The sequence below is a fragment of the Onychostoma macrolepis genome, chromosome 17 (genome assembly GCF_012432095.1).
Source record: "Onychostoma macrolepis isolate SWU-2019 chromosome 17, ASM1243209v1, whole genome shotgun sequence".
In the NCBI taxonomy this organism is placed as follows: domain Eukaryota; kingdom Metazoa; phylum Chordata; class Actinopteri; order Cypriniformes; family Cyprinidae; genus Onychostoma; species Onychostoma macrolepis.
In genome coordinates this window covers 29,751,957-29,856,718 of record NC_081171.1, presented here as the reverse complement: position 1 = coordinate 29,856,718, position 104,762 = coordinate 29,751,957, and the positions used below count along the sequence as shown (strand labels likewise).

The window sequence follows — 104,762 nt, the reverse complement described above, 5'->3', positions numbered from 1 at the left end:
GAGTGAACAATAGGTCAAGACAATGAACCCCAAAGTAATGTGACTTGACTGTTCCCTAATGTCCTCAGTCTTGGCCAGTCCACCTGAAGGCTAACTTATTAGCCATTCTTAATTTCTGGTTTTGTTACACAGACCTGGCAACCCTGATCATAAAACAGTTTGGACCCCATTTACATGATAAGAGTATCTTCTTGTGATCAGATCAGTGAGATGATTGTGAATACCAGGTGTACTCAAGGCTGAAAAACAAAACAAAACAAGAAACTTCAACGGAAAATGATTTGATGGAGACTGAAATTTGCTCAAATGAGCAACCCCTTTATTTGTGAATCTTTCAATTTAGTTACAAAACATTTGCATTTTCTTGAAATGACAAAAGGTGTGGATAATATGAAAGTAAAAGTCATTCAATCAACCATTTTGCTGGTAAATAAAAAAGAGAAACAAAACAAAACAAAAAAAACTAACAAACAAACAATTCTTACACAGTCTCCTGACATCTTGTCCAAACACGAGGGAAATTAAAGAGAAAGTTTATACATTCCAAAATGACGCTCTCACACTTTTCAGGAGAGCAGAACAGTAGCTTGGATCCCAGAACATCGTCTCAAATATGGTCAAATGGTTGGTGTTAAAAATTAAAACTCGAAGCATCACAGGCACTCTCAGAAGACCAACAAAAGTGATCAGTACCTACCTCTGTGCTTGCAGCCATATCATTCAGAGAGCTTTGGGTTAATGCTCACTATATCGGAGCTGGAATTAATGTAATGCCTAGAAAGTGAATCCAAGCTCTGGTGGACAAAGCAAGCTCTGGTCCCATTCCATACACCAGAGTTCATCAAAGTTTGAATGAAGTGATAAAGTCAATCACTTTCATCCATTCTTACATGTAAGATGGTCTGTGTTTTCTCCAAACAAACAAATGTTCAGCATATCGCCCGAAGATGTTACCAAAGCCAATATCAGGATCAGATGAGTCACTGGAGAGGCACTGTAATTAATAGAGTCACTCAATGCCAAAAACAGCGAATCCAGTCATGTGTCCAGAGGAAGAGGAAAGGTGTGCTAGTCTGCAGGGTTCACGTTCCCTGCAAGAGGATTCTGGGAATTAGCTGTAAAGTGGAGTGCGTGAGGAGTGACCTCTCCTCCGTGCTAAATGTAGAACTGATGAACAGCCAGCTGATCCATGAACGGCCGCACAAGGTTATCGGTGGCAAAGTAAAAGACCAGGCCGAAGGTTATGGAGATGGGGAGAGCTGGAAGGGCCTTTTTGAAGATGGCCAGAAGGAGCAGAGTTAGACATAAACCCTGAGGAGAAAGAAATATCAGACTGTTGTGAATGCTGACAAATCACGTAATAAGAGTGAACAGGTCATTTTGTATTGAGATGAATTGTTTGGAGATAACACTTGCTTAGATAAGACATCTAATTGGGAACGATTCATCTGTTCACGTTGCTGCAAAAAGTTTTTGTTCATAATCTTTCATCAAAATATAATAAGCAGCTCCACTTCTGAAATTACTTAAGTTTTTCAGAGGACGTCACCACTTTACACAAACCAATCCATTCTGATGAATAAGAGCAAGTCGTCTCGCTCACTGAACATCCTGTTTCACATTTAAATGGGTTCATGGTGACTTTAAGCCAGACACTATATGTGACCCAGGACCACAAAACCAGTCATGAGGGTCAATTTTTTGAAATTGAGATGTATACATATGAAAGCTGAATAAATAAGCTTTCCATTGATGCATGGTTTGTTAGGATTAGGGCTGGGCGATATGAGCAAAAATTCATATCTTGGTATTTTTTGGCTGATTTGCGGTATACGGTATATATCTTGGATTTGGATTAAACAAATAGTGAATGTAAGCATGTAGGCATATCATATGTGCAAAAAAGGTTAAAATCACATTACATTCTAACATTGCAATCTTAAAACAAAAACAATCCTTTCAAAGCAGAAGTTAAATTAAAAAAAGCACAGACTAATTGAGTAAAAAGGCTATTTTGATTACCCCATTACACTTTTCAGTTAGTGCTATCATACAAATACACTTACTTGTAGCTTTAAAATTCTACATGTGTCACATTTATTGTCCAACTACAAATATTTCAGCAAAATGTATATTTTAGTCAGTTATTGCGCTCCTATTTCATTGCGCTCGGTCTGTTTGGCGCTCGTTCTAAATGAAGTCTGTGAAGTTTAGCGGAGCATCGCAAAGCAGAAGCTCATGCACTTCTGACAGCAAAATGGAAATATTTCCATGGCTTTCTAACATTTACAGATGGAGAATATACCTGTGAAATATAAGTTATGCATTTAGGAAAACAGCACAACTCAAACACATTAAACAGCGCTTATTTCTGTCAGAGCCGCTTTAAACTCAAACTATAAACTATAGGCTATTATATCTTACGAGTTTTTTAAAGCCCTTCATATAAAGCTTGTCACATGTTTAGAACCGATTGTATTATGCACTTTCTCCGCAGCAGTTCAGTCTGTCTCCTCCCTAGATATTTTTTCAGATGTGCTCTTATCAAACTACTGTATATCGATATTAACAATATTGCTTCATACCGTATCGCTTATAAAGAATATCTCGATATATCGTACAAACTCGATATACCGCCCAGCCCTAGTTAGGACAGGACAATATCTGGCCCAAGATACAACTATTTGAAGATCTGGAATCTGAGAAAAAAAAAAAAAAATCTTACTACTAATCATATTACTAATCAAAAATTAAGTTTTGATATACACTATATTGCCAAAAGTATTGGGTCACCCCCTTCTAATGAACAGGTTTGACTACTTTAGTAATTTCCATGAGTACAAATCTTAATGTTTAAGCATATAATGATATTCTAGGGAGTTGTGTGCTTCTAATTTTAAAGCAACAGTTTGGACAAGACCCTTTTCTATTCTAACATGACAATGCCTCTGTGTATAAGACAAGGTTCAAAAAGAAATGATTGATTGAGTCAGTGTGGAAGAACTTGACCGGTCTGCAGAAAGCCAAGTCCTAATCCAAGCTGAACACCTCTGCTGTGACTTTAAATGCAGATCTTGAGCCAAAAACTCATCACCAAACACCAATGACTTGTACATACACTATATGGACAAACGTATTGGGACACCGCCTTCTTTAGAACAGAAAAAGGCACTTCCAAAACTGTGGCAACAAAGATGGAAACATAATTCATGTATTTAAAATGGTATTTCCATCTCTGTTGCAACAGTTTTGGAAGAGTCTAAAATGACTGTACCCATATGTACAAGTCATTGGTGTTTGAAGTATCCCAACACCTTTTGGGGCCTTTATACATGTCTGGAAAATAATACCCGAATTATGCCTGACTTAGCGAGTTGTATTTATTTCTTTGGGATACTTACGATGAGAATGGCCACAAAGCAGGCTAGCGTCGTGTTCCAGTCACCGCTGGCTGTGGCTGATGCTTTACCCACCAGCATACTGTAAAAGATGAAATCTCCCAAACCCAGCTTCACACCCCCTGGAAAACACACACAAACATCAGCATGTGCACAAAATCCTGCTTAATGAGGCTACAACAGGAAGAGAGGGTTTTGTTTGCATTAAACAGCAACCATATTTAGCCATTATATGGCCAATATGTGACCCTGGACCATAAAACCAGTCATAAGGGTCAATTTTTTCTAAAATAGAGATTTATACATCATCTGAAAGTTGAAGAAATAAGCTTTCCATTGATGTATAGTTTGTTAGGATAGGAATCTGAGGGTGCAAAAGAAACATCTAAATATTGAGAAAATTGCCTTTAAAGTTGTCGAAATGAAGTTCTTAGTAATGCATATTACTTATCAAAAATTATGTTTTTATATATTTATGATAGGAAATTTACAAAATATCTTCATGGAACATGATCTTTACTTAATATCCTATTTTTGAAATAAAAGAAAAATGGATAATTTTGACCCATACAATGTATTGTTGGCTATTGCAACAAATATACCCGTACCACTTGTGACTGCTTTTGTGCTCCAGGGTCACATATAATTTAAACACTTAATTTTTTTTCATTATTTATTGACTTATTTATTTATTCATATTCTGTTAAACAATAGATTAAAAAAAAAAAATAAATAAATAAAAGGACAACTAGTTGACCATTGTGGCCCATTCCATGTCACAACATCCACATGTGGTTTGAGTGAAACTATTTGGACTCCATTGCCACATGTATTTTGAATGGACCACATGTGGTCTGATCATGTGACACAGACTTCAGAGACATGGAGGCCTTGAGAGGTCCTGCTCAATGGAATGGAGGACAGAACCGGATGAGTTAGTGCAGATACTCACGCTCTTCATCGTCTTCCACAGGTGGCGGGCGTGCGGAGGGCAACTCCTGGATTTCTCGTCTGCTGTCCTCAGTGGACTGCATGGGGCCGAGCTGATGCTGCTGCTGATTGACCCACGCAGGTGTGAAGCCACCATCATCCTCCGGCTGAGCCGTGGGTGCCACGGCAACTACAGGAGACAGACTCAATGAGGAACACTCACACTGACAGCAAATTACATCAATCTGAGAAAAGCTGAGTTTAACAAATGAGCAGCAACACAAAGAGGCAAACTACGAATGCAAAAGGCTACAGGTGCACACTTCAAAAGCTCTCACAGCTAGATTTCTTTTTTTACAAAGTTTGCAAGGTTTATGAAATTAAATTATATAAATGCATATTTGCTTACGATAGAGTAAAAGGTACAGTGGTGTGAAAAAGTTTTTGCCCTCTTCCTGTTATTTTTTTTTCAGATCATAAAACTAATTATAATATTACACAAAGATAACAAGAGTAAATACAAAATGCAGTAATGATTTCATTTATTAAGGGAAAAAAGCTGCCCAAACCTGCCTGGCACTACATGAAAAAGTAATCGCCCCTAAACCTAATAACTGGTTGTGCCACCCTTTGCAGCAACAACTGCAATCAAGCGTTTGCGATAACTAGCAATGAGTCTTTCACATCGCTGTGGAGGAGTTTTGGTCCACTCTTCTTTGCAGAATTGTTTTAATTCAGCCACATTGGAGGGTTTTCGAGCATGAATGGACTGTTTAAGGTCATGCCACAGCATCTCAATTGGATTTAAGTCCAGACTTTGATTTGGCCGCTCCAAAACCTTAATTTAGCTTTTCTTGAGCCATTCAGAGGTGGACTTGCTGCTGTGTTTGGGATCATTGTCCTGCTGCAGAACCCAAGTGCACTTGAGCTTGAGGTCACAAACTGATGGCCGGACATTCTCCTTCAGGATTTTCTGATAGACAGCAGAATTCATGGCTCCATCAATTATGGCAAGTCATCCAGGTTCTGAAGCTGCAAAGCTTGGAGTCTTGGGGATAATCAAGATATTTTTTGGCAAATGTGAGACGAGCCTTTGAGTTCTTGTTGGTCAGCAATGGCTTTTGCCTTGGAACTCTCCCATGGATGCTGTTTTTGCCCAGTCTCTTTCTTATTGTTGAATCATGAACACTGACCTTAATTGAGGCAAGTGAGGCCTGCAGTTCTTTAGATGTTGTTCTGGGTTCTTTTATGACCTCCTGGATGAGTCGTCTTTGTGCTCTTGAAGTAATTTTGGTAGGCCGGCCACTCCTGGGAAGGTTCACCACTGTTCCAAGTTTTCTCCATTTGTGGATAATGGCTCTGACCGTGGTTTGCTGGAGTCCCAAAGCCTTAGAAATGGCTTTATAACCCTTTCCAGACTGACAACATTTACATGTCAACTATTTTGTTTCTCATCTGTTTATGAATTTCTTAAGATCGTGGAATGATGTGTTGCTCTTTAAGCATCCTTCACTTTGTCAGACAGGTTCTATTTAAGTGATTTCTTGATTCAACAGGTCTGGCAGTAATCAGGCCTGGGTTTGGCTACTGAAATTTAACTCAGCTTTCTAAAATAATGTGGTTAATCACAGTTCTTTCATGATTTAATAGGAGGGGGCAATTAATTTTTCATGTAGGGCCAGGTAGGTTTGGACAGCTTTTTTCCCTTAATAAATGAAATCATCATTTAAAAACTGCATATTGTATTGCATATTGGATCATCAAACATATTGTATTAGTTTGATGATCTGAATCTTTTAAGTAGTGCTGGGCGGTATGACCAAAATTTTATATCACGGCATTTATTATTTGTAAATATGTTTATATACGAGTGTTAACCACATTTTCTACTGATTGAGAGAGGAAAAACTGCAGTAAATTGACTTAGAATGCCCTATTTTACTGTCATGATGAGCGAATATTGTAGAAAAATTCCACACTAAATAGTGACTAAACGCGACTTGTCAATACATGTTAACCAGGAGTCACTCATTTATAATCGCGACATCGTCTGATAAAATCAACATGCATCTAACGTTACACTAAAGAGCGGCTATGCAGTGGTTTTGGCTATATTACTTTTTTGTCTCATGCAGTGAGTAACAAACTAAAAAATAAACCAAAAAAAAATGCATAATATTAACAGACGAACTATGCTCATATTTATAATCTCAAACAGTCAGTTAGCTGCAAGTGCTTGGAGACGCTGTTTTGTACTCATTTATTGACGAATCTGCGCTGCGGTACGGCCAACTGAATGCGGTGCTTCTCAGCTGCTCGCTGCACAGAACAGACGCAGAGAGAGGCGACACTGCGCCGGGAGTCAGATCTCACGCTCGCGGGGCAGCACTGGCGACATCTTCCAACTGAACCATAGCTAAGGTTTATCCAAAAATGTCGCTAGGTGTGTCAGTTTGTATATTCTATGGAAAAAAGCAGCTAAAAGTTGCTAAATATAGTGCTAAAGTCACGCTCGTGTGTGTGAGACGCGGGCGGTGGATGAGTTCTTCTGTGTCGTCACGTTCTACAGCTTCAGAACTTTCATGCTTAGTAACATACAGCTGTGTTCTTCCCACAATGCAACAGTGAAAAGAGACCCCTCTCAAACAGTGTCGCGTTCCGAACGTTATTTAAATAACACCGATATTAAGGTATTTTAAAAATTCATATCATAAGAAAAATAAATACCGGTATTCGGTATGAACCGGTATACCGCCCAGCACTACTTTTAAGTGTGACAAATATGCAAAAAATGTAAAAAACAGGAAGGGGACAAAAACCTTTTCACTGCACTGTATCATAGCACATACTGTTCTATTACTAATAATAGAAGAGCAAACGCTATAATAGCCTACTTTTTTTTAATATACCACTTATCTTTAATAGTTTTGTCTAATAATTCATTATTATTAAAATAAGTCATTTCAAAATAAACGTTTTGTTTCTGACACATCAGTTAAACACATCAACCAAACAGAAAAAATAGACTGATAAAAAAAAAAAAAGCGGCAAATAATTGATAATTGGTTGATAATCAGAAATGTTTCTTGGGCAGCAAATCAGCATATTAGAATGATTTCTGAAGGATCACGTGAATCACAGGAATACATCACATTTTAGAATATATTCACACAGAAAAAAGTTATTTTAAAGGGGTCATATGATGCGATTTCAAGTTTTCCTTTGTCTTTGGAGTGTTACAGCTGTTTGTGCATATATAAGATCCCTGAAGTTACAAAGACTAAAGTCTCAAACCCAAAGAGATGTTCTTTATAAAAGTTAAGACTCGTCCACGCCCCCCTAAAACGGCTCATTTAAACACGCCCACATGTCTACATCACGGTGTGGGGAGATTTTCATAACACCGCCCAAATGTTTACGCAATGAAAGAAGGCGGAACTATTATTCTCGCTGTAGTATTGTTGCTGCCGCCGGCGCCATGTCCTGGAGACTGTTTCGTTGTGAAAGCAAAAGTACTTTGTTTGGGTTTCCAAAAGAGGACACAACTAGAAATCAGTGGTTAAGTTATATTTACAACACTGTTCCAGAACAGTACAACCTAAATATTTGAGTGTGTGCAGCGCATTTTACGGAGGACTATTTCCTGAACCTGGCAGGAGAGTAGCCTTGCTTGCAGGCTTGCACAAAGTGGGCAATAAAGTTTCTATAATGTGGGCCAATTCCAACTTTGCAAGGACAGTCTGGCGCTTCCGACTCACAGCCTGTAAGTACGTTTCTGCTACGGACTATTCAAACGTGAGTTTTGAGCTGTGTAGAGTAACGCTTGTTGTTTTTCATTTCTCCGATCACAAATGCAGACATGGTAATGTTTACGCAGTGTGATGCAATGTGTCATGTAAAAAGACAGTATAAGTCATTATCAGAAATTATGTCCCCACTGGATGCAAAAAATGCCTCGTTTATAATGGGTTTTATTGTTTTTGTGTCGTCGCGCCGGGACACGGCATCACAATACGGTGAGGGGCGTAACATCAGAGCACGCCTCACTTCTCAGAACGATGAGCTTTGTAAAAATCGACGCGTTTCAGAAAAGCGGAGCATATAGGAGCAACAATAATGCACAGTATGTGGAAAATAATGTGTTTTTTGAACTTTAAACCACATGAACACATTGCATTACACCAAATACACAAAATAATGTTCTTTTTAGCAACGTCATATGGCCCCTTTAAATTGAAACAAAAAACTAATGGCTAAATGTATTAAGTATTTTGAATCAAATAAATGCAGCCTTGGCGAGCAGAAGAGACTTCTTTCAAAACATTAAACTGACCCTAAACTTTTGAAAGGTAGCGTAGATATTATTGCTCAATATTTTATCTAATCAATGAAGCATTTTTTAGACATAGATCTGAAATTAATATTTCTTCAGTAAAGTGCCTGTGAAGATGCACATCATTACATGCAGTGTGATTCTGGGGCTCTTGCAAACACTCACCCTGGTTCTCCTCCTGTGGAACTGGATGGCTGGAATTATTCCTGGTCTCAGCGCTGTCCGCCATATTAAACAGCCACACCATGGTTGCTGACGAATCAAATGGGCGCACATGTAAATGTGACGATAACAACCAAACATTCAACTAAAACCCTGAATTCAATGCTCCACAGGCTGAGAAGACAGAAGTGCTGAGAGGTTCTTCTTACAGGAGTAGATGAGAGCAGGGAAGATGGGTTCATTCCTCTCTTGAGCCGTTTCCACGAGGATACGCAGAGGTCCTTTCGGGCACAACACGGCCAACAGATCTACAGAAGAGCAAGAAAGACAAAAGCAGTAATTATTAGCAGTTTAGCCTTGAGACCATTTGTAGTCCTATACTTTACGGCAGATTTACAGCATCTCTATAAACAACCCAGATGGACCTAACAAACTCATCCTCAGTGACTGACCGTAGACAGATATAGAAGCGAGGATGAGCCAGGCGGTCCACTCCGGCAGGTACTTGATGAAGACCAGGGCCATGAGAGCGCTGATCATGATCAGATAGGCCTGCTGGAGCCGCAGCGGACCCTTCCAGTGGATACAGATCATTCCCACCACACCGAAGTTCCAGATGATCAACGCTAACGTGAAGTAGTCCATGGCCACGTTGTATGTCTTGAACACTTCCCTGTGGTGAAGAAACACGTGCGCAGCTGTTATCAGAAGCAATGCTTTCATAACATAATATCAGGCACGATCATCAGATAAATCTTGATTTTTGTTAATGGTGTTTATACTGAATTTTACTTCTTGATTATTCTTCAATAACACCATTTAAAACTTCAATCCAATGCTCTCTTCACTGCAAATACCCATTTCCACCCGAAATAAATCAACATGGACTCAGGGTTATAGTTATTATAGTTCCCTAAAACTTAAAAAAAAAAAAATTATATATATATATATATAAAATAAAATAAAATGATTAAAACACACTTTTATTACTCAAACCTTAACTACAATGAAAACATAAAAGTGAAAAGTGAAACTAAAATAAAAAAAACTATAAAAGTATGTCAATGGTACTAAAGTAACAGGACAGAAAACTGCAGTTTCACAGGTTCTTTAACAATAGTATTTATCAATTTTTAAACCATTATTTACAGCCCAAAAGCAGCAACACTAGGACAAAAAACAGAACTCACCCCAAATAAATGAAGGAGAAAAAGAAGAGGAGGAGAAGGTTGGAGAAGAACAGCCAAGCTTGAATCACCTGCAAAAAAACCAACCAAACAAAAAATACATCATGAACTTGCAGCGTGGGTCCAGAAGAGTCCGAGAGCGTCCTACAGACAGTGGAGTGAACAGACCTTGTAGCATCTGTACTTGTAGAGCACCACCAGCACCAGGGTCATGACCACAATCACACTGATCATGATGGTGGCGTTGAGCATGGAGTTGAGCGCGCGCTGACCCACCGTCTCTGTGTCCTCACGGAACGGAGTGTAGATCCTGCGAAGAGACGCACGTCATTATATTTCAACAGAAACTAAAACAGGTCAAATAGAGAGCTAATACTACTCTTTCAACATTAAAACCTTTAATTCAAACACAGAAAATTAAACTGAACTCTGGAAACTCTTACAATACATTTAAAATTATGAATATATGGTCATATTTAATTATTTTACCATTAATATACTTTTACAGTTTTTGTTCATATTCTGAATTAGATTTTATTTTAATATTTTACTTAAAGTTTTATTAATTTTGTTGTAATATTTATTTATTTATTATAAGTTTTTATTTTAGTTATTTGAGTACTTCAACTTTTACTACACTATCTGCCTGGGCAGACAGCAGAAATTATTTTATTTCATTTAATGTTTTGAAAATGCTGAAAATGAAAATGGTTTTGGTTTAGTTAACAATAATAACCCTTTCTAGCAAATTTCACACCACAGATACAGTAGTCAACATTTTAAGTGGATCAAAAAAGTTCAAAGTTGTCCTAAGAACGCTTTTTTGGTTTTAGGTTTTAGGACAACTTTGATGAAAGATTCACTTCAAATGTTAACTAGTATATTTTTACTGAAATGAGGGAGAAAAACAAAAAAAAAAACACAGAACTCAATCTAATAACTATTATGCTAACATAACAGCACATTATTTATTCATAGTGTATACATTTACATTTAATCTATTGAAAATCACTACCGATAGTAATTCTAAAATTACACAGATGACTAAATATTCTAAATTAAATAAGAACTGATGTGAAAATGATCACGTTATCATACAGAGTAAAACGTGACGGTCAAGAGAGAACCACACATGCAAACAGCATGTAAGAGGACAAAGCAACAGTTTACCCAGTAATGAGGGGTCAGTGAAGCTTTAGCACTGTCTGGAGGAAAATCACTGCCACTGCATCACTGGACACACTGACCAGCTGCAGTCCATGCCTTACTCATGTATTCCTGATGCACAGATCACTTAGATCATTCCAGACAGTTCAGACCTTCAAACTTGTGTTTTCTGATGAAATTATATTCTTAGAGTGGTGCTTTGCAGCATCATTATTGTGGTCAGTTGTGTGGTTGGCAGAGTGCTGCTAATGTGTTCAGAGTGGTTGTGGTTATTAGGAGAGTCTCTATGATGTTGTGGTGTTTATCATCAGCCAGGCCAAAGCCGTAAGTCTGACCACTTCTGCATGATTTGAGGAATCCTTCACGTCTGTAGCACAAAGGTGGTGCAGGATGAATTACGCACAGACGGTTCATACTCGGTGTTAAGGTTTTGCTCAACTTTTATTTTAGCAGCATATACTATTACAGTTCTTGTTCATGTTTTGAATTAAATTTGATTTTTATATTTTCACTTTAATTTGAAAGATTTTGTAATTTTTGACACTTGTATTATCATTTTTGATATATGTCCTTTGTACGCTTTTAACTAAATTTATTAATTTTAGTTCATTTAAATTTAGCTATTTTTATTTATTAGTTTTAGTTTATTTAGTTTTAGGTATTTTAGTACTTAAAGGTAAATAATGCTCAAATAAAAGAAGCTACAATTTGTTACATTTTATTTCAGTTAATGTTATATGCAAGTAGTAGGGATGTCAATTTTCGATAATTTCCATGATCGATCGTCATTTAAATTAAATCAATTAATCGATTAATTGTTAACCTTAATACTGCAAAATGCATCTATTGCAGTGACATTCAGGATGTGCAAATGCCACTCAAAACGCCAGCTTCCTCACCTGAATTAAAGGGGGTTTAGTCTAAATAAAGGTTAGTAGCAGGACTGTAAAATGAATAGATGTGATTATGATCATTTGATAAAATCAAGAGAGCGCACCGTAGTTACTTTTGGGATCATTTTACTTTGTTGACTGTTTCATATCCCGTCACGGAGACCGCTGAATGTGCCTCTTTAAATGGTTTCATGGTGCTCGTCATTGTATTTTAAAACACAATCGCAATGTTCGCAATTGACATTTAAAATAAAATGATCCCGAGCGTAACTGCGGCACGTGAGGCTGTGCGCCTCTTCCACCAGCGGTGCTACAGCAAAACACACTGCTGATCACATGAAACATTATGACAGAAGTGAGGTACAAAGCTTTGTTGATAAGAGATAATGGGTTAGCATCGTGACCATGCTTTTGCATTCATGCTGTTTGATACATTTAAAGCCATTTGTGTTGTTTTGCTGGTTGGTCACGAATTTCCACGACTTTAATAATATTATGGTTTCTTTTCCCAAATCATCACCGTCTCACCCTCTAAGGTGCTTTATTTTATTGTATTTTATTGTTTATTAACTTTTAATCACTGTTTTCGCATCTCTTACTGTGGTAAACATGCAGGGGAAATGAAAGACTTCATGGCCATGAATTAAGAATTTGTTCCTATGACCAATTCGTTAAACCGTGGGTTTTCTAGGGAACAAATTAATGAAACATGGACAGTGGCCACAAATTTATTAAAGTTATTTTATCTGTACAAAAGAACTTTGTGTTGTTTCTGTTTTAATGTACTTTTAAAGTTTGGATCACATTAGAAGCGTAATTTGTACGTTAGTAAATTATTTTCGCAGAAGATGCAGCCCGGTCACTCACAGCCGCTTGCACGTGTTTTACGCATGAGCTGCATGCACCCCAAAATTTAATTGTTTAATCAACCATCGATAGCTTTAATCATCAATAGCATCTCTTATCGACAATTAATCGCTGACTTCCCTATATGCAAGTAACCTTTTTTTTGTTTTTGTTTAAATGGTTTGTTTTACCATAAGAGCCCTGACTGTAATGATGTAATATGACGAATGTGAATATAATGTAACAGTGATGCTTTGATATTCCGTGACTCCCCCGTTCCGTTATTTCTTGCATTATGTACTCCATGGAAGATTTTTGCCTTTCTCCTGAACAAACACATCCGTGATCAAGTCAGGACGTGATGCTGATTATTATTCAGCGTTTGCTGATTTCAGGCATGAACAAACTAATTCTGTCAAGCAGCCCTGAAGGGTAGAACTGAAACCCGATGAAACTGTTATTTTAAATCTGATACTCACAGCTGCTGGCCGTCCTTTTGCGTGTAGAAACTGACCGATTTGATCGTGGCCACAACCACCACCATACACAGCGTGACGGGAATAAACAGCATGATCACATGCTTGGCTCCATATTTGAGAGTCAGCTCCTCATCCTCGTCCTCCTCGCTGTCTGTGACCACCTGCGGGGGCCGTGCGGTGGGCGGCTGTCCGTTCAGCTCCACCTCGTTACGGCCGGGAGTCGTCTCAGTGTGCCGGCTGACCTCCGTCCCGTCATTTGACTGCACAGAGAAAATCACAACAAGAGTCGATGTGTGTTTTACTCTGTTTCGTACTGCTGTTCAAAGGTTTGGGGTCAGTGAGTCTCTTCTGCTCACCAAGGCTGCATTTATTTAATTAAAGATACAGTAAAACACAAAATTGTGAAATATTACTGTAATACAATTTAAAATAGCTGTTTTCTATTTGAATGCATTTTAAAGTACGAATCAGCATTTTGTGCCTTTTTTCCTCTCTTTTGATGTAATAACTGACAATTATGCAGATTTTACTATACCAGACTTTTTTTTGGCATAGGTTTTATTTAGAAACTTCAAAAAAAAAAAAAAGAAATCTCAATATTTCTGGGGATTTTTTGATAACGATAATTAGACGATATTTTGCATAGTGTGTTATTGTGCTGATATCTGACTACCGTGGACAGCTGCAGTTTTTGATATTCTTCATTCTGTGTGGTCAGAAATTAATTAATTAAACAGAAATTAATCTTTTCACATAAGTTTAAATTGATTTTTTACCTTTAATAAAGCCATTTTTTCTAAAAGTGTGCATCTTTTGTGTCAAATTGTTACATTTAATCAGTCAATTATAATAATAAGACATTTAGGCTGTTACCAAACTAATGAAACCAGTATCAACAAAATGAATCTTTGCAGAAGCTGCATCTGAAGTGGCATTTAGATGTATTTACACACTATTTAGTTCAGCTCAGAGGGACATGGAGTGCTTTAACGTACAGTTACAAATGCATAATGTCTTGATATTTTAAGCATAAAACACTGAATACTGATATTTGAAATTATTAAAAAAATGAAAAGATACTTTAAATATAAAATTAAAACCGCCAGCAGGTGGCAGCAAGTCACTGTTAACAAGTGAGTCATTGCGACTGAACCGAATCATTTAAACGATTGATTCATTCAGGAATGAATCACCATCATGTTGCTCAGAGACGAAAACAGTGCTGTCCGTGGCTGTTTGGAATTATAGAGCAAAAACAGGAAATATGGTGTCTAAAACGTAAGTCTCTTAATATTAACTTCTAGTTTATTGAACTGTTGTATAAAATCAGTATCACATTTGTAATCATGCTTATTTTTGAAGAAAAAAACGGCACTCTTCGTGTGCTTTTAACTATATGAAATTATATAAATATGTAGATTTTCTGCCCCCATATCTTGAATTGTGTGATCTTTCTTAATGCATTTTAATAGACTGAATCATGCAGTGAAAGAACACACTCTGCCATTTATTTGCTCAAAAAGAGAGTAATAATTGTGAAATATTATTATCATTTAAAGTAACTGTTTTCTATGTGAACATCTTGTGAAATGTAATTTATTCATGTGATGTAAAGCTGTATTTTCTGCATCATTACTCCAGTCTTCAGTGTCACCTGATCCTCCAGAAATCATTCTAAGATGCTGATTTGCTGCTCAAGAAACATTTCTGATTATTATCAATGTTGAAAACAGTTGTGCTGCCCTACATTTTTTTAAATCGTGGTACATTTTAATTTTGAGGATTCACAGATGAATAGAAAGTTCAAAAGAACAGCATTTATTTGAAATAGAAATCTCTTGTAACATGATAAATGTCTTTACATAGGCACACTACATGCATCAAATTTTCATATCATGATAATTACCGGACCTTTTAGAACTGTATACAATGTAAACTTAAACTGTTGGCCTGTACATTTAAATGCAATAAAACAATACACTATAAAAATAAAGTAAATAAATGCTTCCAGCTGATTAAAGTGCAAAATAACACAGCTATAAAGAACGGCAATAAAAAAATCAGAACACTTTCAAATCAAAATCTACTAAATCACGATTTAGTCCAAATAAAGAATGTTTAAGTGTAAACAGATGCTTGAAATTAAATACTTCATTAAGTCTTTAAGTATTATCAACCAATATCTGAATAGTTTTCCTGCTAGCAAGTGCCTTCAACTAAATATTTCAAAGATGTATGGCCATGAACCTGTGGAAAAGGAAATTAACACCAAGCAAACTAACAATGTTATCTGTACAATCAGAAAAAAAAAGAAAGTGTGAACGAACAGCAATGTACAAGAGCAAACCCAAGTGTCAAAGTACCACACCGTCCCATCATGAGGAAATGAAAGCAGAGTTTTCCAGCTGTGATCGCTGACAGAACGCTAGAGATAAGCCTCCAGCTACAAACACTGATAAATACCTCCATCTGACGCTCTCATGGGTGCGGCCCTGCCTGCTCTTACACAACTGAGCACTATAAATAACACTTCATCACCGTGGACAAAGCAACAAGATCATCTAAAACTATTAAAAAGAAATAATCTACCTTTTGAAATGTTACTTATGTACATTAAGAGGAATACATCACTGTGTATAAAAGAAAGCCACATAAGCACAATATAAATCACATTACTTACCACATTATTGACGGCATTTTCCACATTATCAGCCATTGATGCTGTGAAGTGACCCAGGGATCATAGAAACAGCAGGACCTCTGGATCTGACTGGACTGAGATCACATAACAACAGAAATAAATCACATAATAATGTAAAGTCGATGCTTTGTGGTCAGTTCTTTGAGTTTAAGACTATTTACATTCAGAAAGAAGAACTTGTAGTACATAATATGAAGGTTTGTGATATATGTAAACAAAAAACACTGATACAGTGATGGCGTCTGGACTTTGAGATAGACAGAAACTACTGTTTTCAGATACCATGGTGTTTAGATGGTACTTTAAAAAAACACAGATGACTTTAGTGTATCTTGTACTCATGGTATTACTATGGTGTTTGGTTTAACCGCACACAGCAGAGGAGTTTCCTCAAATCTGACTGTGCGGAAATACTGTTTCCTTTTCCTCTTCATAAGGACTCAAACTCAAATTATTTCCGTTTCGGGCAAAGAACGTTTGGAACTAAATAAAGCAGCGATTAATTTCACAACAATGTAGCTTGAGGCTAGTTAGCGCTTCTGATAGCCGCTTGATTATCAACTGTAATTCTAGATAAATTACGAGAATCAGCTACAAGTGAAAACTTTAAAACGAAACGGAATCAGCTCAACATTCATACATCATTTTATGTAAAATTAAGAAACGGAACTGTTCAAATAACAGCATTAAAAGAGGAATGTCTGACAAACCTGGAATCTGAATTCACGCTGATAAAAGCCCCCAATACTGTGAAGCGAAACACGGTGAGACAGACAGGAAGCGCTGCGAAAGGTCAGAACTGTGCGTCTTTCATAATAAAAGTTCGTAAAAAATTCAATGGTATAAAATTCATTGTTGCAGACGAGTTATTAAACTTTGAAGTAGAGTGCATAGTAACATGTAGCTACACCTTCACCGACAACGAAACTGAAACAGTTTTAACTAATGATACTGGATTTCCATAGAAGCGCATTATCTGTGGGCGTCCAAAACAAACAAACAAATGCGATTATTTACTCACTCTTTTAACATTCAAAATATTTACTTACTTACTAGGATTTTCCAAAGTCCCAGCAGGAATCTGGTTCTTTGGTTAGCAATGATTTAATTTGAAATGAAAAGATAAAGAAATATACACAAATGTATTGTTGTTGTATGAGACTTTTATTTTGAAAACCGGAGCTTCCGTTATGCTCCGCGTGTGGCATAAACTGTATATTGATGATGAGTGGGATGGAGGCTTGGTACATGGATGAGTCCAGCGAGGACCAGAAGCTGCCTCACAGACTGAAGCCGAACCAGCCCGTGACTCTCAAACAGCTCGAGCAGATCGGAGTTTATTACTGGAAGGTTCGGTCAGAAATCACACACGCATCACGTGACACCAGCGTTATGAGCATAGACTGTTCTGAACCGAGAAACTCGGCGCTTCATGTGTATAGAGCTTGGCAACCGACGTCACTGCGCAGTGCATTCTGGGACGTAAACAAGAGGGCGCCGCCATATTGTGAGGCCACATCGGGCGAGACTTAAAACGAAAAACAATGTTGAAAAGTCGATTAAAAGAACGAAATGTACTATACAGAGACAAACTTCTACCGGACGCAAGAAAACGGTACCTGGAAAAGATGGCCAACCACCCGCACCTATATTTTTGCCTGATTTAGATATAACGGCACCCGATCGTCACATTCAGGGTTCATATACGGTCATGAAAAACCTGGAAAAGTCATGGAATTTTAAAACCGCAATTTCCAGGCCTGGAAAGTTTTGGAAAAATAAATAAACCCAGAAAGTTTTGGAAAAGTCATGTTTCACAATTCTATGTACAGTAGAATTATGTTTAATCAGGTCCTGAATTTCGGTCTGGGATTGCGCATATATTCCCGCAGCTTTCGACTTTAAAATGAGGGAAATTCCTGCAAAACATTTATTCAATATAGCGTGTAGGTTAGATGAGTAAATAAATTCACACAACCAGTCATTTGAAAACAGCGTGAGTGATTCAGCTGAACCTCGTCGTCTCTCTTTGACCTTCTCTTCACATCTGCTGCACGCTGCGATACAAGACTTTAGCTCGCGTTTCGGTACAGCTGACAGAATTGTCAATTGCCTAATCGGTCATTGTTGCATCGTCACAGAAATGTATTATTTGCACGTCTTTTTAAGTCTTTCGGTACTCGTGCGCTCCAGAGGCGCTTTTCTGTGCGCTGCAGTCACATCCAAAGCGCGCGCTGCGAACAAACAAACACAGCTTGTTGCGCTTAAGTGGCCAAATACACACAAAATAACGTCAAAATGGTCGTAAGCATTGTCGGGTTTGTCTTAAGTTGCGAACGCATATATGTATAAGTATTGGATCCGTGAAACAGGTCTTGTGACAGCAGCCTAATAAAGCTGTGCCGTCTGTCATTAATGTTAATCAAACAACAAAAGACAGAGGAAATCCCTCACTGCTCTTGACTAAATAATGTTTTGTGGAATAACTTTAATATGTTGATTTACAGTTTATTCAATTTCTGTATCCTATTTAAAACATTCATATTACAACTTCCTCGGCGCGTCGCGCAACAAGTGGCCTCACAAAATGGCGATTTTTCCCATCAGCCACCGCGGCGCTAGAGCAGTGACGTCACGCCCCCATCCCCTATTATGGATGAATGTAAACAGATTCAAATATGCAAACATATAATCATCTGATAAAACAGATCCTTCTATTGGATTTTTCCTTGTCATTTATTCACTTTCTATGAATGTTGCAGTGCAAGAACATATCTGACCAAACCTCAACAATAACTGTCATGATCCACCTTTACAAAAACATTACTTTTTATGGTTGTGGTAAACATAGTTATTAGTGTAAAAAATATCGGATGGCATTCAGACAATTATGAAGAACAATTTAGTTTTACTGCAGTAACCCCTTACAAGTATTTTTGTACTGCCCTGGTAACAGTTATTCCTTAATCACTCGAAATAAAATAAATTAAAATATACAGAAAAGGTCAAATTATTTTATTTTAGCTAGTTGTCAAGGCACCGCTTTCATTTAAAGTTGAAGTAAAAAGTAAAATAAAAGTAAATCATTTTTTTTCTAATAAAAAATAAATACTACGTAGATATTTAAAAAAATAAATAATCACAAAAACACAACAAAATTATTAAAACTTACTAGAAAGTGAAAATAGAACAAAAATAAAGCCTAATTCAAAATATTAACAAAAATGAATAGTATTATACTTTTTTTCTTCTTTTTTTTAGTTAAATGCTGATATTTATGAAAATGACCCTGAACTGCAGAAGATCCGTGAAGAAAAGGGTTATTCCTATATGGATATCATCACGATTCACCCAGATAAACTTCCTGATTATGACAACAAAGTAGGTTATGCATATTAACATGATTTAATTTGTATGAAATAAAAATCATTGTCAATTTTTCAGTATATATTACGCTTATTTTTGTAATGAAATCCATCTGCAAATCTCAAATTCATGCTTTCCAGGTGAAATTGTTCTATGAAGAACATCTTCATCTTGACGATGAGATCCGCTATATACTGGACGGATCGTCTTACTTTGATGTGAGGGACAAAGATGACCGCTGGATCCGAATAGCCATATCTAAAGGGGACCTTATCACACTGCCGGCCGGGATTTACCACAGATTCACCGTTGATGAAACCGTACGTCTCTGAATTCACTAAAGCATTTCTATCCAATCATTTCCAAGCCCTCTGCTCCGGGTGTGTGTTCACTGTGTGTGCCCTGGGGCACCAGCCAATAGGGGGGCACCAAGTGATTAAGATAATGACTAGACCTTTAAAACATTTTTCATGTTTTGTAAATATATTATTTTGCTGGAAGAGATGCAGATAAAAGGAACAGTTAATGATATATATAGACCATTTCAAGGACGTAAACAATAACAAAGGCGTTGGAACTCTACTGCGCATGTCTGGCCCTGAAGCATTTCCGGTAGCGCCATTTTTAAATCTCAGATCTGTCAAAACAAGCGCGTACTATTTAAATCTAGTGAAAACGTAATATTTAAGTTATTTAATAAATAAATAAATAAACGGTGATTGGAATACCCTAAATATGTCTGAGGCGCAAACCTACAAGGAGCATTAAAAGTAGTCTTCCGGACAGCTCAAAGTATGTACCGCAGGAAAGTTTGGGATCATTGGATGACATCAGTCTTATGTTTGGTTAAACTGAAGCTAGACAAACAGTGTCACTTACGTACTTATCATGGTTTGTCGCCAAGATGTCCGGGGAGCTGATTAGTTGACATTTCACTTGCATTACTGGGTCAGTCTGTATATCTATGCAAATATTATTTTCCATATTTATTTGTATAGCACTTTTCACAATACATATAGTTTCACTGCAGTTTTACAGAACATGCATCTACAGTGGGGCAAAAAAGTATTTAGTCAGCCACCAATTGTGCAAGTTCTCCCACTTAAAAAGATGAGAGAGGCCTGTAATTTTCATCATAGGTATACCTCAACTATGAGAGACAAAATGAGAAAAAAAATCCAGAAAATCACATTGTAGGATTTTTAAAGAATTAATTGGTAAATTCCTCGGTAAAATAAGTATTTGGTCACCTACAAACAAGCAAGATTTCTGGCTCTCACAGACCTGTAGCTTCTTCTTTAAGAGGCTCCTCTGTCCTCCACTCTTTACCTGTATTAATAGCATCTGTTTGAACTCGTTATCAGTATAAAAGACACCTGTCCACAACCTCAAACAGTCCAACTCCAAACTCCACCATGGCCAAGACCAAAGAGCTGTCAAAGGACACCAGAAACAAAATTGTAGACCTGCACCAGGCTGGGAAGACTGAATCTGCAATAGGTAAGCAGCTTGGTGTGAAGAAATCAACTGTGGGAGCAATTATTAGAAAATGGAAGACATACAAGACCACTGATAATCTCCCTCGATCTGGGGTTCCCCACAAGATCTCACCCCGTGGGGTCAAAATGATCACAAGAACTGTGAGCAAAACTCCCAGAACCACACGGGGGACCTAGTGAATGACCTGCAGAGAGCTGGGACCAAAGTAACAAAGGCTACCATCAGTAACACACTGCGCCGCCAGGGACTCAAATCCTGCAGTGCCAGACGTGTCCCCCTGCTTAAGCCAGTACATGTCCGGCCCGTCTGAAGTTTGCTAGAGAGCATCGGGATGATCCAGAAGAGGATTGGGAGAATGTCATATGGTCAGATGAAACCAAAACAGAACTTTTTGGTAAAAACTCAACTTGTCGTGTTTGGAGGAGAAAGAATGCTGAGTTGCATCCAAAGAACACCATACCTACTGTGAAGCATGGGGGTGGAAACATCATGCTTTGGGGCTGTTTTTCTGCAAAGGGACCAGGACGACTGATCCGTGTAAACGAAAGAATGAATGGGGCCATGTATCGTGAGATTTTGAGTGAAAACCTCCTTCCATCAGCAAGGGCATTGAAGATGAAACGTGGCTGGGTCTTTCAGCATGACAATGATCCCAAACACACCGCCCGAACAGCGAAGGGTGGCTTCGTAAGAAGCATTTCAAGGTCCTGGAGTGGCCTAGCCAGTCTCCAGATCTCAACCCCATCGAAAATCTTTGGAGTCCGTGTTGCGCAGCGACAGCCCCAAAACATCACTGCTCTAGAGGAGATCTGCATGGAGGAATGGGCCAAAATACCAGCAACAGTGTGTGAAAACCTTGTGAAGACTTACAGAAAACGTTTGACCTCTGTCATTGCCAACAAAGGGTATATAACAAAGTATTGAGATGAAATTTTGTTATTGACCAAATACTTATTTTCCACCATAATTTGCAAATAAATTCTTTAAAAATCCTACAATGTGATTTTCTGGATTTTTTTCTCATTTTGTCTGTCATAGTTGAGGTATACCTATGATGAAAATTACAGGCCTCTCTCATCTTTTTAAGTGGGAGAACTTACACAATTGGTGGCTGACTAAGTACTTTTTTGCCCCACTGTATATTACAACGCTATATGAATGCTAATAAACTAATCACTACATGCCATTATTACTGATTTTCTTCGTTTTAAAGTGTGTGCTTAGTTTGGTTAAGTTTGTTGCTGTGGAACAGTGCGAGAAAGAATTTGAATGCTCTATCAGCCACCATGTTGTCACAAATAAGATGAATGCAATTCAGTGCTGGCTACCGTGTTTTGCACACACCTTTATTAGTTTTTTTAAAAGATAAAAGTATAGCCTACATGCAGATTAACAAATGCACACACACTAAATACAGTATATATGTGGGTATAAATGTTTTTATGCACATTTACTGTAAACACATACACATACAGTAGTACTGGTCAAAAGTGTGGGCACTATTACTATTTTTAATGTTTTTCCGAATCAGAATGAGCTTTATTGCCAGGTATGTTTACACATACGAGGAACTTTTATTTTTTTTTTCGTGACAGAAGCTTCCACAGCGCAACAGAATGACAGCGACAGAACAAAAAACACATAATAAAAAGAATTAAACAATAGAACAAGTAAATAAGGAATTACAATATACAAATTGACAATTGCATGTGCAGGTATATAACAATAGACAGTTATATGTACAGGTATATTATGTGCAATTGAAATGTAGACTAAGTATGTGTGTTAGATAAATAAGTGTATAAGTGTATAAATAGTGTGTGTTCCACAGTTATTGTCAGGTGTTCATGAGATGGATTGCCTGAGGGAAGAAACTGTTTCTGTGCTGGCCGTTCTGGTGCTCAGAGCTCTGTAGCGTCGACCAGACGAGAAAAACAAAACAGACTTTTTGAAAGAAGTCTCCAATGCTCATCAAGCCTGCATTTAATTGATCAAAAATACAGACAAAGAGTGTCATTTTGAAATATTACAATTTAAAATAATGGTTTTGTATTTTAATGTGCTTTAAAATATAATTTATTTCTGTGATCAAATCTGAATTTACAGCATAATTACTCCAGTTATCAGTGTCACATGATCCTTCAGAAATCATTGTAATATGCTTATTATCGGTGTTGGAAACAATTGTGCTGCTTAATATTTTTTATAACCCGTGATAATTTTAGGATTCTTTGAAGAATAAAAGAACAGCATTTATTTTAAATATAAATATTTTGTAACAACATGCTACTACTGTTCAAAAGTTTGGGGTCAGTATTTTTTATTCATTTATTTTTTGAAAGAATATTAATACATGTATTCAGCAAGGATTTTAAATTGATTAAAAAGTGATAGCAAGGACATACTGTTAGGAAAGACTTCTATATTTTGAAAATCCCTGCCAGGATTCAATCAATCAATCCTGTATAAAGCATCACAGGTTCCAGAAAAATATTAAACAGCACAATTTTTTCCAACACTGACAATAACCAAATATCAAATCTGACATAAGAATGATCTCTGAAGGATCATGTGACAAGACGAGTAAAGGCTGATGAAAATTCAGCTTTGCATCACAGAAATAAATATAAAGAATATTAAAAATAAAACAATAATTTTAAAATGTAATAATATTTCACAATATTACTGTTTTTGTCTGCATTTTTGATCAAATAAAATGGAGGCTTGATAAGCATAAGAGACGTCTTTTAAAAGCATTAAAAATAGTAATGTATCTAATAGTAATAAATCTAATACTAATAGTAATGTATAGTGTGACTTTTGACCAATACTGCATATAAACAAAAGACATCCTCTCACTTTCAACTGTTTCCATCAAATGTATTAATATGTGATCAATATCAAAAGAAGCAGTCAGTATCTGGCCTTGAGCAGCTTTAAGTACTACATTGCATTTCATCCTCAAGTTCTCGAACACATCTGGGTGTTCATATGATCACATGTGGTTTGGCACTGTCCTGTCTCCCTGTAGCACTCAGTGACATTACAGATGATGGCTTTCATAAAGACAAAAGTAGAAAAACAATTATTTAATTTAATGCACAATATTTAAAAATAATTATATTATTGTTTAATACATCAGTACATGTTGGAATTAACATTAGACAAGCTTAATAAGTGATGACTTTTTTTTTACCGTTACCTTTTGTAAACTACTGCAGTTAACTGTTACACTATACAACATTCAAGTTTACAGTATACATTTCTATAATGCGTTAGGCACTGCTTTATCTGCTGACAAGATAGCAGAAGCCCTCATAATGCTTGCAATAAAACGGAAATAAAAGCTTGGCCTTTTTCACTAAAAAAAAAGAATCAAAACGCTGGGCGCATATGTAAACGATGATGGAAACACAATGCTGCATCATACATGAAGAGTTAACGTAAAGAAATACAAATAATCAAATTGGGGGACAATATTTCCTTACCTGGATGGAAATGTTCGCTGTATATCCTGAGTTGTTAGTTGCCATTCTGCTTCTCGCTTCACTGCTGCAATCCAGGCGCGTTTCTCGGAAATCTAACCCTTTAATTTCCGATTATTTATAAATGAATGTTAGTTCCAGCCCAGAGAGAGCACCCAACTGAGCAACAAGGATCTCAATTTTAATTTTGACAATTTAAACAGCAGGATTAAATAAATTATCGCAGTCCTACTGTGTATCAAGCTCCTGCCGCCATTGTTTTGAACGCGCTCGAACATTAACCGGAAACGTCGGAGGACCGAAGACGTCACTTCCTTAAACAGCCGAATAGCCGTTGAAATGGTCTTGCGATTGGGTCGCAGTTTTGCCCCTCCCCCTGTCAGAGTGGATAGGGAGCATCAGTTTAGCGTGGTGCGAAACGTAAATTAAAAAAAGAGAAAATATATAATGACAAAATAATATCATGACACATAGCCAGGGCTCTACAATGCGCTCATTTTAGTCACATTTGCGACTGAAAAGTACTGCGTGCGACTATCAAAAAATGTTTAGGAGCACCTGTGCGACTGACCCGATCAGCATATTGAATCTGCTTCAAAGATGTCTACTCAGAGGCGCGGGAAGTGCAGCACCCCCTGCTTTTTTCTGTGGGCAACTGTTGGGAATATATATTAAAAAACATAATAAAATAAAAAAAATAAAAATCGGAGTGTCTATTTAAGTGCAAATAGCCATGTTGTTGGCAGAGGCTATTTACACTAACTCCACCCACAAACGTGTGATTAGAATAGTCAAATTAGCAAAAGACGGTCATTATTCACTGGATTCAGTGGCGCAGATGGTGAAGCGTGTGCCTCACTTCTTCTGACGCGATCGACCGGGGTTCGAATCTGCCTTTTGGCGAACTTTTTTTCTCCCTTTTTAAATTTCAAATCACATCAGAAAAGCATTTATTTTTTAATAAAAATGAAGGAAATAATCAAAAAGTTGAACATAAAGTATCGGGTAGGGTTAGGGTAGGTGTAGGGAGGGCTTTTGTCCTAAGAATTTGAAATAAAATTTAAAAATGACACTCAATAAGTTATTGCATACTATTTTATAATGTATTACAATGCAGAGGTGCAGATAAGTGCCACTATTTGCAATAAGTAATGTTTTTCTCTAATAATATTTTTCGCCACAATTAATCATATCCTTTTATTCAATATTTGCAATAAGTAATTAGCAGAATCATGCTATTTTAACAGAGAATAAATAGAATCTAAAGCTATTTGCACTGTGTAAATAACATATCACTAAAGAATACTGCTATTTTCACTTAGAAAATAAGCACGCGTACAGCACCCCCAACCCAGAGCCATAGAGAGACAATTTAATGTTAATGATTTGTTAATGATTTGTGGTTGCTTAATAAAAGAGTAACTTGCATTTAAATTGTCTGTCAACCCGTTTTTGTTTTTTATTTTATTTCAGAATGAGTGTAGTTGGTGTATAGTTATTTATTAAAACTATAATGTTTTTACGAAGGTAAACTTAATTGTAATGTAACAAAAAAAATGAAGTCATCTTTAATTAATTTTAATTGGTTCTGTGAACCCAAAAACTCCTTGTAAAATTAACTTGATCAATACTGTTATAGTAACTTGTAAGATTTAAGTTAGTATCAGTTAAAATGACTTGGTAACATTTACTTAAAAAAATGATGTTAATATAACTTCAAAATTTCGATGTAATCAGTTTCAACTATTTTTTTGAGTTATAATAACTTATCCGGTTTTACAGTGCAGTAGCTAAGCCATTTAAGTATAAAATACAGTAATACAGTACAGGTTTATTGTGATTACTTCTATAAAATAGTAGTGGTAGGCCTATATAATACATTTTTTGAAATTTAGCCTAGCATGATTCTGAAATGAAAACTGCTCGCCTTTTTTTATTCTCACTCGGGTCCATCAGCATCCTTTGCAATAAATCTAAATCTATTAAATATCTTCCCAGCAGCAGAAATCACGTTTAAAAGCCTTAATTACACAACAACGAATGAAACTGCCTGAAGAGAATGAATAACATCCCGTAAATCTACTAATTAAGTGAGGAATAATCTAATAATAATCTGTTTTAATGCACAAGGTAATTTGATTAGCTGTGCTGATAATATGCCATTTTGTTCTATAAATGTCTTACCTTTTAAAAGTTCATCACAGCGGTCTCTTCTGCTGCATCTCTATGGCGCTGATAGTATGAGCGCTAACTTCCGGGAACTATTGAGCGGCTCCATGATCCGCCATTGCTGTAAAAAACAGTCCATTGGAGTCAACGGAGTTGTCCCAACTCTCTCTCTCTCTATGGCTCTGCCCCAACCTAAAACATCTTCCTGCGCCCCTGTGCCTACTTACCTGTTTTTGCAGCGTTGAGTAATGTATCGCAGACATATGTTGATTCCTTGAATGCAATGTTATTCAGAATCCACTCACTGCTCAAAATACTGGAGTTTTGTTAATTGCCGAGTTATGCGAGCTCACAAATCCTCTCGTTATAACAAAGTGTAGACGGTGTAAATAAGAGACTGGTTGTGCAGTGTAGCGAGCTTCATTGATTATAATGGAGCTTTGTGAGATCGCGATGAACTGGAGTGAGTGCAGACAGCTTTTAAAGGTTATTAAGGGAGTTTGCAAATGTGATATTAAATGAATACAACTGTTCAATAAACAGTAATTAATATTAAGTGACATACATTGTATGACTTTAACAATATTGCCTGATTTTTCTCTATTTGTTCAACGAAAATAGTTTCAAACAGTCACAGCTGAGCCACGGCGCATCTCCAAGCGGTGTTTCGTTTATGAATGAACCTGCGTTTTTAAATGAATCTAGTGAGTCAACGATTCAATTACCCATTCATAAAGACACTTGCTTTGTTCCTGAATGAATCAGCCATTCAAAAGAATCAATTGAATGAATGATTCAGTGATAAAATGAATGATTTAATGCCATCTGCTGGCAGTTTTAATTTTAAAGTGTCATTTCAGTTATTTAAATCATTTCGATCAAACAGTAGTTCTGTATTCAAAATGTTATATTTAAAACATTAATCTCACAACATTGTTATGAATTTAAAACATCCATGCCACCTCTGAGCCTCTCTAAATGTCTGTAAATTTACATACATGCCACTTTTAATAATAATAATAATAATAAATTCTTCTTATTCTACCTGTTCTTATTCTATTTTTTATTTTATAGGAAATTTTGGAAAAGCTTATAAATATAGATTTTTGAATCTGACATAATGACATTAGAAAAAAATGCCCCTGTAAATCACTTTGAGTCAAATATTACCTCTCATTCTGACGGCACCCATTCACTGCAGAGCATCCATTGCTGAGACACTGATGCAATGCTACATTTCTCCAAATCTGTTGAAGAAACAAACTCATCTACAAATTGAATGACCTGAGGGTGAGGACTTTCATTCTTGGGTCAACTATTCCTTTAACTGAAACAGTGTTTTGCTTTTCTCTTCAGAACTACACTAAAGCCATGCGTCTGTTTGTCGGTGAACCGGTCTGGAAGGCCTATAATCGTCCAGCTGATGACTTTGACGCCCGTGAAGCCTATGTGAACTCCCTCAGGTGCTCTTGAAGCGCTGAATTATCAGTCAACATCGGTCATGATCAGGAGAATCAAACTCTGCAGCGCCTTTAACAAACACTCATGACGGGTTACAGTCATGAATACTAGATCTAATAAATCATTACTAATGATAAACACATGAGTATTTTGATAGTTATGGCGATGAATTGTAGTCCTGGAAGGCCGTGTTGGATGGTGGTTGTTTAATGGACTCAAGTTTTGTTCATTACTTTCTATTAAAAAATGTAGGGAACCACTACAAACTGTTCAGTTTTCGTGAATAAGATTAATTTGCTTTATATATTTGTACTGATTATAATAAAGTGATGCTGCAATGCAACAACACTGAACAAATGGTCATATTAATGAAGACATGTAAGACAAAGTAAGTAAACTGTCTGATTATACAAGAATGCGTTTGCCTGTATGATCACTAATATGCTTACAGTTTAGCACATAAGTGTTTGTTTTACTATTCATACCACAACAGTAAATAAGTGTCTTTATATAGAAATATTATGCTATTAATTAGCTTAAAAGAGACTGACTCCTAATTTGATGATCTAAAAGCATTTCACAGATTTCTTTGTTCATTGATTAAATAAAACAATATTTTCTCTGCATTGTAGTTGTATAAATGAACTGGTCCAGTATCAGAAATTTATGAAATGTTGCATGTTTTGTTAGAATATTCAGTTTTTCATGTGTGCCATGTTTTATATATATGCAAAATTTTATTGCAATCAGTCATCTGAAATGCATGTTATTAGCAGCTGGCAGCCATTTTTGTTGTTTTGTATGATTGATCTTTCATGGCTTGTTTAGCACTGGCACTGAAGAAGAAATGCATTCAGTTTCATTTGCCTTGATCAAACTGTTGAGGTGTTGCAGCGCCCCATATGGGCAGATTTGGACACAAATTGGTGTGTGTCCTAAGAATGAGTTCTTGTGTATGCGTATCAAGTTTAGCTAAGTTTGGACATTGCATTGAGCAGATATAGGTTTATTAGTCAAAATGGGCGATGCCAGACTGTTTGATTGGATTATATCATTACCACTTTGATAAATCAAATTTCTTTTATCAGCTTTTAGTCATGCCAATGCCGTTTTGAAATCAAATAATTGGCAAAAGAGTTCAAAAACAACATAGTTCTCCTAATATATGCTGCATTAATAAACCACATCTCAACATCAGGTCAGGTTTTCACACATTTATTAAGACAATTTCCTTTTCTCATCTTCAGAAATACACAGTACAGTTATAATTAGCTTAGACTCTTTGAAAACAATCATTTAATGCGTTTAAAAGCATTTCTCTTGATTCTTGAAACACAGGTAATCTTAACCCTTTTTTCTGCTCCGTGTGGAGCAAATATCATTGAGTTATCAAGTTAACTTTGGTCCTGTCTGTACACTGTAAGAACTTGTAAAAGCTTCAAATGCGGAACAGTATTTTCAAGCACGGCCTGCGTGTTGGACGGTGGCGTCTCATACTAGCTTGAGGCACTGGACGTTGAAGCTGTCTCCCTCTCTACAGGCGGCGGCCTCCAGCAGAGCCTGCTTCTTCTGCGTGCTGCGTGAGGACTCCAGCTCGTACATGGTGGTGAGGTTGAACAGCACGCTCTCGTGCAGGTAGAGCGCCGGGTCCTTGTGCACCAGGCTCTCCAGCTGGCCCAGGGACTCCTTCAGCCTTCCCAAATACAGCAAACACACGGCTGCATTGTTGTTTGCCTGAAGAACAAAGTTGGCGTTGTTATCGCTGACAGGTTATCCGGTGCATCACTCGGTCACGTGTTCAACTTACCACTGGGTTCTTGGGATCAAGTTTCAAGACGCTGGAGAAACACGTGTGCGCGTCTGCATAGTTATTCTGACTCAGATAAACAAAAGCCCTGTGGACGACATCACATTCAGCTTCGGGAGAATCACAGAAGCACATAAACTACAGATGAACAAATGTTTCTGAAAGAAGACTCTCATGCTTGTTAAGGATCCGTTTATTTGATCAAAAATACCATTTTTATAGTAATTAATTGCTGTGATCAAAGCTGAATTTTCAGCATCATTACTCCAGTCTCCAGAAACATTTCTGATTATTATCAATGTTGAAAACAGTTGTGCTGCCAAATATTTTTGATGTTATTAAACCAAGATGCACAATACCAACAAAATAAAAATAAATAAAAACGTTTCTTCAACAAGATCACATTAAATTTATCAAAAGTGACAGGAAATACATTTTTATATTAATTTATTAATATAAAAATATTTAAGTAGAATCATTTAAAATATTTATTTTAATTCTTATATTTTGAATCATGTAACAAAGTAACATGATTTCCACAAAAATGTTTTAAATATTAATAAGAAGAACCATTTTTAATAATTGAACAGAAATATTAACTGATAATAACTGAGCAGCAAATCAGCACATTAGAATGATTTTTGAAGGATCATGTGACACTGAAGACTGCAGTAATGATGCTGAAAATACAGCTTTGATCACAGAAATAAATTACAGTTTAACAGATATTCACATAGAAAACAGCTATTTTAAAATGTAATAACATTTCACAATATTACTGTTTTTACTGTATTTTTGTATCAAATAAATGCAGCCATCTTTCAAACACATTAAAAAAATAATAATAAAAAAACAAAATCACAGTTATTCAAGCTTTTGCTGGGCTGGAGTGTAAACAGATTGCGTTAAATGACTGGCATCATGCTGCTGTTATAGAGCAGAAATCAGCGTTCACCTGTTCATCAGCACTGAGGTGTCTTCATTAGGTGTTTTTCCCTTTGATTGACAGGCTTTCTCCACATCCTGAAAATACTTCTCAGCAGTTCTGATGTCTCCAATCTAATCATATGAACAAACAGAATGTTAATTATCGTCTGTGTGGAGATAAAACATGAAGACTCTCTGATCCTCTTCAAAAACAAGCAACTCTGCAGAGCAGACGTTCTGTGCAATAATCACTGGCTTTCCACTTACAGGTAAACACGGCATATTTCAACCAAAAATGGGTCCAACGGGAAGGTTTACAGCATTCATTCAGACGCTTGCTAAAACTTAATGCTCAATTCTAAAGTTCAGAATTGTAAACTGTGTTTTGCTGTCGATGCCATCTGATGCAGTGACTCCTGGTGTCTCTGCTCTCACCTGTAGGAAAATGCGGCCGATTCCACTCAGTAGCTGCACTCCTTGCTCCGGCTCATACTCGATGATGGAGTGATACGTCTCCACTGCCAGCACATAGTCCTTCATGTCAAAGAGAAAATAAACGCTTTTTACAAGTCTGTCAAGATTGCACACCTTCTCATTGCTCCAAAACTGCGTTCTGTTGAAATTGAAATTAAGTGTAACCCATTTTTTACCTCCTTAAATCCCCAGTATTTATACAATATATATTCACAAAAAGATGCACTACAAGAAGGATTCACGTTTGTGAGTTTCTTCGTTGTGAGTCTGCTTACCAATGTGTGTCACTACAGACTTTGGCCAGCAGATGGCACTTGTTGAACATGATAACTTGCAAAAAACAGGCTACTGACAGTTTAGCTACTGACAATCTGGTATACTATAAAGATATAGTAGGCTATGCGTGCATATACACACTGTTTTACCAGTAGAACAGTAATCAGAAAAGCTATTTTCTCAGTAGGCACCTGCTTGAAGGAAAGCCTGTACTCTCTAACTCTAGAGTCTGTGCATGTGCACAGATATGATTCAGGTCAGATATGAATGTGTGAGTGAGTATATGTTTCTTGCTCTTCCACTCACGTACCTTCATCATTAGCAGACAGTTGGCCATGGAGTACATCACCCTGCTCAGACGTGACCTCCACAGCTGGATGGAGGCTGAAACACAGAGCAGAGAGAGAGAGAAAGACTGAGCAAATGGAATTGAATTGGAAATTGCAGTCTTTCCCTCCTTTCCTGGCTCTAAACCATCAATTATTTGTCTGTTGGTGGGAATTATAGTGCAGGAGGAAAAGACACAGTGACAATCGCATTTATTTTCCCCCTCTGGCTCACTGTAGACCCCCATCAGCGAGCCAATCTGATCTCATATGTGTGTGTGTGTGTGTGTGTGTGTGTGAACAGACTTCAGCACATGTGTCTCAGTACTGATGCCGTGTGACCACATAGACCGGCTCAACATCACGCTTCCTCCACTCCTGCCACACAAATCAGAATTGTGAGAATATTCCTGAAAGCATACTAATTAAATGGGTCATGAAACTGAGAAACCAGAATTCATTGTTCTATATAACCATCCTGTAAGTTTCAGAACTTAAAACTTTGTCATTAGTCTAAACAACAGCTTGTGGAATGTTCTACTCTATGATGTAATAGTGTGGATAAGCACTGCCTCCACAGAAGATGATCAACGCCTGCTTTGACATCACTGCCCGTTTAGCCCCGCCCACCGATTCTACATTATTGACTGTTTAGGCTCGCCCACTGATTCGACATCACTGCCTGTTTAGCCCCGCCCACCGATTCTACATTATTGACTGTTTAGCCCCGCCCACCGATTCTACATCATTGACTGTTTAGCCCTGCCCATGGATTCTACATCACTGCCTGTTTAGCCCGCCCACGATTCTACATTATTGACTGTTTAGCCCGCCCACCGATTCTACATCATTGACTGTTTAGCCCTGCCCATGGATTCTACATCACTGCCTGTTTAGCCCCGCCCACGGATTCTACATCATTGACTGTTTAGCCCTGCCCATGGATTCTACATCACTGCCTGTTTAGCCCCGTGTACCGATTCTACATTATTGACTGTTTAGCCCTGCCCATGGATTCTACATCACTGCCTGTTTAGCCCCGTGTACCGATTCTACATTATTGACTGTTTAGCCCCGCCTACCGATTCTACATTATTGACTGTTTAGCCCTGCCCATGGATTCTACATCACTGCCTGTTTAGCCCGTGTGCCGATTCTACATTATTGACTGTTTAGCCCGCCTACCGATTCTACATCACTGCCCGTTTAGCCCGCCCATGGATTCTACATCATTGCCTGTTTAGCCCGCCCACTGATTCTACATCACTGCCTGTTTAGCCCTGCCCATGGATGCTACATCACTGCCTGTTTAGCCCCGCCCACTGATTCTACATCATTGACTGTTTAGCCCTGCCCATGGATTCTACATCACTGCCTGTTTAGCCCCGTGTACCGATTCTACATCACTGCCTGTTTAGCCCCGCCCATGGATTCTACATCATTGCCTGTTTAGCCCTGCCTACCGATTCTACATCGCTGCCTGTTTAGCCCCGCCCACGGATTCTACATCGTTGCCTGTTTATCCCCGCCTACCGATTCTACATCACTGCCTGTTTAGCCCCGTCCACCGATTCGGACATGTAGTGTGTTTACGAGTGAGGCAAATGTGCAGGTCTAGGCAGAAACCAAATGATGAAGATGACTCTGAAGATAACAAGACACTGTGCAGTACCAACTACCAAGCTGTGGAAAAACAATATTTGCGTTGCCTTGCTTCTGATCCCAACATTAGGATAGAGTGAATAAACTTGATTTTTAAATGTACTTTATTTCATTATTAATTTTTTTTACATTTTACAGTGGATTCGTTTAGAAACAAGGCACAATTCGATGGAGGATTTTCAAAAAGATTGAAACTAAAAGACGATGCTGTGCGATGCTATATTGGATCCGACAGTCATGTGTTAACCTAAATCACTGCAGCGTCCATCAATGAGCAATGTGGGCTGTCAAACATACACAACTGTTAGTCAATCACAGTGTTTACTTCCGAGTCTACAATCCGCCACGCCTATTCAAACAGAGCATTCTGATGAGGGGGGTTAAAAATAGGATAGAAAATAGCCTATTACTTCTAAATTATGATGCTTTATGATGTAAAAATCTTGATAACATTATAAGTGGACCTCAGTGAACAGTACAAAATAATAATAATAATAATAACAAAAATAATAATAATAAATAAAGGCCCCTTTAATTTTTTTGAATAATGTTCTCTGAGGTCCACTTATAATGTTAACAAGACTTCTGCATAAAAATACATAATTTAAAAGTAACAGGCTATTTCGTCTGAATGTTCTATTTGGATGGGCGTGGCTCATTCTAGACTCAGAAGTAAACGCCCACTGCTACGATTGGCTAATGGTTTTGCATATTAAAATACAAATCTCCATTAATGTCTTAGTAAGATGATACTTAAATGATCAAAACATAAAATGCAATGCAATCCAATGATGATTGAGAGATGAAGAAATAAACGCTCCTCAAAAGCCTGATGATATGCAACAGGTTTTTCAGCAAAGTTTTGATCGTGTTGATCATTTAATGTAACCAAATTATTTTCATTATGTCCATCAAATTAATTGCAATAAACCACATATATCAGTATATTATCTCTGACTAGAGGTATTGATTAGAATTACAGAATTTCTACTGTGGTCACATTGTTTTTTGGGTTTTGCCATTTTATCAGCATACTAAATGGAGGACAGAAAATTATATTCATAATACTGAAAACTACATTAATTTGAACCTGAAGCACCCACAGCTCAGACAAAATTTGCACCTTCATTGTTACAGGATTATAGGACGTATGTGGTCTATCTGAATCAATCCTGCTCTGATTAACTCCGCTTCCTCACGATGCCAGGGGGCAAACAGGAGCAATGAACAGCCACACAGAAAGTGCTCAGGGTGAGAGTAAAGTCTGGCACCGGACCGACGGTCTGTCAGCACCTGGCAGTGAAAGCACATCAGACCCACAGACGGCAGGGGGCTGCTGAAATCACACACTCTCCTCACAGCTATGCTGAAGCATGTATTTATCTCTGTCTTCACCAAAACAACATGTGAGGAAGTCAATGGAGCATGCAAGACTTACAGACGCGTCAGCTATCAGCTCTGATGGATTGCTCGAGACGGGATCTTATGCTGCCATCTACGGCTCGTTCTCATGGTGTTTTAGAGAGCAGACTCACGGGCCACACAAAGCTTAGAAGCTCGAAGTTTAAAGGCGATGGTAAACGGTGATGTTTAAAAATATAGATTTTTCCATGGCCTATATATTACAAATATATATATATACATACTATGGACAGAAAGTATTTGTATTTTTCACACTAAAAATATATTTAATTTAAAGGGGTCATATGACGTTGTTAAAAAGAACATTATTTTGTGTATTTGATGTAATGCAATGTGTTCATGTGGTTTAAGGTTTAAAAAACACATTATTTTCCACATACTGTACATTATTGTTGCTCCTCTATGCTCCTGAAATGCGTCGATTTTTACAAAGCTCATCGTTCTGAGAAGCGAGGTGTGCTCTGATTGGCCAGCTATCCAGTGCGTTGTGATTGGCCGAATACCTCAAGCATGAGACGGAAATGTTACGCCCCTCACCGTATTGTGATTCCGTGTTCCGGCGCGACGACACAAAAACAATAAAACCCATTACAAACGAGGTATTTGTTGCATCCAGTGGGGACATAATTACTGATTATAATGACTTATACTGTCTTTTTACGCGTCGCGTTGCATCGCGCTGCGTAAACATTACCATGTCTGCATTTGTGATCAGAGATGCGACAAACAACATGCACTACTCTACACTGCTCGCGTTTGAATCATCAATGGCAAATTCTTTAAATATGAAAACATACTTACAGGCTGTGAGTCAGAAGTGCCAGACTGTCCGTGCAAAGTTGGAATTGCCCCACTTTATAGAAACTACTCCAAGGCTACTCCCAGGTTCAGGAAATAGTCCTCCGTAAACTGCGCTGCACACACTCTAATATTTGGGTTGAACTGTTCTGGAACAGTGTTGTAAATACAACTTAACCACTGATTTCTAGTTGTGTGCTCATTTGGAAGCCCGAACAAAGTACTTTCACTTTCACAACGAAACACACAACATCTCCAGGACATGGCGCCGGCGGCAGCAACAATACTACAGCGAGAATAAATCTCCCCACACTGTGATGTAGACATGTGGGGGCGTTTAAATGAGCCGTTTTAGGGGGGCGTGGACGAGTCTTAACTTTTATAAAGAACATCTCTTTGGGTTTGAGACTTTAGTCTTTGTAACTTCAGGGATCTTATATATGCACAAACAGCTGTAACACTCCAAAGAGAAAGGAAAACTTGAAATCGCATCATATGACCCCTTTAAAAAAATGTCAATATATTACAAAATGTATTTCAAGGGGCTGGAAGGTAAACACCAATCTTAAAATACATTTTGGGTAAATGCAAAATGTGAGATATATGTTTTAATTACATTAATTTTAATGTTATAGAAAAATATAACTACATTAAAAATAATATTTATAATATATTGTATTATTTATAATATATTAAAATAATTTACTTTCATTTCATTTTAATCAAAATTCTTAATCATTAACCTAATTTTAATTTCAACATATATTATTAAAATCTTAAGTATATCTTAGTATTATTTAATGGACCTGAGATAAGATGAACTAACAATGAATAGTTGTATTTTTATGAATCTTAAAAAAGATTAATAAATAATGTAACAAATGTCTTGCTCATTGTTAATGTTAGTTACCTTATTAATTAATGTTAATGTATATATATTTATTACTGAACTATATCTATTTTTATATTGAATATATTTTATATTTTTTACATGGGATTTGACCTCAAACAGACATGACGAGCACAGTTTTATTTTTTTGTGATGATATTTTCCCTTAATAGGAAGTAAGGGCATTGTATCATGTTAGAAAGTATTTTAATATTAGAAAAAAATATATTTTTATGTCCGTGAGTGCAAGACGATCAACATACACTTCAATATACCATCTTTCTCTTATTACAGTCTTTCCTCAACACAGATTTTAAGAAAGTTTTATGTCTATATGTGCAAATCTCTTAAAAGTCTGTGCTGTAATTTAATCATCTTAACTTTTATGAAATCTCATAAATAACTAGTTTGAAGGGTGATGACTTGAGGGCGAGTGAAAGTTGACAGATTTTCCATTCTGTTGGACTCAACAGCACTATGTATTTGACCTGCACGTGATGCAGAGGACAGATTTGAGTGGTCTGTACCGAGTCTGTTGTCCTGCGTGAGGTTCATCATACTCCCGTCCTCAGCTAGACCCTCCTGCAGGTTACTCAGGATCTGTGAAAGGACAGGAGCAGAAGTTTTACAACACTAATTACAGCGAGGCTAATTCAATTTGCGAGCAGGTGCAGGCGCTGAGGTGTAAAGTTCAGGTCGGGGCCGCGCTCACCTTCTGACAGACGCTCTTTATTCTGTGGAGACGGTCCAGAGTTTCCTGAGGCTTCTGCAGGTACTGAGGGAGCTCGGCATGCAAAACACGCATGGAGAAGGGCACCATCGAGCCTTGACCATGCAAAACAAAAACACATACAGGGATATTAAAACTAATGCACGCTCTTCCTCTTATGCAAAAGCCAAATGCACAGTTTTTCTATTCTCGATTCAGTTTTTCTGTCAAGAAACACACTGCAGAAACAGACTCCATGCTGGTGAAACGAGGGCCTGAGGCTTTGATCATGCGTCTCTTTGATATCAGGACAGATCCTGAAACGCAGACCTGAGTCAAGTACTGCATCACTGTCTGAAGATTTCACCTGACCAGCTGCATAAGGTTTAATATTATATATCTGCATGTCTTGAAATAAAGCTCTGTTGGTTGATGGGCTGATATTATGATTGCTTTTGAGAAAGAACTACACTAACAGTCAACAGTTTTTGAACAGTAAGATTTTTTATGCGTTCTTTTGCTCACCAAGCCTGAATTTATTTGATCCAAGATAATACTGTGAAATATTTTTACTATTTAAAATAACTGCTTTCTATCTGAATATATTTTTTTGTATTTTTAGCATCTTGCCACCTTTAAATAAATGTAACACTAATCCAACTACCTTGCTGACTATTAATAAGCAGTTTATTCAGGCAAAATTCATAGTTAATAGTTAGTAACTAGTGAGAACTGGACCTTAAAATAAAATAAAAAATTCTGTGTTTTTAAAAGAAGTCACTTCTGCTCACCAATGCTGCATTTTGCAAAAATACAGTAAAAACCGTAATATTGTCAAATATTATTACAATTTCACTTGACTTTTCTATGTTTTACTTATTTATTTGAGTGGTGTTGCTTTCTCACAGAACAAACACAGAACAGACTATTAGTAGACTGTTAAGTTAGGTTTATGGTCAAGGTTAGAGTTAGTAGGATAAGTTGACATGTGTTTGCAAAGTTACTTATAATCAGTAGAATGTCTAAAATGAACTATCAAAACAAACAGGGGCAAGTCACGGGCAATGCTGTAACAAAGTCCCAAATTTGTAAATGTATAAGCTAAACTAATAGGATTTATTTTAGTACTACAATTATAACTAATAAATATAATAAAGATAATAATAATGATAACAGATACAAAAAAATTTAAAAAAAGTCAGCCATCTAATAATACGTTAGGCGCAGTATTAATTACATAATCAGTGATTACAGATAGGCATCAATTACTAATAAATTCAGCAGTAATGGATAACGGCATTATATGTGAATATGTTATAAAATGCAATTATTCCTGTGATTAAAGCTGTATTTTCAGCATCATTAATCCAGTCTTCAGCGTCACATGATCTTCAGAAATCATTCTAATATGCTGATTTGCTGCTCAAGAATCATTTCTGATTATTATCAATGTGGAGAACAGTTGTGCTGCTTCATTTTTTTTGTGGAAACTGTCATATATTTTATTTTTCAGGATTCACAGATGAATAGAAAGCAACTTTAAAAATGCCTTCACTCTCACTATTGATTGATTTAATGCATCCTTTATGAATAAAACGATTGATTTCTTTCAGAAAAAAAAACAGTATTGAACCGTATTGTATGGGTAGCTATTCCCCAACATCTTAACATCGCCTTACACATGAAATGTAGTTAAATAACTCCAGAACGTATACCTCGTCTTCCCGGGTAAACGGTGGGATAATATTCATAGTAGAGATTTGGATGATCCAGATTCCCGAAGGGCTCAAACTCCAGCTCTGCGTTCTGGAAAAGGTTGAGCTTCACCAGAAGGGAGAGACGCACAAACCACAGCTGTAGAGAGAAGAGAGCGGCCTGCTTCAACAAAACAAATCAACATTGACTTCTTTCTGTAAGAGTAGTTTAGCTGTGTTTTCTGGTCCGGGCGTATTACAGTGTAACTCTTCTTCGCTGCAGTATGTGTGGAGCCACGTGAGGCTTTGATTCACCTGTCTCCTAAAACAACAACCCTGCTTCAGGACACTTCACGTGTACAGCACATCGTGTGTGAGAGAGCTCAAACTCCCATGTTGTTCAGCGGTTTGTGTGTTCTGCTTGATTTAAGGAGGTAGTAATGGGCTCATACTGTTGCTTGATGGATCCAGTCCAATTCAAAGGTTGATCACTGATCCTATATATCCTCCAGAATTTGATCCCATTCGCTTACATTGTATGTGCCTCACTCTAACCGAGATTTTTGTTTTTAGAGAATAATTATATTTAATATAAATATTTTATTTATTTTTTAGTTACTTCATTGCTACAAATGCTGTTGATTTAGCTTAACTTTAAACATGGAATACTCCTGTAAGTTGTTTATATTTTGCACAAAATATAAACGCACAGACATGCTGCAAATACTGCATCCAAATTCTTTGCACTATATCACACATCCACATTAGTTCTAATTATTTTCATTTAAATTTGCAATGGTAACATCAGAACAGAAATATTCCTAATTCTGCTTTGCTAAAAATACAAAAATGTGTTATACACAGATGTTGCTGATTGTATAATCTGCTTTAAATGTTTGAAACTTTTTAAAAGGTATTTACAGTTTAACATTTATATTATTATCTACAGTAGTAATATTTTTCCTTTTTTCGATTTAAAGTGGTAGGTTATTGTGATAGCATCCATTCAACATGTTTGATTCAGTAATGTAATAAAATCTACTGATGAAATCAGGCATTATGAAACTAGCAAGTATTCGCTCCATATTGAGCACACATTATCTTCAGTGGGTTAATAATACCATTAAACATCATCTTGCAGGTTAACATGTAAATATAAAGAAGGCAATTATAATAGACAAGTGTATTTCATGAACTAATAATTTGGAGAGATCTGCCAGCAGAATGGGTAGATTACTTACAAAATGTAATCTGCTACTGATTACAAATTACATGAAGAAAACTGTAGTTAGTAACATAAATGTATGTAAAAGTAATTTACTTCTTGATTGCTTTTTACCTAACTTGTTTACTGCATAGATCTGAATAGGATTATTTGATTTGTTATGTATATAAAATACAAAAAAAAGTGTATTAATCCAATTGTATGCATTAAACATTACATCAGCCCTCATTCGGGTGTAACTGAAATGTGTTTGTCAAGAGTGTATTAGATATGCAATGTTGAGGAAACAATCATAAAAACAAATATTTTTAGGCTCGTTATATTAGCAAATCACCTTTGCATGATTAATTTAAATTCTCTCCCCCCATAAATTTTGCATCTGAAAGTGAAACTCCTCATCAGCCATTCATCGATAATGTCTCAATGTGTCTTTAGTAACTCCTGACACAGTGTGTTAGTGGTTCCGCTCACCTGTAGGGAGTCAGTGGTGTGGTTGGTGGGCTGGCCGCTCTTGCCGTAGCCCTGGCCGTGAGCCGTCAGCAGTTTGCCCGTCAGGTCCACGGCTGCCCTCCAGTTCTTAGTGCTCTGTGAGAGGAGATAAAGCCATTAAACACAGGAGGAGGCATGAGAGAGACTCGGCACCCGTAATGACGACAAGGCCACTGCGAGCGCTCGCTTTACATGACGCCGACAAGACTTAAAAATCTTCAAAATGAGCACATGTTGAAAATAAATAAATAATCGAAATTTAATGAAAATCTACTGCAAAAAAAAATATAAAAATACAGGGGACTGACATATCAGCCCAAATTAATGGCTTATTATGCATGAACATATTTTGGATCCCTTAATCTCTACCCCATACCCAAACATACCCCATAACAACTACCTTACTAACTATGAATAAGCAGCAAATTATGAGTTTGAGGCAAAAGTTGTTGTTAATAGTGAGAAATGGAGGCATAGATGTACATAGATGTGTTCATGCTAATTATACAGCTGATGAAACATATTTCCATAACAACTCTATAATACTTGAAAAAAATCGAAAACAATCTAGGATCTTTATTCAGTGTGTACCGTTGTAAAGACTGTAAGTCTGTTAGAGCCAAACAGTGCATCGACATAGTTATTGTATCTTGTATATTTGCTTATCTACAGTTTTTTTTAAAAAAGCAACTGGGTGGAAAATATAATTACAATAAAAAAATTTAATAAAAAGGCAGAAGTTACTATTTAATGATAAGTTAACAAAAGGATTAATCATCTATTCAGAAAATAAAAATATAGATTTTTTGAGTGGTAAAAAAATATTAGTTTAATTGACTTTAACAATTTATCGAAAATCTTAATCGAAATTCACCGTTTGACCTCATGTAGTTTGTTGGTTACATGCAATTCTCACATCTAACTTGGGATTTGAGCAGAGCACCGTAATCTGGCTCACGGTGTGGACATGTCCCTTCGACGGGATGCTGTTTGTTAGCACTGTTTTTCCATATGTGTTCATTTCTCATCGTGAGCCGAGTCTCTCTTCTGCATTTTCATCGCCATTATAACCTCCTCTCACTTCTGCTTTCCTTTTCTGCTCTCTCTCTCTCTTTCTGTCAGAGACCCCAGAGCCTCTAAATCTTCATTAGAGCGGCAAATGAAGCCGAAAACCACTGGCAGGAAAACGGGCAAAAGCAGCAGCCGCCACTGAGATAAAACATAAGAGAAGCCAATGACAGGGGAAATGAGGGTCCTTCCTGATGTACTGCACACTCGGGGACTCCACACACACACACACACACGATAGATCAGACATTCTGCTCTTTTAAAGAGATAGTTTGGCCCACAAAACGAAAAACCTGTCATCATTTACTCATCCTCAATTCATTCTAGACCTCTGTAGAACACAACAGGATACATTTTTAATAATATTCAAGTCAGTCTTTCACAGAGCCAGTGAGTTGAACTAGATTCAATCGATGAATTAAAAAGATCCTTCTCAAAAGGCTCACAATAAGCTTTATGCCAAAAGTTGCATAAACAAACACAGTAAACAGGTCTCATTGTAAATGCTTGTTTGTAAAGTTTTTACAGCAGTATAAACTGACAGCGACATCCATGGACTTTTAAAGTAAAGTAATCGGCTAACCTACCTTTTTTGGCATTTTATTCAATTTTAATATCCAAATGTCAGTGAGAAGAATAAAAAAAAATAAATAACATTTTTTTTTTACATATCAGTGTGTGATGGACATTGGTTATGCTCATCTTTGATAGCTCCTTTGAAGGCATCGTCAATAAAACAGCTCCATATTTAATGAAGCAGATACAAAACCGAACACGGAACGCATATTTTGATTTTTCAGTAACTATACCTGTAAGGATCTCAATATGATGCTATTGCTAAACCGCAGTACAAGAGATTTATTTCGATGATAAATTTGGAAGTCCGCTCTGAAACTCATTATTATTCTGAAAGCTTTCACCAAAGTCACCTTTACAGCAAGACTTTCATTGAAAGTAATTTACAATCACGCTCAAATGCAGGTGGCGCTTTATAGTCAGGCATTCACTGATGCTACAAAAATTCACACAAAAATCACCGATGCATTTATGGCTATTTATTTACTTAATCCTAAATGTGTGACTACAGCCTTGTAAAACAGTTACTAAGCTGAAAGTGCTACAGAAAGCCCTGTTTGTCACTGTTTGGTTGTGGAAGGAAATTGAGTTAAAGGCTGTGGATCTATTTGCATCTTTTATCACAAAAACACAGGATGATAATGCATTTTTATTGTACTGTCCAGATTTATTGTTTTTAACTCGTTAGTATTGTTTGTCATTATTGTATTTATTGTTTAAGGATCCGTGTTGTAAACACACCTTGAGTCACATTTGCCCTTGTGGACAATTAAGTGTATTTCAATTCAATTTGAATGTATACCCATGATAACAAGTAAACCGAGAAACACTAGTCAAACACTATGGCAACAAATCAAACTAAGCAAACATAGGAATCAAAGGGAAGACAGAAACAACTAAACAGAAAGACTGTTTGAACATCAGCTTAAAAAAGTTCAGAATTAAGATTGGCTTTCAAACTTAGATTACACAAAAAACATACAAAAAATGACGTACTCATTTGTATTAACTCTCTAAAGCATGAGAGCGATGAATTGGCTGACGTTCTCATAAAATTGATAGGATCTGTTACAGACAAATCTACTAATATGAAAATGAATGTTCACATATAGTCCGTGGTGGTGGTAAACCATCAACCAAACACTCCTCGTGATCTGAAGGCCAGTGCTAATCTGAAAGCAATGAGAAAACAAATGACCCAGCTGGCAAGCATCATCGCCCAATGTCAGCTGAGATCCAGGCTGAGTGATGGACGAAATGCTGATGAATCAAATAACTGCTAATTACTAATTAGCTTTGCCATGTTATAGAAACAAATCCAGTATATTCCATAAATTCATGTTAAAATCAAATTCATTTCATTTATATTGCAAAAAACAATCCGGTCCATTTTAAGTCAATGACTTTCTTTGGATTTTAGATTTATATATTTAGTTTATTCATTTATAAATGAAATTCATACTGATTTCAGACCTATCTCTTTTCACTTTAAATGAATTAACCGCATAACTGGATGTAACCAGATGCAATCCAGTCACATTTACACAGACAACCTTCAAACTCAAAATGATTGTTTCAATGTAAATGCAATGTTAGTTATCTTTTGCAAATCCAGTCTCACTATCTAAACTGAACCGAGAGATGAAGTGAGAGATTCAGTCCTTTGTGGGCATAAAAATAAGCTGGAGTAACATTATTTTAAACAGCTGGAGAGGAAGTCAGGATGGCGCCGCGAGAAATAAGACTGATTCAGAGCCAAAAATAAATTTCTGGAACCCCGTACTGAGAAGACAAGAGCCAGATGAGAAGAAACAGAGAATAAAAGAGAGGAAAGAGCAGACAAGGGGAAACGAGGGTGGCTGAGAGCGGAATGAGTGATTTTCTCTCAGGTTCAGGTGTGTTTGAGACTCTCCTCTCTGTCTGACTCCAGCTCTACAGACACACACATCTCTTCTCTCTGGGGATGACAGATCTGGATCAGCATGTACTTCTACACCAGTCCCAGACTATTTCAACAGTTATACCTTAAATGTCCTGTGTACAAATATATATAAAAAGAAAACAGAACTACATCCACAAGGCTCGTGACAAATCTTTTTCAACACACCTTTCCAAACTATCTGAGGCTTTTCCATTGCACAGTGTACAATTAGTCGAAAGTTATCCATCACTTATGCACACACACGTGCACACATGTAGGGTTTCCATGTTTTATGGGGACTCTCTATAAGCATAATGGCTTTCATACTGTACAAATTGTATTTTCTATCGCCTTACTCCTAAACCTTGCCCTCACACAAATATAGGCATTTTTAGATTTTCAAAAAACATAATTCTGTATGATTTAGAAGCTGTTTTCCTCATGGGAACAAAAAAAAAAGTCCCCACAAGGACAAAATTTACTGGTATTACTATCCTTGTGGGGACATTTGGTCCTCATAATGTAGGGAATACCAGGTGCGTGCACACACACACACACACACACATGTTGGTATTTGTGGTTTACGGGGACATAGTAATGGTTTTTATACCGTACAAACTGTATGTGCTATTGCCCTACACCAACCCTACACCTAAACCTACCCCTTACAGGAAAATGTGTGCATTTTTAGATTTTCAAAAAAAACACCATTTAGTATGTTTTTTAAGCCTTTTGAATGACGGGGACATAGGCAGTGTCCTCATAAACCACCTTCACGTTGTAATACCTCTGTCATACCCATGTCATTAAACAAATTTATTAAACCACAAATAAACAACACACACACAACCGTAAACCACAAATACAAACACACAAACACACACGCGCCACAATTTAAGATTTACATAAATGTTACATAAATGTTATGTTTAAATATGCAAATGAGGCACTGTCTAATTAAATATGCATATATTTGCATACATTTTGAGAACAAACATTTGAACACTGGATGAAGGTTGTTTACTTTTGGTGATATACTGTATGCTGCAGTTAAAACGGCAGTCCGTAAGTTTTGCCTCTTTGTCGCCATCTCTGTTTGAAAACCTGGACATGCAGCTGCTTGCAGAATTATCTTGCTTGTGTGAGTCGTGCGTCGGCACGGCTCCAGCGCGGATGAATCTAATGTTTTGAGGTGAATGTGTGTCGGTCTGTCAGTCACCGCACCGGTGTGGATACTGTACTCAGGAATCACAGATTCTAGCCTACATCTTGGAAATATGACCCAAATAAGAATTTTCACCTTATATTGCCATCTGAACAAGTAAGTAACAACTCTGCCACGTTTGTTCTGACCAACTGAGGAAAAGAGCATTATCATAAATCGCACTACCAATGTGATTTAATCTAAAGATTAGTTAGCTCATATCACATCAAACCTTGCAAAGTATTATTATTGTTATACTTTATTCTCAAATTATTATTAACAACATCAGCATTGCGTCACTAAGAGTATAGTGTGTATTAGTGTGTAGATTTCAATTTCTGTAAAGTCTAATCTCTAATTGTCATGCCATTCGAATTTCATATTAAGAAATTCTTTTAACCCAAAAAGCTAATTATTCTCCCTTCGAACTTCGGTTTTCTTTAAAATACAAATCTTGTGTATTCCCAGGCTATCTGTAATCAGAAGAACATTTAAAACTGGAATATAATTTAATTTCATTCACATGTGTTTCATAAACACATAATACTTTCTGGAATACAATCCGCCATCAAAATGATGCATTTAATTATTCTAGCTGCTGTGAGAAAAGGCTATAAACGATCCGCCACCTGCAGGATCCTCACATGCGATAGCCTAGTAGCCGGGACAACTTCTTTATGTTTACAGACGTGACGTAATGACGCAGTGCCATGCTCGAATTTCCCACGAAAACCTACCCCTACCACTCAAATTAGAAAACATTATTATAAGCTAAACGTTATGAATCGGGCTAAAGTAAGGGGTAAGTAGATAGCAGATTAAGTAGATAAACATTTAAATGTGAATTTTGGATGTTTTCTTTGCACTAGTCTGAAAGAAAGTCAAACTATGAAAGCAAAATTGCCTGTGGTGCCAGTATATGCCTGGGCCCGGCTACTAGTTACCAGTCATAAAATTACTATAATTGTTGTAACATTTATTGCACGATTATTTCAGCTAAAACACAATTTATGAATGATTTAAATGAATTTACAGACTCATTCAAACAGCTGACTGACCTTCATAAAACCCCTGTATTAATAATGCAATAAATTACATGACCTTACATGCATGAACCTGACAGTTAGACGCTAGCAGACATTCTTTGTGTAAATTCCTGCACATACAACACAGCATCGCAAACACACAGTGGTGCTTCTCCCTTATCTACATAATAGTGTAACATACACCCCAAAGAAAAGTCAAACAGATGCACTGAACCAGAAAATGACGGTATTTGGAAGCACATCTTGCATAACCTTATAATTTATGGATATAAAAATTCAAAATGGCTTGACGAGTTCAGTTTTCAGTCCTTATTTCCTATTTGTTAAGAGCAATACAGTGCACTGCCTGTGAATGCCTCACTATATACAGAGAGGACTGATCTTCTGTGTGCTTCTTTGCTCCAGAGCTTTGTGATCTGGTCTGTGAAGTCCAGGATCTGGGGATTAGAGCTCAAGCTTCCACAGGCTCAGCACTAACGCTAGACACACACACACACACACACACACACGCACGCATGCAGTGTATCCTTGTCATTCGGTGAAGGACGTGGGCACAGCGGGCAAGGCTGTGCGTCTCAGGCCTGTCTGTGTGTTCAGAAGTAAATCAGTGAGGCAGTAATTTTGGGCCCCTAGAGCTCCAGCTGACACTTCATGCTGTCTGATACAGCACTGCACACACACACACACACACACACACATAACACACACAACCTCAGACAGAGATGGGCAATATTAGGGGATAAACAGTACCATGTATATGGATGATATAATGAATATTCCTGATATATACTGTATATGTGTGAGATGATTTTGCTAGTGATATAAAGCTAATCAACATAAGCATTTATCAACATAAGTTTACATGCACCCAAATGCATGGGTGGCTCAATCGAACTGAAAAATCGTTATGTAAGCACCTCAATTGATTCGACGGAGTACAATCAGAATGAAATTGCAAACTTAAATGCTTGAATGTGACTATTTTCTCAATAGAGTGCTGCAGGGATAACATCAAAACCTGGAAACAACTTCTCTTTAGTATTTTCGGTTCTGTGTTTAGCTTTTTACTTCTGCCTGTTGTATTTAGGCTTCAAAATTCATAAGTTGTGTTCATTTGTGACGATCATATTGGACAAAACATGTAAGGATCATGGTCACACAGAGTTTATGCTCTGCAATAATCCAAAAGCCAATGGAAAAATCCTTCTGGGTTTTTGTTGAGAGGATTCAATACAGGATTCAATACAAATAACTATATTGTGAGTGATTATACTATATTTTGCTTGTCTGTCCTGCACCAGTCTCAGAGAAACACTGCTACTTTGCCAACTAATGGCTGGAATACATTACAGTACAGGGTTTTAGCTCTGATTTTTGCACCAATTTCCAGTTCGGGGAAATGAGCAAATCAAGTGCTAGTTGCCGCAAGTTAGTTTGGACAGTCATGAAACTCAAAAAGAAATGGAGATGGTGAAGAAGTACAAAAAGTGAAGCTTCGTCATAAATGCCGCTCACCTCCAACTTAAAATATCACCAAAAAAAAAAAAGACTACAAACACAGTGTCTGTCTGTGCTTAAATGAGTCAAAAATTAGGAATAAATATGATGTGGTACTCACTATTAGCCGCTTGAGACCCAGGAAGCTCTGCTCCACTGAGCTGGCCGAGAGCACCTGTCTCTTCATAGCTGCCTGGTCGCCCAAAAAACGCTGCATGAGATCTTTCACCGCGTCGCCCTGTAAATCAGAGAGCTTCAGTTTCTGCTTTACTCACTGTTACATTGAGTTATAACACCAAGAGCAATGAAAAGTGACTATTGTCTTGGTTTATTCGTTATATCTTAGTCAACTAAAAATAGTTTATTTACTAAATATGTTATTTACTGCAAGTTAAAGACCTGGGGCCCGTTTCATAAAACAAGTTTACCAAATAAACCAGGTTTATTTCAGTTAGTCTGACGTATTGTCAGTTCATTTGGTTCAAAATAAGTCAGACTAACTGAAATAAGCCTGGCTTATTTGGTAAACTTGTTTTATGAAACAGGCCCCTGAAATATTGTTTTATTTATTTATGTATATATAAAAATACAGTAAAATAGTAATATTGTTAAATATTGTTAATATTTCTATGTGAATATATTGTAAAATGTAATTTATTCCTGTGATGTGCAGCTGTATTTTCAGCATCATTACTGCAGTCTTCAGTGTCACATGATCTTCAGAAATCATTCTAATATGCTGATTTGCTACTCAACAAACATTTCTGATTATTATCAATGTTGAAAACAGTTGTGCTGCCGAATACTTTTGTGGAAACCGTTATACTTTTAATTTTTCAGGATTCTTTGATGAACAGAAAGATCAAAAGAACAGCATTTATGTGAAATACAAATATTTGGTAACATTACAAATGTCTTTACTGCCACGTTTGATCAATTTAATTCATCCTTCCTGAATAAAATGATCAATTTCTTCCAAAACCATTCAGGCTTTTGAATGGAACATATCCCCTACTAAAACAGAAAGCCAGAAAGCATTAGTTATGCTAGTGTACTCCTGAAACTAACATATCAGCCTGACTTGGACTACACGGTTTAAAACTCTCATGTGGTTCACATAAAAAAAAAAAAATTATAAAATTTTTATATATATATATATATATATATATATATATATATATATATATATATATGATTTTTTGTTATTATTAATTTATTTATTTATTTTTACTTGAATCCCAGAAATATGTTTAGAGAAACTTTATGCAGCATATTCCATGTTAAATGGAAATGTATTTATTTATTTTTTAAATCAGTACTACATGACTAGAGAAAACAGACAAAAAGTGCTTTGGTGTTCCCTTTCGCTATAAAGGTAAATTTGACACCCATAATGCACTGTGCTCGATCCAACTGTCCATGCACAAGTACAATCTAGTTTTCACAAAAGCCCTGGGTGTCAAAAATTCACCGGGTGATGTTTTTTACATCATCTGCTTTGTTAAAAACAATGTTTTTAAAATGCAGTTTTGGGTTCCTCAAAGAACCTTTCAGTGAAGAGTTCTTCAAAGAACCATTTTTTTTTCTTAGTGTGAAGGACCTTTTAATCATCTAACACAACAAAGTTTCTATGGATGTTAAAGGTTCTTCTTGGATATACGCATTGTTCATTTCTATACACTACTGACACACATTACAAAGCCTGTTAAAAACTTGGCAAAGATAGCCTTTCATAATGACACAAAATTCATTTTTGGGTCATTTGAAATTTGAAAATGTAATTTTGCACTGACCTGTAGGTTGTCAAACTTGAGTCCAGGCATGGCCAGCTGCTCTCGGTCTATCTGGACAGGACTGATCTGCTGTGTGGCCACCGATATCAGCACTTTCCTGGTGTCTTCTGAGGGAAGCCAGGCATCATAGCGCTTATCCAGCTCGCTGGTGATCAGAGCGCTTGCGAAGGGGTCGTCGCCGCTCGGGAACACAGCCTGGAGCTTGTTCATGGGCTCTACGGGACTTACTTGAGGTTTGGTAGCGACGGGGGTGAAGTATGTGCTGGTCGGTACGGTTTCCGCCACAGTGGGAGCAGATAAGAGAGGAGACTCTGGAGGGACGGCTGTCTTGGGCGACTCTGCGTTTGGGTTGCTGATTGATATGAAAGACGTGGACGTCGTGAAAGAATCGAAGAAGTCTGTGGCGGGGTTGACCGCGCCGTTATCCGTGAAGAACTTGCTGAGGCTGGGGCTCGGCTGGCACACTTGAGGGACCAGTTTGTTGGGAGTTTCTGTGTTGCCGATGGTGAAACTTGGAGATTTTACCAGCGTGGGCTGAAAGCCGTCGGGAATCAGGGCTTGTGCTTTGGGTTGCACAGCCTGGCTGAAGATGGTACACACCGGGACAGCCTCGTCTTTGGGGGGCGTATCTGTATCGATCTCTAGCTCTATATCCTGAGTTTTGGGAGCCTCTGGTTTTGGGTCGTCCGGTGCAATAGTTTCCCTTTTGTCATCCACCTGCACAATCTTCTCCTCCTCATTCTCTTCTTTAAATAAAGCTTCAGATGCCTCCTCAGGTTCGGCAGCACTGGCTGTGCTTAAGTCTTCGTTTCTTTCTTCTGTATCTCCGTCAGGTGTTTTGGCCTTCTCCTTCTCTTCATTCTGCTCCAAAAGCGAGTCAATGGGAACCACGTCCTCTTCCTCGCTATTCGGGGAGTCTGAAATCATCACGCTCTCCATCATCTGGTCATTCAGCCTGTCTATTAGGCTCTCAGAGTGACTGCTGTCATCCTGTGGCGAAACAAACGCTTCGGCGTCCAGGTCGATGCTCTCCTCTCGGAAAGCTGCTTCTGTCGGGTCAGTCTGGGGCGGGACGGAGGCTTCTAGCGTCTCACCGGCTCCATCTATATCCAGAGTAACAGGCCTCTGGGCTGGACCTTCACTGCTGTCCATGAGTCCAGCCTGGATGTTCCCTGTGAGCCCAGTTCAAACAAAACAGAGATCATTGAATCAGGATAAATAAACTATAGTTATACAAACACCCTTGTGAAAAAGGACACTTTAGCATATTTTATTGTTCAAATGTGACCCTAGACCACAAAACCAGTCTTAAGGGTCAATTTTTTTTAAATTGAGATTTATACATCTTTGATTAAATAAGCTTTCCATTGATGTATGGTTTGTTAGGATCTGACACTATTTGGCTGAGATACAACTATTTGAAAATCTGGAATCTGAGGGTGCAAAAAAATCTAAATATTGAGAAAATCACCTTTAAAGTTGTCCAAATGAAGTTCTTAGCAATGCATATTACTAATCAAAAATTAAGTTTTGATATATTTACGGTAATAAATTTACAAAATATCTTCATGGAACATGATCTTTACTTAATATCATAATGATTTTTGGCATAAAAGAAAAATGGATAATTTTGACCCATACAATGTATTGTTGGCTAATGCTACAAATATACCCCAGCGACTTAAGACTGGTTTTGTGCTCCAGGGTCACATATAATCTACATTAAAAAATATACTTAATGTAATGTTGTGGACACTTAATTGCATGTTAACTGCAATTACATGGAAAAGTATTATGTTTACATTTATTTTCAGAGTGCTTTTGAGAGCACAGAGTGCAGATTACATTTTTCTATAGATCACGTAATATTTAAGGAAACAACCACTTATCGAAATACTATAATATAAATCAAAAGAGTAAATAACAGATAAATATTATTTGACAAATAATCTTTTCTGAAACAATAAAACTCGTAAACCTTTTCTTGTTTTTCCCCCCTAAACAATAATAAATACAGAATATCAAACGAGCCCCTGCAATCATAATATAAGTGATGATATCAATCCAAACATTCTGAAGGAGAAAATTAATACAGAAACAGGATTAAAATGCAATTTATCGATAATACTGATTATATCCTGCTATCTGAAGAGCTCTGTTGCAACTGCATGATGAATTTAGACTAAAACACAACAACGTTGAATTGACATTTCGGAGACCGTCATATTCTTCACAACACATCCGCATAGAGAATAAAAATATTATAATAATAAAACAGTAAAAACAAGACTTTACCTTCTGTTAAATGAACGCTAGGATGACAGCAGTGTAAACACACGCATGCGCACTGACGTAAGCAAAGTAACGCTACGGTGCGCGAAAGGTGTCAAACATCTTCGCTGCGGCGGAGGCTGGTATTCACGAACGAAACTTACGCTCACAAAACCCAAAGCAGTATATCACACTGAAGAGTGTTACGGCAGTTTCCATGCGCCGTTTGCGTAAGTCGTATTTCACTCTCGCGGAACTGCTGTACCTGTTATTAGTATTTGAGAAAAAGGAGAATGTTTTACTCTGAATTAATTGATAGATGAATAAGTGAATGAATAAAGATGGAAGATGATGCACCGGTTATTTACGGCCTGGAGTTTCAGGTAAGTTACTGTACCTCTGTTTACCTTTTCAGTTTTGCACACAACAGTCTCACATAGAAATATAAGCTGTTTTACAGTAAACTGGTGCCTGTGTTTCACTGTTAACATTACATGTTAAATATCAGATGGTTATTAAAAACTAGGATGTGTATTAAACGTAACAAATGGAGATATATTTTCCGTTTCAAACATCAGTCACAATGTATAAAATATACATATATAATAAATGTTGAATCAGATGGTAATACCATAGCACTTCAGTGTACTATGATTAGCATATTCATATTTCATATGCCATGGAAAAAATAAAATACATTTCTTTTTACATTTACTAAAGATCTAAAGATGTATCGTGTGGTTTTGATACACTTTTGTACCTTTTTTTTTTTTTTTTTTGTACAATTACATATTTGAGATCAGTCCAGGGTTATTATAGTTAACTGAACTAAAACTACAACCATGAAAATGTTACTTGAAATAAAATAATACATAATACTTACAATAATGAATGAGCTTATTTTAGTTTAGCTATCCTTTTTAGCTTTTATTTTAGCTCATTACTATTTAGTTTATCTTGGTGTACTAAAGCAACTAAAAATAAAATTGAATATAGACATATTTTCAAAAAAGCTAATAAAAATGACAAAAACACAACACAATTACTAAAACCTTAACTAAAATGAAAATGGAAAATATAAAAAATGAAAAAGATGAATAAAAACTATAATAGCACCTCACTGATACTTAAATTTCAGATATCAAGTAAGCTGCTTGTCTAGATTGTAATGCTTTCTACATAGCAAACATGTATCTAGTAAGCTGCTTACTTAGTCAGCATTTTTGCGTGAACTACAACCTGGGCAGCAAACATACTAATGAGCCCACCTGTAATATCTAAAAATGCAATCTGCAGCATAAAAATGCATCTGGTGTCATATACAGTATGTATTGTATTTTCTAGTATTTTGGCTGTGTATCATTAATGCATGGGCTGTCGTTCTCTCCGTGTGTTTCAGGCGCGTGCTCTGACATCTCAGACAGCTGAGACAGATGCCATCAGGTTTCTAGTGGGCACACAGTCACTCAAATTTGAAAACCAGGTGAGTGGATAGATGCATGGGATTTTCCTAGACTCCTCATATTTTCTATAATGATGTTATATATTCGCAGGACTCTTTCTAACAGGTTTCTGAATGCGTGTGCTTGAATCATGTTTATTAATTCATGTTCACATATAAAACACTAACTAATGTAGACTGATACAACTTGAAATGTTTGTTGTTAGTTCTCAAACACTCCTTCCATTTGAATAAGGCTTTTAGACTTTCTTTCAAATTATACAGTTGTTGCTCATCGTAACTTGCAGAATTTTTAGGATGTTTAACCTTTTTTAAAAAGCAAGATAACAAAATTAATAAGATAAATAAATTTATAATAAGTAAGATCAATAATAAATAATAAAATATAGTTAATGAGATAATAATAATATAATACAATAATATATAAACAAGAATATAAAATGATTAATAAGATCAATAACAAGATTAATACAGTAATAAAAAGATCATTCATTAGACATTAAACAACAAATTTAATAATATTAATTAATATTAATTAAGGTAATAATATAATAAGTAGTAAGTAGTACTAATAAGATGTAAGATTATAAAATAAATAGGGTGATAATTACAATAAAATAATATATAATAAATACATATGAAAATAAAATGATTAATAAAAAGATCAATAATAAGATTAACAATAAATAAAATCATATATTATTTGCCCCAAAGAAAATGCCTAACATTTATTATACATGACAAAGGGATATTTTTTTCTGTTAAAAAAACTAATAAATAATAATCATTTAGTCACTCATATATTTATAAATCCAAACCTGTTTGACTCTCATCTGTGGAAAGACGTAAAGAATTCAATGTGCAATCCAATGTGTCAATTCAGTGTGCAAAGCAACATTGGTCCCCACTGACTTTCATTCTTCCAAATATCTTCTTCTGTGTTCCAAAGAATGAAAAAAAAAAAAAAAGAAATCTCTGTTGATTTTGCATATTCCGTAAGGGGTATTTAAACTTATGAGCACAACTGTATGATCGTTTTCTCACTTGGCAGCTTCCAAGAAGTTTTGTTTTTCTTATTTTAAAGGGGTCATCGGATGCCCATTTTCAAAGAAGGTTTGATATGATTCTTTAGGGTCTTAATGAAAGTCTATAACATACTTTGGTTAAAATTTCTCAATGGTAGTGTAAAACAACACCTTTTTTACCCTGTCAAAATCAGCTCTGTTTTCAGCAGCCCGTTTTAGTGCATGTCCCTTTAAATGCTAATGAGCTCTGCTCACCCCACCCTCTCTTCTGTGGGGTGATGAGCCGTTCTCATGATAGTGTTTTCTTTAACCGCGGAACTTGCTAACTAGCACATTATTAGGAAAGGCGATTTGCAAAGATTCATAAAAGAACCTTATACTCACTTCTTCTGGAGGTGAAGCTGGATCACGAATGATTCACGCGAACATAGATGCATTTAGGCAGATCGTGGGATGCATTCCCTTCAAAAACAAATGTAATCCACTGCGTCTCAGATGTCGAGAGTAAATAAATCATTATTAAATCCAACAACAAAACACCTCAACCGCTTAGGTTGAGGTTGATTCAGGACTGATGACAGCTCACTCAAGGTGGAGCTGTGATAAAACACCAGTGTCAATCAACAATCGTGGGAGGGGCCTGTGCAGAACTACGTCACTCTGCCAAGAATCTGAGATCGGCTTGATTTGAAAAAGGGGATGTTATTTATAGGGATGAAAAAAAAAAAGCACTGGGTGGATTTTATCATTACAGGGTGGTTGTGTACACACACTGCCAACACATTTATGTTCAAACAACATGTAAAAGTGAATTTTGCATCTTATGACCCCTTTAAGCATATACAGTTACAACATTTATCATAGTAAGGAAATTTTTGCAGTGTTGAAAAACACTTCATAAACCTTCCCAGCAGCAGGTCTGTGTGTGTCATTACTGTGGTCCTCTGAACCTGAGCCCCTGACCGCTCCTTCACATAACCACTACGGCAAGAGACGAGGCTCATGTGATAATTCACTCAGCTTCTGTAGAGGCTGATAAATCACGAGCGAGTCTCTTCAAGCCCAGCGCTCATTACAGAACCTTCCAACGCCTCCAATTATCCTGTCCAGCCATCGGAATTTATTTGTATTGCTTCCCTCCATAAAATTATAACGTTGCCTAATAATTCTCCTTCAATGCAGTCCAACCCAAGGTTAATGGCTTCCTCTCCAACTCTCAGCAGAGATGTCCTCATGTATGCATGCTCTCGCTCACACGTCATACACCTACACAGGTGACCAGCAAGACAGATGCCTTTTGCTCTAGTTTTGCAAACAGCTAATTAATATGACATTCATTTGCTAAAATCATGATGTGGAGAATGATTCTTACACCACTGATATTTTATTTCTACCAGTTTACTGACCCATGTCAAAGGATACACAGCAAAATCCCAAATTCAATATAACAATGTTATAACAACATTGGGGGAAAAAATGGTATAAAAAATTATTTTCACTCTGAAATTTCACAAACAATTAAAAACAAATGGGAAGTATGTTGCATACATAAAGTAGAAAAACTAAAATAGTATTTTATTGTAAAACATCTTCCAATAGTCTGTTTTTTTTTACTACTGCTTTTTTATAGTGTGTATAACAATGACAAATTTCTTCACATAAAATAATAAGTGAGATTAAGGTCATCTTGAAATGAGTAAAACTCTGAAAATATAAGATTTTTCATGTACTTTCAGGCATGTTATTGTGGAGAATTGGTAAAACTTGGCATTTCCAAAATGTATTCATAGATAAACTTTCACTGAATGTATTAAGATATATATATATTTTTTTTTTTTTCTTTTTTTTTTTTTAAGTGTAAACTGTGTAAAATTAGATACTTTTTATATTCACTGATTTAGTAATACTATCTGGATTTAACATACAGGTACTTAAGATTTTAGGATTGAATCATTATTAGAGTGATTAATATGTCTCTGGCATGTGATGCAGTGTGTAGCTTTTCATTTTTCTAACAACCATGTCAGTATATATATCTATGTAGGCTACATATTCAGTGACAATGGCAAGATTCATCAGGCTCAGTTTATGAGAGACTGGCCACCACAGTGTCCTGACATTAAACCCCTTTGAAAGTTTTTGAGATGTGCTGGAGTCGACCTTACACTGCCTGTCCAAAAAAAAAAAAAAAAAGTTGCACTGATAATTTATTGGACGGCCTTTAGCTTTGATAATGTGCTTTTGTTGTGGCACCGTTTTGACAACGATATGAAACATCACAACATTTATTTCCATCAAGAGTTGCATCAATTTTTTTTTTTTATGTTTTCTGAAATGTTATGTTTAAACATGCAAATGAGACCATATCTAATTAAATATGCACTAATATGCATTAATTTAAGCAGAAATCTGAACATTGGATTTCGAATTATCATTTAATTGTGTTGACAGTTAAACATTTTCATAAAAGGGATTTTGGATTTTTCTTTTTATTCTTTTTTCATAAATCAGACAGAAAAAATATGGAAGCCCGTTTCCGCCACTGAATATTTTTTTAAAAAAAGGTTATTGTGACTTTTTATCTCACAATTCTGACTTTTTTTCTCAGAATTGTGTATAAACTCGCAATAGCGATTTATAAAGTCTTTATAACTCTAAATATAATATAAAGACTTTATAACTCGCTATTGCAAGTTTATATCACGCAATTCTGAGAAAAAAAGTCAGAATTGTGAGGTAAAAAGTCACAGTTACCTTTTTAAATTTTTTTATACAGTGGCGGAAACTTATATATTATAAATATAAAGTCATGTAAACCAGACAAATGATATATAAACAAATTCCTCTGTAAAAACCTTCAGAATATGAAGATGAATAAAAGTGCTAAGTTTGGTGTATGCACGTGCTGCTGAAGCGGAGATTTCTGACTCCTTGTGAGAAAACCTTTGAAGATATGTACTGTAATTGAAATCTACAGATGCAAATAGATAAAGTGCAATAAAATAAACCCCTAAAAAGCAATGGTTTTGCTCGGGATGTCTTGTCTTAAAAGATTATTTATCTAAATTATTTACCTAAGATCAAGATTAAAAGACCAAATGTATTTCAATTTCGCTTCTCCAAGTGAATTGATCTTGTTTTAAGGCTGTTTAGATGTTTTTAGGCACAGAATAGGATTTTGTGAAGAGCACACAACAACTCCATTATGCACATAATGACAACACTTACAGTAGAATATTACCCACAGTGCGCGCATGAAGTCCCTCCATAAATTAATAACTTTCTACTGCCTCTTCAAATGTGCCATGCTTTGCATATAACTTTTAGGCATCTAACATAAGTTCAAAAGATGCAGTCACTTCAAAGTTGAAATAAAAGCTGGGAAATGAGTGTCAGGAGTGTGTGAAGTTAAAAAGCGTTTGAGATTTCATGTACTGTCATATTAAAGTAAATATCTGCGAGTGAAGTCCCAGCTCTTTGAACTGCCGTCAGGATGCTCTCCTCAGCGCTGTGCTTTTTTCTCTTCTGCAGATTCACATCATTGACTTTGATGATGAGAATAATATGATTAATAAGAGCGTCCTCCTGCACGATGCTGGTGAGATATGGCACATCAGCGGCAGTCCTGCAGACAAGGCAGTGCTGACCACATGCTACAACAAGAGTGAGTCTGTCTTTCTCTTCCTCTCACTATTGACTACTGACTAAAAACTACTGGCAGGATTTACTAAATGAAAAGGAGTGACCGAAGGTGTGGATGGATGCAGTTATTTTTGGGGGCAGATCTTATTGCTTATGCGTGTTTGTAGGAGTTTCACTTTTCAGATGCAAAATTTATGAGAGGAGAATATTTAAATGAATCATACAAAGTGATTTAGTAAGGTTTGCAATCTCATGCTAATTTGTTCTGTTTAGTAAAACTGGCCCTTAAAGTCAAAATGAAATGTAAATGGACTACATTTACTTTCCTAATGCACATTCTCATTATGCGCAATTCAGCAGCATGTTAAGAAAAAATGTGTAACATTCTGTTTCACTCAGAAAGAATGTTTTTTTTTTTTTTTTAATGCTGTCTGTAAGGATCAATAATTAAATATATCTAGTATTTATACATCTGAAATCTGATTAAATAAGCTTTCCATTGATGTATGGTTTGTTTGGATCGGACAATATTTGGTTGAGATACAACTAGTTGAAAATCTGGAATCTGAGGGTGCAAAAAAATCAAAATATTGAGAAAATCGCCTTTAAAGTTGTCCAAATGAAGTTCTTAGCAATGCATATTACTAATCAAAAATTAGGTTTTGATATATTTACAGTAGGAAATTTACAAAATATCTTCATGGAACATGATCTTTACTTAATATCCTAATGATTTTTGGCATAAAATAAAAATCTGTAATTTTGACCTATACTATGTATTGCTGGCTATTGCTACAAATATACCCCAGCGACTTAAGACTGGTTTTGTGGTCCAGGGTCACATATGCTCATGCAGAATAAGGCATTAATATGGCTTTATAAGTACTTATAATCAGCCATTATGCTAGAAATATGCATGCTAATAAGCAACTAGGTAGTAGTTATATAATTTTGCTGTTTGCTGTTTAGAACAGCCTTTGTATTTTGAGCATTATAATGTTGTGTAGGTAGGGTTTGCAACAGAATCTTAGTCTTTTAGTCAATAGTAAATTTCTTAAGTTGTCTTCCACTTGTACAAGGTTTTGTCATGAGTGAAACTGCGAAAGACTTTCTACTTTGTATGTGGTTATATGTGCTGTGAGTTCACTGGCACAGTCATGTCACACAGGCTGTTAAAGCAATATATGACACATTCTTGCACTCGCCTCGAGGCAATTAAAGAACGTACACAAACATGAAGAAACAATTGAAAGTGGAAATTTTAATTAAATCCCATGTTTATAAGACCGATGCCTGTGGCTGGTTACTGACAGTTCACATAGTGGGGAACATTTCTTTACTGAGTGAAAACTAGGATATGGCTTTTTTTTTTCATTTCTCCTTCCATCTTCATTATGATGAGGCCAATGTGCAAGATGTCATGGTGGAGTTCAAAAGAGGAATGTAATTACCGTGACATTCAAGCTAATGGAGTAGCCGGGCGTCACTGAGTCTGCCTCCATCATCACCCCCACCCGCACTCAACCATCTGATCTGAGAACAGCTCTGAGCTCTTATTCTGACACTGCTGTACGCTTGTGCCCCACTACACTGCGACAGAAAAGAACAGCAGAAAAGAACTGCAGTATGAAATCTACCAAGTCATAGCTTAGTCAATGATACGTTAACAAACTTAGATCTACAGTGGTGGCCAAAATGATTAGAACACTAGTATTTTCAGCAGCTAAAAAATGCTTTTAAGTCATTTATTTCTATCTTTTGCTGTAGTGTGTCAGTAGGAAATATCAGTTTGCATTTCCAAACATTCATTTTGCAATTAATTGTAATAATCCAGTGAGATTTCCGTCTGACAACAGCCAGATTTGAACAGATTTTGTCCAAAATGTACGCTAAATGAGCTGTATAAAAGCAGTATCAGACTCGTAATTGTGCCGTTACTCTGAATATCAGCACGGCTGTATTTACCTTTGGCCTTGTGCCTTCAGATGAATCACAACCACACTGAATTACGATTGCTTTATTCCAGTTATTATGATTAAATGGGTCCTATTAAGCGTTTTTCAACTTTAGTTAGTGTGTAATGTTGCTGTTTGAGCATAAAAAAGATCTGCAAGTTTACAAAGCTCAAAATCCACTTTAAAAGGAAATAGGCTTTCTCTTTAACAGAAAACACTTTTCAAAAACTACAACAAACGACTTCCACCCCTTTATTTGTGCTTGCAAAGGTTCTGCACGATCCTCTTGTTCGCAAACATTCTCAGGGCCTGAATCGGCCGAAACTGACGCCATCGTTAATATTTACAGCTGAGCAGATGAAACTCACGATTATGGCAATGTCCGTGTCATTTCCGTGTCATGTTTTTAAAACAGTCAAGGATGAAAACCTATTCTACACCTCAAAACCCAAAGGGCATAATAGAACCCCTTTAATAAATATAACTTTTTTTAATCATATAGCGGTTACAGACATTTTATAAAATCAATAAGCCATTAGAGGCAATGCATTACAGTGATTTTTATCACAGTTAAGCTGTGGTGAATTAAGTTCTGAAATCCCGAAGTCAAAAACTTTTTTTATTGTTTTATTTAGTTAGTTTAGATTGTATACACTTAAGTAAAACTGATCTTATATGCATTCTCTTCATTGAGTGAGGCAGAAAATAATTCATTTCAATATTTAAATACTTAATTTTTAAATAACACATGCTATTTTTCTTCTTGAAAGTAGTGGAGCCCAAATTAAGATAGTATGCTTTCGGATATGTGGTGGAATAGAAGTAAAAAAAAAAAAATGTTGTAATAAAAGACAGAAATCTTTTCAAAGCATTAAAGGTGCAGTAAGTGATTTCTGAGAAACGCTGATGAAAGTGGATCAGACCAAGCACCAGTACACATTTGTAGCCAATCACCAGTAAGGGGAATGTCTACTCTCTTGTTGCATAGCATGTTCATGAATTTGGGAGCAGATCTATCAAGATAGAGGTGTGATCCTTTTGCGTAGGGGCGTGTTTGTTTTGGTGATTTGGGGCCAGTTTTACTAGCAGCTTGCGCCAGCGCAAACTGTCTTTTGGCGTTAAAATAGTACTATCAGGTTTTACTAAAGACGTGCAGTGATGAATTAGTGCTGAAAAGGCGTGGACACAGTTATTTTTGCACCTGACCTTATTGAATATACATTTCTAGGAGTTTCCCTTTCAGACGCAAAATTTATGGGAGAGTATTCAAATGAATCACGCAAGATAATTTACTAATGTTTGCCCTCATCAAATTACTGGCATTTGCGCCATTATTTAACGCCCAAAAAAAGCATGTCTTAAACTATTTTGCGCTTGAAATGGCTGCAATTATTGTTGCTGGAGGAGACACCACAGAGAACAGAGAGTACATGGCAGAAGATGGAGAGGATATTTCCACATGTATTAATTTATTTAGAAAGCAAGAAGAACACATTATCCAAACATATCGTTTGCCAAGCCGTGTTATTTTTAATTTGCTTCAGGAAATAAAAGACGACTTTGAACCCCCAACTAGGAGTCACGCAATTCCAGGTCTATCAAAACTTCTAGCAAACCTTCTTTTTTTTTTAGCCTCCGGTACTTTTCAACGTACTGTGGCTTCTTTATTTTTTTATTCTTTATTTGCGACAACACTAATTTGTGCTATGCTTGGTATATTGCATTGATTGATATGTAAATGAGATGTTACGTCTGCGTTCTTTAATTTGTGCATTACTAGTAAATCACCCGCAGAAATTTCCGCAACCATCGGCACTGTTTTGGAATTTCGCTCTTGTGCTAATTTGCCCTAAACTAGCCCTTGGTGATTCAAATATCAGCATCGTTTCTTAGAAATCACTTACTGCACCTTCATGCAGCAAATATATTTTTGATAGTAGATGTGGCCATTAGCATTGTTTAGCTTGCTCAGCGTTTACAATAAGATGCACTACAAAACATATTTGTAATTTGTACTGTAAAATACTGTATATACTACGGTAAAACTGTAGATTACCATACCATATATACAGCTTATTAAAAAAAAATGTAAATGGTTTTAACATCGAGTTAGTGTATGTAATTTTATTGCAAATTTATATTTCTTGTAAGTAAAAATTACTATAAATTACAGTGAAAACAAATAAAAGGACTTTCCCAGAGTTCCCTTGTGAAAGATCTAATATTATTATATTTTATTTGAATAGTTTTATTTCTTCTCATATTTGTTATCAGTAATGTACATTAGGGTGCTTTGTGTTATATTTTCTATGATGTAGTTCATGTATTGCATTATTGTAGTGACGTAAGTGTTTTCCTGTTGGTGTTTTGTGTTTATGACTCTTTGCATCATCTATATAGACAATGTTTTATGGACAGACTACTTACCATGAACTTTGCTTCACCATGTGGATTTCTGTTGTGCCAGCTGTATTATCATAGTGGTTATCTGTACATTTAAAAATAAAAAGCAGATTTTGGTAGTTGAAGTAGATGGGTATATGTGTCACTTAATGATAGTTAAAATATACAGGCATCATCAGAAAGTTTTTATTTTTTATTTTTTTTACAGTGAATTTCTTGCAACCACAACTTGCAGTTTTTTTTTACAGCAAATTTAATTGAATATTTTTTACAATCTGAGATATAAGCTTTAAAATACTTGAGAGAATTCACAAGCCATGTATTATTGTATATGTAATTATTGGCTACAGGTTTTATCTGTAACCCATAACTAGCAGTACACTTTTTGGCTGATGCAGAAAGTGCTGATGTGCATTTCTGAACATCTCCCAAAGCGGCCATTACAGGAAGCAGCCGCTGCTCCGAACACTCGTTCTCATTCTCCCACACAACAGAAGAGAGACTGCTGCCTATTTTATATAACATTACTTACTTCTTCATTTTTAAATAACAAAATGTGTGTGTGTTTTCAAAACTTAGACAATTTTTAAAATGTTGTGGAGTAAAAGTTTCTCAATGATATATGTATATGTATATATATATGTATATGTGTGTATATATATATATATATATATATATATATATATATATATATTAGTGGTGGTTGTTATCGGCGTTAACGTGCTGCGTTAACGTGAGACTCTTATCGGGCGATAAAAAAAACATCGCCGTTAATCTATTCTCAAAGTTGGGTTGGGAGCTGGGTCTATACTACGCAAGCTATGATGACTTTCACCTTGATAGTTTAGCGCGGATGTATACCTAGCCGAATTGCACTGTAGGGGGCGAGAACGAGTCTTCGAACCTGTGTGTATGCGTGCTAACCAAGCGGCAACCTCCCGCTCCCTCTAGTGAAAGTCTATGGTGCTAACATGGATGCGGATATGAAGCCGCCGGGTTTGCTTCAGGGAAAATTTATTTTTAAGAAGCTTCCCAATGGAAATCTCAGTGTTTCCCCTACATTATTTTAGGCGCCCCATACACCATACATACTGTATGTTCACTCATTCAGAAGCGCGCGACGCTTGCGGCAATATTAACGTCTGTCGTCTCACTAAATGAGGACATAAATACATGAACATCTCCAGAACTGCTCTGAGAGTCACTTCATGAGAATTCGAGCGTTTCATTTGAGAAAAACTATCCTCATCATATACACAGAAATGTAAAGGTATTCACGGCAACCCGTCAAAATAAAAGTTTGGTTTCACTTGAAGACATTGGGCAGAACGTAATAGACTACTACTACTAAAACTATTAAAACCTTATCTTTAAAGAATAATCATACAATGTCTTCAATGTTATTATCAATATTAAATCCCCTTTATTTTTATGTCGGGAAAAAACGGAACGGAATGTAATTTTAAATTATGTAATTTTAAATTACATAATTTAATTTAATTAATTAGCCTAGTAATTATCACGACACCACGAATTACCACCATATTATGTTTGCTTCTTGATGACTGCTATTTGTTTACTACTAGTAGTGAATTTATTCTGATGTATTTGACAGAATTCAAATGAGCCATTTTAATCTAGATTAATCTAGATTAATTCCAAGATTACAGTGAGATTAATCTAGATTAAAAAAATTAATCTATGCCCACCACTAATATATATATATATATATATATATATATATATATGCAGTATCTCACAGAAGTGAGTACACCCCTCGCATCTTTGTAAATCTTTTATTATATCTTTTCATGTGACAACACTGAAGAAATGACACTTTGCTACAATGTAAAGTAGTGAGTGTACAGCTTGTATAACAGTGTAAATTTGCTGTCCCCTCAAAATAACTCAACACACAGCCATTAATGTCTAAACTGCTGGCCACAAGAGTGAGTACACCCCTAAGTGAAAATGTCCAAATCGGGCCCAATTAGCCATTTTCTCTCCCCGGTGTCATGTGACTCGTTAGTGTTACAAAGTCTCAGGTGTGAATGGGGAGCAGGTGTTAAATTTGGTGTTATCGCTCTCACTCTCTCATACTGGTTACTGGAAGTTCACCATGGCACCTCATGGCAAAGAACTCTCTGAGGATCTGAAAAAAAGAATTGTTGCTCTACATAAAGATAGCGTAGGCTATAAGAAGATTGCCAAGACCCTGAAACTGAGCTGCAGCACGGTGGCCAAGACCATACAGCAGTTTAACAGGACAGGTTCCACTCAGAACAGGCCTCGCCATGGTCGACCAAAGAAGTTGAGTGCACGTGCTCACCGTCATATCCAGAGGTTGTGTTTGGGAAATTGCTGCAGAGGTTGAAGGGGTGGGGGGTCAGCCTGTCAGTGCTCAGACCATACGCCGCACACTGCATCAAACTGGTCTGCATGGCTGTCGTCCCAGAAGGAAGCTTCTTCTAAAGATGATGCACAACAAAGCCCGCAAACAGTTTGCTGAAGACAAGCAGACTAAGGACATGGATAATCTTATTTGGTTCAGATGGTGTCAAGCGTGTGTGGCGGCAACCAGGTGAGGAGTACAAAGACAAGTGTGACTTGCCTACAAGTGGGAGTGTCATGGTCTGGGGCTGCGTGAGTGCTGCCGGCACTGGGGAGCTACAGTTCATTGAGGGAACCATGAATGCCAACATGTACTGTGACATACTGAAGCAGAGCATGATCCCCTCCCTTCGGAGACTGGGCCGCAGGGCAGTATTCCAACATGATAATGACCCCAAACACACCTCCAAGACAACCACTGCCTTGCTAAAGAAGCTGAGGGTAAAGGTGATGGACTGGCCAAGCATGTCTCCAGACCTAAACCCTATTGAGCATCTGTGGGGCATCCTCAAATGGAAGGTGGAGGAGTGCAAGGTCTCTAACATCCACCAGCTCTGTGATGTGGTCATGGAGGAGTGGAAGAGGACTCCAGTGGCAACCTGTGAAGCTCTGGTGAACTCCATGCCCAAGAGGGTTAAGGCAATGCTGGAAAATAATGGTGGCCACACAAAATATTGACACTTTGGGCCCAATTTGGACATTTTCACTTAGGGGTGTACTCACTTTTGTGGCCAGTGGTTTAGACATTAATGGCTGTATGTTAAGTTATTTTGAGGGGACAGCAAATTTACACTGTTATACAAGCTGTACACTCACTACTTTACATTGTAGCAAAGTGGCATTTCTTCAGTGTTGTCACATGAAAAGATATAATAAAATATTTACAAAATGTGAGTGGTGTACTCACTTCTGTGAGATACTATATATATATATATATATATATATATATATATATATATATATATATATATATATATATATATATATATATATATATATATATATATATATATATTTATTTATTTATTTATTTTTATTCAGATTTGCGGTGAGGTTTCCTCGTAACACTGTACAATAAGGTCCAACATTAACATTCGTTAATGCATTAACTGCCATTAAGTGACAATGGCAATTGAAATAAAACAGTTCATTGTTAATTTGTGACAGCTCAGTTCCATGATTAAATAATTTGAACAGGTGAAACTTTTGATTTTAATAAATTATTAGTAAATGTTGAAGTTATATGAACTAAAATTCTTTAGAGGTAGTTTTTTTAATTCTTTAGAAGTTAGTTCATGTTAACTATTTATTACTAATGTAATTATTTCCAAATCTGTAATGTAGTGAACAGGGTATGTTTGTAACAACATGATATTCATTCATTGATTCATTCATTTATTCCAATCTTAAAGATGAGTGTTTGAAATAATAAAGCGTCATGATGGATCTGGCCTCCAGAGGCAGTATACACTACTGAGAGAACAGAGTGTACACCACTGTACTGCTCATAGGGCATGTGCTGCTGGAAGACAATCCACAGATGCATTAGAAACGAACCACACACATTCCCCATAAATACATACACATCATATGCATTAACTTTCAAATAATGTGATCACATTGATACGGTTGATGGTGTGATAACATCTAAATGCAACTCTAAAGACTCTGCATCTTTGTTTTCTTTTGGTTGTCATGCACTCGGTGTGCTTCAGATTACAAATGAGCCGAAGCGGCTGTGTCTGTGTTTTTAAGCTGTTTTGTCTACATGCATGCTTATGTGAGATTCTGTGTGTGTGTTTCCTGTCGGCCAGCGTCTGAGAGTCGAGTGCTCACATGTGCGGCAGTGTGGAGGATGCCCCCGGAATGGGAATCAGGCAGCCACGAGTCCCCCGATGATTCATCAAACAACCCGCAGACCTTGGAGCTTCTCTGTCACCTTGACAACACGGCCCACGGCAGCGTGGCCTGGTATGCCACACGCTATCGATTTAACCCTGCAGCTTCCCCATTCTCTCTCTCCCTCTTTCCTAGCTTTGCTTTCCTTCTCGTCATGGCTTTTATTTCCCTTTCTCTCTCTCCGTCTCGCTTTGTCTCCGTCTCTTGCAGCATCTTGGCTCTGCCTCCATTCAATCTATTGTTCAGTTCTTTTCTAGATGTTACATAAATCTATATATTTGCTCTGTATTTCATGCACCCATCTGTTTGGTTTTATTTTTCTTTTGTCTCAGACATGCTTTATTTCATGCACCATAATTCACAACACAGAATAGAAAAAAAAAAAAAAATACTTGTTGTGTTTTGAAGCTTTTGCCAAATGGCAGGCCATCATACTCATATCCATCAGATGATGGAGTTGCACATACTAATGGAATTTCACTTCAGCTAAAGCAAAAAATTCAATAAATTCAGATCTCCTCCTCCACTGTATTGAAAGATGAAAGGCCAAGTTAAAGCTTAAAAGAATAGTTAATGCCAAAATAAATTTTTTGTCATTGTCATGTTACTCCAAAACCTTTTGACTTTCTTTCTACCTTGGAATACTAGAGATGTCATGCAGAATGACCCAGCTGCTCTTTTCTATACCACCAAAACAAACAGACAGTTTTTTTTTGCAAAATTCACACATTGCATGTCTCAATCACTCACAACCGATGTTCATTGGGGGTCATTGAAGTCAAACTTGGTGCAACATGTTGCAAGCTTGAATATGGATAAACACGAATGAGACTTGACTCTGTCATCAGAAATAGGTTGATTGAAGATGCCCTCGTTTTCCCCATCATTCATCCATCTGCCAGGGCATAGTGGATACCGCACTGGGACCATCAACAGCAGATGCCAGATTGATTAAACTGCAGTGTTTGTACTATAACATAGGCACTTTATAAAAATGCAGTGTTTGATAAACAATAGCCTGATGATGGATCAGTATGCCCGAATTACAATAAACCCTGAGTAACTCATATGCAGCTGTTCTAAAGTAATAATGGGACATTTCTAAGCCAAGGCATCATGTGCATGAACAACATGGCAGCTTGGAGCATGTGTGTCTTCCCCTGAAGAGGATAAGAAGGCTGTAAGAATGTTATTGCGTTTTTGTTGAGAGAAAAAAAAAGCAGTTCTAAGAAATAGATGTTCACTGAATGACAGTGAAGGCTCATCAGATAGTGTGTCTTTTTTTAAATCACTTTACAAACTGAAGTTATTTGTGACTTCTACCATTTGTTTTCCTGTATATGTATTCTCTTGGCATAGTACAGTGTGTTTGAGTACTGGAGTATAGATTGCAAGTCAACAATATTTGCAGTAAACAAAGTTTCAAGTGTAAATTTTATTGGCACACTAGCTAAAGCAGACATGAAACATACAAAAATAGATAAACGGAGAATAGTTTTTGGTTTCAGCAGATCAGGTGGAGGTTGGCCCATTCAACAACGGAGGAACAAAGAAGGCACCACACTGACCGTAAATACTGTGAGGGAATATGCACTTGTAGTGTAATTAAGTGGGGCGATGTATTTCCAGTTTCAGTCCTGATTCCTGATGGTCAAAGTTGGTACAACTGTAGGTAACCAGTGGAGTGAGACCAAGAGGGCTGTGTGGGGATCCCTGTCGGCTGATTAAAGACTGTATGCACTGCCATTTTCAGTATCACCTGCAGGGATTTAATCATGTTGGCCAAAAGTCTGAACAACAGCCTAGTCCAGTAGTCCATTCTTCTTGCTGTCCTAGAGTTGTGGGACACAGTTGTATAGTGCTGTTGTGATTGACTGACAGGTTTGCTGGGATTAGAAGGAGCTCTGTCTTTTTTGAGCTTAATCAAAAAACTGGCACTCCTTCATCCATGCTGAAAGGTCTGAAAGGCAAGCAGAGATATGAGCTAAGATGGTGGGATCATCAGGTTGTAATGACAGATAGAGCTGCGTATCAGTGACAGGAGAAGCCATGTGCCTTTGTGATTGTGTCCAGCGTGCATATTAAAGAGAATTAGACTTAGACACCGCTCCTCTCCAGGAGACCTTGTAGGATATGCCTGAGGTAAGACTGAAGTGAAAGCGGCAAACGGCATTGTAGAGATACAGTATCTTGCAGATGTTACGGGGCTGGATGTAAGGGATAGGCTCTACGTTATAGGACATCTAAAATGAAGAAATGATGGTCACCACCTTAGTAAAAAAAAAAATCTGACCAAGTTATTAGCAGTCAGAACAGATAATGGGACGACAGAGGAGAGAGGAGACCAATGTAAACACTTTGTGGGTGTCTGAAGTGTTGCTGATCGTGTTTTGATAGTGCTTTTGACCACAGAAGCACTGCAGAAGGGAGATACTGGGTCAGATTGGCTGGGTTATTTGACTTGTGCCATTACCTCTCTGCAGCACTGATAGTGGTCCAATGATCACAAAAAGTATCAGTGAGATGCTGGAGGGTGTCTCACATATGTGGCTGTGTAGAATCCTTTAGGAAGGAAGAGGAAAATTGAGGGAAAGGATGCAGACACGACAGAGAAGAAGCATGTAGGTGAGAAAGCACACAGGTTACAGCAAAAGAAACATGAGAAACTATATGTTTGCCTCCTTTGTGTGCATCTGGGATGTGCCTTAATTCTTGCAATGTCAAACAAGGTGTGGGACAAAACAAAATCAGTTGGGAGGGCCAAAGGAATTGCAGATCCACCTCTCAATTCATCGGGTTTTGACTGACTGGTGAGGAGAGGTGTGAAGTCAGCTCAGTTTACAGCCAATTGATAATTTCAGTGTCTACATTCTTCAGTAAGTCAGCCTACAAAAGTCTTACAAAAGTCGCATACCAGATGAGGACAACTCACAAGTATTGCACATTAGACACGTTACACTGTCCTTGAGTGCAAGCAGTAGATGTTTCTGCACATTAAATTGAATAAGAGAAAGTATTTCAACATTTAAAAACATTATGTAAGGTTGAGTATGGGTTTTAATTGAGGTACTGTATTGTCTCTGAGATTAATTTGGATGTTATTAGTGAGTTGGCTGAGATTGACTTCCAAGTGCCGCAGAGGTAGGATTTATGTTACTACACCATCTCCATGATTGTCTTTGCCTTGGCAATACATTTATGCTGGTCAAGTCTGTTCCCCCAATTTAAAACTGGGGCGCAACCACCAACAGTCTAGGTCTTCTTGACTTACAGTACCTGACAGTCATTGAAAAATCAGTACCAGAAAGCAGGTGGATCCTACTGAAGCTGATTGGATGGGCAAGGATGTGAACCAACAAAGTCCAGGTCACTGGTCTTAATGGTTCAGCAGCAGCCTGAAGGCCACAACAGCACTTCATGCCACCTGTCACAAACTGAAAGGTTGGTTGAGAGCAGTCGACTAGTCACAGCTGCCTGGAAAGTACAAGGCCTGCATTGCATCCAAGGGTATTTTGGCCAGTGTTTGTGTTGAGGTACGCAGGTCTGCAGCTTTCACCAGAATTGACTATGATACTACAGTTACTCTTGAAGTCTTTGGCAAGAAAGGTGATGATGTACAAGGACACCAGGTACCCAAAGGTGGCCCAGGATGGGGAGGGTATGCTGTAGTGTGTTTCCTCTGAGACGATTATTTTTGAAACAGCAGCCAGGTCCAGGAACCACCAAAGAGGCTTTTATCTAGAGCAACTTACATTGCATTCAAGGTATGGGTCCTTGCATCGGCTCATGACTGGTAGGTTTCAGTAGCCTTGGCTAAAGAACTTAAAGGATTAATTCAGCGTTGACAAGATTAGGTGTCAAAAAGTTGGCTGTCTATGCAATAGAAAGGTGATTTTTAGGTGCTACGTGACTAGAGAAAACAGAGGAGAGGGCTGAGGCATTGGAGCCATGGAGATGTCGAAAGTCCAACGGATGACATGTTTTAATTTTGATGACAAATAAACTGGTACTGGCAACTAGGGGTGTGCGATATTGAAAAAAAATATATATATCTCAATATTTTGGGGGATTTTTTTCGATAACGATAATTAGACGATATTTTGCATAGTGTGTTATTGTGCTGATATCTGACTACCGTGGACAGCTGCAGTGTTTTATATTCTTCATTCTGTGTGGTGAGTTCACATCAGTGAACAGAAATTAATCTTTTCATATAAATTTAAATAGATTTTTACCTTTTATGGGCATTTTTACCTTTAATAAAGCCATTTTTTCTAAAAGTGTGCATCTTTTGAGTCAGATTGTTACATTTAATCAGTCAATTCGAATAATAAGACATTTAGGCTGTTACCAAACAGGTTGTATTAACCAAGATTAACAAACCAATGAACAATGCATTTATTACACTATTTATTAATGAATGCTGTATAAGTATTGTTCATTCTTAGTTCATGTTTACAAATGTTGTTAACTAATGTTAACTAATGAACCTTATTGTAAAGTGTTACCAATGAAACCAGTATCAACAAAATGAATCTTTGCAGAAGCTGCATCTGAAGTGGCATTTAGATGTATTTACACACTATTTAGTTCAGCTCAGAGGGACATGGAGTGCTTTAACCTACAGTTACAAATGCATAATGTTTTGATATTTTAAACATAAAACATTGAATACTGATATTTGAAATTATTTTAAAAAATGTGAAATTAAAACCGCCAGCAGGTGGCAGCAAGTCACTGTTAATAAATGAGTCATTGCAACTGAACCAAATCATTTAAACGATTGATTAATTCAGGAATGAATCACCATCATGTTGCTCAGAGACGAAAACAGTGCTGTCCGTGGCTGTTTGGAATTATTTTTGTTTAGCGAAATAGAGCAAAAACAGGAAATATGGTGTCTAAAACGTAAGTCTCTTAGTATTAACTTATCTTAGTTTATTGAACTGTTGTATAAAATCAGTATCACATTTGTAATCATGCTTATTTTTGAAGAAAAAACGGCACTCTTCGTGTGCTTTTAACTATATGAAATGATATACATAAATATGTAGATTTTCTGCCCCCATATCTTGAATTGTGTGATCTTTCTTAATGCATTTTAATAGACTGAATCATGCAGTGAAAGAACACACTCTAAATGCACACGTGCACTGTTTAACCCACTAGACGCCGTCACGTAATGAGTGCGTGCACTCTGTAGGGGTGTTTTGTTTGGTTTTTGCAAAATACTCGATAATGTCAAATTGCACATCGTTAAAACAACAATCACGATATTATCGCAGACGATATATATTGCACACCCCTACTGGCAACACAGAGAAAGAGTATACATTATTATTTACATATACTACCCTTTAAAGTTAATTCAGGATAATTTGATACCAGGCATTATTCTGGTCTTTGAGGCAGTGGCTTAGAAGAAGCCAGTGAAAGAAAAATGGTCTAGTAGGAAATTTAGCCAGGGCTTTCTTCAAGGCCCTCGGCACATTGGTCATGACAGGAGCCATGAGAAGGAAAGGCAATATCAATCCTAAAAACATGATCAACTGTACCTTACCTGGGTGAGGGTGTACAGTGTTGATCAGGGCGGCATAGTTAGGTTATATAGTGTGATGACAGAGTGAAAGTAATTGTTCACGCAGGCTTTTGGCAGCATTGCCAGAGAAGGTCATGAATGTAGTTCCAACACTTACTGGAAGCCAGTGTAGAGCGCCAAATGTAATTGATGATCCAATTGTTGGGTATAAGTCAATTGGCGGTATTTAATATGTGCTTAGCGCAAGTCTAGTCATGAAGTAGAAGACACTGGGCAAGGAGCAAAACAGAGTACAGTTTGTAGACCGGCTTGATTTTCCTTGCACTGTAAACCATAAAGCATTTATATGTTCTGTATGGATTCAGGCGATTGTCTGTGTGATTGGGGATCTGATAATGTGTTTAGTCTTCTGATATCATCTGTTTAGGATGAATGACACTTCTGACTTCTCACAGATCAGCTACAGATGCAATTCACACATTCCTGTTTCCAAATGTAAGTTGTTGTTGTACGCGTTGGTCAAATAGACAAGCTTCTGACCATGTGAGACTAATGTTAACATGCATTGCCTTGCACAAAGTTCTGTTCTGTCTCTCTAGTGAGTATGTGCCTGTTTTGAAAACATTCCAATTTAGGCTTCCCTGAAGAGAATAGATGAGATATCAATGAAAAATGTACCAAAAAGACTTGTTGTCACCTATGTTTTGTTATGGTTTTTTGCCCCTCACAGAAAAGAAATGCTTCATTTTGAAAGCTAGCGGACGCCTCTTAATCAATGCCCATTGAGCACTTTGTGGCCAGTGGAGCATTTGTGAGAATTTGTGCCTGGGACGTGCTGAGCGTGTAGCGAAGGCAGCGTGAGACAGGCTAATGGCTATGTGATGGGTTATCAGAGCCACCGCTGCTAGATCAATTGGAAGAAGAAACGAAAGCAAACTGTGTTATATAGGTCAGTCAATACTTTCAGTAATGATGGAGTAATCTCTGTGATGTTCAGGGGCCAGTCGATGCTCACACACCTTTTATATTGTGGACATTTGCTACACATGGGTTCCCTCCTGACATCTCTCCTCCTACCTTGCCTTCCATTTACCAAAGCATCAAATACACGCTTCTTCCTGGTTAGTTTTGTATATACTGCAGATTAACTAAAATAGTGGCATTATGTTAATTGTCCAGTGACTAAATATTTAGTTAAAGCATGTTGTTTATTGTTTTTAATTCTTCATGAATTGTATTTAGCCTAAATTTATGTCTTCAGGTTTGATGAATTCACACTAAATTGCACTAAAACTTTTAATAGATTTAGATGTTTTTTTTTTTTTGATGGTAGATTATATCTTGCTAGCTACTTTTACACAACTTATGCTTGATCATGTGTAGCCTGACAAACTACAGTTTGAAGCAGCTTCCCCAGTATGCATTTATTTTGTTTTAATCAGCATCAATATTTTAATGACATTACTAAATAAAATATTTGGTAATACTTTTAGGAATTTGTCACAGTAATTTTTACAGTACAAATATTCCATTTAGTCTCTCAGTTAATATGAGATCATAAAAAGCTGCATGCATATTAATTATAAGAGTAAATGGGGTGAAAAAAGTTCCACAGAAGTTTTTTTCCCAAAAGTTGACATGCAAATGCAATGTAATGTCACCTGCTGTATGGGTAAAATGAGGTAAAATTCCCCCTACATGTACCTTTGTTTTCTCTTGACTATAGATTAATCTAAACAACTAAACTTTTACCTCAGTAATGGTTATGCTCTTATTAATATTGACTGTTCATCTACAAAATACTGTATATATAGGTCAGGAAGTTTTAATTCTGAAGTAAAAAAAAAAAAAATTAAACTCTTGAGGTCTGATGGAGGTATTATTTAATAATGGATTAGAATATCTTCATTATTCACCATAACCATAGGGAGCAATTGAGTTGAGTCATTTAATCTTATTTGATGGTCTGTTATGACATCCCTTCAATTAAAATAAAAGCCCGCATCTTATTCATTAAATTATTATACTGTAATTAATTAATAAATCTAAACTAAATTGTCAAACTGCATACATTTACACTGAATATGTGATTTAGTATTTTACACTAATGACACCTTATTCAAAAAATAAATCATTAATGACGTTATCAGGAAAAGGAAATTGGGCAAGATGTCCCCACCTCATAAATGCATATATTTTGTGCAAGAACATGGAAATTGTTGACTACAAGCTCTTTAGCTGTTTTTTTTTTTTGTTGTTGTTGTTGTTTTTTTTAACAAATGTATGATAGATTTCCCTGTTTGGGTAAAATTGGGATGATTAGTGCACTGCATTTGGACGACATGCGCTCATAAAGAAAAGTTTTCTCTCACACAGGTGTTTTCTGTTGATAGCTAATGATAATAGATGTGTGGACTGCCGTGTGGTTCATTTCTGTACACCTCACAACTATATCAACATTCTTCATATATATGCAAAGAGCATCATTGAAACATTGTATTAAAGACTAACGTTGCACTGGATAAATGCACATGACTGTATTTGTGGCCATTCGTTGTCAGTGTCCTCTCTCATGTCTCCTGCAGTGTATTGTGGGAGCCCATGGGTGATGGGAAGCGTGTGATATCTCTGGCTGAAAACCACGTGCTGCTCTGGGACCTTCAGGAGAGCTCCACCAAGGCCACGGTGAGGTTCATTAATTTCATAATTCATTAAAAAAAAATAGTTCCCATATATATTTTCAAATCTCTATGAACTTCTTTCTTTAACGGAGCACAGAAAAGGTACTTTGAAGAATGTTCATAAAATTAAAGCATTGGAAAGGACTAAAAAAGCAAAAATCTATAAAACTCAAGCAAAAATTCAGAATCCCCTAATTGTATTTTAGAATGTCTGGAGGGCAAAAATGATATAACATTAGCTTTAAAATCATGTCAGTCATGTCAGTGAAAAATTTAAACACATTAGTTATTAAAAAAAAAATAGCATTTGGGTTTGGAATGAGACATCTTTTGAATGAGGGTTTCTTGTCAAAAAGAGAAAATTAAAGGAATAAATATGAATAATGATCAAAAATGTAATGAATTTGTTTTGTTGATGAGAGTTGGTTATCTTGACATTGTAAAATATCTTGAACACACCAAAGTACAGTTATTATTAAGCAGTTATTTCAAATTTTTTATTATACATGTAAGAAAAAAACACTGGGGCTCGTGGGAGTGGCCGTGATCCTGTACTTTGCTTGTCATCTGAAGCCATGCAACAGCTTTCTGTGTTCCTCTATTGTAATGGCTTTGGATAAAAGCATTTGCTAAATGTATGTTAATTAATGCTAAATGTAAAACGTGAATGTAAATTTCACAATTTGATGTATTACTTGCCGAAAACCTTCCCATCTGCCATAGCTTTCAAATCTCATTCACACTTCCACAAAAGTGGCGCTTCACAATTGGGTATGAAACACATGAGATGCATTTTCATTTGGTGTTGTTGATATCAAATTTGGTGACATGTCTTCATTCATCCAAACTCGAATGTGCAATAAGCAAGCGCTAAAATTATTTAAGATGTTAATGATGTGAAAAATACACAAAACATTAAGCATGTTGGATGGTTTGGTCAAAACCTGGAGCAAAACCTTTTCTGAATCATAAACGTGTTTTACTGAGTAATCCAATGGCTGGGTGACAATACAAATCTGTTTTATTTTTTTCTTTAATTCTGTTTTATTTGAATTTTTTAATTCAATTACTTTTATAAGTAAATCATAAAATAAGTGTTAACAAATTCATTACATTTGAACAATAATATAATATATAATGGTTTTGATGGTTTAAATCAGTTTTGATTAGTCATAAAACTTTAACAAAATGTACTTAATATAATATAAAGTGTTTTATTTATTCACAAATTTTGTATTTTCTGTTGTATTTTTTTCTGTATTCTGTGTTTTATAATTTAATACAAATATATTGCTAAAAATGGTGGTAATCAAATCAATGCATAAAACTTTAAAAAAGTTTAAATGTAATCATATCAAATTTGAACAATTCCTTTCCTTTTTTTTTTTTTTTTTTCCTAGCAAATAACCCACTGCAGGTTTACTGTTTAAATTAAAACATGGATGAAAAATTGTGTGATATTTCTTAAAAATTATATTTTAATAAACTGCATAATTAATATTATTACTTGAGGTTAAACTGGACTTTTATTTTTGCGAGTGACCTTTGAGTTTCTGTGTTCATCTAATGATGGTTTTCTCAAATGAAATGTCGAAATGCTGGTGAAGTGACTGTCAGAGCAGCTCTGGAGATGAAGTTCATTCTTTCTAGGGCTGCACGATATATCGTTTCAGCATCGATATCGCGATGTGCGCATCCGCGATAGTCACATCTCAGTATGTGCAATGAAAAACCGATCGTTTTCTTTGCTCACACACAGACACCGCGTCTACACCGGTCGCGACAGCTGTACAGAGATATCCATTTTTAAATAAAATTAGTAGCAGAGCTACTGCAAGCGATTTTCAGTACAGGAAATCCGTTTATCCTTTGTTGAAACTTCCGTGTCGTCGAGGAGAGCGCAGGTCACGGTTGCTTAGCAATGACAGACGCCACGAAAGTGCAAGCTCCCGAGCGCTTTGGAAAGAAGGAGAAAGCAGCGGGTCACGCAGCTGCGTCCAACGTAGACACGGTGAGAGCCACGCAGATGCACGTGAACACTGAATTCCATTCATTTCCGCTATATATGTGCCTGAAATGACACATATGTGCGAAACTATGTCAAAATGCATGTCTCCGCAAGTATCCTTGTAAAAAAAGTCTTAGGTGAAGGTAAACAATTGAGAAAGAAAGAGGATAACAATATCAGCAGTTTAATATCCCTGTTGCTTCCTGTGTCATGTTAATCAAATAACAAAACACATAGAGAAAAATCACTTTTGTAGCTTTAACAGATTTATTAATTTAATTTATGCAGTGAAGACTATGCAGTGTTATTTTACAATTTCTGTACCTGAATACTGTTAGACTTGCCTTAAAAATACAAAGCACTGTTTATTTCATTTGTATCTTTGTTCTTTTATATTTATCTATGCTTTAATTTATTTCCTATGTTGATTTACTCACCTACAAAAACGACTTTTTCCAAATAGAGCTATTCAAGTCATCTGGTTATTTATTATTATTTTTTACGCAATATATATCGTTGGAAAACAAAATATCGCAATGTGAGATTTTTCCAATATCGTGCAGCCCTAATTCTTTCTGTATTTTAATATTCACAAACACCGGTACATATCATGATTTGATCAAATGTACAGCCCTACTTTTGATTTATCCTTCCAAAATTTGGCAAATTCTGCGACATTCCACGTTACGCTGTAAATTCCATTTTCATGACTGGATTCCCTGATTCCGTCCTCATTTTCTGCATCCTAAATGCCTAATATTCGTAGTGAGGAGAAACTTCCCCGGTTCACTGACAGTGCTATTAGTAAGAAACAGCTTTGTGCATAATGTTCAATAATAATCAGCTGCAGTCGTTACTAATTAATGCCTCCCAGACCGGCGCTCACAGACTGCAGTGTCACAGGCCTTTGCGAACATAACCTTGACTCGACATTTGACGAAGCATCACTTGCGAAAACACTCTCGCTCTCAATGGAGGCTGGAGAAGAGGCCCGTGGTTGACATCACACTGAGCCGCTCCGTGAGGTCCCGCTATTGTCAGCTTTGCATGCAGAGCGAGGGGAGGTTATGGAGTGGCAAGGCCTGCTGAGTGCAGCGCCCATTAAAAACACCAGAGCCAGGGAAACGAGGGGGAGGCAGAAAGAGACAGAGAGGATGTTCGGAAAGCTCTCGGCACAGCTAGATTCCAGCGGTGTCGTGAAGAATGCTAATCTGCCTCATGCAAATCTTCCCTCATGCCGCCCCCGTCCTCACAGCACACACACACACACACACACTCGTCAGCCTCCCCCATCCGCTCATCCCTCTGTTCTTCAGAACAGCTCAGGTTGATGTGTTTATCACCACGCTGCGTCTGCCAGTGTTTTATTCGGATATCGCTGAATCCCACAAACAGAAAAGGAGGCGAGAAGCAGCCACCAGGCTCACTTCTGCATGTATCTGGGGCGTTTTCTCCAAAGAAACAAGCGTCCTCAAACAAATTGGCTGAAAAAATAATCAACACTACACTCTTAAATATAAAGGTTCTTTATTGGCATTGATGGTTTCATGAAGAAGCTTTAATATCAGGAAACCTTTCTATTGCACAGAAGGTTCTTTATAGTAACAAAAAAAAAAGGTTCTTCAGAATATTAAAATATTTAGCATAGTTAGGAAAAAGTGTTATTTTAAGAACTTTTCACTTAAAAATGTTTTTTCTATGGCATTCGCTGCAAAAACCCCTTATTGGAATCTTTACTTTTTAGAAAATAAATATAGCAAAATATGAGATCAAATAGTGCTTCTGAATAGGGTGACCGTTTGTTTATTGCTATGTTGCAGGACAGTAGATGTGATTTTGCAGGACACGTGTGAGAGATACATTTATTACTACTAGACTATGTAATTATTGATGATGATTGGATAATAACATGATTTAAATGGTCAATAAGCTTTGTTAATTGTGACTGGCACTGTTTGCCCAGATTGGACTGATAGAATACAATGTAATTTTCTCTATGGGATGATACTATAAACATAATGAACTAGGCTAGTAGGTAAAAATCACATTCTATAGAGCTTAGAGAAACAAGCGCACATCAATATTTTGAATTTTGTCTTTGAACATCCATTTTTTCTGTTGCTCTATAGCATCACTGTTGAAAAGTAATAAGCTGTTGAAGTGGATTTACTTATTGTAGCGTTAACAAAAGATATCATGTGCATTGTAATATTCGAAGCGGATGTCATAACAAATGTCAGGAAGATTTTCAAATGATTTTCAAATGAGCGGAAATAACGAACGGAAGACAATGAGCGCAGCTCTGAAAATGGGCGGAGCTACATAGCAAGTAGTTTATACAAACATTAAATGCATTTTTCTGCTCTGCTTACTTAAAACGTGACGGCTGCAAAAATTGATTTTTAATTCCAATCACGTTTTTTTTTTTTTTATCTCTTATTGTGGTATTGTAATTTCAGGGAAGAAAAAAAATAATACAGACATAATTGAAATGCGGGACACTGCTCTCGTCTTGCAGGACTTGGGAGAAAGCTCTAAATTTCGGGAATATCCCAAAAAATTAGGGACAGCTGCTAAACCCAAACAGACTGATGCTGTTGTGCGGACTAACTCTTTATGTCACTTAACATTTGCACACTTAAGCTCTGAAAGCTTCTGTCTATTGTCAACATGGGCAGCATCCTAACCTGATAAGTGACTGATTTGGGACGCTCTACATAGGCAGCAGTCCTCATGTGAAGCACACTAGAGACTTCCATTAGAGTTTAATTACTGCAAAAAAAGACACCTAAACATTCTTAAATCAAGATATTAAGATATTAGATCTTATGATATTAAGCCTTTTAATTAAAAATGTATCAGAATGAAATGAGTTTATGCTAAACAAAAAATATCTGCCATATGGGGGAAGAAAAATAAACTTAATTCAAAGGAATTATTATTTTTTTGTTGTTGTTGCGCTGTTGGTAGATATATTTTCGTGTTTTAACCATAAATGTGTTTAATTTTGATGTATTTTTCTGAAGTCATTTTGCTTCTTAAGTAAATGAATCATGATTTAAGAATGATTAGATATTTGTACAGAAAAACAAGACAAAAATACTATGTATGAAAATCATGCTCGATAATAAGCTAAAATAAATCACACAAATATTTGGCTGAATATTCCAGTTTAATATGACTGAATTGTAGTTATATGTGCTTTAACATTATATAAAGAAAAATACAAGTATATTTATATTTTAGATTTCTGTGAACTTTTTAGTGAGCTTGTTGGAATGCATTTTGTGTTTCTTCTCCACAGCAAAGGACAGATGCGATGCTGCCTTACCATTTAAGTGAAATAAATCATTTTAAAAAGTAGCATAATACAAATAATGATGCTCCCTACTGTTTTGAGTGTGTTTATCATGCATTAAATGTCTGATAGGCAGATTATCAAAAGGTGGATCAATGTGTTATTGTTCAGTCGCTCAGATGGTGTTTGTGCTGGAATATTGAATAGGTTTTCTCTGCGGTCAATGAGCTACAGCAGAGCAACAAACTCTGAAAAAAATCAGCAGGAGAGGTTCAGAGAATGGAAAAATCTGCTTCTCAGCAGCTTTCGCAACCACGACTGAGTACAAATAACAAAGTGTTCACTCCGTGCTCTGTGATTATTTATTAAAGAAAAGACCAGTTTTTAATTTATTTAGCAGTAGGTGTCAGGTTTGTGAGTATTTTCTAGTGACTTCTCAGATACTTGCTTAGACTGTTCTGGTTTTAGCATCTTAGATCTCACCTTAGAATGTGCCTCCACCTTGATTATTGTAAAACTTCAGCAATGTATAACTATGCATGCACTTCACTTCAGTTTCCAGCTGAAATGAACACAAGAGGCAGTAAACCACAAAGAACTTTTATTTCTTTTCACACAAATTAATTACAGGTGCAAAAGCTTCAAACACTTTTACCATAGTGCATGATTTGTAAACTAACACATTTTGATGTTTGCATCACATAAACAGCTCCATATGTTTGGCTTTTCTGACATAGTAAACTTGCTCGGTAGCGCACCCGGTACAGAACTGCACTGGTGATGTGAAGTGCTCGGGTACGAGTCCCGTGAAACACGAATAATGATAAAAGAGCCTTAAGACTTTCAGAAGCAAGATAAAATTCCATGGTTGCTTCAGCAATTGCATTTTATCTCATGTTTGCTTTTGTTAACATTATCAGTTAGGTTAAGTGTCAGCTTTAGTGTAGGTGCTACAATATTTTCAAATGCAATAGAGCACTACTTTAGCACTACTCACCAGACATTTCATTACCAAAGTATAAAGAATAAAGAATAAAGCATTCCCAAATTCACGTTCATCTGTTTCTGATCGCTGTTAGCTTAATGGACTTTTCACTTTGAAAGTGTCATATACTGTATATGTATTTATGTATGTATGTGTATACACTGCCACTCAAAAGTTTGGGATCAGTAAGATTTTTTGTTTTTTAAGGGAGTCTCTTCTATTCATCAAGGCTGTATTTATTCGATCAAAAATACAGAAAAACAACAGTAATATTGTGAAATCTTATTGCAATTTCTAATATTGGTTTCCTAATTTAATATACTTTAAAATAGATTTTATTTCTGTGATGCGCAGCTGAATTTTCAGCATCATTACTCCAGTCTTCAGGGTCACATGATCCTTCAGAAATCATTCTAATATGCTGATTTATTATGAGTGTTGAAATTGTTTTTTGGAACATGTGATACTTTGTATTCATCAAAGAATCAAAGAAGAATGTTAAAAGGAGCAGCATTTGTTCAAAATAGAAATATTTTCTAACAATATAAGTCTTTACTATGACTTTTTATTCATTTAACACATCCCTTCTGAATAAAAGTATTAATTTCTTAAAAAAAAAAAAAAAAAAAAAAGAAAGAAAGAAAAAAATGTACTGACCAAAAAACTTTTTAATAGCATTGTATATTGTAACACAAAATTTCTTTTTTAAATAAGTGCTGTTCTTTTTAACTTTTTATTAATCAGAGAATCCTAAAACAAAATATGACAGGTCCCAAAAACAAAAAAACAAAAAAAAGAAGCAGCACAACAGTTTCCAACATTGATTATAAATCAGCATATTAGAATGATTTCTGAAAGATCATGTGAGGCTGGAGTAATGATGCTGAAAATTCAGCTTTGATCACAGAAATAAATTATATTTGAAAGTATATTAAAATAGAAAACTGTTATTTTAAATTGCAATAATATTTCACAAAATATCATTTTTTTCCCCTGTATTTTTGATCAAATAGATACAGCCGATGAGCAGAAGAAACTTCTTTAAAAAACATTTAAAAATCTTACTGATCCCAAATTTTTGAGCAGCAGTGTGTATATGTGTGTGTGTGTGTGTGTGTGTGTGTATGTGTATATACAGTGCCCTCCAAAAGTATTGGAACAGTAAAGACAAAATTGCTCTGTTGGCTGTGGAGTCAAGACATTTGCAAATATGATGAAAAGATGAATATGAGACAAAACTACAGAATGACACATTTTATTATTAGCCGTTTCAACACATACATGTTTTACCAAATAAAAAGTTCAGCACTTTTAGAGTTTCATCCCTCTATCTGATGTGAGCATAAGTATTGGGACAGTTGCCTCACAGGTCTTTCTAAGTGATCAGCTGTGTCCTGTTGCATTAATTCTTCAGATATTAAAAGCAGGGAATATGTCGTATCAGTTATATTCATTACTTCTGCATTCTGAATCTTGACACACACAAACCAGGATGAAGATGAGGGAGCTGACTTTGAGAGAAAAGCAAGCAATTTGGATGCTAAAAGAAAAGAGGAAGTCAATTAGAGCTCTAGCAAAAACAAAAGGCATGGAGAAATCAAGAGTTTGGAAACCACCAGCAACCAACAACTACCTGATCGGCTGAGAAAACAACAGTAGTTGATGACAGACGAATCATAAAAGCTGTGAAAATGAATCCTAAAAGACGTGTCTGTAAAATCACCAACAACTTCCAGAAAGCTGGGGTGATGCTCTGACAATCTACTGTCCTCAGGAGACTTTGACACAGAATTACAGATGCTACACAGCAAGATACAAACCTCTGACCAGCTCCAAAATAGAAAGACAAGATTAGAGTTTGCAAAAAAGCACAAAGGTGAGCCAGAAGAGTTTTGGAACTGTGTTTATGGACCGATGAGACAAAGATGAACCTTTATCTAAGTGATGGGAAAGCAACAATGTGGAGAAAAAAAGGAACTGCAATGATCCCAAGCATACAGCCTCATCTGTAAAGCATGGTGGAGGTGGTGTCATGGCATGGACATGCATGGCTGTCTCTGGAACAGCCCTCTCAACTTTACTGATGACTTAATGTATGATGACAGTAGCAGAATGAATTTGGAAGGGTACAAAACCATCTTGCCTACCAATATTCAAGAAAATGCCACCAGATTCATTGGGAAGGACAATGACCGAAAACACCTGCCAGTTCAGTCAAGGAGTTTATAAGGGCTAAGAAATGTAAAGTCTTAGATTGCCCAAGTCAATCTCCAGATTTAAATCCGATTGAACATGAACTTCAGCAGCTGGAGAGGAGAGTAAAGGCAGAAACTCCCCAAAAAACAAGCAACAACTGGAATTGGCTGCATTAAAGGCTGGGAAAAGTATTTCAAAGGATGAGAGCAAGAGTCTGGTGATGTCTATGGGTCACAGACTCACTGCTGGGATTGTGCTCAAGGGATCTGCAACTAAATAATAGCTTTTAATCTTTTATATCTGCCTTATGTTCAACTGTCCCAATACTTATGCTCACATCAATGAGTGGGATGAACTCTAAAAGTGCTGTGTTGAAACGGCTAATAATAAAATGTGACATTCTGTAGTTTTGTCTCATATTCATCTTTTCATCATGTTTGCAAATGTCTTGACTCCACAGCCAACAGAGCAATTTTGTCTTCACTGTTCCAATACTTTTGGAGGGCACTGTATATATATATAAATGTGTGTGTGTGTGTGTGTGTGTGTGTGTGTGTGTACGTAATGTATGTATATACTCAATATATATTTTGTCTCAAGTTTATTATATGCAATAAACTTGGGATATTTTGCTCCTATAAATATAATCAACAATTTTACATCTCTATTTCATTTCTCTAGCATTTTTAATTTATCATTTGCAGTATTTCATGGGATTGGAGTTCTCACCGTCATTAAAGCTGTTAAGTACACAGTCTTGTACTTCTGTCTTTTTGTTGCATTTTTTGCTTCAAATCAAGTTGTGAATGACCTTATAGCAGGTTGGTTTGGTTTCATGGCCATGGCTGGATTTAGGCTTGGATTGGGCTTGACTGGGCTGCAGCCCATGGGCCCCGCCTTTGCCCGTTTACGTTTGTTTGATTTGTTCAGTTATATGCCAGTCAGAAATTATTAGCCGCTTTTCCACTGCGCACAAGGGCTAAACGGGCCAGCCAGGGCTGACAGCTTCCAACTATGACCTTCGAGGCCATAATCAAACAGCATAAACTGGTATTTATGATTATTTCACATAGAAGAAGGAGACGTATTGATCGCGTCTGCGCCAATTAGTTTATCACATGGCTCACTTTGAACAGCTCCATTAAGCCTTTAGCCTAAAAGAGCGCACATAGAATGATAATGATAAATTTGAGAATTGTTCATGCCTCATTTCATTACAGATGATGATTCTATATTATATTAATATTCCACTAAATTATGCAATCTGAAAAGTTTTGAGCGCTTTCTCCCACCTCACTGCCATCACACGTGGGGCAGAAATGTAATCAAAATTATTACAAAAAATTAAAATAGCCATTTAATGAGTTTCTGTTTTAATACCATATGCTTATGATAGGACTTAGCCTACTTTTATTATCTCACAATTCTGACTTTTTTTCTCATAATTTTGTAATACAAACTCGCAATTCTGACTTTTTTTCTCAGAATTGCATGATATAAACTCGCAATTGCAAGACATAAACTCACAGTTCTGAGAAATAAAGTCAGAACTGTGAGATATGAACTCAATTGCGAGTTTATATCTCATAAAATCAGTTTATAAAGTCAGAATTGCGAGAAAAAGTCAGTTCTGACTTTATAACTCGCAATTGTGAGTTTATATCTCACAATTATGTGAAAAAAGTCCACAAAAAAGTAACCTTTTTTTTTTTTTTTTTTTAATTCAATGGCGGAAACGGGCTTCCATACATTTGCGAAGGTAAAGGAATCAGCATTTTAAATGAATCTGTTGATTCAAATCACTCATTAAGACAGTCTCTTGCTGCTACCTACTGGTGGTTGTTTCATATTTTAAAAAGTAGCTTATTTCATTTTTTTTTTGCATTCATTTAATATTTCTACATTTAAATGTTATATTTAAACTTTACATAATTTATGCAAAATCCATCTATGGATTTTGTTGACAGTAATTTCATTTGATTGTTAATAGCAAACATGTATTTTTATTCAGATTGAATTTATTGATTAAATAAGAACCTGACATAAGAGGACACAGATATAACAATATATATATTTTTTAATACTAATACATCTCTGTCTTTTTTTTTTTTTTTGGTCAATGTTATTTCATGGTTTTGATCTCTCAACTGAGAGAACACATCTTGCTTATTGTATTATAATGAATATTTAATATTACATGTAAACTTTGACTATAGGCTAGACATGTTGCATATTACTATATATGAACCTCAAAGTATATTTAAATTTTTATGTATTTTGTATTGCTGTATAATGATGTTCTAGTTGAGGGCATTTGTAGTGTATAGGGCCCAAACATAACCTCAAGCCCAGGGGTCCTCGGCCCCCTAAGTCCTGCCCTGTTCATGGCATATAATGCTTTAACAAAGACAAAGGTTTTTTTTTTTTTTTTTTTTTTTTTTAAATGCCTATAAAATGGCTGATACATCCAGAACCAAGGTCACTGAAAAAGTTAGCGAGCACTGTTGCATATTAAAACAGTAAATAAATACAGTTCGAAATAAACAAAGACATCTAGTTTGCCTTCTCTGGTCTTGTCAAAAACCTCCATAGGACACCAGTGGACCGTCATGTGTCACAAATGTGTCAATTTTCTCTAAAGATTCTTCTCTGTAGAGACTGTAAAAAATATTTTTCCAAGTTGTAAATACAACAAAGATTATTGGAGTACTTTTTACAAGAAAACACTATTTCAGTCTTTCTACTAGCTTGATTCAATGTGTTACTTGACGTTTAATTGTATTTGTGACATTTACTAGCAATTTTTTGAGTGAAAATTGTTTCAAAGTAAATCCTACACTTTGCCTACATTCTTAATGATATAGAAAGCCAACAAAGACTTTCCAGGCTGAGAGCACCTTTTCATTGAACTCCCAGTATAAACGGTGCACTGCTCTTCAACAAAGGCACTGTTTCTTGTCAACTTGTGTCGTTAAGAGTATTTGGTCTATTCGGCATTGCTGTGTTCACGAACACAGTGTATTTCTGTGTCCGTCAGGGACTGTGAGTAGGCTTGCCTCAGATTGCTGAATATGGTGAATATGCAGCCATTGATTGAGATGTATGTGGATCGATTCTCCTCCCACAGATCTCGAGCAGCACCACTCTGGAGGGCAAAGGGCAGCTGAAGTTCACAGCAGGCAAGTGGAGCCCACATCACAACAGCACACAGCTGGCCACGGCCAATGATACGGCCATCCGAGGCTGGGACCTGCGGAGCATGAGGTAAGACGTGAGGACCGTCATTCGGATACAGTGTGCATGGCTACTCTTTTTAATAATATATGGTTATATGTGGCAGTACCATGGTACTATGATACATTATTACCATATTTATAAACCTCATATGGCATTTGCACTAAAGTTCATAAATTTGGGGTCAGTAAGATTTATTTTTTAAAAGAAGTTAATACTTTTTTTCAGCAAGAATGCATTAAATTGTTTAAAAGTAACATTAAAGACGTTTATAATGCTATAAACGATTTCTATGTCAAATAAATGCTGTTCCTTTGAACTTTCTCTTTGTCAAAGAATCCTGAAAAATAAAATGTATCATGGTTTCCACAAAAATATGAAGCAGCACAACTGTTTTCAACATTAATGCCAACATATCAACCTTAAGCCCTAAACGCACTGCACGATTTCCGGCTTTCCCAGACAAAAGATTGGCATCGTGAAACAATCGTGGCGATTTCTGTGATTGTGGATCCTAATCGATGGTCCTGCGTCGTACAGTGATAGAGGTTCAAAGACGGTCAAAGATAGCCTACGATACAGCATGATCATCACACAGTGTGTTTGCTGGTACGATCCACGTTTACTGACCAACCTATAAAAATGCGACATGAAATAAACGCGACATGGCGCTAAAACATAAAACTGCTTACCTCAAGCTCTTATCCCTTCCTCTTTCGAATTGTAATATTATTTCACAATGTTACTGTTTTTATTGTGTTTTGATCAAATAAATGCAGCCTTGTTGAGCAGAAGAGACTTCTTTCCAAAACATGAACAATTAGAATTCTTCCAAACTTTTGAACACTAGTGCACATGGTAATTTGTAATAATTCTTATGGTATGGTGTTCCAAGCTACCAGAAACGTCTCAGTTACGTATGTAACCCTCGTTCCCTGAAGGAGGGAACGGAGACGTCACGTGGGAGACCGACGAATTGGGATCTCGCCAGAGAGACCAATCCACTTCGAGTGTAACTAAACAAGCCAATGGGCATTGGCATCTGGCTGCCACACCCCGCAGCGCGGGTATAAGAGGCAGCAGGTGCACCGCATTAATTCATGCTTTTGCTGAGGAGCCGAGCCGGTGACGTCTCCGTTCCCTCCTTCAGGAAACGAGGGTTACATATGTAACCGAGACGTTCCCTTTCAGTTGTTCACTCCGAGTCACGAGTGGGCGGAAATAGCAGCATCGTAAACCTTAAGGGTGGAGGGGGACAGCCTACGCTCCAACCCTTGCTGCAAAAAGGAAAGCACGGCTCTGATCGAACATTTCCGGGGGTCCTCGCTGTGAGAGGAACACCATTCGACGAACAGGTTCCACTTCAGCGCATTTTCCCGTCTTGTGGATGGGGCTCGTGCTGAAGCAATAGTGAGTAGGGGTGTAAATCGGATGGTTCGTCATGATACGATACGTTATCGATTCTCATACCCAGCGATACGATATTTGCCGACAGTAGTATATCAATCGATATTTCGATATTATGATATTATATAGGCCTACCTATTTTAAACAACCATCTACATTTTTATTAATTCACAAATGCAACCAAAATACAGTATATAACATGAACATTTATCAGAAATTTTCACATACCTCAATTGGGACAAAAAAATAGGCCTATACACTTTTTTTTTTAATAATAAAGAAAATAAACAATTGGAAAAACAATTCTGGCTACTACTATGGGCTCAGTGCTAAAAATATTTTCTACAGATAACCAAATTACAAGCAATAGCAGAAAATAAATACAATAGAACAAAGATACAAGTTCAATAAACAGTGCTTTTCAGGTTTTTCAGCTCAGTCTAAAATAAATTTTCAGGTACTCTACAGAAATGTAATAATCAAATGTAAAATAACTACATGGTCTTCACTGTATAAATCAAATATAGATTAATAATTTTTGATGTTACAAAGGTTATTTAGTCAGGAGCAAGTCAGCACTTGTATTTTTCTTTGACAGCATTAGATTTATTATTAGTTTGCTTTCACTTTAAGAACAAAATCACAGATTTAATATAGCCTACTGATACACATGCGTTTTCTTTCTCAACTGTTTACGTTAAGATATATGCCTAACCGACTGTATTTACTAGGATATTTGCCAAAACACGCATTTTGATGTAATTTTGTCTGTATTTATTCATCCATGCACAAAAAAAAGCGGAAGAGAGCCCAATTTAATATTCGCGCGGTGTAGACGCTTCAGATGTGTGCGCAGACAGCGCGCGACTGTTCCGTCAACAATCCCAAGCGTCTTTTATGCTAGCCTTGTGCCTTCGGGCAGTCCTTATATCGAGTTCTGATACGTGAGTTTGAACGAGAACGCACGCGTTGGCGGTAATGCATAGACGGACATTATGTGAAAATGTGGACAGTGCCAAAATATAGGTGCCTATTTATACTACAGATATCGATATTTTACGCGTGGCATCGATGCATCCGTATCGTCAGACATCGTATCGATCCATATCGATGAATCGTTACACCCCTAATAATGAGCGCTACCTCCTGGGGTAGGTCACCTAGAACCTCCGCGTCCCATCCAGGGACCACACGTGGAGTTTCCACAGGTCCGGACGCAGGTGCCAGAGGGTGCCCTGTCTCTGAGAAAGCAGATCCTTCCTCAGAGGAATTGGCCAGGGAGGGGCTGTCGCCAGGGGCATGAGTTACGGGAACCAGGGCCAGTATGGAGCCACTAACAGGACCTGCTCCTCGTCCTCCCTGATCTTGCACAGTGTCTGTGCTAGTAGGCTTACTGGGGGGACGCATATTTGCACAGGTTCCGGGGCCAGCTGTGTGCCAGTGCATCCGTGCCAAGCGTTGCCTCGGTTAGGGAGTAGAACCACTGGCAGTGGGTGGTTTCTGGAGATGCCAACAGGTCCACCTGAGCAACTCCAAACCGACTCCAAATCAGCTGAACCGCCTGGGGATGGAGTCTCCACTCCCCTGGAAGTGCTGCGCGAGGCTGCCCGATTGAACACTCCTGGGATGTGGATGGCACGAAGGGACCTCAGATGCTTCAGACTCCAGAGGAGGAGGTGGCGGGCAAGTTGCTACATGCGACGGGAGCGTAAATCGCCTTGCGGTATACGCAAGTTGCGACATGCAACAGGAGCGTAAACTGCCAGTGATATATGCTATGGTCGCAGTGTTGTCCGTGCGGACCAGAACGTCCTTGCCCTGAAGGCGCCCTCTGACGAATACTTACAGGCCCGTGAGGGTAGATACAGGTCACCCCGTAGAGTGGTAGCGGCTGTTGGACACAGTTGCATGGCCACAGACCGCTCCACCAAGGGGATACCCACATACCTCAAAGCGGCCCCACCATCGAGGGTGGTGAGGGTGGAGGAGCTACAAGGTTTGTTTCGTAAAAGTAAAAGATGCCTTCCACGCACTTCCGGGAAGAATGGCACTGGAGGGGGGCACTGAGAACCAGTGCGATCCCCACCGAGAAACCATTCGTCCAGCCTCAAAGGATCGGGACACGGAGGAGGATTCCATACGAGCCTGACATTCTCAGCGGCCCGGGAAAGCATAGCCGTCATCTCTGAATCTGGCTCGGACAGCGCTACCACACCCGAAGGAGGCAACTCAGCCGGGTCAGAGGGGGCACCGGTGGAAACGGATGGTGCACTCTGTCCTGCAGAGGGCCCAACCCGCTCCAACGGCAACTCCACCGGCTGCGGAGTGCTTGAGGGGTGAGGAACTCCCTTTGGGAAAGCCCTCACCGTGATCCTCAAATCACCTCTGACTCCACTGGACGCAGCGCCGCCCCGGGTACTGAGACAAACACTGGATCGCAGCAGAGGCACTCCACCACGTTTCATGTAGCAGAGTCTTTTATGCATCTCCGAGATGGTCATGTCCCCACAAGGAGAACATGCACCATCCACGAAAGCTTCCTCAGTGTGCTTAATGCCCAGACATGTGAGGCAGCAATCGTGACTGTCCTGAGGCGCCAGATAATGACCACACTCAGAAATGCACGGGTGATAAGACATCTTTAAAAAGACGCGATCACCCGTGTTGCTCTTTTGGAGATTGCTCTTTTAGTGCTGAAGCACGCAGGGGAGCTGGGCACTGCACACTCCTGGTGTGGCTGTCTGCACGCCGAATGAATCCCGTGAGACCGTGACTACCGCTGCTGACTGCTGTAACACCCGCACTCGCTTTCTGCAATCACTTGAGGAGGATAAGAGCAGTAGTGATACACCACCGCTCGGCTCTGAAGTGAAAACATGAATTAATGCGGTGCACCTGCTGCCTCTTATACCCACGCTGCGGGGTGTGGCAGCCAGATGCGAATGCTGCATGCAAATGCCCATTGGCTGGTTTAGTTACTGGTGAGATCCCAATTCATCGGTCACCGACGTGACTCTGAGTGAAAGACTGAAACTGAAAGGGAATCCATGTTATCATCTTGTCTGGAAATACATTATGATAATGGTCTTTCCATGGTATGTTTTGGCACTCTTTTGTATTCATGTAAAGAGTTTCCAGCTTTAGAAATAATATGGTTGACTGAATGTTTTGAAATTGAGGCTGAAGATGTTTAATGCAGTGTCAAACATCACACCTTAAGGAAATGTATCACAATAGTCTCAGTTCAGATTTTCATGATCCGGTGTGTATATGTGAGCAGGGAAGCTTCTGAAACAGCTGTGTGCTGAGAGAAATTAATGTTCACGTGAGCTCTGCTGGAGGAATAATAATCACAGCACTATTGATCCCTGGATAACAGTCAGACCTGATGAGATGAGATGAGATGAGATGAGAGAAATGAAGACCAGGAGATGTTGATGACTGAGATGCACAGAACAATTTGTGTCAAGGTACAGAACGCTAGAGAGGTGAATCCTTACTGAAGTTATTATCGCATTATCACCACATTATTATGGCATAATGGCATGATGTTAAAACAGGAAACCTTTCCCACATACATTTGACACTGTACGCCATTTACACATAAACATGCCGATGACTCTACACTGTTATATTCTAAAAAGTTACTCCAAAAAGTACTATTTCAGTTACTTATTTTTAGCCTTACATGATGAATGTCATAAAAAGAGAAATCTGTCATATTTCCATCCGTAATGCAGTTTATATCAAACTATGTATTAAACCTACAAAGTTGAGATAACTTCAATATGATCATTGTATAACGTTGATGGAGGATCCTCTGGTATAAAGTGCAGTCTGTGATAGATTGAGGTCGTATGATAACTGTTGAGTGAAAATATGCCTTGCAGTTTGATTGCACTGATTTCAGGAGACGTCAGCACATTCATTTACAGCTCAATGAGGAAGGTGTTAAAGGGAAACTGCTTCATCAAAAGTTTCAGCATAAATGCATTTTCTCTCTCTTTCTCTCTCTCTGCCCAAGAATAATGCCAAATATGTCCAAAGGTTCATTCATTTACTTTGCTCTTGACAGTGATGAACATTTTCTGCCATCTGTATCTATTCCAGATGAAGTTTTTCAATGGTTATGAGAAACTATATGTATATTTTCTATATGTTAATTTTCCATTTTAGGTCAAAACCTGTTCATTTAGGGATTTTTTTATGTTGCTTCAACAACCAGTATTTGGGTCCAATAAAAGGAACCATGCAGATGTTACTAATTTCATTTACCAGGAACCTTTAGATTACACATATTAAAATGACTGTGATTTAATAATCAAACAGAAACTGTTTGACTGATTTGAATTACAATTTCTAATAATAAAGCAACGACTTTTATATGCCAAAATAATTTTATATGCCAATATTTTTAGTGAATAAAATAGAATAAAAAGTTAAAATAAAAGTTGTAACATGCAGTACACCAATTAAAATGTATATATGCATGTGCTGCTATAGCAAAAAAAACACTGCCCATCCAAAAAAAAAAAAGTCACACACTCTATTTTCATCATATATTTCATTTTATAGAGAAATCAGTATTGGTATCAGTGATACTGGCCTTCAGTCATAAAAAAAAAAAAAAGATGCCATTAAACAAATATTTAAAAAAAAATATACTGTCTTTATGTTGTTTGTACATTAATTTGAAGATGGAATGTGAAATTATTGCAATATAAAAGTATATTTGAAAACTTTAATGTTAGGGGGGATTAATCACGATTAATTTCAGAAAAATGTGTGATTAATTTGTTTTGTTTTTTTAATCGATTGACAGCACTAATCATTATTTTAATTTTAAAAAGTCATTACATTAATTAAATGAAACATGCAGTGCAACAATTTTTAATAAAATTCAAATAAAAGCTGTAACAGTGCAACAAAGTAAAATGTATTTGTTGTAATCTGTGCTGCTGTTAAAAAAAATATATATATATAAAACGTTATGAATATATCATGCCAATATAATTAATGGATTCTTAATTATGATTAATTATTTTTTTTAAATAATTGAAATAAAAGGGTTAAAAGTACATTAGAATGTTTGTTTTTTTAGTGATTTTTCATATATAATTTAAATTGTATTTATTATTATTATTATTATTATTCATTTATCCTCTTCAGGCTGCTTGTGTGTGTGTGTGTGTGTGTGTGTGTGTGACAACCCTGCTCTAGATCTTGCAAGACTAATATCATGACATTTTTACTGCAAAAAAAAATGCGAGCCACACACGTCAGTGTTTTTACACCGGATGTCTTCGCAGTGTGTCAAACATCCACATCCTGACCTTTTAACTTTCCTGCTGTCTATCTAATAACCCATAGCCTTCAGAAAGTGCCATTTCCTGCAGAGCGTTTAAGAGCTGTTTGAAATCCACATGCTTTTAAACTGTCTTCCTCGTAGACGGAGGCAGACGTCAGGCCTCTAGCCCTTCCGTTCAGCTGTCATGCGCCTGGTTGTTGCCATGGAAACAGAGGTCCGGCTCCGTGCGCGCTGGGGAGCCGCAGCCCGATCCGCTCAGCCACGTCCATTTATCAGCCGGCATTGCCTCGCTGCAGTGCGGAACCGCGGCTCAGAATGACTTCTGCGGCCAGGAAAGGGATGCAGATTGGCCCGTGCATGTCCGCAGGCTTACGGATCAACACAAACTAATCTCTGTCCGATTTTGTGTGGCGGGTGCTCACCCAGGCTTTGCCTGATCGGATCCCAATTTCACATTTACAAGCATGAAGGACTCAGGAGCAGCGCCGCTAACCTCATTTCTTGCTCCATTTCCTTGGCTGGATCGGTGCTGGCTGTGGCTCGGGATGCGTCCCCTGCTCCTTAAACGGGAGAGGGAGAAAGTTCGCAACCCGTCCGTCTGCTAGAGGTCTCCTTTGTCACGTCTGCATGGTTTGAGAAGGCCAACTAGAGGACATGCAACAATATCAGCATAGAGTCCATTTGTCAAGAGCAACCTATAAAACCCTTTTTAAGGGGCATTTAGCGTTTAAGGGATAGTTCAGCTAAAAGCAAGCAGCTGGTCTCCATTGACTTCCATAGTCTGAAAAAAAAAAAATACTATGGAAGTCAATGGGGACTAGACATGTGACGGTATTCGGTAATGCGATATATCACTATAATGAATATTCACGATATTGTTATCATGGGCACTTCAAAATACCGAGAATAATTATTTATTACAAATTATTCCGAATTTTGAATGCATTTTAAGAATACTTTTCCCATCAACTGGTCACAATGCACAACAGTTAGATATTGTTTGAAAATGTTTTGATTCTTTATTGTTCAGTCATTTACATTCTTTACATTAGGGCTTCATTAGTTAACATTACTTAATTCATTAGTTAACATAAACTGCCAATGAAAAATTATTCTAAACATTCATTAATCTTAGGTAATTTCAATATTTAATAACACATTGTTAAAATCAAAAGTTGTAACTGTGTTATTTAATGAGCTAACATGAACTAAGAGTTTTATTTTTTAACAAAGATGAATAACTTCTGTAGCAAATGTAGCTATTGCTCATTGTTAATGTTAATGCATTAACTAATGTTAACTAATGAGATTGTATTGTAAAGTGATACCTATTGGTCTTTATAATTCTTTTGCACTTTAATCTGTGTAAACTTTTTAACTTATACATTGTTTGTGTATTGCTTAATTGTATTTAAATGTTCAGTTATTTTTGTTATAAGAAAAAAAGTTATTGAACCTGTTATACTGTATGATGGCAACACTTTTTGCAACTAAATTTCAATGTCGTGATAATACCGTATGGCGTGATAAAAGCATTATCAATTAATCACAACATGAATATTTGATATGGCGTATCCCTAATGGGGACCATAAATTGGTTCCTAATTTTTTAAAAATATCTTCTTTTGTTCTTTGTTTTCAATATGTTGGAATATTTTATAAACTCTGTCACAATACAATTCATATCATGAATTATGTATTACTCCAAAGGATTTCTTTCTTCATTAAGTCATACTTATGTATATATATAAAAAAGTGGTCACACTTTATATTCAGTGGTCCTAACTACTATGTACTAACATTAAATACCTACAAGACTATGGATTTACTGCATAACTACATGTTGTTCTGGAAAATTCACACTTTTACTGCTAATATACTGTATTTGCGATAGCATTGGGTTTTAATAGTAAGGCTAGGGTTAGGATTATAAGGGTTTTGCATTACAATTAGGGATGAAGTTAACAGTATAACTACTATAAAAATGTTGATAAATGCAAATACTTTAAATGTAATTATGCTGACACTTTAGATTAGGGAACACATATTCACTATTAAGTACTAACAAACTGCCAGTGTGCTAATACTATGCATGCTAATTAATAATAAGTAATAGCAGCTAGTTAACAGTGAATATGTGTTCTGTAGTGTTACCGTAATTACAATGGACCAACATGTACATAATAAACGTATTGTATCAAATGGTTAAGTACATAGTATGTAAGGCCACCTATTATACTGTAGTGTGACTGAAAATTTGTTTCTACGTGACTTAAATAATCATTTCAATTTTTAATGGCGTAATTTTAAGTGAGTGTATGAAAAACTAAATCACTATCATCTTTCTATAAACGCCACTCAATAGGACATTCGAGTGCACAGAACACCCTTTTAGTCACAAAATTTTGAGAAAGATTTCTCCGTATAGACCTCAAGACTTCATGAGTCTCTCATTTGGAGTCTGAGTTAAGTCTCAATTGAGTTTGATTGTCGATTGTTAAGTCAATTTTCTGATTAGTTTTTAAACGATTTTTGTTCCTGATATAAACCTGTGCATCTCAACTCTTGGAGTTTATTTAACAGTCTGATAATCTGAGCCTGTATTTTCAACTTTTGTGTGCAAAATGCATGAGACGTTCAATGAACAGACTGAGGCAGTGCTGAAAATGTCTGAAAAAATGATAAGATGATGGAATTAAGGCTACAACAACTAATCACTAAAAATCAATAATGATGGTCAACAATAAATTTCATTATGAATTAAAGCTGCAAGCAGCGTTGAAAGGGCCCTTGCACCCGGGTTCACTGCCACTCAGGCTTTAGGAAAACAGTGAATGGTCAGCAATATGCATTTAAATTGGTAAATATAGGAGGAATATGTCAAAGCCATTTATATGTGCCAAACTTCCTGCTGCCAGCTGGTGGCGCTATGAATATAACTGAATATTGGCATGTAGATGTGTTCAGGTCGCATGAGATTGTCATGCGCATCTCGTCAGTAAAGCCGGTTCTGTGATTAGTAGTAAATCTCCGTCACATGCTTTCAGATGGAGCGGCATTTAATATACAGAGCCGTAGTTCACTGACAAGCTACGCAATATTCCGTTCATAATCGAAGGTGATTCATCTGTGATTATGAATGCGTTATTGCGTAGCTTGTCAATGAACTACAGCTCGTGATGGAGATTTACTACTAATCACAGAACCGGCTTTACTGACGAGATGCGCATGACAATCGCATGCTATTTATCGTGCAGCCCTACTATTATCTGTAAACGTGATGAAATCATAATATCATCATTAGTATTGTCATTACTGCTTGGCTGAAATTGAAATAGCATACTAGCATATTACTCAACTATTTCTGTCCTATAAAAATATAGAAAATGAAAAGTGGTATATTATGCTATTTTGAATTCAGCTCTTATTTCTCTGTTGACAAAAAATGAGAAAACATTTTGACAAAAGGTTTGTTGTTGATCAATAAATGAACCAAATTTTATTAATTAATTGAAATAAAATAAAATATTTCCTGATTACTGTAATTTACAATTTAAGGAGGGAGAACACTGAGCTAGATATAGAATAACAGTATCATAAAATTATCATGAAATAAGGAAATATATTTTTAAAATCATTTAAAAAAGAATGGTCCGATTAATTAATTGGCAAAATAATTGTCAGATTTATCGATTTGCAAACTAGCTGTTAGTTGTATCCCTCGAGAGTGTTGAGAAAGCTGTGGAATAACAACATATTTCACTTATAAAATAAGAAAATATTATAATTTGACCACTTAAGATTTTGATAAAAGAAATAATTAAATAAATGTCCGATTATTCGATTGCCAAAAGAGTAGTTAGTTGTAGCCCTAGATGGCATATTAATGTCCTCCGCTATTGATTTAATATTTCCACTCAATAAAACGAGACTCTCAATGTTAGCATGGCTCTCCAGCGGCTGAGTTAGACTTGTCTTGAATGGAGACTTAATTGAAGCTCCATACACTCTCACACGTCAAATATTTCACTTCCTGTTTTAATGAGATTTTTAATTAGCATGTTAATTGTCTAATGAGTGTGTGGCAAGATAGCCGGCTAATGGGAGTAGAAAAATCCAGACGTGATGGTGTGGTAATATGTCTGGGCTGTGTTTAGTTCATACAGATGAGCCTGAGGTCCTCCAAAGCGCACACACACACACACACACACACACAGAGAGAGAGCACCTTTACAAGCAAATCCAGCCTGCAGCCTAGGAAGTCATCACCTTGCGAGAGCACACCAGCAGCCTGTGCTTTATGGCTTGTCACACTTTTATACGGCGCTTGATGGAGGTTTGACCTTCAGACCCAGACGCTCAGGCTGCTTTTGATTCATGAGAAACGCTCTATACTTATCTCTCGCTTTCCTGCTCTGTCTGTTCTTCTCGTTCTCTTCTGTGCTTCTCTCTCAGTTGTTCGTTTGCTTTCTTGTTTGTGTTGGTCTGAGTGTGAGATGTGATGTTTTTGTTGTACACAGTCAGATCTACTGCATTGAAAACGCTCATGGGCAGCTGGTGCGGGACTTGGACTTCAACCCCAACAAGCAGTATTACCTGGCCAGCTGCGGTGATGACTGTAAAGTCAAATTCTGGGACGTGCGTCACATCAACGAGCCTGTCAAGTGTCTGGAGGAGCACTCTCACTGGTCAGACACAGAAATACACTCCAACACACACCAACACTGCACAAGAAATCTGAAAATGTACACTTACACTACCAGTCAAATACTGTTGGAAAGTTGGAATAATAATGTTTTTGAAAGATGTATCATCTGCTATAAAAATAACTATTTTCTATGTGAATATATTTTCAAATGTAATTTATTTCTGTTATGTAAAGTTGAATTTTCAGCATCATTACTCCAGTCTTCAGTGTCACATGATCCTTCAGAAATCATTCTAATATGCTGATTTGCAGCTCAGTTAATTTATAAGTTATATTGGTGCTCAGTTATTAACAATGGTTCTTTTTGTTATTAATATTGAAAACAATTATGGCTGTGTAACATTTCTGTGGAAATTGTAATGCATTCTTTTTTAAAGGATTATCGTTTTAAAAACATCTTTACTTGCCCCAAACTTTTGAATGGTAGTGTATCACAGTTTCCACAAAAATGTTGAGCAGCACAACTGTTTTCAACATTGATAATAATCAGAAATGTTTGTTGAGCAGCAAATCAGCATATTAGAATGATTTCTGAAGATCATGTGACACTGAAGACTGGAGTAATGATGCTGAAAATACAGCTTTGATCACAGGAATACATTTTTACAATATATTTTTACATAGAAAACTGAATTTTAAATAGTTTTATTTTATATTATTTTAAATCATATTTCACAATATTACTGTTTTTACTGTATTTTTAATCAAATAAATGCAGCCTTGGAAAGCAGAAGTCTTCATTCGGAAATATAAAAAAAAAATCTTACCAACCTCAGCTTTTTTGAACTGTAGTGTTTTTGTTTGTTTGTTTATTTGTTTAAAAAAAAAATTGTATTACACACTAAACACTACCTTGTGTCCTGTTGTGCCCTGTTCATTATATCAGTGGTAAATGACAGCCAGCAGTAGCTTTTTATTAGTTGAAATGCCTGTGTGTGAGATCTCTGTTAATTAGCCGTTAATCTGTCTAATGTGACTTACCTTTGCAGCCACATTTATAATTGTATTTTAGTCAACGATAATCGTCTTTCCATGAGGTTTGAGGCTTGTGTTAGCGTGATCTTTCACATCTTTCTTGAATCCAGCCGCACTCAAAGCCAGCCTTCCTGTGCTATTTTATCTGTGCGTGTCGGGTTTCAACATGGTTATCTTAAATGTAGAAGACAGTATTTTAATTAGTGTGTGTATATCTGTGCTCTTACATCTTGCTGATGCTATAGTTGTGTGTTGTAGCGCTCTGGGGTGTGTTAGCGTAGCTGGATTTAGCTCACTGCAGATCTATTTCAGTGGAGAAAGAGGAGTGTGTGATTGCAAGAGAGTATCTGCTCGTAAGTGTGAGTCACTGGATATAATTGCCTCAGAATCGTGTGTATTGCTTCCTGCATGCACGCACACACACACACACACACACACACACACACACACAGGCGTGCACCAATCAAGGCATGATAGCATGTCAGCCACAGGATGCTATCTCTTAAAGATAGAGGCGCCGGATCAATCAGAGCTGTTTTGATCCTATTTAGATAGGAAAGAGCCACGACAACAGCGTCCTGTACATGATTCTCATTTCTTGTGTTTGCAGCGACAGGGGTTCGGCTGAGCCTCGGGCTGGGAGGTATTAGGGAATATTTTGGGATAGGAGACAGATTAGTTAGGGAGAAGTCTTGACTGAGCCAGATTTTACTGCTGACAGCTGAGTTATCCTCCCACAATCCCTGGCTATGAAGGCTGGGATCCTTTTCTGAGCCGTGCCCGGGGCTTATATAGACGGAGGAAGAGAAAAGAGAAATAAGTCCGTGTGTCATGGGCGAGGGCAGGAACGCAGGCGTGTGTGACGCTGTGCTGTGTGTTTCAGGGTGTGGAGTGTGAGGTACAATCACTCTCACGACCAGCTGCTGCTCACCGGCAGCAGCGACAGCAGGGTCATCCTGTCCAACATGGTGTCCATCTCCTCAGAGCCGTTCGGACACCTGGTGGACGACGACGAGCTCAGTGACAACGAGGAGAGCCAGCAGGAAGACAAGTACACATCCCTTTCTGTCTCTCTCACCTTCCACATCAGCTTTTTTGTGTCCTCAGATTTTCTGTATAAATGCAACGATGAAATTCTGTTCATTTGAATCTCGTTCAGGAAAAAATTTAGTTCAGGTCAGTTCAGTCTAGCTAAGTGTTTTTCAGTCGAGTTTGATTCAGTTAAATTCCACAAAATATATTTGTTCTTTTCAAATGAGTTCAGTACAATTCTATTCATTTCCAGGTCAGTAGAATTTAGTTCAGGTTAGGGCTGGGCAATAAAATGTTAACGATAATTATTGCGATATAATTTTCCTCAATAAAGCGATAAAAAGAATTTGATAAATGTTCGATATAAAAAAAAAAACGTAATGAAGCAGTGCTACTCATTTGAACTGAGCCACATGCTAAAAGTTCAAACGGTAGCGCAGCACGAGCTCACTACAGCAGATGCGTTTATCGCTGAAAGTCTCAGTCATGCGACACTAAACAACACGGTGAGATCTGGCTTGAAGCGCTTGAATTCAGCGAAGAACACAAATGACTTGTGATGTCAACTAGTTTATACAAATAGCGCTGACAAACAGGAGAAACACTGTACGCAACGATACAATCAGAAGGCTTTTCTGTCTACAAATCGCCATCATTTACCATGGATTTATTGTAGTAACACTAACTGCACCATAGTGTGTGGTTTTAACTGTGGATATCATGGTCTAAATGTATGCTACTATGGAAGGCCAATAGTTAATTTCACTAAAACTCAAACAGTTAGAATAATTAAATAATTAAAGATCTTACAATTTTTACAGATGTTACTGTTTTTAATAATCAACATTAATTTACATCTGCGTCCTAACTCAAGCTACTGTCAAATGTGCATTTCTAAGAGAGTCAGGCAACACAAATCTGTTTCATGATTTGAAACATTATCCCTCATTAGAACATGCAGAACCTAAGAAATTAATGTTTCTATAAATGTAACTATTTAAATTTTCTATTTATTTTGGTACTATTTATTCAAAAATGTGAAGTGTGTATCATGTTCTGATCATGACGAGTAGTTTAAAACCACAATTTTCACAACTTTCACTTAGGAGCAAAAATCTGCCTTTAAATTTGAAAGAAGTAGAGATTTATCATGATCATTTTTTTGGCCATATCGCCTAGCCCTAGTTCAAGTCAGTTCAGTTCAGTCTAGCTCAGTAATTTTCAGTCCAGTTTGATTAAGTTAGATTCTAGGAAACACTTTTTTCCCCAATAAAATTAATTACAATTCTATTCAATTCTGTTTGTTTCAATTCAGTTCAGTACAGTTTAAGTCAGGTGAGTTCATTTTCAGTTGAGATCAGTACCGTTCCATTAAATTCAAATCATTTCAATCCAGTTCAAAATAATTTAGTACACTGTAGCTCAGTGTTTTTCAGTCCAGTTTGATTCGGCTTTGATTCCACGAAATACATTTGTTCTTTTTTTCAATTTTGTTCAGTACAATTCAATGCAATTTCAGTTGAGTGAGATAAAATTAAATGTATGTTTTAAATATATTCAATTTATTGGAATTTAATGCTATTCAGTACATGTCAGTTCAGTTGAGTTTGGTTCAGTTTGATTCCGTTGCATTCAGTTTGTGTGTCACAGTACAAGTACAGCTATATATTACCAGCATCACTTACTCTGCTCATGTCTGTTGTGTGAAGGGTGAAAGAGCCCCTGCAGGACAGCATCATTGCCACATATGAGGAGCACGAGGACAGTGTGTATGCGGTGGAGTGGTCTGCTGCAGACCCCTGGCTGTTCGCCTCCCTCAGCTATGACGGCCGGCTGGTGATTAACAGAGTCCCTCGAGCCCTCAAATACCGAATCCTACTGTAGAGCTGGTGAGCAACAGAATGATGGAAAACAGGGACACTATTGATACTATTCAATAATAAGTGATGTGTAAAAAATAACAGTTGGTCTGTCTGTTTTTCTAGGACGAACTCACATTCCCAGCTTCTGCAGACGCGGATGAGTGAAATCCTGCTTTGACTTCATACGGGACTGTTTGAGTAAACTCTATCGCGTCGAATGTCTGCAGCAGCTGAGCTGTTACTCGTCACTGTATTTGTGTGGTGATTTCCCAACACCTGATGATTTATTGTGCTGGTCTGCCGTTCATCAGCACCTGCGTTATGAACGCAGATATCGGTGTTCTTGTGTTTTTGCGTGTTCTGTTTGGTGCTGTGGGAAATCAGAACCCTGAAGATTAATTATGATTATGTGTCTTATCATGTACGCTGTAACAAAAGCAATGCTCTGTGGAGCTGTCAGAGAAAGCCTAATTACCCCTGTATGTTTGCCATAAAACAGCTTTAATTAAAGAGCAAGATTTGATGTCCTTCTCTCCTTATCTGGCTCTCCTCTCCTCCGTCTGTAATTGCGAGGCGAGTGTTCGTTAAAGCACCTCCAGTGACAGTCTGTTTTAATTGCAGCTTGACTCTCCACATCTCGGGCTGCCAAGGGACGGCTGCGGTCCAATCCGTCAATACCAGGACCGGCGGAATGAGTCTCTGAATGCATAATGTCAGCCCTCACTGTCTCGAGTGGTGCCTCGGATCCTTTACGTACGCCGTCTGTTGTCAGTGATGCGGGGAGGTTAAATGCGTTTGGAGTTTAGGGATTTTAACCCTCCGTGGTCTGTCACAAGCCCTGCTGCCCCTGCTCTTCTGTGGACGTGCCGGTTGTGAGTGCGCATGGAGAGATACGACAGCGTCTCCACAATGTGGCTCCGTGAAAGGTTGTATTCACTTATGAAAGTTCCTATTTACAAGTTTAGAAATCCTAATAGAGCACAACAGTCTCGTTCTGGCTGTAAAAATCCCATTCATTTCAACATTCAGAAAGATTAACATCTAAATTTCTCAACACAGACCCACCATGAGCTCTGAGATCATTCAGTGATGACATACTGTAAAGTACGCATCTGCATTTCTAAAGTGAAGATTTTCCGATGAAGGACTACACTATCCATAATCCTGAAGAAAGATCCACCAATCAGAGAAGGCGTTTTTATTGTGGAAATAGAATTGAGAAATGAGCTCAACAGCGACCATTCACTGCTATGAAACTATGAAACCTTGCAGATGGTCAAGTTGGTCTTAATGCACTCAAAAACTGGTAGCTGTGGTCGAAAAATATTAAAACAAAACACCCTAATGTATATTATGGCTAAAAAATATAAAAAGAAACAAAACTATTTAAACTAGATTAAAAAGATTTGTCTAGACAAACTTTAAGTTGGCTTGAGAAAGCCGGACCAGGAAGTTTGAAAAAGTTTTAAAAGATTTTTTAAATATAATCATATGTGATGTTTTCCACCACAGTAATTCATTTTTTCACCTGCAAATAAACCCCATAAATCTGAGTATTTCATGTGTACAATTACATATAAGATTATGTTAAACCATTTAAAGGCCGGGACACCTGGATGAGCCCCGGGGACATATCCCCAGTGAAGACCTCGACTAAAAATACAATAAAACTAAAATAAAACAAAATAACTAAAAATACAATAAAATACCTATCTACATAATACTATTATTGTTAGAAATCGCAACAATATAAAAATAGAAATATAATGCATTTATACATTTAAAATTTTAATTAAAACAATAATATACAAATATGAAATAATAAATAGTATGATATATATATATATATATATAATCTACAACAGAAATATATTAAATGAATTAAACTATAAATTAAAATGATAATAAACAAACAAATATATATTATAAAAATAGACCGAGAAACAATAAATGCATTAAACTATACAGGTGCATCTCAATAAATTAGAAAGTCATGGAAAAGTTCATTTATTTCAGTAATTCAACACAAATTGTGAAACTTAAATAAATAAATTCAATGCACACAGACTGAAGTAGTTTAAGTCTTTGGTTCTTTTAATTGTGATGATTTTGGCTCACATTAAACAAAAACCCACCAATTCACTCTCAACAAATTAGAATATGGTGACATGCCAATCAGCTAATTAACTCAAAACACCTGCAAAGGTTTCCTGAGCCTTCAAAATGGTCTCTCAGTTTGGTTCACTAGGCTACACAATCATGGGGAAGACTGCTGATCTGACAGTTGTCCAGAAGACAATCACTGACACCCTTCACAAGGAGGGTAAGCCACAAACATTCATTGCCAAAGAAGCTGGCTGTTCACAGAGTGCTGTATCCAAGCATGTTAACAGAAAGTTGAGTGGAAGGAAAAAGTGTGGAAGAAAAAGATGCACAACCAACCGAGAGAACCGCAGCCTTATGAGGATTGTCAAGCAAAATCGACTCAAGAATTTGGGTGAACTTCACAAGGAATGGACTGAGGCTGGGGTCAAGGCTTCAAGAGCCACCACACACAGACGTGTCAAGGAATTTGGCTACAGTTGTCATATTCCTCTTGTT

The 104,762-nt window shown here is 37.0% G+C and overlaps 4 protein-coding genes across 5 annotated transcripts; 2 read left to right on the top strand and 2 right to left on the bottom strand.

Annotated features, from left to right (window-relative positions):
- Positions 1 to 297: 297 nt before the first annotated feature.
- psen1 (presenilin 1) lies at positions 298 to 16,900 on the bottom strand. The gene is made up of 11 exons (XM_058748443.1): positions 16,807 to 16,900; positions 16,076 to 16,170; positions 13,396 to 13,655; positions 10,179 to 10,320; positions 10,014 to 10,081; positions 9,276 to 9,496; positions 9,033 to 9,131; positions 8,827 to 8,913; positions 4,351 to 4,518; positions 3,402 to 3,520; positions 298 to 1,311 (listed from the first exon to the last, which is right to left on the bottom strand). The coding sequence occupies exons 2-11, from the start codon at positions 16,109 to 16,111 to the stop codon at positions 1,156 to 1,158; spliced, it is 1,356 nt and encodes a 451-aa protein (XP_058604426.1). The 5' UTR covers positions 16,112 to 16,170; positions 16,807 to 16,900; the 3' UTR covers positions 298 to 1,155.
- Positions 16,901 to 17,278: 378 nt separating this feature from the next.
- Positions 17,279 to 28,703, top strand: adi1 (acireductone dioxygenase 1). 2 transcript variants are annotated; one of them, XM_058748445.1, is made up of 4 exons: positions 17,279 to 17,446; positions 19,358 to 19,477; positions 19,603 to 19,782; positions 27,973 to 28,703. In XM_058748445.1, exons 1-4 carry the CDS (start codon positions 17,318 to 17,320, stop codon positions 28,087 to 28,089), a joined length of 546 nt encoding a protein of 181 aa, XP_058604428.1. In that variant the 5' UTR covers positions 17,279 to 17,317; the 3' UTR covers positions 28,090 to 28,703. The 2 variants fall into 2 exon arrangements, with proteins under 2 accessions (XP_058604428.1, XP_058604430.1); XM_058748447.1 differs by lacking the exon at positions 17,279 to 17,446 and adding an exon at positions 17,740 to 18,758.
- A 573-nt stretch (positions 28,704 to 29,276) lies between these two features.
- On the bottom strand, positions 29,277 to 52,302 carry trappc12 (trafficking protein particle complex subunit 12). Its single transcript, XM_058748442.1, has 12 exons — positions 52,176 to 52,302; positions 49,881 to 51,052; positions 48,209 to 48,325; positions 40,758 to 40,871; positions 39,083 to 39,221; positions 37,371 to 37,483; positions 37,186 to 37,258; positions 31,872 to 31,945; positions 31,247 to 31,345; positions 30,840 to 30,943; positions 29,885 to 29,972; positions 29,277 to 29,811 (listed from the first exon to the last, which is right to left on the bottom strand). Exons 2-12 carry the CDS (start codon positions 51,030 to 51,032, stop codon positions 29,569 to 29,571), a joined length of 2,316 nt encoding a protein of 771 aa, XP_058604425.1. The 5' UTR covers positions 51,033 to 51,052; positions 52,176 to 52,302; the 3' UTR covers positions 29,277 to 29,568.
- A 75-nt stretch (positions 52,303 to 52,377) lies between these two features.
- Positions 52,378 to 102,699, top strand: eipr1 (EARP complex and GARP complex interacting protein 1). Its single transcript, XM_058748444.1, has 10 exons — positions 52,378 to 52,534; positions 53,551 to 53,634; positions 58,170 to 58,302; positions 66,844 to 67,000; positions 75,053 to 75,152; positions 86,763 to 86,899; positions 98,105 to 98,272; positions 100,151 to 100,318; positions 102,009 to 102,188; positions 102,285 to 102,699. The coding sequence occupies exons 1-9, from the start codon at positions 52,493 to 52,495 to the stop codon at positions 102,181 to 102,183; spliced, it is 1,164 nt and encodes a 387-aa protein (XP_058604427.1). The 5' UTR covers positions 52,378 to 52,492; the 3' UTR covers positions 102,184 to 102,188; positions 102,285 to 102,699.
- Positions 102,700 to 104,762: the final 2,063 nt, after the last annotated feature.

Coding starts and splice junctions, on each gene's coding strand:
- eipr1 (XM_058748444.1), top strand. CDS start 52,493: ATGGAAGATGATGCACCGGTTATTTACGGCCTGGAGTTTCAG. Junction 53,635..58,169: donor CACTCAAATTTGAAAACCAG/GTGAGTGGATAG, acceptor TCTCTTCTGCAG/ATTCACATCATTGACTTTGA. Junction 67,001..75,052: donor GCCCACGGCAGCGTGGCCTG/GTATGCCACACG, acceptor TGTCTCCTGCAG/TGTATTGTGGGAGCCCATGG.
- adi1 (XM_058748445.1), top strand. CDS start 17,318: ATGATGAGTGGGATGGAGGCTTGGTACATGGATGAGTCCAGCGAGGAC. Junction 17,447..19,357: donor TCGGAGTTTATTACTGGAAG/GTTCGGTCAGAA, acceptor TCTTTTTTTTAG/TTAAATGCTGATATTTATGA. Junction 19,478..19,602: donor TTCCTGATTATGACAACAAA/GTAGGTTATGCA, acceptor CATGCTTTCCAG/GTGAAATTGTTCTATGAAGA.
- trappc12 (XM_058748442.1), bottom strand. CDS start 51,032: ATGGACAGCAGTGAAGGTCCAGCCCAGAGGCCTGTTACTCTGGATATA. Junction 37,259..37,370: donor TAAAGAGCGTCTGTCAGAAG/GTGAGCGCGGCC, acceptor GTCCTTTCACAG/ATCCTGAGTAACCTGCAGGA. Junction 31,946..37,185: donor CACGCAGGACAACAGACTCG/GTACAGACCACT, acceptor TCTGTGTTTCAG/CCTCCATCCAGCTGTGGAGG.
- psen1 (XM_058748443.1), bottom strand. CDS start 16,111: ATGGCTGATAATGTGGAAAATGCCGTCAATAATGTG. Junction 13,656..16,075: donor AAAATGCCGTCAATAATGTG/GTAAGTAATGTG, acceptor TTCTCTGTGCAG/TCAAATGACGGGACGGAGGT. Junction 10,321..13,395: donor CAAAAGGACGGCCAGCAGCT/GTGAGTATCAGA, acceptor GTCTCTTCGCAG/GATCTACACTCCGTTCCGTG.